Raw genomic sequence first — 144,179 nt, 5'->3', positions numbered from 1 at the left:
ATCCTCCCCCTTCAGAGTTAATTTTGGGTTGGGTTTAATCAATGGTTGAGGCACTGATTGGTTCAGATGGCTCTGAGCACTATGGGACTTACCTTCTGAGGTCATCAGTCCCCTAGAACTTAGAACTACCTAAACCTAACTAACCCAAGGACATCACACACATCCATGCCCGAGGCAGGATTCGAACCTGCGACCGTAGTGGTCGCGCGGTTCCAGACTGTAGGGCCTAGAACCGCTCGGCCACCCCGGCCGGCGAGGAATTGATTAACTTAGTGCAAAATTACATAAAATTCTCAATGTCGTAGTTTAGCTCTACTCCACATTGTCAATCTACTTTAAAATTAGACTTATAGTAATATTGTAATGAAATTTTATATCTCATCCAAATTATCTTTTTTTTGGTGCTACCTTGAAATAATATCAATGTTGATATTTGTATGTAGAGTCTTATTACAATAAATTATAAAATCATAAAATTTCCTTATGTTTTACATTTCTGAAAATTTGGGGAATATCTTCAGTACTAAATTCAAAGTTTGAAAAATTGTAGAAACTTCTGCAACATTGGAGACTAACTCCATTAGTGAATTCAAAATTTAAATAAAAAAGTCATTATAATAACAACTCATCCTTACCATTTACCTAAATTAAGTGTGATGATGGTAGTGAGTGAAGATTGGGATATCTTCTCTTAATGTATATTATCTTAGATCTATCCTCACCAATCTTACCGTTGTTGTTGATGTATGTCAAACATATAAGAAAAGTAATTACGTCAATTATTACCACATACAGGCATACACAATACACATAATATAGGAACACCTTGTTCATACCAGATACACATGAACTACAAATAACGAAACAGTAGAGCACATACATTCAAAATACAGTTAGCCTAAAGTCCGCAGCTCGTGGTCTTGCGGTAGCGTTCTCGCTTCCCACGCCTGGGTTCCCCGGTTCGATTCCCGGCGGGGTCAGGGATTTGCTCTGCCTCGTGATGACTGGGTGTTGTGTGATGTCCTTAGGTTAGTTAGGTTTAAGTAGTTCTAAGTTCTAGAGGACTGATGACCATAGACGTTACGTCCCATAGTGCTCAGAGCCATTTCTTGAACTTAGCTCAAAAATATTTTCAGTGACAACAAAGAAAAATAAAAGTACAAATATACAAATTCAGCGTTACGTAGGCATAAGTTTTGTTCTACACAATTCAGAGAGATAACTCTTTTTAACAGTTGAACACAAGAATTTAGCTTTTGGTGACACTCACATGGTATTGCACTGTTCATGATACGACATTTTGAACATTTTTGCTTTTCGCTTATTGGCTGTGATTCAGAGTCACATTATACCAATACATTTCTTTGTGACTGTCAGTGCTGCAGTCTCTAGAACGTGGCTAGCGTTGACGTTTGATCGAATATGGTTACGAAAGTTAAAAAGTCGGTCAAGAAGGCTAGGACAGTATTCTTACTAGAAAGAGCAGATAAGCAGTTGTTAGCATCCCACTTAGTAAATGAATCGACTTCATTTACTTCCGGTACGATGGACGTGGAAGAATTATGGGCAAATTTTAAACACATTGTAAATCACGCATTGGGCAAGTATGTGCCGAAAAAGTGGGTTACGGACGGAAAAGACCCACCGTGGTTTAACAGAGCGATTCGGAGAATGCTCAGGAAGCAAAGACAGTTGCACTCGTGCTACAAGAAAGATCGGGAGAATGAGGACAGGCAAAAGTTAGGAGATATTCGTGCTGCTGTAAAAAGAGCGATGCGCGAAGCATACAACCACGACCACCGTCATACCTTAGCAAAAGATCTTGCTGAAAACCCAAGAAAATTCTGGTCTTACGTAAAATCGGTAAGCGGGTCGAAGGCTTCCATCCAGTCACTCACTGATCAGTCTGGCCTGGCAACGGAAGACAGCAAAACGAAAGATGAAATTTTAAATTTAGCATTTGAGAAATCTTTCACGCAGGAGGATCGTACAAACATACCGCCGTTTGGGTCTCGTACAGATTCCCATGTGAAGGACATAGTGATAGACATCCCTGGGGTTGTGAAGCAGCTGAATGGGTTGAAAATAAACAAATCGGCAGGTCCTGATGGGATTCCAATTCGGTTTCACAGAGAGCACTCTACTGCATTGGCTCCTTACTTAGCTTGCATTTATCGCGAATCTCTTGCCCAACGTAAAGTCACGAGCGACTGGAAAAAAGCGCAGGTGACGCCTGTATATAAGAAGGGTATAAGGACGGATCCTCAAAATTACAGACCAATATCCTTAACATCGGTTTGTTGCAGGATTCTCGAACATATTCTCAGTTCGAATATAATGAATTTCCTTGAGACAGAGAAGTTGCTGTCCATGCATCAGTATGGCTTTAGAAAGCATCGCTCCTGCGAAACACAACTCGCCCTTTTTTCACACGATATCTTGCGAACCATGGATGAAGGGTATAAGACGGATGCCATATTCCTTGACTTCCAGAAAGCGTTTGACACGGTGCCCCACTGCAGACTCCTAACTAAGGTACGAGCATATGGGATTGGTTCCCAAATATGTGAGTGGCTCGAAGACTTTTTAAGTAATAGAACCCAGCACGTTGTCCTCGATGGTGAGTGTTCATCGGACGTGAGGGTATCATCTGGAGTGCCCCAGAGAAGTGTGGTAGGTCCGCTGTTGTATTCTATCTACATAAATGATCTTTTGGATAGGGTGGATAGCAATGTGCGGCTGTTTGCTGATGATGCTGTGGTGTACGGGAAGGTATCGTCGTTGAGTGACTGTAGCAGGATACAAGATGACTTGGACAGGATTTGTGATTGGTGTAAAGAATGGCAGCTAACTCTAGATATAGATAAAGGTAAATTAATGCAGATGAATAGGAAAAAGAGCCCCATAATGTTTGAATACTCCATTAGCAGTGTAGCGCTTGACACAGTCACGTCGATTAAATATTTGGGCGTAACATTGCAGAGCGATATGAAGTGGGACAAGCATGTAATGGCAGTTGTGGGGAAGGCGTATAGTCGTCTTCGGTTTATTGGTAGAATTTGGGGAAGATGTGGTTCATCTGTAAAGGAGACCGCTTATAAAACACTAATACGACCTATTGTTGAGTACTGCTCGAGCGTTTGGGATCCCTATCAGGTCGGATTGAGGGAGGGCATAAAAGCAATTCAGAGGCGGACTGCTAGATTTGTTACTGGTAGGTTTGATCATCACGCGAGTGTTACGGAAATGCTTCAGGAACTCGGATGGGAGTCTCTGGAGGAAAGGAGGCGTTCTTTTCGTGAATCGCTTCTGAGGAAATTTAGAGAGCCAGCATTTGTGGCTGACTGCAGTACAATTTTACAATTTTACTGCTGCCAACTTATATTTCGCGGAAAGACCACAAATATAAGATAAGAGAGATTAGGGCTCGTACAGAGGCATATAGGCAGTCATTTTTCCCTCGTTCTGTTTGGGAATGTAACAGGGAGAGAAGATGCTAGTTGTGGTATGAGTTACCCTCCGCCACGCACCGTATGGTGGATTGCGGAGTATGTATGTAGATGCAGATGTAGAATAATTCAGAGATGGTGTTGGCTTAGAATGTGTACTAGGAGAAGTTACGTTTGACCTCCATGGATAGTGCCACAAGAGATGAGCTTCATTAGCTGAGTGGTTCAGCATAGCATCGGTTTGCTTCTTATACAGGTCATAGATGTCAGCTGGTGTCGCCCTGTAGTAGTTTTTGCAATTCAGTAATGGTGTCGATTATATCGAACATTGCTGTGTAGATTTCCAAGAAAAAATGTGCAGTCATTATGGGTAAGACATGCAGGTAAATTGTTCCAATGTAGTTTAGTGATCCTGGTCTCACATCAGTGATTAAAATTCTAGGATGGGATTACAGAAGGTAAATTCTTCACGCTTCTTGCCCATCTTCTTTCTTCCCCCTTTCTTAGCGGTATTCTCCTCTGCTCTTGCCACATCTTCCCCTCTTCTCTCTTGTATCTTCCTTCTTCTTTGAGCTGGGATCTGGACAAATGTATTACAATACAGAATTTGTGGATTCAGTTTACCAGGTTATTTGTTATATGAGGATATGATATGTGGTCTGGTAATTATAGGATTTGTTAAGCACATTTGCCCAAACACATTGTTTCAGCAACCTGTTTCACGCTTCCAATACGTGATAGTTGCCGAATTTCATCCTTCATGAGGGGTTTAAAGTAAGTGGTCTCTCACCGAGCTTCCCGTCGTAAGATTTGCTGCTTGTCGTGGTGCGCGATTCTCTTAATGGTCCCAGGCTGCTCCGCCGATCAGGTATACGCTGCCTGCCGAGCAGTTTTCCCAAATTCTTAATACCCCCTGCGTATGTCTGACACCTGGTTGTGCTTTCAAATTCCACTCCCTCTGCTATCTGCCTTTCTTAAAATTGTCTGCTATTGCAACCATACGAGTGTTAATTACAGTCGTGTCTCCGCTCACTCTTTCCATCTTTTTCTGTCGCCTTTACATATCTTCCGGTGCTGGAAGTTCATACTGTCCCCAGATCGTCGTCCAATTGTGGCGTTGTGTTGTGATGAGTGTCGACCTATCGTGCTTACAACGTTTATCTTTCGTAAACTCTGTTCTATAACTTAATCCTGTCTTTACATGTCGCTCTGCCATGGCTTTGTTTGTGACCAGCCATGAGTGTTTCAGTCACGTCTCGTGATTCTTGCGCGTCCTTTCAAATTTTATCTAATGGTTTATTTAGTTCTGTTCGTGTGTATTGGATTTCGTGCTGAACCATTGAGTTCAGAGCAGAGTCCTGGTACACTAACACTCGTTCTTTCAGTCCTATATTGTGCCAGTGGGTTCAGTATGATTACGTTCGATTCTACATACTCTAACTGAACATCATCTGAATCCACGTCTGCCTCACTCAAAACCTCTTCCCCATGTTCGTCATCAGCAACCAGGTGCAATTGTTGTGTAACTATGCCTAACTCATAATGTGATATTCTCTGCTCTAAATCGTGCTGTTCTTGCAAATCATCTTCCAGCTTGTCGAGCTTGATCCTATCTAGGTCATCAACAACCTGTCTCTGCCCTGATCTGGGTTTTTCCACAATTTCGGATTTTCTTAACGATCTCTGAGCTTTACGAATTTTGCGTGCTTGACTTCGCGTTCACATTCCCTCATAGGGATTAACCCTCCTCCAAAACAACAGACATAGTCCCCACGTAAATTTGCTGCACTTTTGAATCGAAATTTCCGTGAAAAGCTGTACTTTCAAGCTCAGTATTGTTGGAATAGAATCCAAAGCAACCCAACAACGATGAAACAGTCACCTGTGCGCCAGCAATGGAAGACACAGAAATTCCTCTAACTACTGCTTCTAATATTTAAATGAATTATATATATAAAAAATCGAAAACTTAAATTGTTTAACCATTTGTCGCACATTTACTTGTAAAATTTTACTCTCAGGTCTAGTGTCCGTTGCCAGCCACTGTGGTCGAGCGGTTCTAGGCGCTTCAGTCCGGAACTGCGCTGCTGCTATGGTCCCAGGTTCGAATCCTGCCTCGGGCATGCATGTGTGTGATGTCCTTAGGTTAGTTAGGTTTAAGTAGTTCTAAGTCTAGGGGATTGATGACCTCATATGTTATGTCCCATAGTGCTTAGAGCCATTTGAACCATTTTCTTCTAGTGTCCATTGGGAGTAATTTATTTTTCTAATAGGATAATGCACCTAATGGCTGCTAGTAACTCACAGAATTTCAATAAAATGAGAATCCTTGCAGATGATACTAGTGTTCCTAGTAACTAATAATTAAATGTGTTCGCAAATTTTCAACTCTCATTTCCAGCAGGATATTGCCTCTATACAATTAATCATCCGAATAGCAACCATTTAAGCATCCTAGCAAGGTCGCTGTTGTCTAACATTCAGAATACTCTGTTTTTTTGTAATCTATTCCACCACTTAGCGTGTAAGGAGTGCTCTGAAAAGGAAAATATCAAGTCTGTGAACCCAGACCTTTCCAGGTTCAGAGATCCCAGACACGGCCACTGTTAAACGTCAGAAGAACAGCTGTTGTTGGTGTACCTCAAATATGTCAATGAGGAAGGAGGGCTCTGTTTTAGGACAAACAAACAGTCTAATCTCTGCATACAGAAAATTTTTATTGCATAAATTATCATACACATTCGGGTTCTGGATGCGAAAATGGTAATCTTAGGAGATCCTGTGTCAAAAATATATTGCTACAAAAGTATATTCTTCAAATTTAACAAAACGTAATACGAAAAAAATGACAAAATTGCAAGTAGAATTCTCAACTGAAATTTCCGTCAGAAATGTTCATTCTTGCAACATAAACTAAGCTTCTGTAGCTCGGAAATCTTTCTTATCACCTGTGTGACTTATCCAAATTTAAACCTCAGGATGACGTGGCTGCCACGAACATGAGGAGATTCTAGCTACTATTCCAAGCATACGCAGTTCTGGAGCGAAAGCACGCTAGTGACTTCAACATTTAGTGCCTCAGGAATTCGTCGTTTATTTTTCGAAGTGTGCAGCGAAAGTGGCGACGGCGGCTTGCTGCTGTGTGTGACTTGTGTTACCTGTCAAACTAATAAAACTATGCTGGCCTCTGACTGATTTTAACCAGTCGAAAACTTCACTAAGTTTCTGTGAAGCGCAAGACTGTATGCGTCCCTAGGCTGAGACAAAATGTCGTTGTACACTGTCCAGGGCTGGACGACGTGTACCATATTGCGTTCAAAGTACTCGGAAGAATGTTAACTGCAACTACACGTCTCATTTCCTCCGATTTGGAGACCTACGAAGGATTCAGCACAAATATGGCTGAAATAGAGCCTAGAGAACCAAAAATGTTCACAAAAAAACTTCTCTCTGCGACACCACACGGCGTTAAGCGCCCCGTGCAACACTCGACGCCTCTCGAGAGAAGAGAGCTTCAGTTATCCACTCACAGTTACGATATTTTCGTGTACTTTCCTCACTGAACCGCGGCCTTGACTCTCACCGAGACTGGTATCAAGCAGTGGGAGTGCTCGGTACATTCTGCATTTGCTTGTTCGAGCTAATCAGCATTTCCCTAGTGAACTTCTGCATCACAATAACGTCATCTTCTGCCTCCTTGTCTTCCTTTCGTTCAGTCAGCATCCGAGTTTTTGTTGTTGCATTTAAGTTTCGCCAGACACGAGTTTTTACATGTGAAGCACATGAACTATTCACGACAGGATCACGTGACCTAAGTGTTTACTAAAACTGCGACGCAGATAGCTTTTTCCACCTGCCTTAGAAATGCTCAGAGGCGACGGCCCAGACAATTGTCGTCTTAAACTGGCTCCCCGCCGTGAGGGTCGGTTTGTTGTGTCTCGCTAATTTTCCCTAAAGTGGATTTCCATGTGGCACTTCTGCGTCCTAACCCAAGGGACGGAGCCGTTTCACTTTTGTTCCACATTGTTATGAAAATGTAGGAAGGGACTATTAATACTATGTACACGATAGCCACATGTATGCCCACTGCTCATTGCACTCCTCATTATGCAAATTAGGCTAATTACGTCCAAAGTAAGGCATGTGCTGTATCAATTGAATCGACGTATCATGGAGAATAATATATTAGGTGGTAAAATATCCTGCCACCTTGAAAATGCTGTTCATGAATGGCAGCACAACAGTTCGAATCACCAGACTGACAAACAAATTGATAGTCAAAGTGTGTGGGATAACCACGAGAGTGCACCTGCTATCATACGAAATTGCATCCCAGACTATAGCTTCAAATATAGTTCCAACATGTCCACCATGCAGACAGATTGGTTGCAGGCCCTCAACTGACGTTATTCTAACCAACACACAATCATCACTGGCATCAAGGCAGAACCAGTTTCCATCAAAAAACATAACAGACCTCCACCCTGCCCTCCTATGAACTCTCACTTGGCACTACTGAAGCCGCAAAAGGCGGTGGATTGGGACCAGTGGAATGCGCACTACAGGACGTCTGGCTCAGAGCTGTCCTTGAAGTAACCGAATTGTCAAAGTTCGTTGTGTCACTGTGTTGCCAGCTGCTGCTCAAATTGCAGCTGCAGATGCACCAGAGCCATACGCCGAAAACGATGGTCTTCCCTCTCGGTAGTGCCACATGGCCTTCCAGAGCCCAATTTTCTTGCTACCGTACATACCTGTGATCACCGCTACCAGCAGTCATGTACAGTGGCTACATTCCTACCAGGTATTTCTACAGTATCGCAGAAAGAATATCCAGCTTCTCGTAACCCTATTATACGAGCTCGTTCAGGTTCAGTGAGCGATTCATAATATCGTCTTCGTCGCCTTAAAGGCATTATTGACAAACATCAACTCACCACATCCAATCTCAAAGGTAACTAATGCTCATGACCATTGCAGTGTGTATTTAAAACAAACCTGCTTTGCATCCTCGTAGTGGTGCTACTAGCGCCACTCTTATGCGTCTGGCGCGAAATTTGAATATATTCATCTTATAGATGTAGAAACACGCTTACCATCTTTCGTTTGCCGCACAACTCCTTGGTTTTGCGATTTTTTTCCGTCAGCGTATTATTGTTTACAATATGTACACTACTGGCCATTAAAATTGCTACACCAAGAAGAAATGCAGATGATAAACAGGTATTCATTTGACAAATAGATTATACTAGAACTGACATGTGATTACATTTTCACGCAATTTGGCTGCATAGATCCTGAGAAAACAGTACCCAGCACAACCACCTCTGGCCGTAATAACGGCCTTGGTACGCCTGGGCATTGAGTAAAACGGACCTTGGATGGCGTGTATAGGTACAGCTGCCCATGCAGCTTCAACACGATATCACAGTTCATCAACAGTAGTGACTGGCGTATTGTGACGAGCCAGTTGCTCAGCCACCATTGACCAGACGTTTGCAATTGGTGCGAGATCTGGAGAATGTGCTGGCCAGGGCAGCAGTCGAACATTTTCTGTATCCAGAAAGGCCCGCACAGGACCTGCAACATGCGGTCGTGCATTATCCTGCTGAAATGTAGGGTTTCGGAGGGATCGAATGAAGGGTAGAGCCACGGGTCGTAACACATCTGAAATGTAACGTCCACTGTTCAAAGTGCCGTCAATGCGAACAAGAAGTGACCGAGACGTGTAACCAATGGCACCCCATACGATCACGCCGGATGATACGCCAGTATGGCTATGACGAATACTAGCTTCCAATCTGCGTTCACCGAGATGTCGCCAAACACGGATGCGACCATCATGATGCTGTAAACAGAACGTGAATTAATCCGAAAAAATGACGTTTTGCCATTCGTGCACTCAGATTCGTCGTTGAGTACACCATCGCTGGCGCTCCTGTCTGTGATGCAGCGTCAAGGGTAACCGCAGCCATGGTCTCCGAGCTGATAGTCCATGCTGCTGCAAGCGTCGTCGAACTGTTCGTGCAGATGGTTGTTGTCTTGCAAACGTCCCCATCTGTTGACTCAGGAATCGAGACGTGGCTGCACGATCCGTTGCCTGTCATCTCGACTGATAGTTCCGTATTACCCTCCTAAACCCATCGATTCCATATTCTGCTAACAGTCATTGAATCTCGACCTACGTGAGCAGCAATGTCGCGATACGATAAACCACAATCGCGAAAGGCTACAATCCGACCTTTATCGGAAACGTGATGGTAAGCATTTCTCCTCCTTACACGAGGCATCACAACAGCGTTTCACCAGGCAACGCCGGTCAACTGCTGTTTGTGTATGAGAAATCGGTTGGAAACTTTCTTCGTGTCAGCACGTTGTAGGTGTCGCCACCAGCGCCAACCTTGTGTGAATGCTCTGAAAAGTTAATCATTTGCATATCACAGCATCTTCTTCCTGTCGGTTAAATTTCGCGTCTGTAGCACATCATCTTCGTGGTGTAGCAATTTTATTGGCCAGTAGTGTAGTTAGTTACATCTGCACTACACGCGTCCTCTGTATAAGTAGAGATGCATTAAAACTATTGAAATAGGAACATCTTTTACGCCGGCCGCTGTGGCAGAGCGGTTCTGGGCGCTTCAGTCCGGAACCGCGCTGCTGCTGCGGTCGCAGGTTCGAATCCTGCCTCGGGCATGGATGTGTGTGATGTCCTTAGGTTAGTTAAGTTTAAGTAGTTCTAAGTCTAGGGGGCTGATGACCTCAGATGTTAAGTCCCATAGCGCTTAGAGCCATTTGAACCATTTTTTTTTTAGGGACATCTTTTGCTAAACGTCAGAAAGATGGACAGAGTAGTGGACTTAGCGAAACCTCTGCGGAGCGAGTCGCGGGTGGGCTGTCGGGTGCCCTGGTGCGCTGTGGCTCGGTGTACGGCAGCCGCTGTGGCTCGGCTGGCTTTCGGCAGTGGCCGCAGCCGCAGCCGCGACTTCGGAGGGACGCTGACACTCGCGGTACCCACGGACGGACGGTTGACGCTATAAGGCTTGGTGTCAGCCGGTTACGCATCTAAACTTTGTTAGGAGAAGCAGTATGCAGTGGCCTCAGCGTAAACAGCAGATTGAGGGGGCGGGAGGGAGGGGGGGGGAATGTCTAGTAGCTTAGCAGACAAGCCTGGACCTGCACAAATACCCTTTGTCTCTGACCCCATAGAGTCAGGGCCAGAATTCCTCGTAGAGCTTGTCCCAGTATTCTAAGTCAACCAGTATGATAATGCACCATTTTGAATTTTCTGCCAATTTATACTTAGGACAAAAGCCCTACTCCCACAGGAAACACATTAGCGAAACTGGGCTTTTTTATGAGTTTCCCGCCAAAATTTTGAGCTGACCCCTAAAATTTAAATTCCCAACATTTTATAATAGGGCAATGTCTACCGGGGGTGGACATGGTGTGACCTGCTTTGTCAGTGAACCAGTCCTGTATATCAGCTAAGATTGAATTCCCACTGTTTTGTAGGGAGAATTGTATAAGATCCCCTTCAAAATCATCGGACCTGTATTTATCCATTCCGAGACGAGCAAAAGCTGTTTCAAATGCTAATGGGTTTCCTACACCGTGTTAGGCATGGTAATGTGTTGTGTTTTTGGTGTTTACGTATTTTTGACGAACCGCTATGTTTTGGAAATTTGTGGTAAGGCCTTAGGGGACCAAACTGCTGAGGTCATCGGTCCCTGAGCTTACACACTACTTAATCTAACTCACGCTAAGGGCAACAAACACACCCATGCCCGAGGGAGGATTCGAACCTCCGACAGGGGAAGCCGCACGGACCGTGACAAGGCCCCTTAGACCGCACGGCTACCCCGCGCGGCGGATATTTGATCCATGAAAGTTGCAGAAATAGCTGGTACAGTTGGAATAACGGTGGAAATTATGAAAACAGAAGTATATGTGATGAAAGCATGGTTTATGGAATAAACTGTCAGATGTTTAACTGTGAAACGCCTCGAACAATGCTGTGATTGTTATAATCCGCAACAGAACTAAAAGAAGATTCGAAGGCCACTAGACAACTTTTCTGTTGTAAGTAGCAAGCAAACATGCGTCAGGAATCGCGATAACCATGTCGGGAAACACTAATTTTGACGCTTATACAGAAATACTCTGGCTGGATTAAAAAATTTAAAGAACGATAAATCATCACATGTTGCGAATTATTTTTATAGAAAGTATTACAAATTTCCGTAGTGTATAGTGATTTTGAGGAATGCTTTGCCTCTGCTTCTGCAAAATATATTTCTTAATACGGTATCATATCTAGATTCACTTACTATTTTCCCAAGTGATCTTAGTACAATAAACCTCACGACCTGCCCACACTGCTTGTGCGCGGGCGTTGTCAGCCAGCACTTCCTCCTCCACCACTCACGTAATAAAGCGCGTATGCTTCCGATACGCGCCGGCCGCTGTGACGGAGCGGTTCTAGGCGCTTCAGTCCGGAACCACCCTGCTGCTACGGTTGCAGGTTCGAATCCTGCCTCGGGCATGGATGTGTGTGATGTCCTTAGGTTAGTTAGGTGTAAGTAGTTCTAAGTCTAGGGGGCTGATGACCTTAAATGTTAAAGTCCCATAGTGCTTAGAGCCATGTACTTCCGATACGCGCGTGTGTCTAAGGCTCTATGGCATTCGTGATAATATAAAGTTAGTGAGAGATAAACTGCAGAGGAAGAGTTAACATGCACAAAACAAAAACCGGTCGAATTCCTACGCCTCAACCCACAGTGGGAAGTAGTTTACATTTTTAATTGAAACACAAACCAGCCCTCAGTGTCTGTTTTGTATGGTATTTTATCGGCGCGGAAGAAGTACGATGTGAAGCGACGTTTTCAACTTATTCACGAGAAATTCATGATCGCTTTGGATACTGAGGGAAGCAAGACCAAACTCCTCGAGTAAAACAGAAGAGAGAGTTATTCACTACTTGAAAATCTTATTATTCTTTATAACGCATTATGTGGTTTTGCCCTCGATTTTACCTCTTCTTCTTAACGTTTTTAAGGAAGAGAACCATGTCATCCACAATGACGACGCATTGAGAGCGAGCTATCATACAGCTCTTAAAATAGCCAAAACAGCGCTGAACGGAAGCGCTGAAGAATCTGTTACCAAAGCATGGTATTTCAAACTCTGTGGACCTAGTAAACAAGTTAAAAGGTATATCTGTCTCACACAGTGATAAATTAGTATCCTTTGATGTCAGCAGTTTGTTTTCTAACATACCAGTAGTAGAATGTATAGACATTCTGACAGAGCTGATGCACAAGTCTAATGTCAATCCTGTGGAATTGAATGACTTGAGACTTGCCACACAGACCTGCCTTGCACAGAACTATTTCCAGTTCCAAGGCACTCTTTATAAACAATTAGATGGCTTAGCTATGGGTTCCCCTCTTAGTCCACTGTTGGTTGAAATATTTATGGACCATTTTGAACAAAATTTTCTAAAAACAGAACCTTTGAGTGCAAACATCAAATACTGGTTTAGATATGTAGATGATGTCCTGTGTATGTGGACTGGTACTACAAGACAACTCAACACATTCTTGAAAAACCTAAACGGTCAACATAAAAATATCCAGTTCACTATGGAAATTGGCAACAAATCCATAAACCTCTTAGATCTCACCATTGACATTAGTACACACACACATTGTTTCAAAATTTACAGAAAAACAACTACTACAGACACAGTAATACCTTCTTGCTCACAACACCCCATAGCTCACAAACATGCAGCTTTCCACTCAATGGTACACCGTCTCATATCCATCCCCATGTCCAGAGATGATTTTAAAGCAGAGTTAGATACAATAAAATTTATTGCCTCAGCCAATGGCTACAATCCAGTTCTTATTGACCACATCTTGCACAGGAAACAAAAACGGAAAATTATACCCCTCCTCTATGCCCCACCTGCTTCCCCATCCACTGTCTGCAAGAAATGGTGTACTCTACCATTTCTAGGTAAGGTATCACAGACTATAGCCAAAGCACCGAAATCCTGCAAGTATAGGGTTTCCTACTATGTCAGGAACACTACAGCCCAGTGTGTTTTTAATAGCAAAGATAAGATCCAGTTATTAGCCAACAGTGGGGTATACAAAATCACCTGATCTGATTGTGACAAATTTTACATTGGTCAGTCAGGCAGAGACATATCAACTAGGCTGGCTGAACATGAACGCAGCTGGAGGTTGCAGAATTCAGACTCTGCATTTGCTGAGCATGTGCTGGGTGAGGGTCACAACTACCAGCCAGTGTCCCATGTACTTCACTTAGCAAACAAAGGCCATAAACTCAACCTGCTGGAAGCCCTGGAAATTAACAAACATCTTGCTCACAGTCCAGATCTCATCCTAAATGACCAGACACAACTCAACACTTCCCCTCTCCTAAACTTCATATAATCATCTTTGTTGTTCATTACTTCCCACACCCTCTCTTCCTACATATTCCCATTTTCCTGTAGTCATTAAGTTGTTTTATTTGTTGCAGTTGTCTTTGTATTCCACATATGCTGTAGTTTCAATAGTTAAGGGTTTGCTTTTAACTTGTACTTGTATTACTGTCCATGTTTTACTCCCCTTGTAGTTGTCTCATCAAATACTGTTCATATTTTACTTTGCTCATTTATTTAATGTAAACTGGTATACAGCCACTGCTTTGATTATAAAGTTAATGTTAAAATGCAGTACCACCACATTCTCAAACTGTAGGTTCCCTCAAACACCTCAATTTTCCTGCATTTATTAATTTCTGTTTATCGTATTGATATAGCTTAAGTTCTTCGTGTATTCTGTATTTACATTGACAACTGTCTCTTCTTTTTTAATTGGTTGTGTATCACTCTCCATGTTTCATACCTCTTGATGCAGCCTTGCCTAGTACTAAGTTTATCTTATTTCAATAGTTTTGTTTATCAATAGATACCGTTATGTAGGCATGTTATTCTTATATTGTGCTAAATGTTTTCCTGTCAACTCCATTGTTATTTATGTACTGTTCAGTTTTTACTATTTCATTGCAAAGATGTTACTCACTGTATGTTTCTACTTCACTCTAGATGTTTTACTTCTCTTCCAGTGTTGTCTGCTAACATTTAACTTCTTTGGTGATAATACTCAGTAAATGCCTGAAGATGGCCTTGTAAGCCGAAAACCGGTTAGCAATAAAAATAATATTGTAGAACAAAAGCAAACTGGTGCTTTTCATTTATTATTATAATGTTGTTCTACCAAGAACCGACGGAAGATTCTGTTAATATGTTACAGAGTGTTTTGTTGCTGCCGCAACGATCTTATCCAGCGGCCCTTTCGCTTTTCGAAACAGTTTCTATTTCACGGAGAACAGTTCGCAGACGACGCATCGAAGAAATGGTAAACGATGTGAAAATGTAACTGAAAGATAGGAGTAAAGATTCGGTTTTTTTCTCTTTGGCTTTGGAAGAATGTACTGATGTACTTGCTGTATTTGTGAGAAGTGTTGACGCTGAGTTGAAATTGATGGAGGAACTCGTCGATTTAGTGCCAGTGCAAGATACAACTATGTCTGATGACGTATTTTCTTCCTTAGGAAACATTATTGTTGCAATTATTGGTCAAAGGTCTGGTGTCGTTTATTTGATAAGAAAAAGGTGAAGAAGTTAACATTCATCAGAGGGTACCAGCGATACAAGGTGTCCTCCGCAGCGTTAATCTGTTGGCAAAACTTGAAAAAACAGTGCAGTGGCAGCCGCCGAGCTGAGAGGACGCGCAGCAGCAGCAGCAGCACTTATCTGCTAAACAGTAAATTCATTTAGTCTTTGTTTTTTTCACGTTCTTCTACAAAGAAGTGAACTATACCTGTGTATTTTAGTGTGCAGACTAGTGGTTAGAAAATTAGTCGTAAATTTTGTTTTTGCGTAAGTATTGTGAATATCCTTGTGTAGGAGACGAGGCACTGGCAGAAGTAAAGGTGTGACGACGGGGCGTGAGTCGTGCTTGGGTAGCTCAGATGGTGGAGCACTTGCCCCCGAAAGGCAAAGGTCCCGAGTTCGAGTCTCGGTCCGGCACACAGTTTAAACCTGCCAGGAAGTTACATATCAGCGCACACTCCGCTGCAGAGTGAAAATCTCATTCTGGAAACATCCTCCAGGCTGTGGCTAAACCATGTCTCCGCAATATCCTTTCTTTCAGGAGTGCTAGTTCTGCAAGGTTCGCAGAAGAGCTTCTGTAAAGTTTGAAAGGTAGGAGACGAGGTACTGGCAGAAGTAAAAAATTCATTTCTGTTTAATAGCTTGCGGTCTCAGAGTACAGTGAGAAATCTGCACGGCAACTTTTAGAGTTGCTTCATTCTCCTTTGGTATATTTTGTATACATTTCAAACTCAGTAGCGCCATTTGTGACCTTATATGTGTTTTATACACAGTACGATATGGCCGGAAACTGTGCTTGTTGTGAGCGCACACAAGGAGAGTTGCCTGCTGCCCGTAAACAGCTGGAAGCTGCGTTGGCTGCCATCGACAAGCTTCTAGCTAATGCTCGAAGTTGCGGTGACGTCGGGGCGACGCCTTTGGTGCCACTGGAATCCCCTGGTGACCCGGTCGTCGCTGCGGCTTCTGATACGCATTATATGACAGGGCCGTCTTCACACCAGAGTGGGTGGCAGACAGTCGTAGGTTCGCTTGTCACTGGGCGGAAGGTGAAAGAGTGAGCAGGCCGTGCGGCAGGCTCCCTACGTCTCAGCAACAGGTACGAGGTGCTACCAAGTATTGATGATAACTCTGAACCAGCACGGCCTGTTGGGCCAGCGATCGATTTTCCTGCCCAGTCCAGACAAGTACAGAGGGTGGGTATGTTAGTCATTGAGAGCTTCAAAGTTAGGCGAGTGATGGAGCCTCTCAGGGAGACAGTACGCAAGACGGAAAAGAATTCCAGTGTGCATTAGGTATGTCCCCCTCATGAACCACGGACCTTGGCGTTGGTGGGGAGGTTTGCGTGCCTCAACGATACAGATAGCCGTACCGTAGGTGCAACCACAACGGAGGGGTATCTGTTGAGAGGCTAGACAAACGTGTGGTTCCTGAAGAGGGGCAGCAGCCTTTTCAGTAGTTGCAGGGGCAACAGTCTGGATGATGGCCTTGTAACACTAACCAAAATAGCCTTGCTGTTCTGGTACTGCGAATGGCTGAAAGCGAGGGGGAACTACAGCCGTAATTTTTCCCGAGGGCATGCAGCTTTACTGTATGATTAAATGATGATGGCGTCCTCTTGGGTAAAATATTCCGGAGGTAAAATAGTCCCCCATTCGGATCTCCGGGCGGGGACTACTCAGGAGGACGTTGTTATCAGGAGAAAGAAAACTGGCGTTCTACGGATCGGAGCGCGGAATGTCAGATCTCTTAATCGGGCAGGTAGGTTAGAAAATTTAAAAAGGGAAATGGATAGGTTAAAGTTAGATATAGTGGGAATCAGTGAAGTTTGGTGGCAGGAGGAATAAGACTTTTGGTCAGGTGAATACAGGGTTATAAATACAAAATCAAATAGGGGTAATGCAGGAGTAGGTTTAATAATGAATAAAAAAAATAGGAGTACGGGTAAGCTACTACAAGCAGCATAGTGAACGCATTATCATGGCCAAGATAGACACGAAGCCCACGCCTACTACAGTAGTACAAATTTATATGCCAACTAGCTCTGCAGATGACGAAGAAATTGATGAAATGTATGAGGAGATAAAAGATATTATTCAAACAGTGAAGGGAGACGAAAATTTAATAGTCATGGGTGACTGGAATTCAAGCGTAGGAAAAGGGAGAGAAGGAAACATAGTAGGTGAATATGGATTGGGGCTAAGAAATGAAAGAGGAAGCTGTCTGGTAGAATTTTGCGCAGAGCATAACTTAATCATACCTAACACTTGGCTTAAGAATCATGAAAGAAGGTTGTATACAGGGTGAGTCACCTAACGTTATCCCTGGATATATTTCGTAAACCACATCAAATACTGACGAATCGATTCCACAGACCAAACGTGAGGATAGGGGCTAGTGTAATTGGTTAATACAAACCATACAAAAATGCACAGAAGTATGTTTTTAACACAAATCTACGTTTTTTAAATGGAACCCCGTTAGTTTTGTTGGCACATCTGAACATATAAACAAATACGTAATCAGTGCCGTTTGTTGCATTGTAAAATGTTAACTACATCCGGAGATATTGTAACCTAAAGTTGACGCTTGAGTACCACTCCTCCGCTGTTCGATCGTGTGTATCGGAGAGCACCGAATTACGTAGGATCCAAAGGGAACGGTGATGGACCTTAGGTACAGAAGAGACTGCAACAGCACATTACGTCCACATGCTAACACCTTTTTATTGGTCTTTTTCACTGGCGCACATGTACATTACCATGAGGGGTGAGGTACACGTACACACGTGTTTTCCGCTCTCAGTTACGGAGTGGAATAGAGTGTGTCCCGACATGTCAGGTCAATAGATGTTCAATGTGTTGGCCATCATTTGCTGCACACAATTGCAATCTCTGACGTAATGAATGTCGTACACGCCGCAGTACATCTGGTGTAATGTCGCCGCAGGCTGCCACAATACGTTGTTTCATATCCTCTGGGGTTGTAGGCACATCACGGTAAACATTCTCCTTTAACGTACCGCACAGAAAGAAGTCCAGAGGTGTAAGATCAGGAGAACGGGCTGGCCAATTTATGCGTCCTCCACGTCCTATGAAACGCCTGTCGAACATCCTGTCAAGGGTCAGCCTAGTGTTAATTGCGGAATGTGCAGGTGCACCACCATGCTGATACCACATACGTCGACGCGTTTCCAGTGGGATATTTTCGAGCAACGTTGGCAGATCATTCTGTAGCAACGCGATGTATGGTTGCAGCTGTTTGGGCCCCTGCAATGAAGTGAGGACCAATGACGTGGTCGCCAATGATTCCGCACCATACATTTACAGTCCACGGTCGCTGTCGCTCTACCAGTCTGAGCCAGCGAGGATTGTCCACGGACCTGTAATGCATGTTCCGTAGATTCATTGCCCCGTGGTTTGTGAAACCCTCTTCATCGGTAAACAGGTAGAACTGCAACGCATTCTCTGTTAATGCCCATTGACAGAATTGCACTCGGTGATTAAAGTCATCACCATGTAGCGACACATAAACGGGTGAAAGCGGTGACGATGCAGTATGCGCAAGACACTACTTTGACTCAGTCCACCGGCTCTCGCAATGTCCCGTGTACTCATGTGTGGGTTCATGGCAACAGCAGCTAACACACCAACTGCACCCGCTACTCCTGTGAGGGGCCTGTTACGGACCCGTTTGCGTGCTACGACCCAACCTGTTGCATACAGTTGGCGGTAGATGTTTTGCAATGTGCGGCACGTTGGATGCTCTCCGTCCGGGTAACGTTCTGCATAGACCCTGCAGGCTTCTGCTGCATTTCGTCGACACTCGCCATAGATGAGTATCATCTCCGCCTTTTCAGAGTTCGAATGCACCATGGTCACAGTTCCTATAGCACAACACTATCACAGGCGTCTGGTAACACGGTGTACTACAGTTGGTCTGCGTGCGGAGACGAATGCAGAATAACAATAGCAGCAAGCGCTACATGCGGACACTGCGACAGCTAGACCAAACCACAACAGTGCACTTCGGCCACACTCGTAAACACGGTCGTCATCGTAAACATGTCACTGCAGATGCTGCTCGCCGACCGTGGCCCGTGTTTGTTACAACACGCAACTGAACGTCGGAGGTTTCAAGCGTCAACTTTAGGTTACAATATCTCCGGATGTAATTAACATTTTACAATGCAACAAACGGCATGATTACGTATTTGTTTATATGTTCAGATGTGCTAACAAAACTAACGGGGTTCCATTTAAAAAAAAAAACGTAGGTTTGTGTTAAAAAACATACTTCCGCGCATTTTTGTATGGTTTGTATTAAACAATTACACTAGCCCCTCTCCTCACGTTCGGCCTGTGGAATCGGTTCGTCAGTATTTGATGTGGTTTACGAAATATATCCAGCGGTAACGTTAGGTGACTCACCCTGTATATGGAAGAACCCTGGAGATACTAAAAAGTATCAGATAGATTATATAATGGTAAGACAGAGATTTAGGAACCAGGTTTTAAATTGTAAGACATTTCCAGGGGCAGATGTAGACTCTGACCACAATCTATTGGTTATGAACTGTAGATTAAAACTGAAGAAACTGCAAAAAAGGTGGGAATTTAAGGAGATGGGACCAGGATAAACTGAAAGAGCCAGAGGATGTATAGAGTTTCAGGGAGAGTATAAGGGAATAACTGACAGGAATGGGGGAAAGAAATACAGTAGAAAAAGAATGGGTAACTTTGAGGGATGAAATAGTGAAGGCAGCAGAGGATCAAATAGGTAAAAAGACGAGGGCTAGTAGAAACCCTTGGGTAACAGAAGAAATATTGAATTTAATTGATAAAAGGAGAAAATATAAAAATGCAGTAAATGAAGCAGGCAAAAAGGAATACAAACGTCTCAAAAATGAGATCGACAGGAAGTGCAAAATGGCTAAGCAGGCATGGCTAGAGGACAAATGTAAGGATGTAGAGGCTTATCTCACTAGGAGTAAGATAGATACTGCCTACAGGAAAATTAAAGAGACCTTTGGAGAAAGGAGGACCACTTGCATGAATATCAAGAGCTTTGATGGAAACCCAGTTCTAAGCAAAGAAGGGAAAGCAGAAAGGTGGAAGGAGTATGTAGAGGGTCTATACTAGGGCGATGTACTTGACGACAATATTATGGAAATGGAAGACGATGTAGATGAAGATGAAATGGGAGATATGATACTGCGTGAAGAGCTTGACGGAGCACTGAAAGACCTGAGTCGAAACAAGGCCCCGGAGGAGACAACATTCCATTAGAACTACTGACAGCCTTGGGAGAGCCAGATCTGACAAAACTCTACCATCTGGTGAGCAAGATGTATGAGACAGGCGAAATACCCTCAGACTTCAAGAAGAATATAATAATTCCAATCCCAAAGAAAGCAGGTGTCGACAGATGTGAAAATTACCGAACTATCAGTTTAATAAGTCACAGCTGCAAAATACTTACGCGAATTCTTTACAGACGACTGGAAAAAGTGATAGAAGCCGACATCGGGGAAGATCAGTTTGGATTCCGTAGAAATATTGGAACACTTGAGGCAATACTGACCCTACGACTTATCTTAGAAGAAAGATTAAGGAAAGGCAAATCTACGTTTCTAGCATTTGTAGACGTAGAGAAAGCTTTTGACGATGTTCATTGGAATACTCTCTTTCAGATTCTAAAGGTGGCAGGGGTAAAATACAGGGAGCGTAAGGCTATTTACAATTTGTACAGAAACCAGATGGCGGTTATAAGAGTTGAGGGGCACGAAAGGGAAGCAGTGGTTGGGAAGGGAGTGAGACAGGGTTGTAGCCTATCCCCGATGTTATTCAATCTGTATATTGAGCAAGCAATAAAGGAAATAAAAGAAAAGTTCGGAGTAGGAATTAAAATCCATGGAGAAGAAATAAAAACTTTGAGGTTCGCCGATGACATTGTAATTCTGTCAGAGACAGCAAAGGACTTGGAAGGGCAATTGAACGGAATGGACTGTGTCTTGAAAGGAGGGTATAAGATGAACATCAACAAAAGCAAAACGAGGATAATGGAATGTAGTCGAATTAAGTCGGGTGATGCTGAGAGACTTAGATTAGGCAATGAGACACTTAAAGTAGTAAAGGAGTTTTGCTATTTGGGGAGAAAAATAACTGATGATGGTCGAAGTAGAGAGGATATAAAATGTGGACTGGCAATGGCAAGGAAAGTGTTTCTGAAGAAGAAAAATTTGTTAACATCGAGTGTAGATTTAAGTGTCAGGAAGTCGTTTCTGAAAGTATTTGTATGGAGTGTAGCCATGTATGGAAGTGAAACGTGGACGATAAATAGTTTAGACAAGAAGAGAATAGAAGCTTTCGAAATGTGGTGCTACAGAAGAATGCTGAAGATTAGATGGGTAGATCACATAACTAATGAGGAGGTATTAAATAGAATTGGGGAGAAGAGGAGCTTGTGGCACAACTTGACTAGAAGAAGGGATCGGTTGGTAGGACATGTTCTGAGACATCGAGGGATCACCAATTTAGTATTGGAGGGCAGCGTGGAGGGTAAAAATCGTAGAGGGAGACCAAGAAATGAATACTCTAAGCAGATTCAGAAGGATGTAGGCTGCAGTAGGTACTGGGAGATGAAGAAGCTTGCACAGAATAGAGTAGCACGGAGAGCTGCATCAAACCAGTCCCAGGACTGAAGACCACAACAACAACAACACATTCGGTATGTTTGCCGGGAGGTGTCATCCGTGGTGTGGAGGAGGCCCTGCCGGCGGCTATCGAGCGCACTGTGTGCAACCGGCTGGCTGCATGTAGTGGCACATGTCGGCACTAGTGACGACTGCCGCTTGGGTTCTGAGGTCATCCTCGGCTCCTTTCGGCCGCTGGCTGATTTGGTGAAGGTAACTAGCAACGCACGCGGGGTGCAGGCTAAGCTGTCTATTTGTAGTATCGCACTCAGGGTTGATCGCGGTCCTCTGGTTTGGAGCAGAGCTGAAGGTCTAAACCAGAGGCTCAGACGACTTTGCGACGGAATCGGATGCGAATTTCTCGGTCTCCGCTATAGGGTGCAGAACTGCAGGGTTCCCCTTAGTAGGTCAGGCGTGCACGACACGCAGGAAGCGGCTACTAGGGTAGCAGAGTACGTGTGGCGTGCACGTGGGGCTTTTTTAGGTTACAGAACCCCTCCCTTGGGATCAAAGACGATTTGCCTCTTAAATCAGCCACAATGACCTCAGAGAATCTTGGTCCTCGCAGATCAGAGATAGAAAAGATTAATATGATTTTAGTAAACTGCAGGAGCATCCAAGGAAAGGTCCCAGAACTAGTATCACTTACTGAAGGTTATAATGCACATATAGTATTGGGAATAGAGAGCTGGTGGAAACCAGACGTCACTGACAACGAAATCCTAAGGTCAGAGTGGAATGTTTATCGTAAGAATAGGTTAGTCGCCAATGGTGGCGGCGTGTTTATTGCAGTAAAAAATTCGATAAAATCTAGCGAGGTTATCACGGATTCCGAATTTGAATTAATCTGTGTGAAGCTGTGTATCAAAGAACACTCACAAGTGGTGATCGGATGCTTTTATAGACCACCTGGGTCAGGATCTGTAGTTGTAGAGTGCTTCAAACAGAACTTGGAGAATATGATTCGTAATTTTCTCGATATGCCGTTGTAGTAGTGGATGACTTAAATTTACCAGGTATAGATTGGGAGTGTTACACCATCAAAACTGGTGCCAGAGACAGGTATTCGTGTGACATTGTTCTGGATGTCTTGTCCGAAAATTACTTTGAGCAAATAGTTAGAGAACCAACTCGTGAGGGTAACGTCCTAGACCTCCTGGCAACAAACAGACCTGACTTATCGAATCAGTTAAGGTAGAGGAATCTATCAGTGATCATAAGGTTGTGACAGCATCTATGATGACGGGCCCTACAAGGAATGTTAAGAAAGGTAGGGAGCGAGGGAGACAGGATACAAATTTCAGAATATCTCAGCAGTCAGCATCAAAAATTCGGTGATGAGGACGAAAGTGTGGAGAAAAAGTAGCAAAAATTCAAAGGCATCGTTCAATATTCCCTAGACAAGTATGTTCCGAGTAATGTCTTAAGGTATGGGAAATATCCACCATGGTTTAATAGCCGTGTTAGAAAATCGCTACGAAAAGAAAGAGCACTTCATCTCAGATTCAAGATAAGCAAAAAACTAGCTGACGAACAAAAGCTGAACGAAGGGAAAATGAGCGTAAGGAGAGCAATGAGAGAAGCGTTCAATGATTTTAAAAGTAAGACACTGTCAGCCAACTTGAGTAAAAACCGTAAGAGATTTTGGTCGTATGTAAAATCAGTAACCGGGTAAAAATCATCTATTCATTTTCGGAAGATAACAGAGAGAAGGCCGAAATACTGAATTCTGTCTTCCGAAGTTGTTTCGATGCGGAAGATCGTAATACTGTCCCTCCTTTCAATCGTTGTACCAACGTCGAAATGGCAGATTTTGAGATAACCGATCGCGGAATTGAGAAGCAGCTACAATCATTAGTAGTGGAAAGGCGTCAGGACCAGACGAGATACTTATAATAGTTTATAAAGATTATGCGAAATAGCTTGCTCCCCTTCTAGCAGTAATTTATCGTAGATCACTTGAGCAACTAAAGGTACTTAATGACTGGAAAAAAGCGCAGGTCATTCCTGTTTTTAAGAAAGATCGTAAGACAGATACACACAATGATAGATCTACATTGTTGACGTCAATCTGTTATAGAATTGTGGAACATGTTTTATGCTCAAGAATTATGACGTTTTTGGAAAGTCAACATCTCCTCTATAAAAATCAACATGGATTCCGTAAACAGAGATTCTGCGAAACTCAGCTCATTCTGTTCCTCTATGAGATCCACAGCGCAGTGGACAACGGTGCTCAGGCTGATGCCATGTTCCTTGATTTCAGTAAGGCATTTGACACCGTCCCGCAATGCCGTTTAATGAAAAAACATACAAGCTTACGGAGTATCGGAGCAGACTTGCGATTGGATTCAAGACTTTATAGCAGACAGAACTCAACACGTCGCTCTTAAAGGAACAAAATCGACAGATGTAAAGGTAATATCCGGAGTACCACAGGGAAGTGTGATAGGACCGTTGCTGTTTACAGTATATAAAGGTTGTTACAAAAAGGTACGGCCAAACTTTCAGGAAGCATTCCTCACACACAAATAAAGAAAAGATGTTATGTGGACATGTGTCCGGAAACGCTTAATTTCCATGTTAGAGCTCATTTTAGTTTCGTCAGTATGTACTGTACTTCCTCGATTCACCGCCGGTTGGCCCAATTGAAGGAAGGTAATGCTGACTTCGGTGCTTGTGTTGACATGCGACTCATTGCTCTACAGTACTAGCATCAAGCACATCAGTACGTAGCATCAACAGGTTAGTGTTCATCACGAACGTGGTTTTGCAGTCAGTGCAATGTTTACAAATGCGGAGTTGGCAGATGCCCATTTGATGTATGGATTAGCACGGCGCAATAGCCGTGGTGCGGTACGTTTGTATCGAGACAGATTTCCAGAACGAAGGTGTCCCAACAGGAAGACGTTCGAAGCAATTGATCGGCGTCTTGGGGAGCACGAAACATTCCAGCCAATGACTCGCGAGTGGGGAATACCTAGAACGACGAGGACACCTGCAATGGACGAGGCAATTCTTCGTGCAGTTGACGATAACCCTATTGTCAGCGTCAGAGAAGTTGCTGCTGTACAAGGTAACGCTGACCACGTCACTGTATGGAGAGTGCTACGGGAGAACCAGTTGTTTCCGTACCACGTACAGCGTGTGCAGGCACTATCAGCAGCTGATTGGCCTCCACGGGTACACTTCCGCGAATGGCTCATCCAACAATATGTCAATCCTCATTTCAGTGCAAATGTTCTCTTTACGGATGAGGCTTCATTCCAATGTGAACAAATTGTAAATTTTTACAATCAACATGTGTGGGCTGACGAGAATCTGCACGCAATCGTGCAATCACGTCATCAACACAGATTTTCTGTTAACGTTTGGGCAGGCATTGTTGGTGATGTCTTGATTGGGCCCCATGTTCTTCCACCTACGCTCAATGGAGCACGTTATTATGATTTCACACGGGATACTCTACCTGTGCTGCTAGAACATGTGCCTTTACAAGTACGACACAACATGTGGTTCATGCACGATGGAGCTCCTGCACATTTCAGTCGAAGTGTTCGTACGCTTCTCAACAACAAATTCGGTGACCCATAGATTGGTAGAGGCGGACCAATTCCACGGCCTCCACGCTCTCCTCACCTCAACGCTCTTGACTTTCATTTATGGGGGCATTTGAAAGCTCTTGTCTACGCAACCCCGGTACCAAATGTAGAGACTCTTCGTGCTCGTATTGTGGACGGCTGTGATACAATACGCCATTCTCCAGGGCTGCATCAGCGCATCAGGGATTCCATGCGACGGAGGGTGGATGCATGTATCCTCGCTAACGGAGGACATTTTGAAAATTTCCTGTAACAAAGTGTTTGAAGTCACGCTGGTACGTTCTGTTGCTGTGTGTTTCCATTCCATGATTAATGTGATTTGAAGAGAAGTAATAAAATGAGCTCTAACATGGAAAGTAAGCGTTTCCGGACACATGTCCACATAACATATTTTCTTTCTTTGTGTGTGAGCAATGTTTCCTGAAAGTTTGGCCGTACCTTTTTGTAACACCCTGTATAAATGATCTAGTAGAAAGCGTCGGATGCTCTTTAAGGCTATTCGCACTTGATGCTGTTGTCTATACCAAAGTAGCAACCTCAGAAGATAGTAAGAATTTGCAGAACGACCTGCAGAGAATTGATGACTGGTGCAGGCTTTGGCAGTTGACCCTTACAAGTAAATAAATGTAACATACTGCACATACATAGGAAAAGAAATCCACTACTGTACAGCTAAAATATTGATGATAAACAGCTGGAGACAGCGTATGCCGTAAAATATCTAGGCGTAAATATCCAGAGCGACCTTAGTGGATCAACCACATAAAACAGATAGTGGGAAAAGCAGACACCAGACTCAGAGTCATCGGAAGAATCTTAACAAAATGTAACTCATCCACGAAAGAAATGGCTTATAAGGCACTTTTTCGCCGGATTCTTGAGTATTGTTCATTTATGTGGGAACCCTATCAGGCAGGACTGATAGAGGAGCTAGAGAAGATCCAACGAAGAGCGGCGTGTTTCGTCACGGGATCGTTTAGCTGGCGAGAGAGCGTTACGGAGACGCTAAACAAACTTCACCTGCAGACGTTACAAGAGAGGCGTTGTGCATCACAGAGAGACTTACTACTGAAATTTCGGGACAGCACTTTTCAGGAGGAGTCGGACAACATATTACTTCCCCCCAAATACATCTCGCGTGTTGACCACGAGGAGAAAATTCGAGAAATTAGAGCCAGTACAGAGGCTTGTTGACAATCATTCTTCCCTCGCACTATTCGCGAGTGGATCAGGGCTGGAGGGACCAGATAGTGGTACCGAAAGTAGCCTCCTCCACACACCATTAGTTGGTTTGAGAAGTATGATGTAGATGTAGATGTAAACTGAGATCGCACGGTTTGGGACATCGGCAGTTTAAACGCTGACTGGCAGAGCAAGGATGTGATTATGTCGATGTGCCGTATTTTTACGAAGCACGCTGGTTGTGTCGAGGTACTGTTTTAGAACTTTTTTTTTTCAACTTCCGTGAAGACGTAGTACCATTCATGCGCATGAAAAGAATGCCAGTAAAAGAGTGTAATTGCCAGCAGTGTATATTACATCTTGCATTTCTAACTGACCTTACAAAACACAAAAATGTTGTGAGTACAGCTTTGCAAAGTAGACGCAAACTAATTACCGAAGTACATGACACCGGTTTGGGTTTCGAAGGAAATTGCTGTTGTTTATAAAACAACTTTCAGAAAGGTCGTTTGTGCAGTTTTCGAATGTTGCGTCAGTTATAAATGAAATAATTAATGAAAAAGGCACTGAGTGGACATTTAGATGAATTTGTCATGGTCCTACAGGCTTTCCTAAAAAAAATTAGTAGTAGATTTAGTGATTAAAATCGATTTGACACTTTTAGTGTTATTGTAATTCCTTCAACATTGGACGTTGAAAGTGCACCTCCTGAAATTCGGTTGGAGCTCACTGACTTTCAGTCCAGTCGTGTGCTTACGTAGAGGTTTCGCATTGCAGAAAATATTGAAATGTTTTACAAGAACTTCCGGCAAGAACAGTTTCTGCAGTTGTTTCGAACGCTGCTCGAATCTGCAGTTTCTTCAAATCATATATTTGTGTGGAAGTGTTTTTTCAACAATGAAATTAACAAAATCGAATCTCAGGAGTACTTCCTAACTTTCATGTGACTGGAGCAACGCGTCTGATAACCAGTCATCTTTCTTCAGACATTTAGATGCTAGTGAAAAACATTTAAGGACAATAGTAAAGTGATGGAAATAAATGATTCTTTGTTTTTCATAAGTAACAGATCAGCTCAGAACACCACACTTCTCAGTAAGGTTACATGTTGCGTTCTTCAGTCATTATTTTAGGTCTGTGTTATATTTGTGACGAAGAACTCAAGTCAGAGTGATGTTTCACTCTCTTTTTGTTGATCCCTGTATGCCCTCCTCTTTTCCTGTCCTAAACTGACACGTCAGGATTTGCAACGTTTTGTACCGCTTGTCAGTGCTGTCCACATATGCAGTTTATTGCTTTGCCACATTTAAGTTCTCAATATGGCATTAAGCTGTGAAAAGCTTATTCTTTCTTTATTTCTTTGTCACTTTGTTGTGCCTCTATCAAGCAGCAGACGTTGAACCACTTTTCTGTCGTCTGAACTTATGAGCCGGCCGGAGTGGCCGAGCGGTTCTAGGCGCTACAGTCTGGAACCGCGCGACCGCTACGGTTGCAGGTTCGAATCCTGCCTCGGGCATGGATGTGTGTGATGTCCTTAGGTTAGTTAGGTTTAAGTAGTTCTAAGTTCTAGGGGACTGATGACCTTAGAACTTAAGTCCCATAGTGTTCAGCGCCATTTTTTTGAACTTATGAACGTGCTCTTAGTTTTTCGAACGTAGCTAGAGCGATACATTCACTTACGGAAGAAAGTGGTACATTAAGTATGAGGTGGTCACAGAGGGGAAAGACCAGAAATAACATGTCATTCTCTGACAAACGAGAGAAAATAACACGGCTGTTTGACAACCTTATAACTGACATGCATAGTCTTATGTGACGAGATGGTAGGTAGAATCATGCACACCAGGGTAAACTCATTTGCTTTTCTTCGCAACAGAATTGTTATAAGATAACTACTATTACTCATTCATTCGATGGCACTTCTGTGTAAGGTTGGCCTTCAAGGCCGCAGATACTATGCACATATTACGTTGTGTCATAATTATTCTTTGCATTGTCGTACCGTAATAATTACGACAATTCAAAGAAAACTATTGTGACTACAACTTGAGCGTCACCTGTCGATCATCCTTTAACAGTAGTCTTCGGCCCTATTAGCGAATAAGAGAATGCGAGCTGCATGCTCATCATGCCTGCACAGCGATACATATGCCCATGGTGCCCGCGGGCAGCCACGGAGGCAGCTCACGCATCCAGTCTTGTTCTAAACGAATCAGCAATGCATTACACATCAGTCTGTAGACAGCGTACAAAAAATGAAAAATGTGCAAAGGTTTTCGTTTCAATTTGGCATTGATCCATTGATTTAAGACAAACCCAACTGATGATGGGTTCAAAATAGTGAGCAGATCCTAATAAATTTTCATCCAGTGAAAATATTAACGTATTAGAGATACTTTAGAATTATTTTCAAGGACGTCTGAAGCTAGATAACAAACTGGTAAAGTTCGTATTATACGCAATGCAGAAAGCTGGCTGTATCCAGTATCCAACATACTTGTTCTGAAGCTTGCATTACTAAGTGATCACCAAGAAGAGAAGCTACTACACTAGAGGAGCGGCAAGGTATCAGGAATTATTCCATTATAGTTGGATAAGAATTTACACACACCAAAACAGTTTGAGAAAACAAATTCGTAAGTAGTGAATACAATATAATTGCTTGTCAAACCATTCAAAACTCCTCCTCTGAAAATTGTATGGAATAGATAGTCATGTAGTGTCACCATGATGGAATTATATTAGACTTATCGGTCACTTACAGATCCAATCTCTTGGGAAACATTTGAATAGAGATGGTAATTGAAACCAGAAGAGTAACATGCGACTCTTCAATAACTACAGTAGTAAAATGTAGTCATAGCCATATCCTCAGTGCAATAAAAATTTCCTATGGTCTTTGGAGGGATTCTAACACTGCCCAAAAAGTACTTTCCATGTGCTTCTTAATAAGATAAACAGCAAAATGAATGCTGAAATGTTACATCTTACACTCTAATAGTTCAAATGGCTCTGAGCACTACGAAACTTAACATCTGAGATCATCAGTCCCCTAGACTTAGAGCTACTTAAACCTAACTAACCTAAGGACATCACACACATCTACGCCTGAGGCAGGATTCGAACCTGAAGCGCCTATAACCGCTCGGCCACAACGGCCGGCTATACTCTGACGTTCATTCCCAAAAGGAAATAACGGAACATTGTAATCATTTATCATTCACAGTGAGTCTTAAAAATTCAGTGAATTGTCTCAGAAAATAACTGAAACAAAGGTTACAAACAAAATTTCACTAGCCTTAAAAATAACCACAGTTAGCTGCAACACACTTCTGACACTGGTTATAAAACCTTAGGAAACTGTCGGCAAATGCTTCTTGTGGGAGCTCACTAGCCTTTCAGGGCTAATTACAGCTGGGACACAAAAAGAAATCTGCTGGAACCATATCTGGAAAATGAGTGTTGAAGAACAGTCACCTTGCACTCAGAGAGAAAGCTGAGCATGCAGACACTGCGTGTATCCATCAATGGGTGACCACAGTGCTTCCATCTATTCTACAAGAAGCATTTGCCAACAGTTTCCAACACTTCTACAATTGATGTCAAAAGTTTGTTGTAGCTAATGATGATTCTTCTCAGACACACCCTGTAATTAACATTGGAAATGTGAACATCAGTACTTACCAATGGTGTTGAAAAGCAAGTAGAATCTCCACAACTAAACAGGATGCCAATGCCTGACACCGTCTTTTGAAAACAATGTATAGAATTTACAAATGTATTTGTTCCATTCTTTACCATAATTTATTATAGAACTCTTGAGCAATAAATTACTCCCAGCAGTTGGAAAATTTACAGGTCACTTACATCAACAAAAGGTAACAACTGAGTCACAGAAATATCGACTTCACATTTACCCATAACATAATTCTAAAGCACAAAGTACAACCTGGAACAAAATAACTTTTTCCAAGAGAGCCAATATGGATCCCAAAAACATAATGTCCAGCTTATTTGCTACGTACATGCCATCCTAGCAATCACGAATGGAGGCAGTTACAGACATTTGATGTTTCAGGAATTACGAAAAGCTTTGGATTCAAAGCCTCAGTGACACACAGAAAGGAAAACATGGTTTTGAGAGGTATCTAGTTATGTTTGAAACTGAGCAAAAATCTTCGTGAGAGGCAGAATAAAACACGTTATTCTAGCTAATCATCGACATTCAGATTTTTTTTAAAGTCCGCTTAGATGTTGATAACATATTAAGCTTGTGACAATATTGATAATTACTGTACCATTTAATGTAGAAATTGTAAAGTTTTTCTTCTTGTGAAATGTAAGAATGTACTGTATTTCGGCTATATGATGAATTAGTTACTGTTATACACACTGTGCTAAATCCCAAACCCAGACGTTGGACACTGTTGACAACGATCTGACCTTCAGATGTTGTTGAACACCCCGGCTGTAAACCATGCAGTTTCACTCTTTCGTTTGCTGTCATTTACCGCGATAAGCCATAGCATAATAATTTATAAAATTCACGATAGAGATTCCCTGTCCATGCGAAACAACAGCTGTATTACGAAAATTAAAGATTCCAATGAAGTCTGCAGTGTTTTTAATAAATACTTTATATCAGCAGCTGGCAGTCCAATTTATCCTACAAACGTAAGTGATTAGGTAAAGCTCTGCTTCACTGAACAGCCACCTTTTGAATTTAAAGGAGTGAGTGAGCAGGAAATAGGTACGATAATAACGGAAAAGTACTCATCAGGTTGGGATGGTTTCTGTAGTGTTGTGGTTAAATAAATGTAATTAAAAAATAGTTAAAGTAATAACTGTTAATTACCCAGTTAACTGTAGTACCAGAGAACACAACTTTCCAAACGTATTGAAATGGAACACAGTTAAACCACTGCATAAAAAACAGTGCAAGGAAGAGGATTCAAACTTCAGGCTGATATTATTAATGCACATCTTCAGCAAAGTGTTTGAAGCTGTATTGCTGACACAATTTCTCGAAAGGTAAATTGCTGATGGACACAGCATAACCTCAAAAAGGATGACAGCACTGCCACAGCAACTACAGAACTTCTTTATAAAGTGTCTGATGTCTTTGATCAAGATATGCAAACAGTATGCATATTTCTAGACCTCACTAGAGCCCCGGACTCGGTAAACCAAGAGCTACTCTTCAGTAATCTTGAGGTTCACGACATAAATGCCATGTCTATGCAAATGCTGAAGGTGTATCTAGTCAACTCCAAGCAGTGTACAAACCTAACTTACAAAATCAATGAACAGGTCATAAATTTCCAGTGCAGATATGAAACAGTCAACATCGACATCTACATCTGCATTACTATTCTGAAGTTTACACTCGAGTGCCTGGCAGAGGGTTCATCGAACCACCTTAAGGCCATTTTTCTACCATTCCATTCTCTAACAGCACATGAAGGAAAACGAACACTTAAATCTTTTTGTATAAGCACTGTTTTGTCTTGTTTTATTGCGATGATCATTTCTCCCTATGTATATTGGCGGCAAAGAAAGTTGGTGGTTAAAATTTCGTGATAAAATCTCACCACAATGAGAAATGTATAATGATCGCCATCCCAACTCGCTTATCATATCCATGAAACTCTCTTCCCTATTTTGCGGTAATACTAAACGAGCTGCACTTCTTTGAACTTTTTCAGTGTCCTCCATCAATCCTACCTGGCAAGGATCGCATACAGTACAGCAATACTCTAGCAGAGGTCGAAAAAGTGTAGTGCAGGAAGTCTCTTTAGTAGACGTGTTCTGTCTTCTAATTGTTTTGCCAATAGATTAGATTAGATTAGATTCAGTTTTCGTTCCATAGACCCAAAAAATGAGATGATTCTCGTGGGTGTGGAACATGTCAGAAAGTATGGCATAAAAACATAAAACATTTGAATATAATACTTACTACCCTGATCATTTATCAGGAGATAGTCGAAAACAAGTTAATACAATGCAGTAAACTGGGACAGCTAATGTGTAGAGAATTAACAACTTTCAGAATGAAACACTGTTATGCACTATTAATAAATTTATCATACGCAAAATACCTAAACTTGACTGTTGTGATCAAGTGTTGCCAAAACTGAAATCTAACAGATAAGCTGACTTAACAGTCTCTGTTAAGATATTGATTCACATGAGTCTTTGTTTGCCTTCTCCGCAACATTATCTACGTGATAATTCCGATTTAAGTTGTTCGTAATTGTAATCTGTAACTACTCATCTGAATTCACAGCCTTTAGATTTGTGTTCTTTGTTGTACAACCGAAATTTAGGGGATTCTTTTTAGTAATCATGTGGATTTATGAACATTTTTCATTATTTAGAGTCAATTGCCACTTTTCGCGCCATACATATATCTTGTCTATCACTCTGCAGTTGATTTTGATCATCTGATTACTTTACAAGATGATAAATAATAGCATCATCTGCAAACAATCCTAGAGGACTACTCGGATTGCCTCCTAAATCATTTATCCAGATTAGAAACACCAGAGGGCCTTTAGGACTTCCTTTGGGAACGCTAGAAGTCATTCCTGTTTTACTCAATGACATTCTGTCGATTACTATGTACTCTGACCTCTCTGAGAGGAAATTAGACGTCTCTTGTGAGGAATGAAGACAAAAGCCTTCGGGAAATCTAGAAATGTGGGATCAGTTTGAAATCCCCTATCGATAGCGCTCATTACTTCATGTGAATAAAGAGCTACTTGTTTTCGAGAAGAAAAATATTTTCTGAATCTGTGCTGACCGTGTGTGAACAGATCCGTTTCCTTGAGGTAATTCATAATGTTCCAGCACAGTACATGCTCCAAAATCGTAGTGCAAAACGACGTTAGTGATATGGGTCTGTGATTCATCGAATTACTGTTATTTCCTTCCTTGAGATGTGGTGTGATCTGTGCAACTTTTCAATCCTTTGCCGCCACTGTATACGATTGCTAAGTATGGGGCTATTGTATCAGCATACTCTGAAAGTTACCTATGTTGTATGCTATGTGGATCAGAAGACTTGGCTTTGTTAAGTGCATCAAGCTGCTTTGCTACAACGAGAATATCAAGTTATAAGTTACTTATGTTGGCAGTTGTTCATTACTCGAATTCTGGAATATTTACTTCATCTCCTTTGATGAAGGAATTCGAGAAAACTGTGTTTGATAACTCACACAAGGTGTACCCCAGGGCTCAGTTTTGGGCCCTTCCCTCTTTTGTGTCTACACAAATGATATAAAGCAACCTCTCATCTCTCAGTTAGTAACCTATGAAAATAGCTCACTGTCATTTTTTGTATACAAAACGATGAGTTAACACTGGTTGACACAGAGGGAATAGATGAAATAACTACTTTTTTCCAGGATCAACAGCTGGAGATTAATATCAACAAATCACAGTTATTGCCATTTAAACTTGCAAATCCACACCAAACCTTTGTCAGTAATAAAGATGGAATTGAAACAGCAAATGCAGGAGACTGTAGATTTCTAGGTATTTACCTAAAAATGGCTCTGAGCACTATGGGACTTAACTGCTACGGTCATCAGTCCCCTTATTTACCTAAACGAAAGTCTAAGATGGTTAATCATTCCAATTTTATATGTAATAAAATCAGGAATTTCGCTACGTCTAACCAGTCAGCTATCAAAAGTAGTTTCTAATCAGCCATTATCTACAATCTGTTACGGGACAATTTTTGCACAGATTATTACAATTATGGGCTAGGTAAGGGGCTGTGCTCCTGAAACGTATCTGAACAGAATATTAGCCTGTAGAAAAGACAATCAGTATTACCCCTGGAATAGGGTGCAGAGACTCTTTCTGAGATATCTTTGTACTTCATAAATACCTCAGTCTACTTAGTGTATCTTTACAAATAATAATTTTTGTGGCACATCAAAACAAAGCAACCTAGTTCTCTGATATGTGTGTGTATAATACAAGAAAGAAAGGCTTCTGCCATAGACAAAGAACCAAACTAAAATCAACAGACCATATATCATGCCTTAATAGCCTGACACGGTATAATGGACCACAAACCTCTGAAGGGCCACAAAGGGAATTTATTCAAAGTGAAACTGAAGTCAGTCTTGATTACTAACTGGTTATCCTCTTAGAGTGAACATTAATATAAATCTACATTGAAATCTCTGTATATTTTAGTGTATAAAATCTCAATATTTGTAATAATTATGACAAGGCACACAGTTCTGTTGTCTTACTAAGTACATGCAGACCAGTAAATAAAATGCATCTGGGGAAGGTGGATACAGCATAATTTTGATGAAATAATCTTTGAAATATGTGTCTGTTCATGTTGTTAGTTCCGCAGGGTGTAGTAAACAGTTATACAAAATTTGGTACCAGTCCACCAATTTTTGCAAGCAAGAGAAATTAAAATACGATTTCAGTCCTTCCGTTATCAATTTTTGTGGTAAACAAATTCCAAGATGAGTCCAAAAGGCTAGTGCTGAAAATAATATAATATGTAATAAAATCAGGAATTTCGCTACATCTAACCAGTCAGCTATCAAAAGTAGTTTCTAATCAGCCATTATCTACAATCTGTTACGGGACAATTTTTGCACAGATTATTACAATTATGGGCTAGGTAAGGGGCTGTGCTCCTGAAACGTATCTGAACAGAATATTAGCCTGTAGAAAAGACAATCAGTATTACCCCTGGAATAGGGTGCAGAGACTCTTTCTGAGATATCTTTGTACTTCATAAATACCTCAGTCTACTTAGTGTATCTTTACAAATAATAATTTTTGTGGCACATCAAAACAAAGCAACCTAGTTCTCTGATATGTGTGTGTATAATACAAGAAAGAAAGGCTTCTGCCATAGACAAAGAACCAAACTAAAATCAACAGACCATATATCATGCCTTAATAGCCTGACACGGTATAATGGACCACAAACCTCTGAAGGGCCACAAAGGGAATTTATTCAAAGTGAAACTGAAGTCAGTCTTGATTACTAACTGGTTATCCTCTTAGAGTGAACATTAATATAAATCTACATTGAAATCTCTGTATATTTTAGTGTATAAAATCTCAATATTTGTAATAATTATGACAAGGCACACAGTTCTGTTGTCTTACTAAGTACATGCAGACCAGTAAATAAAATGCATCTGGGGAAGGTGGATACAGCATAATTTTGATGAAATAATCTTTGAAATATGTGTCTGTTCATGTTGTTAGTTCCGCAGGGTGTAGTAAACAGTTATACAAAATTTGGTACCAGTCCACCAATTTTTGCAAGCAAGAGAAATTAAAATACGATTTCAGTCCTTCCGTTATCAATTTTTGTGGTAAACAAATTCCAAGATGAGTCCAAAAGGCTAGTGCTGAAAATAATATAAGTTCTGCTTTATGAATGTACAAACTGTGGCCTAACTTTTCTTTGTGTAACTTCTCATCTAGATAAAATACACTCACTACAATTTGGTTTCATATTCAAAATGACCCTCTGAGGCAAGTGTTGACAGTGTCCAGTGTTATCCCAGTCTTGATTTAGAACAGAAGCCAACTTTAATAATTTTACATTTTTAAATTATTTTAAGTAAAATATCTATATTGTTTAAGATAAGGACAAATGTCCTCAAACCTGACAGGGCTAATAGTGACAGAGAAAAAGTTCAGAGAGGAGAAAAAGAAGTTTTGTTCAGAAAGAGGCGTAGGGCCCAGCTAAGCAGATGTGTTGTTCAAAAGATAATCGCCTACCAAGCTCATGCTTCTGGACGCCCATGAAACTCACATTACCAATTATGTTACCAATAGTGTCAGGGATACTAGAATCACTCTTCTGACATTCTCACAGCATTACTTTCACAGAATGCAGTCACTATATGTTATAACGTTTCGGTTGTATACCTAAGAATAGTAATGTTCAACTGGGTGACACTGCAGTCAAGTCACCCAGTCACTATTTCAGAGATTAGTATGTTTTGTGGGGTAGCATTCATATATTCCTTTCACCAAAAAATATCACATCAGGCTTCAAGATGCCTGGATTGAGGCCATTTAATAGGTTGGCATACACTGAAGAAAGTCGTAGGCCATTAGAAGTAAATGAGCAGCCAGCAGCATCTATGTCAAGCTGTGCTACACCGTTTCCTGTGGAATCTGCAGTTTTGCATGGTGCTTCACCTCCCACTCCAGGTGCAAACTTGACAGAAATATCAACTCTGCAGACTGTAGTCAAAATCTATGAGACGACATGCAAGATCAAAGCAATACAAATCTGCAGTTTACACTAGTAATCTAAACAAAGACGAATTGTAAGCAGCAATGGTGGGTAAAATGGGACCAACAATCTTGACCCAGAGCATGAAGGAATTGAAGATTTCTGCAAAAAACAAAATCGGTGATGATACCAACAGTGAATCAGAAACCCTTTCGCCAACTGCACTGGAACCTGAGGATGATGGATCCTCTGAAAATGATAATGATGATAATAAACCTTCCAAACGTTGACAGTTGATGAAGTGAGACCTGACGATTTTTTGTGGTTTATTTTGCCGCCAAGAAGACTTCAAAATATTATGTTGGCCAAGTCAGGTTTGCAGTTGCGAAAGGGGAAGTATACGTTACATATCTGCAGAAACATGGCTTAGGATTTGTGTTCCCTATTGCCCCAGATGAGTCAGTAGTGAAGATGTCATTGTGATATTATTTGCCTCCTTGCCACTGCAAAAACGCAAAATTCCAAAATTCTGCCTCAGATAGTTTGAATATAAAGCATGAAAGTAACAGTGACCGCACTACCTCCTCCCCCCCTCCCCCCCACCATCGTCTACCTAAACCAACTCTGTACGAAACTTGTAAAAAATTACTATGATGTTTGTAAAAGTCGTCTGTTGAGGTGGTACCATAAAAAAATGCCACGAATAAAGTGCAGCCCGTCTCTAACCTATGAGGAGGGTAATTTGTGATTCTCGAGTGTGCAAACTGAAAACCAGCTCAAAACTGTTTCCATTGACAGTAAAAATTGCATGACGAAGAAAAGTAGGTGTTTAGGATGACGTACTGATTGTTAGAAATTAGAAGGGAAGGGGTCAACGAATATAAGCGGATCGACTTACGACGGAGGAGAAAAGTCATTTCTTTTGAGGAACGACCTAAGCAACGACGTAAGACGAATACAAAGATAACGGAAGTGGCAGACGGCAGAGCATACGTGCATACATAAAGCTGACAATATTAGTGACTTTTATTTATTAATTACGGAGAGGACTGATAATTACTGCCTATCTCATAAACGGGTAATTCTACGAAACTAACGGTAACTGCATTTCAGTCCGTTGGCTGCACTGCCTCCTATTCTAAATGTAATCTCTGCCATACTTGTTTACCTTTGCGTTTAAATAAAAAAAAAAAAAGTTCTGGATGATTTAACGACGCTGAAGGTTGCCAAAAATATGAACCTTTGTAAGTACAGTCCTCTAGTCTTCGTATTTTTATTGATTAGTGTGCCGTGAATTGACGGGGTGTACGTGTGGACAAGTTTTACTATTAGAAAGGAGCAGTGCTTCAGAAATATTTCTGTGAAGAAGGAAATATTCAAACGGATATAATTTCATTTGTGTTGTGAGGAAACATTGTTTTTAGAATTTGCCTTTGCAAGTACATTGGCGAAGAAATGTTAGATAACGTATACAGGCCTTCGGTAATAAACAGGAAGTAGATGATCATCAGGTTTTCTAATTGTTTGAAAAGGAGAACATAAGGAGCCCTCGTTACGTTCCTGTTAATTTCGAAATTCATTCATTCTTTGCTCAGTATGCTGAAAGGTTCGCGGTCGAAGAGCACGTTTTCATACAAATGTAACTGCGTAATTCGTTTTTCCCATAAGAACTAAATTAGTTGTAGGAATTTAAAAGATCTTATGAGGTCCAAACTTTGTTCTTCAAAACGATTTTATACGTTCCCCTAATTATGAGCATATATCCAGGAAGTATTGTATGTGAAGTTTATCTTGCATGAGCTCGCATTAGCCGTGTCTAATTACATAGTCAAATTTAAAAATGGTTATTGGAACCAGGAAACGAAGAGTTTTCAGAATAAGAATTTCGTGGCGGGATGAAGACGTTACCATGGCACTAAAGTCAGAACATATTGCGTTTGTGCAGCGTATAATAATAATAATAATAATAATAATAATAATAATAATAATAATGGGAACAACGCTGGAGTGAAATGGAGGTTTCTCGTGTAACCTACAAAGTACCGTTTATTATGGCTGATAGGAAGTGCATTCATGTTGTTCAAGCACAAGAAAAAATATTTAGAGTAGTATTCTTTTAGTGACTTTGAGAGTATTTTCAGTTTTCATAACAAAACAACTTTCCAGTCTTTCAGAAATTGCTATGTACAAGGTGTAACATTCCATGCAAATAGAAGCACTGTAAATTGGTAGCGTTCTTAAAATTACTGTTTGTGATTTGTGCATTGCTGAGGTATGTACAATACAGGATGTATATAAATATTGATTGATGGATATTTTTGAAATTTGCTCTGCGAATTCAGTAGAGGGAAACAGTAATGTTTACAAGAAATAAATTTGTTTTTAATTTTATAGATGTGGAGCAAATGTCTGCCAATGTCTATCCCATTCATATGTTGTCTGGTTCCTTTGAAGCAGTTGTAATGTTGGCTACATTTAATTTCCTTGTAATGCATTTCACATATGGGATTTCAGCCACAAGGCAGTGGTGTGTATAAATCAGCTTGCCAACATGACAGATTCATCTAAGAAAGAAGCAGTGTGTGTTACACTATGCTGGTGATGTGGTCTGCGTTTCCAGAACAACACTGTGTTGATTTAAGGATGTTGTTTCAATGTAAACTTTCTTGAGGTGGTTACCAAGAGTATCCTGGAGTTACAGTGGGAGTCAGTGATACCAATTACCTGATATGGTGACACGATACAAATGCTGGAGCTTACTGCTACACATTGGACATCAAAAAATTTAAGAAGATTGGCAGTAAGTTGGTTTTTGTATGAAATTAAGGTTAACTTATAAAGGGCACCAACTGCAGTACACGTATTCTATAGTACTTTGTTGAAGTTCTTGCTTCAGTCTGTGCACTGAAGTGGTGCATTTTGTGAAATGTAGGCACTGAAAAGCAAGGGTAACATTTTTATCAGCAGCTGCTAGATATTCTTGTCTTAAGTAGTACTGGTGCCTGACTGGGAAACCCTGTGAAATGGAAAGTGATGTTACTCCTTCAGCTCACTGTGGACTCTTTCCTTCCAGCAATACACCATTCAGTCAACAGTATAACAGCTGTTCCTTAGCCAACATACGGCACCTCTTGCATAGCCTCCCTACTCACCAAATAGGCCAATAACAGAGCATGGTTATGAAATGGTGTCTCACAAAATGCTCACGATCTTGTGGCTGTGTTTTATTTGATTCCACAATATACTTTTCTGTATAAATTAGATCTGTGGAAATATGTTCAGTTTTAATTCGGTTATCACTTAAATAACATTAAATAATGCTTAACAGCTCAGTTTCCAGTTGGCACCTACTTTTTAGCCAGAGATAAATTTGATAGCTGATCTATCTCATGCATTCCATATCATCTCTGCAGCAATGTTGCAATCTACATCAATCTGGACCTGCTGACAGCAGACAAATCTCACTCCCCCTTCAACAATTTTTATACCTTGCACTTTCATTCATTACAAGATTGACAATTCCTTTATGTGCAAGGATGTGTCTACTCGGAGCCTCTCTTTTACTCAAGTTGTACTGTAAATTACTTTTCCCCCAAATTCAATTTACTACTGTCTCATTAATTGTTCGGTCTGCCCACCTAATCAGCAGCATTCTTCTGTAGAACTACATTTCATATACTTCTCTCTGAAAAAAGTGATACACTGTCATGGAGATCAACTGACTTGCATTCACAATCTACATAACCAGTGTCGATCAGTCAGTGGTCATCTTAAGACTAAAGGCACACTCTGTAATCAGTTTTTGTTGCATTGAATGCAGTGTTTCTTAGAAAAGGCGTTTCATAAACCTCTATATTTCATTGACATGGGGAATTTAATAAAACATTTGAATTTTGTGTATAACATGCTACAGAAAGAAGCTGATAGTGACAACCTTGGTGCGGGTATACTGGAATGATGTGACACATAATAAATTTGGTTGGACAACTCTATGGAGAACTGTTGAGTAAAGGCTGCTGGCAGTAAAACAAATGGGTGTTGTGTGATGTCCTTAGGTTAGTTAGGTTTAAGTAGTTCTAAGTTCTAGGGGACTGATGACCATAGATGTTGAGTCCTATAGTGCTCAGAGCCATTTGAACCAGTAAAACAAATGATTGGGTTGAGAGACAAGGGGAGGGGAAAGAAGATGGAATAATAGAAACTAAGTGGTATGGTTGAATGATTACAAGACTAAGAAATCAGAAAGGGAATATTAAAAAAAAAAAAAACCCTTGCCCAGTTGATCTACGTATACACTTAAGTTGCTCTGTGTTGTTTTTCACTTTTCTTCCTTTTTATTTTCTGTGTCCATTTTCAATCTGTGGATTCAAATCAGTTTATTAAAAAAAGTGTGTAATCACTATTGTTATAGGCCTAACTGTTAACAGGTACTGTATTTGTTTCTTTATGCTGTAATTTCCTTTTTCTGTCTTTGCCTATCCTTTACTTTTCATTGCTGTCTCTCTTCACTTTAGTATTAAACTCTCTACAGTTTCACTGGTATCGTATTTCACTTTTATTGGTTAGACCATAATTTTTGCAGTGTTTATTGAGTGTGGCTATGTCATCTGTCATACAGTTGATATTAATCACCTTTGTCTTTCTGTGATGAAATCAATTGAATGAGGAGAAACTCGTTTCCAGGTCCACACATGACAGCAGTGATGCTCATGGTGCTGGAGAAAGCAGAAACCTTTGCTTCTGTAGTTCCAAGAATGTACTATGAAGAGGCAGATTCAACAGTAAGTGCAATAATTTTTTTTTTACTCTTTTTGACACAATTATCAGCCATTTCTATCCAAGCTATTATAAAAGAAGGTAAAGATCAAAATACTTATCCTTGTTATCTCATAATGATAGGCTACAATCTAGGTTCATTAAATTGTGCACAGTTGGTAGAAGTTTCAAAATATATATGAGGGTTGTACAATAAGCAGGGACCCACATTTTTTCTCTCAGATCATATTTATTGTTAAATCAGAATTTGGTGACAATATACATCATGTCTTGTCCATGTCTAATGTTTCTACGTAGTTTCCATCACGTTTTATGGCCGTTCACCAATGTTGTGGAAGAGCATGTATTCCCTTCTGGTAAAAATCTTGTCATGTAGGTGTAGCCATGTTTTCACTGAATGACTGTCATTTTCAAAGTGTGTTCTCCATAGAGAAACTTAAAGTGGCTCAAAGAGATTGAAGTCCAAGGGTGCCATGTCTGGACTGTGGGGTGGATGAGACAATGATGTCCAATCCAATTTGGCGATGTGTTCCCAGGTTCTCAGACTTGAGTGTGGGTGTGCATTATCATGTTGGAGCAAGATTAAGGCTGGATTCTTGTGCGATAGAACACATTGGAAATGGTTCTTGAGTGCATTCAGTCTTCATGTATGCCTCTGAATTGATGGTTGACCCTCTTGGCATCACATCCATGAGAATGATGCCATCACAATCCCAGAAGACTGTCACCATGACTTTTCTGGCAGAGGGGGTTGTCTTGAATCTCTTCTTTTGTAGTGAATGAGGATGTCACTCCACGCACTGCCATTTTGTTTCCAGCACAAAGTGGTGCACCTAGCTTCCTTCCCCGATAACGATCGGTGACAGAAAGGCCTCTCCTTCAGTCACAAAACACTCCAACAATTCAGATGAGATGGCCTTTCTTTGAATCTTGCGGTCTGCTGTGAGCATTCGTGGAACCCATCGTGAGCACCTCTTTTAATATCAGTCACGATCATTGCAGATGCGCTTCCAATGTTGACTGACAACTGTAGAGCCAGTTGTTGAGTTGTGATGCACCAATTGGCATGAATAATAGCATCTGCATGATTCAGCATGTCTGCAGCAGTGACTATGACAGAATGTCCCGAGCGTGGCTGATGGTGGAGCTCTGTTTCTGCGTTTCCAGAGGCTGTAATTTTATTCACCCGTCGCTCAACTGTACTACTACTATCAACTGCAGCATCGCCATACACTGCACAAAAACATTTATGGATGTTCGCCACAGTTTCTTTTTCGGCACACAAGAATTCAATAACAGCACGCTGCTTGTAATGTGAGTCTTATGTAGACGCCATTTTGATGCTGTACCACGGCTCTGCCATCTCCCAGAACGGTTCGAAACTTCACCGGCATGTGGAAAAAACATGAAATCTGAAGCACCAACAAGGATGTTTGTCTATGTGTATTAATGACATTTTTAAAAAAATGTGGGGCTTTACTTACTGAATGACCCTCGTACATTATGTACAGTACTTCATTTGTGAACTTTTTCTTAACCACCTAAGGAGGCATTCACTATTTATCACAAGGGTCTATCAATGCATTGTGGGAACACACAGCTTATGTCTGTAATAAGTTTCCTTTTCTATACAACTTTTAATGTAATTTTTTGGTTTACAGGAGGCCAAAGGAATGACTAGAAAACTGAACTGTTCGTTGTGTCTTCAGACAGCAAGTGAACTAGCGAATATGATCCAGTGAACTCAAAGTAAGTGTAACTCTGAAGAACATTTATTGTGTCATTGCTTCAGAAAAGGGAAAAAGTTAAATAATGAACATGAAAAATGATAGAAAAATACAAAATGTTAATAGAAACTTAATTTGTGCTCCCCCATTTAAATTACAAAAGAAGACTTATCATTTAAAAAAAAAGTCGTCAGTCTCCTGACTGGTTGACTGCAGCATACCACAAATTCATCTCGTGTGCCAACTCTTCATCTCACAGTAACACGTGAAACCTTCATCCTCAATTATTTGTTGAATGTATTACAATCTCTGTCTTCCTCTCCAGTTTTTACCCTCTACAGCAACCTCTAGTACCATGCAAGTTATTCCTTGATACCTTCAAACATGCCCTATCGTCCTGTCCCTTCTTCGTGTCAGTGTTTATCATATGTTACTTTCTTCGCTGATTCTGTGGAAAACGTTGTCATTACCTTACCTATCACTTGGCATTTGAAATGTAATGTATTGTGAAATATGTGTTTTCCCACCAAAAAATCCACAGCCTTAATAATGTATAATTTATATAAAGCGCAGTAAAATTTGTACAGTAGTAGTTGTTTCTATGGGCAAGACTAACATAACAAAGGATCAGACTGTCAGTATGACACAAGCAGTATTTAGTACTTGAGCCTCATGAAGGCTTTAATGTCAGTACATATGACATGTGGAGTATAATAAAGACATTTGGTATTCCACTGCAACATACTGTGTCAAGAAAACGTGATAGTCATACTTGTTTGTTAGAATATGGTGGAATTTCACAGTGTCATTATTGATCAGGAACACAGTGTTTCAGAATCTGCGATAGTGAAGATAGAAATTGGAATAGTACACCTTCGCTGGTGTTCTCATTATTGAAAACACATTGAGCAGTCAATAAATGAAATTATATTATAATCCTGCAACATTAACTCAAGGAAAAGTTCTATATTGTGGTATGAGGAATGAATATTTAGCATTTTGTGCATTACTAAGGAAGTAAATATGCATTTTCTACTTTCATTCTTAATGACCTGGCTCTTAATAGGAAATTTAACTGTCATAAAAGCATTTTTTAAATTTTGTGTAGATGAATAGGTTTCTAAATATACTTTTCCAAGGAACTACGAATGTGGGAGAAAGAGCACAATGAGTATGGAGTTCTTTTTCTCATAAAAGTTTTCCCCACTGTGACTGATTTTGTAGTCTTCAGTGTGTGGATGACCTAGAACATTTCATTCTGAAATGCATCTTTCAGTTTTCATCATTAATTGCGTGAAACTAGTAACTTTAAGGAGAAAGTTATAATTTGAAATTTTATTTGATACTGTTGCCACATTTTTGTTGTTGAATATGATAAAAGTGTGTGTATACTGTAGAGCTTAAAATGTTAGAAGAATAGGACAATTGTCATGGACCTGTTCTTCTTTGCAAGCTTTTTGGATCTAAGGTGATTGTGAGCTATTAACTGTCTCTTGGGAACTCACAGCTTTCAATTTTTTCGACACTACATTTCGTTTTGTGATAACTTACAGATTTGTAACAAACATACTACTTCCTTCATCCTTGGGTTTTTGATCCTCTAACGTAGGACAACACTTGGCTGCATTCCTGTAAGAGTGTGTGTGTGTGTGTGTGTGTGTGTGTGTGTGTGTGTGTGTGAAAGAAATCAAACATTGTCATATTCTAGAAGCTTTTGTATCCCTAAGTCAGACATCAGAAGCATGTGAGGATAACCAGTCTTTAACTGCTTCATTCACCTCATCATCTGTTGCGAAGCAGTTGCCACTGCGAAACTCATTTAGATAGTGGAACAAATGAAAATCGCTCAGCCCAGTTGTGGACTGTACGGTTGGTGGACAGTCTGTTTCAATCCAAAAGATCTGACTAGATCTTGGCTGTGAATGGCAGAATGGAGTCTGGCATTGCCTTGCAGCAACAAAACTAGAGAAGTCAGAAGACCAAGTCACTTATACTGTATTGCGTGTTGAAGTTTAGTCTGTAAGCAGCAGCATTTATTGTTGTCCCTTGCTGCATAAACTCGGTCAACAGGGCTCATTGTGTATCTCAAAACACGATTGCCATAACCTTGCATGTTGAGGTTATCTGCTTGACATTGACGATATTGACTTTCCCGTTTACGCTCTCAGATCATATGAGAAACCCATGTCTTCTCCTATGTGACAGTGTTCCCTAAAACTTGATTATCTTCCTTTTGATATTGCTCCAAAACGTCAAGAGCACAGTCCACTCTTCGCATTTCATGTTTCCCAGTAAGCAGCCTGGGAACCCAACATGCGCACAATTTGCTAAATTGAAAGTTGTCAGCGACAGTTTGGTGCTAAGAAGTTGTTCTACCCGCATAAGGAAATTCCAGTGCTAATGTTGAAATTGTGAATCACCAGTCTTCATGTGTCTCTTCATCCACGGCTTTGATCAAGTTTTGTATAGTCACTGATGGTCGATCACACTGGGGCTATGCATCTCACTTACCTGTTGATGAATTTTCACCGCTGCAACGTTACTTCTGTCAAAAAACTGAATCGCTGACTGTATTTCAGTTCGTGGGCTGATCATTTGTCTTAAACATTCTGAAGTGACAATACAAACAGCACACCATGATGATACTAATTCAAATAACGTCGTTTAATAAGCAAAGGTGTCAGGAATCAGTGTGCATGTGTGTTTCTATGTTGGCTCAGCATTGAATTAGTTATGATGGTTCAGTCCTTACTTTCCGAATGACCCTAGATTTGAGAAATTTTAATATTGATGGAAAAATTTTTAATGGGGCTAAATTAAATTATTCCATTGTTGCGGTTTATGCTAATTTGTTTTGGAATTCAGAGATACACCTTTTGTTGTAAGATTTAGTACGTCAAGGTATTATCCTCAGGAGATGGTCGCAAAAACCATCTTGCCATCCAGATTCATTTTTCCCTGACTTAAAAGTATCATGTAAGGGAAATGCCAAAATACTTATTTTAGAAAGGAAGCTGTTAATATCCTTACTTAGTCTGAGTTTATGCTGTGCACCTGATGACCTCATTATGAAACACACATTTAACTCAGATCTTCATAGCTGTATAACGTAGTAACAATAGTTATTTCATAATGTTTTTCCATTAATGTGTAATAAAAAATTAGACATTCATCTCTTTCAAATTTACATGAAAAATCTTCTCTTAAGGTCTATGTGATGGATTTTCAAAATCCCCGTGTACACCTAGTTTCAAACCAGTAGGCTTCTCCCTTACCCAACTGGATCACAGCAAGTCCCATCTATCTGCTTAAACCATACTCTATTTCCCCACACTCCTTCTTTATTACTGTGAATTGATAATACATCTCCACAGAGCATTATACAAAATAGTCATCACCTTTTCAGAGAGTAATAAAGTGAAATAAAAGCTTTCTTCTACCTGTAGGTTGATTTGGACACTACACTGCTTTTCTAGGCATGGTATTATGGGAAGTTCTATGCCATTGCCATAACCAGTAACTGGGAACTGGCTCACCCATCTAATTACAGTGGCGTCTAAGGTTTAACAGAAAAGTTGAAGCATACTGACTCACGAGAAAATGGGTAAGACAGTGTTCTTAAATGAGAAAGTGTTAATGTTCGACAAATTGTGCTCCCGTTCACTATATTTTTCATGACACATTAAAATCTTTGGTACTGACATCTTAGTAGTCAACTCATTGTCGAACAAGCACTGGAAGCAGGAAGCTAACCAATAATATATATTCGTTGAGATGTTAGTCGGAGCAGTTTTGCTGTGCTTACAGAGAAGAATGTGTGCCTCAAACATAAATGAGTTTCATGTGGGAGATAGGTGCTGCTGTAGCTCAGTTCTAGTTTATAGTCTTATTTAGGGACTGTTTAACAAATGTGATGATGGTTTAATGCATACTACGAAAATTTTAATGAATATTAGGGTCAGTGATAAAATATAGTCTCACAGTAAAAGCAGATTTCACTTTTTCCATCACAACTGGAGGCAACTTGCTTACCACATTTCTTCTAAAGATGTCCCATAGCCGTTGTCCTGCTTGATTTCTTCTCCGTTGGTCATGAGCTCTAATACTTGTGCCATAAACAGTGCATAATAATGTGACAATTGGGCAGGTTTAAATGCTAAGTACAATAAGAATTGTAAAATAAAGGATGCCAACAAAGTTTGCTTTTATTTCTTTAACCATAAAATTAGTAAAATGATTTGTAGAGCCAGTCTCTCGTTAATGTTCATAACAAGATTCCTGCTCATTAATCACTATTTCCTGAGTACCGCAAAAGTCACAAAAATGCTTCGCATGATCTTAGAATCAACATGAGATCACACAAATATGTTTTCCAAGGCAACTTTAACCATTAATTCAGTCTTTATGCAGAGTTGCACTTCACGCACTAGTTCATGTGTTGTCACTTCAAAAACTGATTGTAGACTGCCTTGGATTAACACAACATTGCTCAAGTAGATCATCCAAGGAAATTTTTCCAAAAACTGTTCCAGCTGTTCATTAGATCAGATTTTATACCCAATTGATGTATTGCCTTGTTAGAAATCGATCCGTAGACTAGTAGTGAGTTGTCTTAGCAGTTTGGCACCTGCCATCTCAGGATGCACCTGAGATTGGTCCATCCTTTCCATCAATAAGCACAGACAGTAAGTGAAATTTGTAATTAGCATTTCCTGAAAAAATTAGTGATATTGGAATTATTATTACTAAGTTCACATTTCACGCAGCATTATCACCGTGGAACAGTAAATATAAATGGTAAATTATTTGATTCTTGCTTCCCAGTGTGGTAGGTGAATATCTACAGTCCCTGTGCTTCAGTATGATACGGTTCTTGTTCGTTCGGTCATTCTCGTGCTAAGTCACCATCAGACATGTCGCTGGATGAGTCTACTTTGTGATCCTACCTACTCGCTAGCCTACTGTAACAAAATCTTCCTGTACTGTGGATTAAAACAGTCACAAAATGTAATAAATGTAAGCAGGAATGTGGCATAAATGCCACAACTGTTCGGTTCTTTCTCATCCCAAGCTCTGTCTAGTGTGGAGGGTGATGCAAACCCAAGAACTGAAAACCAGACTTGTTTATTGTTGGTTAGCTTCTAAAGAGCAGTAAAGAAGTCTTAAAAACAGATACAGTTTTAAGAATAAGAAAGAACAATCTCTCTCTCTCTCTCTCTCTCTCTCTCTCTCTCTCTCTCTCTCTCTCTCTGCAGTGCTAAAATATAGGGTTTTCAATTACTCAGCTGTTAATACATGAAAAATATTCATTAAATATAATTGAAAAATGGAGTATGACAATGGAAATTTCAGCAGTGTGTGTGGGTGTGAACCTTGATATTCTTGTCACTCGATGAATCTTGGTTCATTTCAAATCTTTAACTAAGTACAGGTTAGTGATGGGGCTTTGGAGGCAATGTAGTAGTGACTGTATGTAAACATGGTATTATTGTTGCATGCAGATAGACTGATTTCATGCCAGATTGCCTGTAAATTTATTGTTATAGAAGACATTGGTCTCACGACTGTGTCAAAATGGTCATTCAATGCATGCACATTGGCTTCCTTAGCCATGGTTTTGCAGTGACATATAATTTTCCGTAATTGTAAATCCAGCACACAAGCTGTAATGTGATTTGTACAATGACTGTCCAAAAATGCCAGTTGGGAGATAAGCAAACTGCCATATTTTTTTTTTATTAAAAATTCGTTGTAAAATGCATCATATTTTGTACACTGAAAACTAAACTGATGCACCAATGACCACCATTAGGTTCCTTTCAGAGTATGCCGATGCAATAGGTCCATACTTAACTATCATATACAACCACTTGCTTGACGAAGGTGTACCCAAAGCCTGAAAAGTTGCACAGGTTACACCAGTATTCAAGAAAGGTAGTTAAAGTATCCACTAAATTACAGGCCCATATCATTGTCTTTATGTAGCAGTATTTTGGAACATATATTGCGTTCGAACATTATGAATTACCTAGAAGAGAATGGTCTATTGACACACAGTCAACACTATTTTAGAAAACATTATTCTCATGAAACACAAATAGCTCTTTACACTCACAGTGTTGAGTGCTATTGACAAGGATTTCAAATTGATTCTGTAATTCTAGATTTCCAGAAGACTTTTGATACTGTATCACACAACTGACTTGGAGTGAAATTGAATGTGTATGGAATATCAGATCGGTCATGTGACTGGATTTCTGTTTTTCTGTCAGAGGTCACAGTTTGTAGTAATTGACAGAAAGTCATAGAGTAAAGCAAAAGTCATTTCTGGTAGTGTTATAGGCCGTCTGCTGTTCCTTATATATGCAAACGATTTAGGAGGCAATCAGAGCAGCTGTCTTAGGTTGTTTGCAGGTGATGCTGTCGTTTGTCTAGTAAAGTCATCAGAAGATCAAAACAAATTGCAAAACAATTTACAGAAGATATCTGTAAGTGCATAAATTGGCAATTGACCCTAAATAATGAAGTGTGAGGTCATCCACATGAGTGCTAAAAAGAATCCGTTTAACTTCAGTTACACGATAAATCAGTCAAATCTAAAGGCCATAAATTCAACTGAATACCTGGGAATTACAATTGTGAACACTGTAAATTGGAAAGAACACGCAAAAAATGTTGTGGGGAAGGCATACCAAAGATGTATTATTGACAGGACTCTTAGAAAATGTAACAGATCTACTAAAGAGACTGCCTACACTACGCTTCTCCAAGCTCTTTTGGAGTACTGCTGCACTGTCTGAAATCCATAGCAGGTAGGATTAATGGAGTAAGTTCAAAGGAGGACAGCACATTTTGTATTACCACAAAATAGGGGAGAGAGGGTCAGTGACATGATAGAGGATTTGGAGTGGATACCATTAAAACAAAGGCGTTTTTCCCTGTGGCAGAATCTTCTCGTGAAATTTAAGTCACCAACTTTCTCTTCCGAATGCGAAAATATTTTGTTGATGCTGACATACATAGGGAGAAACGGTCATCGCAGTGAAATTAGGGAAACCAGAGCTCGTGCGAAAAGATGTAGGTGTTCATTTCTTTTTTTTCTGCGCACTTTAAGAGAGTGGAATAATAGAGAATTATTGTGAAGGTGGTTCAATGAACTCTGTGCCAGGGACTAAGTGTGATTTGCAGAGTATCAATGTAAATTTAGATGTTAAAAAGGGCCAGAGATAATGATGGAAAAATTTCCTGCAGTCTGTCAATTGCTCTGCTCATTTTGCTAGTATACTGGAATTCATCCATAGGCCTGAGAGGTGAGAGTGCATTCTCCACAAGTGATATTTGGAATTGGTGTCATAGTAATCTATGACATAAACCGCCTGACATTGACTATGTTAGAGATTCACTTTTTTGCAATTTAGAGCTCTGCCTGAGGGAGGTAGATTGGATTTCAGTTACAAAAATACTGTGCTTTCCCTATGTGGTGATGGACCATATCCAGGCAGAAGGTGGAGAGACAGCACCAGTCTGATAACATCCACTGTTGTGTGTAGTAACAACTACATCTGAAGGGGAAATAGGTCTGCAGACTGCTCATCCTCTACACTTACTCAACTACAAATGACAGTACCAGTTATATGGAAGAAAGTACTCATTGTCCTTTTCTGAATCAAGAAAATGGATATATAAAACTCTGTGTCTCCCATGATATTGAGCCATACAAGAGGCATTCTTGCACAAGCAACATCAGATAGCAGTATTATGGCATTTTAGAGGATGACAACTCATTGTGTTCTGATCCATTTTTGAAGACTGCTTTTTTACAGTAAAGAATAAGAATCTTTCTGGCAATTTTCTACAGTAAAATTGTCCTAGAAGGGAATGCTTTGTGTCACTTTCTTTGCAACTGCTATTAACAGTAAGACATCCAAGGTGAGAACCCCCAATAGAATGAATCTTGCTTTGGACAATTTATTTGCAGACTGCTCATTATTGACACTCACTCATCAACTACAAATGAGAGTTAAATGGATGAATGAAGTGAAGTGGGAAACAGACCTTTAATTTTTTCAAGATAAGTCAGTTTTAATTATTCAACGTTGTATTTTGTCTTCAACAAAAAATAAGATGAAATGCTTCATTTTTTAAACACATCTAGGAGCTGAGCACAGTCAACACCACCTTTTGTCTATGCCTGTTAAATACTCAGGGAAATTAATTTTGACAGATTCTTAGAAATGAATGTGTCCCCTGTTCTTCTGTAATGTAATTGTGCATCCGCATCTACGTGACTAACCTGTAATTCACAGTTAAGTGCCAGGCAGTATATTCATCAGACCACCTACACGCTTAATCTCTACCATTCCACTCTCGAACAGCACCCAGTAAAAACAAATGCAAACTCTGACTTATGATGATGATTTGGGTGTCAACAAAATATTTTCTACGTTTGGAGTAGAAAGTTGGTGATAGAAATTTCACAAGGAGATCCTACCACAACGAAAAATGTGCCTCCCTTTTTTTCCACCCAAATTTCATCATACAATATGAGCTGCCCTTCTTTAAACTTTTTCAATGCCCTAGTTTCATCCTGTATGATGAGTCCTACATGGCGGAGCAGTAATCCAGAAGAGGATGGACAAGCATAGTATTGGCAATCTTTTTAGTAGACATGTTCTACCAATAATAATAATGTATGGAAAGTTCTGGTTGAAAATTACAAATTATTTAGGAATGAAGGAGACAACTCACCATACGGCAGAAGCGCTGTGTCGTTGATAGGTACAAGAACGAAAGGTACAAATCTTGCCTAGCTTTCGGAATGCACTTAGTTTTCTAACTGCAGCACACACACACACACACACACACACACACACACACACACACACCTGGCTCCCAACATTGTGCTGTCAACAGCCAGCTCTTTACTGGCGCAGAGTGAGTGAGTGAGGGGGGGGGGGGGGGTTGAGGTGATGTTTTGCATGGAGGCTGGAGGCAGGGAGGGCATTGAGGAAGTGGCTCGTGGGAGAGTGGGGAGCAATGTTTGGGCTAGCTAGGGGTGCATTTAGTGGGGGCAGCCACCTGCACCCCCTAGCTGGCACACAGACTGATCCACATTCTCCCATGAGCCACTAGACGCTTTGTGTGTGTGTGTGTGTGTGTGTGTGTGTGTGTGTCTCTCTCTCTCTCTCTCTCTCTCTCTCTCTCTCTCTCTCTCTCTCTCTCTGTGTCACCTTGTTTGTTGTGCCAATAAATAACCGTTTGGTTCGCTTTCGCCACAATGTTATCTGTGTGATCTTTCCAATTTAAGTTGCTCGTAATTGTAATCCCTGAGTACTTAGTTGAATTCACAGACTTTAGATTTGTGTTATTCATTCTGTAACTGAAATTCAGCAGATTCCCTTTAGTACTCATTTGGATAACTTCAGACTTCTCATTGCCTGTTTTAAGAGTCAACTGCCACTTTTCGCACCACACGGGTGCCTTTCCTACACCATTTTGCATTTGGTTTCGATCATCCAATGCCTTTACAAGATGATAAATGACAGCATCATCTGCAAGCAGTCTAAAGTGGCCGCTCAGATTTGCCTACTAAGTCATTTGCATATCGTTCATTAATAGCAGGAGGTTATAAATAACACTTCCTTGGGAGCATCAGATATTACTTAAGTGTTACTGAATGACTTTCTGCCAGTTACTACTAACTGAGACCTTTCTGAGGAAGTGGTGAATCCAGTTGCACAAATGATTTGATCTGCTGTTGGCATGCAATTTGATTAGGAGTAGCTTGTGAGGAACAGTGTCGAAAGCTTTCTGGAACTCGAAAAAATTTGTATCAATTTTATGTCCCCAGTCGTTAGCACTCATTACTTTGTAAGAATAAAGAGCTAACTGTGTTTCACAAAAATGACATTTTCTGAATTTATGTTGGCCATTTGTCAATAAATACTTTTCCTCATGGTGATTCATAATGTTCAAACACAGTAGCTGTTCCAGAATCCTATTGCAAATAGACATTAGTGATATGGGTCTGTAATTAGCCAGTTACTCCCATTTCCTTTCTTGAGTATTGGTGTGAACTGTACAACTTTGCAGTCTTTATGTACGGATCTTTCAACTAACAAGTGGTTCTGTATGATTGCTAAGTTTGGTGCTAATGTATCAACATACTCTGAAAGGAACGTAATTGGTATACATTCTGGACCGGAGACCTTGCCTTTATGAAGCAGTTCAAGCTGCTTCACTACATTGAGGATATCTACGTGCAAGTTGCTCATACTGGCAGTTGCTCTTAACCTGAATTCTAGAGTATTTACTTCATCTTCTTTGGTGAAGAAATTTTGGAAGGCAGTGTTTAGTAATTCTGCTTTAGTGGCACTGTTATCCATAAAATTACCATTGCTGTTGCGTAGAGAAGGTATTGAGTGTGGATTTCCGCTAGTATATTTCACATATGACCAGAAACTCTTTGGGTTTTCTGCCAGATTTTGAGACAGTTTTAGTGGAAACTGTTTAAAGCATCTCAAATTGAAGATCATGCTAAATTTTGAGCTTCTGTAAAATCTCGCAAATCTTGGGGATTTTGCATTCTTTTAAATTTGGCATGCTTCTTTCATTGCTTCTGCAACAGTGTTCTGACCTGTTCTCTGTACCATGGGAGATCAGTATCATTTCTTATTAATTTATTTGGTGTTGATACTGTATTTGACTACGTACTACATCTGTTCTGCACTTGCATAGGCAAATTGGAAGGCGCTGAGACTGTCTCTTAGGAAGGTGCCAAGCTCATGTTTGCTTTTTTAACTATATAGATTTTGTATTTATTTCAAAAAGCTTTTGTAGAAAGCATTCTGTATGATATCGGATGACTTTTTATGCGTACCACATATATTTTGGCCATCATATCAAGGGTAGATTGAAGTCACCAGCAACTCTTATTGTATGAGTGGGGTACCTATTTGAAATGATACTCAAGTTTATTTTGAACAGTTGAACAAGTGTATTATCTCAGTTAGGTTTGGGGAGGGTGGAGGGGGGGGGGGGGGAGGGGGTCAGTGAGGAGTCAGTAAAATGAACCAAACATGTACTTCATGATAAATTTGTAATACGCCAGATGATGACTGAAACTTTATTTCAGTTAAACAGCTGTTGCTTAAAGCTGTAATGTTTGTTATTTATATTTTAAATATTCGTAATTTTTTGGTACTTAAATCTCACTTAACAATGCTAGGAATGAAATTCGTCTCTTAATATTAATTAAATGAAATGTGACTCTTAAACAGTACTTAAATTGTGTGAAAGGTTCACATACATTGCATCAGATGGTATTGTCAAAACACCAATAATTCCATAACATAGCAGCTCACCATTTTTTATGTCCAACCTGAAGGTGATGAGCGGGTGCCTCTTGGAAATATGCAATGTAGACAATGCCAAGTGATGTATTGCCATGAACCTTTCAAGCAGTTACTATGTTGGAAAAGCCTCAAGCAATGTAGTAATTACTTATATTCTGTCCAAACAATGTTAATTTGTTGCACCATTGTGCAATATTCCAAGATAAATGATTAAATCCATATTGTTCTTTCGTTTCCACTTCTGATGCTTTTTGTTAGATTTTTAAATCTTGGCTGTGATTCTGTAGGTTTGTGTTTGCTTTGCACATAGTATGATATTGAATGAAATAAGTGACACGATTGATCGTTATTTCTCCCTGATCAAAATGTTTCCCAAGCCTCTGCAATTGAATAATTGCATCAGTAGTCCATGAATTTACTCCTTAGTGTCTAACTACTTGTATAAATGACACTAAAGATCATCACAGCTAATTGGTGTTGACTGGATTAATTGTACAGTACAACTCCAACTATCTGTGTCACAAATTATCGTGATCACTTTGAGGGAAAAGAAATTCGTACTGTATGACTAAAGTTACTGGTTTTTGCAATAGTTATTCCAGTGTACAGTATAATGTACACTTAATTATCATTCTAAAAGCAATGTGCACCAAGTGTTAAAAGTAGAAAAGGGAGAAAATACTTCTCATGCTGCTAAGACACAATAAAAGTTAACATTCATCTTTAGAGTAGCAGCTCTTCTATTTTTTCCTTATTTACAGTTACAATTATTGGATACAGGCCTTCTATGCAAAAACACTTTCTTCTCTTGTTATCCAAACATGCTTCGGCACTCCTGTGCCATCATCAGTGGCTTTTGTTTATTGAAAACTTTAGAAAGTGAACATATTTCAGGTTGTAACTAATCTAACAAAGTGAGGCCTAAAGACAGTTTTGTTAGTTTTTATTCTTATTGTGAGTTTCACATTATATGGTTTTGCAGGATCATCTGTATGCTGTCCTGCACTGATAGCTTGTTATCTGCAAACCAAATGATGTGAGTGTGAACTTTATCAGCGAATTAACGCGTCTTTTGTTTTTTAAAAAACTTGATTTTGGTGTACCAAAATGTTTTGCATATATATTTGTTGTTAACCACATTTTGCCTGTCGACGTTAATTTGTTCCCGAGAGAGTTTGTCACCCGAATCAATCCTTTTCTGTTTACAAATTTGTTGGTTTAATTTATCATGTGTGGCTGGTAACCATTTTTCTCTGCTGTATGTTTTACTATGTATAGCTCCTGTGTGTAATTCTCTTTGCGTATGGATGCTCTGTTCAGCCTATGGAGCATGAATCTGAAACTTGCTTGCTTATGTGCCACCGGTGGTTTAGCAGATTATAAAACCAAAAAACTACAAAGTTCCAGAATGAGATTTTCACTCTGCAGTGGAGTAAGTGCTGATATGTAACTTCCTGGCAGATTAAAACTGTGTGCCTGACTGAGACTCTAACTCGGGACGTTTGCCTTTCACAGGCAAGTGCTCTACCAACTGAGCTACCCAAGTACGACTCATGCCCTGTCCTCACAGCTTTACTTCTGTCAGTACCTCGTCTCCTACTTTCCAAACTTTACAGAAGCTCTCCTGCGAACCTTGCAGAACTAGCACTCCTGAAAGAAAGGATATTGCGGAGACATGGCTTAGCCACAGCGCACACTCCGGTGCAAAGTGAAAATCTCATTCTGGAAACATCCCCTAGGCTGTGGCTAAGCCATGTCTCCGCAATATCCTTTCTTTAAGGAGTGCTAGTTCTGCAAGGTTCGCAGGAGAGCTGCTGTTAAGTTTGGAAGGTAGGAGACGAGGTACTGGCAGAAGTGCGTGCGTGCGTGCGTGTGCGTGTGCGCGCAATGCCCTCAGAATGCAAAAAGAGGACGATCAATTGCAACAAAATGTGATTAAAAACAAATACACAAAACATTTTGGCATACCAAAATCATGTTTTTAAAAATTCAAAAGCTGTGTTAACTCACTAATAAAATTCACATTTCCATCATTTGGTTTGAAGATGCCAAGCTACCAGTGTAGAACACGATACAGATGGTCCTGCAAAGCTGTATAATGTAAAATCATGGTAAGAACAAAAACTGTCTTTAGGCCTTACTTTGTTAGTTCAGTTACAGCCTACAATATGTTTGCTTTTTCAGTTTTTAATAAACAAAACCTACTGATGATGGCACAGAGGTGCCAAAACATGTTTGAGTAACAAGAGAAAAGTGGTTTTGCCTAAAAGGGAGAACATATATTCAATAATTGTAAAATTTCATTCACACACTTGTAGCCAGAAGACCTGAAAGGATTAATATGGTAATAGACTATAACTTTAACTCCCTTCTCTGCAACTACTTCCCTTTCATGTCCTTAAGCTCTCATAACCACTGTTTGTTTTTTATGTAAGTTGTGAATAACCTTTCAGTATTTGTATTTCATCCCTGCTACCTTTAGAATTTGAGAGAGTAACCCAGTGAGCAGCTTTCTTCAAATCTACAAATGCTATAAACATAGGTTGGCCTTTCTTCAGACTATCTTAGTCTCGAGATGGTTATGACCTCTTGTGTTTCTGTATTTCTGCAGAAGCCAAAGTAATCTTCCCTGAGGTAGGCTTCTGCTAGTTTTTCCATCTTTCTGTATAAAATTCATCAGTATTTTGCAACTATGACTAATTAAACTGGTGGTTTGGTAATATTCACATCTGTCTTCTTTGGAATAGGAATTATTGCATTAATTTTGAAGTAAAAGGTGTTTTGTGTGTGTGATAAATTATGTGTACAAGGTGGAATTTATTTATTTTTATTATTTTTTAAATTTTTTTTTCTCTCCTCAGGATCTCAGTAATTGAGGGAGTATTGACTACTCCAGAGGACTTGTTTCGCCTTATGTCTTTCAAAGCTCTGTCAAATTCTTCTTGCATTATCATATCCTCCATATCATTTTCACTTACGTCCTCTTCTGTTTCTATAGTATTAATTTCCGTAGTATAGATCTTGTTCATATTCTTTCCACCTTCCAGCATTCCCCTCTTTGCTTTGTACTTTGCCATCTGCACTCTTGATATTCAAACAGCTGCTTTTCATTTCTCCAAAGGTCTCTTTAATTTTACTAAAGAATGAATGTATTTTTCTGCTAGTCATCAATGCCTCTACAGCCATAGGCAGTTGATGCCATCATCCTGGTTGAGATCATATTCATTGACTTCTGGAATGCATGAGAGACGGTTCCACACTGACACCTAAAACTGAAAAAAAATGAGCATACGTAATATCTGATCAGATTTGTGGCTGGATTGAAGAGTTCCTAACAAATTACATACAGAATATCATCCATAATGAACAGAAGTCTTAAGACATAAAAGTAGGTTTTGGTGTACTTCAAGTGTTTGTTTGTGGACTATCACATAATTGGGTGTCTGTTTAACTTAGTACACATTCACGCCATTGGCTGGTATTTAAATGATTGTGATTGGAGTTCTCTGCAGCAGGTAGAATGGCCACCAGAGAGCAGTAGTGTCTGCTTTTAGTGCTGTTACCAGGGCTGGCAGGGTATATGAGTCATGAACAACACTGGATATTGAATGATCACTGTGAAGGACATGGAGATGCCACACTCTCGCATGAGACAGTGTCATCAGCATGTTAGAGTGTTTGAAGGGGCCTCATTGTGGGAGGTCATTTGGCCGGTTGATAGAAGTGTGCAATATCAAGATTGGTGGAGCATTGAGATATGACAGTGGCCCAGTGCTGTAGTGCACGAGAACGTGAGGACAGTCATACTTGTCATCAAGGTTCTGTTCAACCAAATCTCTAAGCACATCGTAACACCTTCACATCTGGTTTGGGGAGACATGGGTACAATTTCAGGTCATGGTTGATAGTGAATGAGGTAGTTCTGATGGTACTTAAGATATGTAACAGACATCCTGTGTCCCAAGTGTTCTCTAGTGGGAGAGTATTGGGTTGCCATATTTCAACAGGACAATAGGGTTGCCATATTTCAACAGGACAATCCTCAGCCACACACGGCACTTGCCTCTATGAACTGTCTGTTGACGTAGTCCTGTGACTAGTACAAGTCCTAGATCTGTCCATGTGGAACTTAATCTCCATCCTAGTGTCAGTATCCAGTGTACAAAGGATCAGTTAGAACAGTTTTGAGCCAGCTTGCCACAGTAGAGGATGTAATGTTTTTATGACACCCATCAATTGAATCAGTGCAAGCATTCGGGGTGTGGGGTGCAGCATCATATTGTTAAATAGGCTCATACTACCAAGTGCTCTGGAACTCTGTAAAAGAACATCACATATCCTCTCAACCACTGACATCTCCTTTCATTTGCCCCTCCTCTTCTGGTTGCTTCTCTCTCTCTCTCTCTCTCTCTCTCTCTCTCTCTCTCTCTCTCTCCCCCTCCCCCCCTCTCCCCTCCCCCCCTCCCCCTTCTTTTGAGAAAAGGTACACTCTGTAGGAAGGAAATCAGCAGATGTGATGTACCTGTACAGACAAACAAATGACAGCAATTTCATAAAAATTCGATGACTTATTCAAGAGAGAGCTTGACAAATTGGGCAAGTAAATAATGTGTTGGTCTACCTCTGGCCCTTGTGCAAGCCATTATTTGGCTTGACATTGATTGACAGAGTTGTTGGATGACCTCCTGAGGGGTATCGTGCCAAATTCGGACCGATTTGTGCATTAGATTGTCAAAATTATGTCCAGACATTCTGTTGGAGGAGATTCAGTGACCTTGGTGGCCAAGGTAGGGTTTGGCAAACAGGAAGACAGTCAGTAGAAACTCCTGTTGTGTGCAGGTGGACATTATCTTGCTGAAATGTAAGCTCAGGATGGCTTGCCGTGGAGGGCAACAAAATAGGGTGTATAATATCAATGTACTGCTGTGCTGTAAGGGTGATGCAGATGACAACCAAAGAGGTCTTGCTATGAAAAGAAATGGCACCCCAGGCCATCACCCCTAATTTTTGAGTTGTATGGCAGGTGACAGTTGGGTTTGTCTCCCACTGCTGTAAAGGGGCATCTCCAGACATGTCTTTGCTTTGGAATCAGATTGACTGCAGTAAAATTGTCTTCAGTGATGAGCCCTGTTTCGAACTGAGCCCTGATGAGCAATGAATACATGTCTGGAGACACGCCTGATAGTGCTGAGATACTAGTGTGACTATCACCCATTGTACAGTCTGACAACCAGGAGTGATGGCCTGTGATGCGCCCCTCACACACACACACACACACACACACACACACACACATTATGAGTTTCTACTGCCTGTCATCGTGCTTGCCAATTCGTGCCAGTCCTGCATTCGCCAGATCTCTCGCCAGTTGAGAACATCTGGAGTATCATGGGCAGCAGGGCCCCTTCAACCAGCTCAGGATTTTGAGGATCTAACATACCACTTGGACGGAATTTGACATGATATAACTGAGGAGTACATCAACATCTCTATCAATCAGGCCAAACCAAATAGCTGATTGCATAAGGGCCAAAGGCAGACAACATGTTACTGACTAGCTCAATTTGTGAAGCTCTTCCTCTTGAATAAATTGTCCAATATCTCTAAAATTGTACTCATTTGTTTGTCTGTACATGTACATCACATCAAAGTATTTCCATCCCATTTGGATAGTTCTCTCCTTTTTTTCCCCTTGGAGTTTATATGACAGTAAATCAAATATAAAGAACTGGTGGCATTTCTAATATGCTTGAGAATGGCATGTAGGAATGAGGTGAGCTGGCCTTTCTACACTTCTAACCAGTTTGTAAATAGCTCTGGTAATTTTGAAGCAACAAATGTACCCCCTCCGTTGCACAACATATAATTGCAAAATTTCTTGCTCATGAGACAGTTCAAGCAACAGAAATTTTTTGGAGATGACTGCACACTTTGGGAACCAAACTTTGTCAAATAGCTTCGTCTTTGCCTCACATAAAAAGTTCAGTGAAGGACAAGAATGAGTGGAAAATCCAGAACATTGTTGTCATTCTTGGACCACCATTACAGAGGAAAAATTTTGCGCAGATCATTCGGCGGGTGTGTGTGTCCAAAATTGCAGAACAGGTTGGAGTAAGTTACTGGAGCTGTCACAAATGATCTGAAGATCTGTAAAGTGTGTGTTAGAGGAGTCCCTCGCCTTTTGACTGCATGTCTGAAGTGGAGATGTTTGTAGGTCTGTCAGAGGCTTACAACAATGTTTGTGAAAGGAGGTGAGGACTGTTTTGAGTGAAGAGACATCACCTGAAATGAAATGAGGATCCACCACTACCCTTTGGAGTTGAAACAAGCCAGTATAGAACGGTGGACGGAAGGGGAGACAGCCCCAGGTAAAGCCAAGGCTCGACTGTCGGCTGGTAAGGTGGTCTCAACCACTTTCTTCGACCAGTGTAAGTGACGTACAAGTATGCTGGTTACTACTGTGAGCTATTGAACAAGATGTGGGCTGCATTTTGCTTCAAAAGATGAGACAAAGCAATTTGAACAGCCATCCTCCTCCACAATACATTGGACCCTTATTGATCATCCTACCTACAGCCTGGCCCTATCATTCTGTGGTTTTCATTTGTTTGGGCTATTTAAAGAAACTCTAGGAGGGCAATTATTGAGCTGACAAGGATGTGGAGATTCTTGTGTGCACTTGGTGCCTGATGCAAGCAGCTTCATTCTATAATGTTGGGATAAAAATCATTTCTTCTTGCTGGGTAAGGTAGATTTTTAAAGCAGGAAACTATGTAGAAAACAAATTAAGTTTACCTTTTATTTTTCATTTTTTTAAAGAATGGTAGAATACCATTTGTATTTGATTTGCCCTCATATAAGACGTAGTTAATGACATTGGAGTCCCCATGTGATTGTTCTATTATTATTATTATTATTATTATCATCATTATGTTCGATTATTATTATTATTTCTTTCTTTTCTCAGACGTTATGTCTGGTCAAAAATGGAAAGTGATGCGGACCTTGATCAAGCGTGACTTCCTTTTAACTATACGGTATATGTTATATTGCATTTAGGAACGTTCGGGTAATTGAACATGTATCAATAATTATGGATTTCTGTAGTTGTATATATAAGTTTGGATGTAGCTGTATTGCATTGATGTACTGCTGGATATTGTGTGGTATGACTCCTGTGGTCGATAGTATAATTGGTATAATGTCAACTTTATCCTGATGCCACATGTCCTTGACTTCCTCAGCCAGTTGGATGTATTTTTCAATTTTGTCTCCTGTTTTCTTTTGTATATTTGTTGTATTGGGTATGGATATTTCGATTAGTTGTGTTAATTTCTTCTTTTTATTGGTGAGTATGATGTCAGGTTTGTTATGTGGTGTTGTTTTATCTGTTATAATGGTTCTGTTCCAGTATAATTTGTATTCATCATTCTCCAGTACATTTTGTGGTGCATACTTGTATGTGGGAACGTGTTGTTTTTTTAGTTCATGTTGTATGGCAAGTTGTTGATGTATTATTTTTGCTACATTGTCATGTCTTCTGGGGTATTCTGTATTTGCTAGTATTGTACATCTGCTTGTGATGTGATCTACTGTTTCTATTTGCTGTTTGCAAAGTCTGCATTTATCTGTTGTGGTATTGGGATCTTTAATAATATGCTTGCTGTAATATCTGGTGTTTATTGTTTGATCCTGTATTGCAATCATGAATCCTTCCGTCTCACTGTGTATATTGCCTTTTCTTAGCCATGTGTTGGATGCGTCTTGATCGATGTGTGGCTGTGTTAGATGATACGGGTGCTTGCCATGTAGTGTTTTCTTTTTCCAATTTACTTTCTTCGTGTATGTTGATACGTGATCTAAAGGGTTGTAGAAGTGGTTATGAAATTGCAGTGGTGTAGCCGATGTATTTATATGAGTGATTGCTTTGTGTATTTTGCTAGTTTTTGCTCGTTCTATAAAGAATTTTCTTAAATTGTCTACCTGTCCATAATGTAGGTTTTTTATGTCGATAAAACCCCTTCCTCCTTCCTTTCTGCTTAATGTGAATCTTTCTGTTGCTGAATGTATGTGATGTATTCTATATTTGTGACATTGTGATCGTGTAAGTGTATTGAGTGCTTCTAGGTCTGTGTTACTCCATTTCACTACTCCAAATGAATATGTCAGTATTGGTATAGCATAAGTATTTATAGATTTTGTCTTGTTTCTTGCTGTCAATTCTGTTTTCAGTATTTTTGTTAGTCTTTGTCTATATTTTTCTTTTAGATCTTCTTTAATATTTGTATTATCTATTTCTATTTTTAGTCTGTATCCTAGATATTTATAGGCATCTGTTTTTTCCATTGCTTCTATGCAGTTGCTGTGGTTATCCAAGATGTAATCTTCTTGTTTAGTGTGTTTTCCCTTGACAATGCTATTTTTCTTACATTTGTCTGTTCCAAAAGCCATATTTATATCATTGCTGAATACTTCTGTTATCTTTAGTAATTGGTTGAGTTGTTGATTGGTTGCTGCCAGTAGTTTTAGATCATCCATGTATAGCAAATGTGTGATTTTGTGTGGGTATGTTCCAGTGATATTGTATCCATAATTTGTATTATTTAGCATGTTGGATAGTGGGTTCAGAGCAAGGCAGAACCAGAAAGGACTTAATGAGTCTCCTTGGTATATTCCACACTTAATCTGTATTGGCTGTGATGTGATATTATTTGAATTTGTTTGGATATTAAGTGTGGTTTTCCAATTTTTCATTACCATGTTTAGGAACTGTATCAATTTAGGATCTACTTTGTATATTTCCAATATTTGTAGTAACCATGAGTGGGGTACACTAGCAAAAGCTTTTTGGTAATCAATGTATGCGTAGTGTAGCGACCTTTGTTTAGTTTTAGTTTGATATGTCACCTCTGCATCTATTATCAGTTGCTCTTTACACCCTCGTGCTCCTTTGCAGCAGCCTTTTTGTTCTTCATTTATAATTTTGTTCTGTGTTGTATGTGTCATTAATTTCTGTGTAATGGCTGAAGTTAATATTTTGTATATTGTTGGTAGGCATGTTGTTGTTGTTGTTGTTGTTGTTGTTGTTGTTGTGGTCTTCAGTCCTGAGACTGATTTGATGCAGCTCTCCATGCTACTCTATCCTGTGCAAGCTTCTTCATCTCCCAGTACCTACTGCAACCTACATCCTTCTGAATCTGCTTAGTGTATTCATCTCTTGACCTCTACGATTTTTACCCTCCACAGTGCCCTCCAATGCTAAATTTGTGATCCCTTGATGCCTCAAAACATGTCCTACCAACCGATCCCTTCTTCTAGTCAAGTTGTGCCACAAACTTCTCTTCTCCCCAATCCTATTCAATACCTCCTCATTAGTTATGTGATCTACCCACCTTATCTTCAGCATTCTTCTGTAGCACCACATTTCGAAAGCTTCTATTCTCTTGTTGTCCAAACTAGTTATCGTCCATGTTTCACTTCCATACATGGCTACACTCCATACAAATACTTTCAGAAATGACTTCCTGACACTTAAATCTATACTCGATGTTAACAAATTTCTCTTCTTGAGAAACGCTTTCCTTGCCATTGCCAGTCTACATTTTATATCCTCTCTACTTCGACCATCATCAGTTATTTTACTCCCTAAATAGCAAAACTCCTTTACTACTTTAAGTGTCTCATGTCCTAATCTAATTCCCTCAGCATCACCCGACTGAATTTGACTACATTCCATTATCCTCGTTTTGCTTTTGTTGATGTTCATCTTATATCCTCCTTTCAAGACACTGTCCATTCCGTTCAACTGCTCTTCCAAGTCCTTTGCTGTCTCTGACAGAATTACAATGTCATCGGCGAACCTTAAAGTTTTGATTTCTTCTCCATGGATTTTAATACGTACTCCGAACTTTTCTTTTGTTTCCTTTACTGCTTGCTCAATATACAGATTGAATAACATTGGGGAGAGGCTACAACCCTTTCTCACTCCCTTCTCAACCACTGCTTCCCTTTTGTGCCCCTCGACTCTTATAACTGCCATCTGGTTTCTGTACAAATTGTAAATAGCCTTTCGCTCCGTGTATTTTACCTCTGCCACCTTCAGAATTTGAAACAGAATACTCCAGTTAACATTGTCAAAAGCTTTCTCTAAGTCAACAAATGTTAGAAACGTAGGTTTGCCTTTTCTTAATCTTTCTTCTAAGATAAGTCGTAAGGTCAGTATTGCCTCACGTGTTCCAACATTTCTACGGAATCCAAACTGATCTTCCCCGAGGTCGCCTTCTACCAGTTTTTCCATTCGTCTGTAAAGAATTCGCGTTAGTATTTTGCAGCTGTGACTTATTAAACTGATAGTTCGGTAATTTTCACATCTGTCAACACCTGCTTTCTTTGGGATTGGAATTATTATATTCTTCTTGAAGTCTGAGGGTATTTCGCCTGTCTCATACATCGTGCTCACCAGATGGTAGAGTTTTGTCATGACTGGCTCTCCCGAGGCCATCAGTAGTTCTAATGGAATGTTGTCTACTCCCGGGGCCTTGTTTCGACTCAGGTCTTTCAGTGCTCTATCAAACTCTTCACGCAGTATCTTATCTCCCATTTCATCTTCATCTACATCCTCTTCCATTTCCATAATATTGTCGTCAAGTACATCGCCCTTGTATAGACCCTCTATATACTCCTTCCACCTTTCTGCCTTCCCTTCTTTGCTTAGAACTGGGTTGCCATCTGAGCTCTTGATATTCATACAAGTGGTTCTCTTCTCTCCAAAGGTCTCTTTAATTTTCCTGTAGGCAGTATCTATCTTACCCCTAGTGAGACAAGCCTCTACATCCTTACATTTGTCCTCTAGCCATCCCTGCTTAGCCATTTTGCACTTCCTGTTGATAACATTTTTATATTTTCTCCTTTCATCAATTAAATTCAATATTTCTTCTGTTACCCAAGGATTTCTATTAGCCCTCGTCTTTTTACCTACTTGATCGTCTGCTGCCTTCACTACTTCATCCCTCAGAGCTACCCATTCTTCTTCTACTGTATTTCTTTCCCCCATTCCTGCCAATTGTTCTCTTATACTCCCCCTGAAACTCTCCACAACCTCTGGTTCTTTCAGTTTATCCAGGTCCCATCTCCTTCAATTCCTACATTATTGCAGTTTCTTCAGTTTCAATCTGCAGTTCATAACCAATAGATTGTGGTCAGAATCCACATCTGCCCCTGGAAATGTCTTACAATTTAAAACCTGGTTCCTAAATCTGTCTTACCATTATATAATCTATCTGATACCTTTTAGTATCTCCAGGATTCTTCCAGGTATACAACCTTCTTTTATGATTCTTGAACCAAGTGTTAGCTATGATTAAGTTATGCTCTGTGCAAAATTCTACAAGGCAGCTTCCTCTTTCATTCCTTCCCCCAATCCATATTCACCTACTATGTTTCCTTCTCTCCCTTTTCCTACTGACGAATTCCAGTCACCCATGACTATTAAATTTTCGTCTCCCTTCACTCCCTGAATAATTTCTTTTATCTCGTCATACATTTCATCAATTTCTTCATCATCTGCAGAGCTAGTTGGCATATAAACTTGTACTACTGTAGTAGGCATGGGCTTTGTGTCTATCTTGGCCACAATAATGCGTTCACTATGCTGTTTGTAGTAGCTAACCCGCATTCCAATTTTTTTATTCATTATTAAACCTACTCCTGCATTACCCCTATTTGATTTTGTGTTTATAACCCTGTAATCACCTGACCAAAAGTCTTGTTCCTCCTGCCACCGAACTTCACTAATTCCCACTATATCTAACTTTAACCTATCCATTTCCCTTTTTAAATTTTCTAACCTACCTGCCCGATTAAGGGATCTGACATTCCACGCTCCGATCCGTAGAACGCCAGTTTTTTCTCCTGATAACGACGTCCTCCTGAGTAGTCCCTGCCCGGAGATCCGAATGGGGGACTATTTTACCTCCGGAATATTTTACCCAAGAGGACGCCATCATCATTTAATCATACAGTAAAGCTGCATGTCCTTGTGAAAAATTACGGCTGTAGTTTCCCCTTGCTTTCAGCCGTTCGCAGTACCAGCACAGCAAGGCCGTTTTGGTTAATGTTACAAGGCCAGATCAATCATCTAGACTGTTGCCCCTGCAACTACTGAAAAGGCTGCTGCCCTTCTTCAGGAACCACCTGTTTGTCTGGCCTCTCAACAGATACCCCTCCGTTGTGGTTGCACCTACGGTACGGCCATCTGTATCGTTGAGGCACACAAGCCTCCCCACTAACGGCAAGGTCCATGGTTCATGGTGCGTGGGGGGGGGAGGCATGTTATGGGGCGATATTTAGCTGGGTTTGCTGTGTCTGCTCGATCTTTAGGTTTCAGATAAGTTATTCCATGTGTAAGTGTATACGGGAATGTGTATGGGTCTGCAATGTAACTGTTAAATAATTTAGTTAGATGTGAATGTGTTGAGGTGAATTTCTTTAGCCAGAAATTTGCTATTTTATCTTTTCCAGGGGCTTTCCAATTGTGAGTAGAATTAATTGCTTGGGTGACTTCATGTTGCAAAATTATCACTTCAGGCATTTGTGGTATCATCTTGGATGTGTCTGTTTCTGCTTGTATCCACCGTGCATGTCTGTTATGTTGTACTGGGTTTGACCATATGTTGCTCCAGAAGTGTTCCATGTCTGTTATGTTTGGTGGATTGTTTATTTTAATGTGTGTGTTATCTATTGTCTGGTAAAATTTCTTTTGGTTTGTGTTGAATGTTTGGTTTTGTTTCCTTCCATTTTCACTTTTTTTGTATCTTCTAAGTCGTTTGGCCAATGCTTGTAATTTCTGCTTCTTTTCATCTAATTGCTCTATCACTTCTTGTTGTGAGATTTTACCTAACCTTTCTCGTTTTTTTCTGACATTTCATTTCTTATAAATTGTGTTAGCTGTCCGATGTATTTTCTCAGTTTTTCTATTCTGATCTGTAGCCTGTGTTGCCTTGCTGGTTTTGTGGGTTTCTTCTGTGTGTGTGTGTGTGTTGGTTCTGATCTCTGCCTAGTGTGTATATTTAGTGTAGTGAGTGCTCCTATATAAACCAGTAGTTGTAACTCTTCCATAGTTGTGTTTTCATTTATTTTGTTTTGTATGATTGTGTTGATAGTTTTTATTGTTTCGACTTGTGGGTTATTTGGCGGTCTATGCAAGAATGGTCTAATGTCTGTATTTGTGTCTTTGTATTCTATATATGTCAGCTGAAATTTTTCTTCTATATATAACATGTGTGTCACATCGTGTTTTATTTGTGCTTGTTCTGGTGGCTGTCTTAAGATTTCGTTTTCTTCTGATTGTTTAATTGATGCGTGTTGTTCTTTGTTTGTTTGCTCTGGGATGTTTGAGTCCATTACTGTATTTTCTTCTTCTTCTTCTTCTTCTCCTCCTGATTGCACATTATTTTGTTCCAGTATTTGTTGTACTTGTTGTTTGATGTTTTCTAATTCTGACTGGGGTATCCTGTTATTTTTGATTATTACACGGATCTGATCAGCTAGTCATTCTGTTAAAAATTTTAATTCTGGTTATGTGGTAATAAATGTTGTGTATACTTGTGATCTGTATCCAGCTGTGTTGGTTCCTAGGTTTGTTGCTTGGTAATAACAGAACATGAGGTGTCTTTTAACTTCATCTGACCATCTCATCCTCTGTCTGTTTTCCTTCTAGGGTGGTTGCAGGAAGCCTGCGAAACACCTATTTGGATTTAAATCATTTTCCAGTTGGCTAGCAGTGTCGTTACCATTGTGGGCGGGCATAGGGTTCAAGCGTCGTCCCCGACCATGACGGCGCTTGTCAGAGGCTTCTTTAGTTCTGTCCTGAACCAAGTAATCACACTAAAAGGTGGTTAGCCCTATTAGTGGTTTGTTCTTTTCGTCGCCTTTTATGACTGGCAGAACATACCGGAGGCCTATTCTTTTCCCGGGCCTCCACGGATCATTATTATTATTATTATTATTATTATTATTATTATTATTTGCTGGAAAATCATTTTGAGTCACGTCCATTAAGTATCTGGGAGTAAGCATAAGCATAAGGAAAGATTTAAAACAGAATGACCTTAATGAAACTAATCTCGCAAAAAGCAGCTCACAGAATAAGATTCATTTGGAGAATCATCAGGATTTGTAGCCAAAGTATGAAGTTTATAGCTTGAAACCCTCATTCAACTGATCCCTGACTACTACTCGTCATTCTGGGACGTGTACTAGATCGGATTGAAAGAGGAAATAGGAAAGACCCAAAGGGAGCAATACATTCTATCTCAGGTTTGTGTAGTAAGCATGAAAGAATCGTGGAGATGCTCTTCTAACTCCAGTGACAAATGTTAAAAGAGAAGTATTTTACTTCAAAGTGTGGTTTTGTATCAGGGTTCTGAGAGTGCTTTCTCCCAGAAAAATTAAACAATATATTGTTTGTTATCTGGGGCTTTCATGGTGTAAATGCAGCTTCGATGGTTCTTGGATGTACTGCCAGATGCAATCTCTGAAAGTCCATGATATTTCCAGGAACTGTTCCGCAGTCATCAGGTGATGCTACTCAATAATGTTCACCATTGGTAGTATCAGGTCAGCAAACATATGTGGCAAATGCACTTAACAGCAGCAATATTAGCATGTGTTACCTGTCATGGCAGATAATGTGCATTTTGATTCCTGCTTAGTGATGTTAAACGAGTGCTAGTGGGATACCTTTTAATTTCCGAAAAGAAGAAAGGACGTAGTAAAATCTTTGCACTCACTGTATCAATCTACAAGATGACAGAGAAATGATAATACTAAAACGTTACCATTCCTAATATGAATTGGAAAACCAGTTGGCATTAGAAACATGTTCTATTTCTCTCAAAATGAATAAATAAAGGGCCTATTTGGTTCTCAAGAGTATCTGATTCCATTCTTCACCATGGGAACAAACATAGTACCAAGGGATGGACGTGATCACCGATAATGGTCACACAGTCCTTGGCAGTAATGTGACATTACAGAGCAACAATGGGGCCCATGGAATACCTGGACTACATTATGGTTGCACAAGTCATCAATGAACCCCCATCATGTTTCACTCCTAGGACATAAACTTGGTCAGAAATTGGAAACAGCATGAAAAGAGACGCATCCTTCCAGATAATTCTTCTGCTTCTCCATAGTCCATACTTTCCTATTACAAGGGTTTGCATCACTGTTGATTGGCTTTGGAATTCCACCTTGCCTGACAATTCCCTGCTTATGGAGCTCCATTTGTGTTGTTTTGGTGCTGACAGGTTACACAAGTGTGACATTCAGTGACTTTAGCTGCTACTGTAATCTTATTCTTCGTCACAATCCTCTTCAATGATAGTCTGTCACAATCACTCAACACACAATTTCATTGTGACTTGGCCGATGTTTTCTTTTTTTTTTTTTCTTTTTTTTTTCTGCTTTCCCTGTATGTGGTATAAATCTTTCATATGGTTCCTTTTGAAATACCAGACTCTTTGGTTACCTTGGAGCACCCACCATATGAGCACCAACAATTTGAATTTGAACATGGGCGCTTAGCTCTGACATAATGCGCTTAAATGTACACCGAACACTTTCCTGGCCGAATAAAACATCATAACCTGCAGATGGGGCTAGTATCTGTATTATTGTTGAAGCATGCATTTCCTGTAGTGTTTCCATATTTTTGGCAAACACCTATGTGTTGGCTTTCACAACCAGGAGCTACAACTTCTCATTCAAGTACCTCCACATAAGGCTGAGCTCACTTTCTTCGAAGTTCTCCCACTAAGGAAAAATTCATTCCAATATAGGAAATCAAATGTGAAACTTCACTTAAAACTTCCGGGCTGATAGGCCGTGGTCGAAGTATAAAACTCTCTCCTGACGTTTCGTCTCCGACTGCGGGAGACATCCTCGGAGGTAAAGCGGCGAACTACCTCCGAGGATGTCTCCCGCAGTCGGAGACGAAATATCAGGAGAGAGTTTTATACCTCGACCATGGCCTATCAGCCCGGAAGTTTTAAGTGAAGACAATACCGGCCGTGAAAGCTTACATTGTATGATCAAATGTGAAACTTGTTTGCAGATTTGATGTCTGTCAGGCATACTGATTTCTTAGCTGCAGAGGTGGACTGTGAAAATGAAACCAAACTTAACTCCATGCTCATGATAGTGAACCTTGGTTGTTTCATGGTATTTAGCGTTTGATGTAGACACAATATAAGAAAAATTGATTTCATGTATTTTTCTGTGCACATAGGGCAGAGCTGTAGCTACTACAGTGGAATGTGCAAACACAAATACAAAAGTTGCCACCTTCCTGTATGATCTATGGACTTCGCTAGCAATGGTGAAACGATCAGTGATGCCCAGATATGTTTGTGTATTGGTATACTACTCCTGAAAAACATCTGCCATTGACCATGACACACACAAACTCTTATGACCTTTAAAGATTCAGTTACTTTAACACCATTGGAGATCTGTTGTGCAAACAATCAGGTACATTTCTAGAATGGTACTGAGTTTAGTAATGTTCAGTGCCTTAAATGAAATTGTCAGCGAGTCATAATTCAGCTTGTACAACTGGATCAGCACACGTACACAACAGTAAGTAGGTAGCCCACAAGGTACTTGCTTGCAGCTCCACTCATTGGCGGCACTCAGTATACTAGTAGAAAATCAGAGTGTGGGCTTTGATTTGCACTAGCCCAGTCCCAGTACATGATCATATTGAACTCTCATATGCCCTCTCTATCAACCACATCCAGACCAAAGTGGATAGTTTGTGAATGGGCAGATCGAAAGGAATGGTTCGCCGAAATGAACAGAAGGAATGAGGAGCGATTTCTAAGAAACTGTCATTCAACATGCTCTTAGGTAGTCCGTTTTCTTTCCCAGAACTGTCACAGTCAGTCCTAGTTACCACTTCGTCTCATTATTTTCCTAATCGTTGCTCATTCCATGCTCCATTTCAACTTTTTTTTTAATAATTATGTAATGTGTATAAAAACTATGTATGTGATACATACATTTTTTCACGCACAGACAAATGATCTGTGTACCTCTTCACCATCTTTATAAACTATAGAACACACATTCATCACAAGGGAAGTTTTTTTTTTGTTTCATCTGCTTGGTTTAACAACTAGTCTTTAAGGTAACTTCATCATTTTTTAATTGTACTGTAAGAAAGTTTACATAAAACTTGCAATTTTTTCATTTCCTCCAAAAATGTAACATGACAAGGAGGGAGCCTTTTATTTTTAAAGTTTGTTTCCAGATGCTGCCACCTAGTTTAGTTTCTTTGCACAAAAAAAATTCGTCGTGTTTTTGGTTATGCAGGAAAAGGGGAAGGTGTGCCTCTCCATTTGAAAAATTGTAGAATAACATGAAATGGTATTTACTTTTTTCTCAAAAAATGTAGCTCAAAAGTACCTTTTTAATGAAAAATTTCATTACTTTCAACTTAATTACCAATAATGCATTGCTGCATTAACTGTAATAATGCAGTCTATAAACCTACTATTTACTAAGCGTGTAAGGCAAATGTGACAAGAAAATCGCATTGCTCTTTTTAATAGTTTTGAAACCGTCTTCTTCAGACGGTACTGTACCTATTAACAAATATTAAGACATTGTGTGTGTAACAGAGATGGTATCGTTACAATAAGCAAAATTGTAGGAAATGTTTACAAATAATTTTAGTGAAGCATACTTATGTACGATCATGTTATGTATATCCAGTGTGGAAGTTGTTAAATTTGTCTAGTACCTGTGTGTATCATCCAATTAATTACAATTTAAAATACTTGATTTAAAAGTAGTAGCTCTCTTCTGTAGGGCTATGTCTCAAAACTTTTTAAAATACCACGCATTTGACAATGGATTTAACAATGTGTAGTGTGCCACTTGAAAGATTTGTATATATGTGACAATTAAATATGAAATGGGACACTGGATCCTGCAGAGCAAAAGTACGCCATATACAGAGCTAGTAACAAGTGCCAACTGGCTGGAGAGTAGAAGCACTACAAACAATGTAGGAATATTCGTTAATAGGTACAATGCCCTTCTGAATAAGACATTATTACTTCAATCCTTAAGTATATTTGTCTGTGGGTTCTGTTTCATGACTCCGTGTAGTGATTGTTTTTAATTTTTGATTCAGAAGAGTGCGGCAACAGAATGAGGGACAGGAACCGTAAACGATACCTCAGTTTTTGTAAAGCCACATGCAGGATATTGCGATCGGCAACCTGATATATGCATACGAGTTTTGAAAGAATTCTGAAATCCAAATATGAAGTTCTGAATGCTTAAGTGACACAGGATCATGATTTGACATATATAGCGATAAGGAAAATACAAAGAGAAGCAACTTTAGTCTGTTCTTTTGATCGCTATTCAGCTTCATTGAGGAACTTGTTTTTTGCCATCCACCTTGGACAATTGCACCCTTTGGAGCATGGAAAGATACTCCATGAAATGTGTCTTCGAGAAGAGAAATTTGCAGTTAATTCAAAAAGTATCAATATAATTATTTCATGTATCTTACACCTGCAAGGTAAAAACGAGATCTTTTTTTTCAAAATGTTTTCAATCAAAACACACACAACTCTGAAAGGGGTCATATTTGTCACTGTTATGTCAGACTAATAATTTAACAGAAAAGGCATGCAGTGCGAGTTTCACAGACAACTTTTTCATGCTCTTTTCGGTAGTAATTTAATGAATGAAATAAATGTAAAATTAGCAGCATCGAAATAGTAGCGGATCTCACTTTTTTGTTGCTTTCAATTACATTTGTGTATAAAATTTGTCTTTCAAGTGCATTAACAAATAATTTACTGATTTGTTGATTTTCGTGTTTGTTTCAATGTCACTGTTCATGACTGCTTGTGCTCACTCAGAAGTTATCTTTCTCAAATGACTGATGACTGATTCAATGCATGTAGCTTTGAGCACTTTTCAGCTACTGAATGATCAAAAACTATCTATCTTTTTCAATTGTAATGCTCTTTAAAGCAATAATGTGTGCTAATTTGTCGAGGGTTTGACGGGAAAACAAAGGTCTTGTTTTTTTTTCACTTGTTAAGTTTTGAAAATTTTCCAGCATATTTATGTGGTTGTTACCATTGATGATACAAACCTTCTAACTTTAGTATGCAGTTTCTTGGCTCCTGTGTCAGAAGTCATTAATTATCCAATAAATCGTCACTTCCTACACAGTATGACACTTTGATGCATAGTTAATTTACACCTGCAGATTGTAAAAGAAAACTATTAATTTTGGTTTGACAGATAATAGTTAACTTTACAACTATTTCATACTAGTAGTGTCCACACAAATATACAGAAATTTCCTGTAAACAAACTGAAAACCAGGACATTGTACTTTCTACGACTACAAGCTTCTCTTGAAAATGGCTGGCAGTTGGGGTTGTCTATGCTGAGTCATAAACACGTTCCATAATTCATACTTCTGTCAAATCACCTGATTAATGGCATTCTGCTAACACATTCAGCCAAGTAATTCAAAGTTAATAACTTGCATACATTAGGTAATCAGTGAATTTATCATGCAGAAGTAATACTTGTGTGTACTTGAACTTATCTAAAATCCATATACCACACAATTAGATAAGAAAGGAACAGGGAACAAGTAAAAATGATTGTTTCCAAAAAGAAACAATCACCAATGAACTAATTCCCAAAGATGTAAGAGTTTACCCATCTCTAATCCAGTCTTCTCAATGTAAGTCAACCTGCTGAGTGGTTGTGAGTGAACAAACACAAAATAATATAGTTGACAAATTGATAATCTCCTTTTTGGAAGGCAGTTAACAAACCTCCCTTCTCCCTCAAAATACTGCACTTGGTGTTCAAAAATTGCACATAATTAAGGAATAAGAGCATGCAGGCAACAAACCAATGTGTAGAAAATGTGATTAGAAAACTTCCAAAGCAATATAAACATCAATCTGAAAGATCGATCTCTTATCACAACAACAAAACGGTTAATAGTATCTATGATTCCCCACAATGCCACAAGCTTGATATCAATGTGACTTACTGTTCGTGAGATGGTTCAGCAGGACCAGTTGTACCTCTGAAAATTCACGTGTGTATTTGCAACGCTTTGTAGCTGTACCTGTCATTGTAACGAATACGTCTCCCCCCCCCCCCCCCCCCACATTGAAGATGTAAAAACCAATATGATCCCGAACCTGATGCACTTTCACACCTGGCCCCCACGGCCTGTCAACATATACCTTGCTGTGATGGTCATGGTATTTTACAGGCTACCACTTACCTTCCACATGAATGTTTGGTGATGATCATTCTACTTGAGCTCTTCTATTCGTTCATGGTCCATTATTGATGTTGCTGATTATGCACAATAAACAGACATTTGTCTGAGTTACTTATCAGTGGGACACATGTTGTCGATGTGTAGCATACAGACCTAGTGATCTGACTGTCTGATATGCAGTTTACTGAGAAATTGAAATTCCTGAAGCAGCTGTAATCCCTGAAATAATCTTTATATTTCATAATGAAATTCAAGCTTCCATCTTGAAGCATACTGTGCAAGTTGCTGCACTGTGATTAGTTATTGTTCTATTCCATTCACATAAGTGGCCAGGGGGGAACAATACCACCTTTTTTCCAAAGTTTCACAAAAATCTCTTTTAAACTTCCATGTGTACTGCCCTGTCTGGATCCTAGCACCACATCTATGAATTTGTTGAATGTTTGTGTATTTAGCAGAGACTGCAAACTCTGGAGCATTCTATTAGAAGTGGCTAGTGGTGTTTTCTACATGGCTTCCTCTGTAGGTGCATTGAACTTCACCAGAAACTTTCCAACAAATCTACGCCTTCCACTTGCCTTCACTACAACTTATTTTAAATGTTCATCCCATTTTGTATCATTTCATGGTATTATATCACTTTTTCCTCATTAAAGGAGAGCTGCCATTCTGTCCAGCAACAGAAAATATTGGCTATGTTATTCTGAATTTTTGAGCTACTAGAGACTGTTGCTGACCCAGTCTTAACATATTTTCAACTCAGTCTAATATTTGTGAAAGTATTTCAGTATCTTGCTTATCCACCGACAAGAGTCGTGATGATGGCCACTGACAAGATGTACAGGATTGCATGCCTTTCGCACAGTTAGGGAGACAATCTGCTACTTACCTGCATATGCTTTTTGCAAGATTCTGTGAATGAAAAAAGGTGTTTGTGTCACAGAAGTAGTTTTACGTGGACTTGTGCTGATTATTTGAGAGAAGCTCCTTTCCTCCCAGGAGCATCATAATTTTAAAGCTTAGAATATTCTCTGTGGTCATGCAACAGAGGAAAATCAGTAGTGTTAGTCTGTAGTTGTGTACAGGTATGTTTTTCATTGCTTCTGCAATCTTTTGTTTATTTGGCACATTCCACATCATTGGGTTTATCATGGATATGATTTACAGAACAGAGAACAAACTAGCTGAACTAACTAAATGTGTAGTAAAGGGCTTCTTCTGCAATTTATTCTATGTAAAATCCAATAGAACTTCTGTCAGTGCTTGAAGTGTTGTTTACTTTAAGTAATCTTAATTGTTTTTCATAACAATTATTTGTGGAGATGTGTAGCAGTGAAACTTCAGTATAACAAGACTCACTGTTTTTAGGAATGCATTTTTAAATGTGGAATCTAATACTTCAGGTTGCAGTATATTAACTCCACTTTCAACACCATGCTGTTCCATGAGAACTGAATGGGAGGTTAGGATCTAGTCATTGACTTTTCATTGGGAACAGAATTTCTCAAGATTTTTCTGACATAGTTTTCAAAGACCTGATCCCAAAAATTGCATCTCATGTTGCCCTTCATATAGACGCAAAAGTTGTCCTATCTTTTATTGCCTCGTTCCCGACATTGACTTTTGTAGTGAGAGTGTAACAAGCTTTGTTTTTACATTATATAAATGGTGGTATTCAACTGTAATTCTTTGCTGTTTTTAGTTGCCTTACTTTGAGTGTGTTTATGAACATGGTTCATAGTAGGTTCAAGCTTCAACTACTTTTCTACTTTTTTCGTGGATTTAACATGAATGTTACCAGTTAATATGTAGAGGGTTAGTGACTATCAGTGCTACCAAAAACAAAATCTCTTGTGATTTAATTGTGTAACTATAAGTAACAGTAGTTGTTGCAGTAACATCATGGTAACTAATCCTGGTCTCTTTTATGACTCTCAGGTTGATCTGGTCTCTAACCATGAAGTCCAAAATATTTGTCTTTGTTGTGGGACCTGCAGCATATATATCATGCCACAGTAGGATGTTATCCAGAGAATTGGAATACAGTATGCGGATAGATGTATTATTTTAGTATCTAAGCTTATTTTGGCTTTATTGCCTTTGTCAGTACACCTGCATACAATCGTATTTATGTATAATTTATATAATATGTGATTTATGAAGTTTTTTTGCACTTGCCATCATACTCGCGTCCTGATGTTCTAGATGGACCTACATCAACTTTGAGTAAATCATTATTGCCGTCTGTAGTTGTTGGTTGTAATATTATTTTCAGCAACCTTTTAAAGTTTGATAATTTGCCGTTGCATGTATATTATAATACTTCTTCACTATCTGAAAGCTGTAGAAATTAGTTTGACAGCTAGTTGTTTACTCAAAGATATTCATGTTGTGGGTCATGTATCTATGGAACTGTTATTCATATGTTTATAATCTCTGGTGTTGGTTATCAGTTATGCCTATACAAAATTCTAATAATTTCTTTAAAAACTGTGTGTGCGTGAAACATTTCACACAGCAACATATATATCTTTGAGCAAACAACTAACTGTCAAACTTGAATTTCTACAACTGTCAGATAAAAAAAAAATCGTGTAATAATATATGCGCAACAGCAAATTATTGAACAACTTCAAAACATTGCTGAAAATGATATTACAACAACTACTACAGACAGCAATGCTGGTTTACCCTAAGTTTACATATGCCCATCTACAATGTCAGGACAAGAGTACAATCAAATGTAAAATAACTCTATAATTATATATTATGTAAATTATAAATAAATGATTATTTACAGATGTGCTGACAAAGACAATAAAGCCGAAATAAGCTTATATACTAAAATAAATGTATCAAGCAGTGTAATGTTTCTGACTTTTCTGCATAATCCAAAATATTTCTTTCATATTCAAGAATGGTCTTCCAAGGAACTGGTGAAGACCTTATCAGCACGTGGCTCAACCAGATAATTAAACAGTAAACAGTAGTGTATCAACTAGTGTGATGATAAGGTCACACTGGTTACTTAAGGCAATTACTGAGTGCTTTGAAAGATTGTCTATCTTTTTAAAAAAAAAAACACACACACACACACACACACACACACACACACACACACACACACACACACACACAGAGAGAGAGAGAGAGAGAGAGAGAGAGAGAGAGAGAGAGAGAGAGAGAGAGCACTTTTCCACTACTGCCTGTGTTACATTTTTAAAAAATGTAGTTCTGTTTCTTAATATGCCTCTCCAATTTAAACAAATACATAACAGAACAGTCTTATACTAGATAAAACTTATAATTCAGCTTTGAATCTCAGATTTTGGAAATTTATGAGTAATGCACCTTGTGACAGACATAGTTATTCTTTTAATATTTCCCATTGCAATTTGCTGAGCATTTTTATGAGTCTTTCGCACGGACTTGTGCTGCTCTTCTTTCAGTCATTTGCGTCGTCTTTTAATTCAACTTAGTAAGTGTCTGATACCAATTAACAAGACTAAAATTGGTCATGGTGGAAAACACTGGATTCTCATATGGGAGGACAGCAGTCGAAACCCCATTCCAGGCATTCAGATTTAGATTTTCCGTGGTTTCTGTTAATCGTCAAGTGCCTTGACAGTTAACAGGATGTTAAACTCTAACTCCCTTTCTTCGAGAATTGGTCTGACAAGAATGATAAAAGTGGCATCTTTCGGGTGTTGTGGACACTTGGAATTCTCTTACTAAATCTGAGTCTGACATCTGCCTTCACCATGGATAGATTTAAGTAGTCTTTCCACCATAAATCACTGTGGATAACAATCTTAGGTACTTGAAAGTTGTAACTGATTCAGGCGATTCATAGTTTAGTCAAACTATATCAGACCCTTTTTCCTGCTTATATGCGTTACATTACATGTATGCTGTGGGCTAGTTGCAACTGGCACTGATGGTTTGCAAATGTCCGTGCATTTTGTACTTCATTGAGCCACTTGCTGATAATGCTTTTAGCAGTTCTTTGATAAGTGTCACTTTCTTGCACACAACTCTGTCGTCAATGAATGGCATCACGTGACCACAGATAGCATCCACCAAGTCATTTATATACAGGGTGTTACAAAAAGGTATGGTCAAACTTTCAGGAAACATTCCTCACACACAAAGAAAAGATGTTATGTGGACATGTGTCCGGAAACGCTTAATTTCCATGTTAGAGCTCATTTTAGTTTCGTCAGTATGTACTGTCCTTCCTCGATTCACCGCCAGTTGGCCCAATTGAAAGAAGGTAATGCTGACTTCGGTGCTTGTGTTGACATGCGACTCATTGCTCTACACTACTAGCATCAAGCACATCAGTAGGTAGCATCAACAGGTTAGTGTTCATCACAAACGTGGTTTTGCAGTCAGTGCAATGTTTACAAATGTGGAGTTGGCAGATGCCCATTTGATGTATGGATTAGCACGGGGCAATAGCCGTGGTGCAGTACGTTTGTATCGAGACAGATTTCCAGAACGAAGGTGTCCCGACAGGAAGACGTTCGAAGCAATTGATCGGCGTCTTAGGGAGTATGGAACATTCCAGCCTATGACTCGCGAGTGGGGAATACCTAGAACGACAAGGACACCTGCAATGGACAAGGCAATTCTTCGTGCAGTTGATGATAACCCTAATGTCAGCGTCAGAGAAGTTGCTGCTGTACAAGGTAATGTTGACCACATGAATGTATGGACAGTGCTACGGGAGAACCAATTGTTTCTGTACCATGTATAGCGTGTGCAGGCACTATCAGCAGCTGATTGTCCTCCACAGGTACACTTCTGCGAATGGTTCATCCAACAATGTGTCAATCCTCATTTCAGTGCAAATGTTCTGTTGCTGTGTGTTTCAATTCCATGATTAATGTGATTTGAAGAGAAGTAATAAAATGAGCTCTAACATGGAAAGTAAGCGTTTCCGGACACATGTCCACATAACGTATTTTCTTCCTTTGTGTGTGAGGAATGTTTCCTGAAAGTTTGGCCGTACCTTTTTGTAACGCCTTGTATATCATGAACATCACCAGCCCTATCACACTACCTTGTTGCGAATTCAAATACTATTATGACAAGCATGCAAATCACCAATGAGATCGCTCCGACGAGTGGATGCCAAAATCTTGTAAATTCGAATCGAACAACAAAATATTAAGAGTTCAAGGGATTGATATGCAAAAGAAACAAATTACAAGCTTAAACATTGAATATTTGCGTTTATTAAAATTCCTTTTGTACCAATACAAATTTGAGGGCTGATTTGCCTAGGTTTGGATATAAGTAAATTATTAAAGGGGGTAGGATGGAGAAATGAATAATCTCACCTTTCTTTGTAGTCATTTGTGTGGTGATATGGGTGGTAGATGCTGGGATGGTACTGCGTACTCTTTCCTGCGTGGTGGGGAGTTGACAGTAGTCATCCATTTTTCCATCATCAAAGCAGTCCCAGAACAGATGTAGTTGTTTGTCGTGTCTGTCTGTCTACATGAGACCCATACATTCTAATGTCTGCACTTCAACCAAGAATCTGCTGATGCTCATGATTTATAAGCAGCTTTCTTACTGTCTGCTAATTTCTTTTTAGGTGGGCCAGTTGTTCTCCTACAGTTCCAAAGTTTCACGTGCCTTCCTTGTTGATGTTCTTGGCACTTTAGTGTCTACACTTTGTCTCTGTGCCCACAAATTATCAGCGTGTCTCTTGTCTGCCATACTTTCTTAAAGCAGTTCATGTCTACTTCGGTGTGTAAGGCTGTTTGGGGGGGGGGGGGGGGGATACTGATATATAAAGGGGATGTTTTTTCCACCGATATATCAATATAAAAGGAAATGTCAAGTACTAATATTCTTATTTAATTTTTTTGTTTCTTCCACAACTTTGATAAATATTAGAAGTTGTAGAATATAATTTTCCTTTCTCTGTGTGGAGGAGTCTTACTACTTCTTGAGCTTTCATCAAATTCAGTCTTTCTCTTTTGATTGTATGAAGCAAAACAAGAAGTCTGCTTGCACTGCAGGGGGGAGGGGGGGGGGGTCAGAATGGAGTAACAAGATTTCCAATGTGACCATGTGATACTAGGGACTGATGACCTCAGCAGTTGTTCACTTATGAATTCACACACATTTGAACATTTTTGCATGTAAGTGGCACAATAAAAGGTGTCCAATGGGTGCGTTGTTAGGTTTCATCACATTACAGATTTGTCTGGAACACTCCATGTCAACTTCCCTGTCTTTTCATTTCTGTCAATGCCAGTGACCTAGCAGTTCTGCAGCATATTCATTAAAAACAATTTTTAACACAACTGGTGTCGAAGTAAAGAAATAGCACACTAGTTGAATTAAAAATGCATTTTTTAAATGCAACTAGTCTGCCAAATTCTTTACCTCAGCATTCTTTAAAAAGAGTTTCTGAAAATGATGAACAAAAATGTAAATGACTAGACTGGTCTTTGTGGTGGGTGGAGACGTGTGAGGGGAAATACTGACGTAATCGGCACTACTAACAAACTGTAATGTGTAGCCTAAGTATGAAGTTTTGACACATCTGCTGGGTCACTGGCATGGGTAGAAAGGAAAAAAACAGGTCCAGGGTGTATATGACCTGGGACAACTGGGAGATCGGGGGTAAACCCGGTAATTTTTTCATCTGGGAGAAAACCGGGAAAAACCCGGAAATTTTTTTAGAATTCCAGGAATTTTTCATTATTTTTGTTTTCAGTTAAATTTTTGTAATTTTGACTTGTAAGAACCAATATTTTAACAAAGGATATTACTATATCCCCATAGTGCTGCAATAAAGCACGAACGAGAGAAAAAACGAAAATAAAACTTAAATTGCAAAGGAAATGCGCCATATACAGCAACAAAACACAGTGCACATAAGTGTCTGCCAACTGCAATATGTGTCAAAGACTTCAGGAAGACTGTGCAATGCTTCGTAACAACAAATTGCCTCCAATGAGTGTGACAACTGTTTACTTTTATTTGTTTTAGCAGTTACGAGTGGGATCATGCGCAGGCGCAGTTGAGTAGTACGTTCTCCCTCTTCTGGCTACAGAAATGTGACTGTTGGCTGTGTAAGCAGTCGCAGCGAGCATCTAGGATCTACCGGGAAAAAATTTTCTGGCACGCCAGAGCTGTCAGATTCATGCATGTGCAGCAGGCCCGGATGTATGAAAGGGGGGGGGAGATTCATTTTCTTGAGGGGGGGGGGGGGGGCAGCCTTGTTTCGCAAAGTGCATAGCATCCATCACACGTATAAAGTATTGCCTAAGTTCACAAATATTGCAGATCCAGGTCTAAAATGCAGAGAGCAGCCTGATTTATAGTGGGGTAAGTGGGTAATTTCCACGTGATCCGTGTTTACATTAAGTGATTTTGCTGATTCCTCTTCATTTACTGCTCTCACGTCAAATGAAAACAAAACGGATTTCTGTGGCTGAGAGCTATCAAGTGAATTAAAAGACATTCGCATAATTACGGAAGAACTAAGATATATTATTAGTTTCAGATTTTATTTTATTTCTATCTTTCTGACAGTCAAGCATTAATTGCCTTGCAGAACAATGAAGTTATTTTTGTTGGTTTGCTAAAGAAATTTTCTTTCATTAATCTTTTCCACTGAGGCAGTCAGTATATTTGAAATGAAGTGTTTATTTCCACACTATTGGCTAGTTTAAACTGTTCGCTGCATTTCAAGTGCACGTTTTCATCTTCCAGCATGTATGGCATTAGGCCATAATAAAGAACCAAACATGAGATAACACAGTACTGGTACTCCAAGAAAGTTTACATCCCAAAAACCACATTGAAAAAGCTTAATATCAGGTTGAGGCCTACTTCACTAGGAATCTCTGGACTTAGGTATGTGCACTTTAAATGTGCACATTTTGGTATGGGTCAAGAAATTCAGATGCTCTTGGAGTATCCTCTGGTATCTTGTTTCTTTTATGACATAATGCAAGATCTTTTAACGTTTTACACGTACGTACATATGGACCTGCTATGTCATCGTAGCTGAGAAAGTGCGGTGTCGCCTGTTATCTGGTGCTCTCTGGCAACTGCTGAAAGGAACCTATTTCTAACAGGTCACTGGAAAATATTGTGAATAATGGTTTGAAAAGTGTTACTTCAGAGTAAATTTCCTTTTACGCAAGTTGAACTATATGCGAGAATGTACCATGAATTTCTTATATCACAGAGCGTTTGACTCTCTTTAAAAGATCTACTCATTGATGACGAGCCATTTAGGTGAATTTCGAGCCCAGAAGATCAGACATTTATGTCATTATTAAAAATTTTATTGGCACATTTGTGTGATATATCTTAAAGTGTAATACGCGCGTAAAAGACCAACATTATATGTGAAAGCTTAGGTTCTCTTGCAGCACATTAACCTTAGAGACCAATATTATATGTGAAAGCTTTGCTTTGTTTGTAGCAACTCTATATATATTAATTTAAACCATTAGCTTTTCCTGTTTGTGTGTTTGCGCTACTTAAGTGATGTTGCCATTGGCTAACTACATCACGTGTCCTAAGCTCTGAATATCCGCTGCCATCAGCTGGCGAGATCACGTGACATGAGTAATGACTGCGTACAAAAGCGCAAGTAATATGTGGTGTTTGGTGGAATTCGAATTTATATTTTCGTCTGTTCATGTTGCTGTAAATTAAAGATTTTTCCAAAACATGTTTTTTCCCTGAGTTTCGTTTTCTAAAGTGCCAGGAAATTAAACGCCCGTGTATAAAACCATAACCATTCAAAGGATTGATAAGTTACACAGAGCCGAGAGAAAATGTCGGTTAACAGGGTAAAAGTATGTTTTCACCCGGGAGAAAGTGTATTTTTAATAGAGAAATCCAGGAATTTTTTTTCCTTGTCCGTGTATACACCCTGCAGGGAAGTGAACATGAAGTGTACCTGATAAATCAGATACGTGATTAAACCTAATGACGGACCCATCGGAAACCTTTTATTGTGCCACTTATATGCAGTTACCATTGTTAGCAAAGTGGTTATTGTGAAGTATGAACGTGCATTGTTTTCCTTTCAAGTCTTGCTTTAATGAGGATAGGCAGGCTGATAGGTTGTTGATGTACACAATATCTAATAACAAATCAGTACTTAAATATACAGCTATGAAACTGGCAGCACATTTACAATGTGCAGCCCATATTTTTATAGGCAGGTACATCGATATATTGACACTTTTTTTCAATATATCAAGAGGTGGTAATGACATTTTTTAAATATGGATATATCACATTCTGGATATTTTTAAAAATCTCAGCAATCATACTGATGTACGCAGTGCTTCACACACTGCTCCTGTGTGTGTGTTCTGGATGCTATTGTCTAAACACCTTGTCTAGGTACTTGCAGGGTTCCACAACAGGGGCATTCTTCTCATTGTCTGTCAGGATCTATGCAAGGTGTCTATTCTTAAAGCAATCCCAGGGTGTCCACAAGCCTCCCCATGCATGGGGGTGCAAAATGCGGCCCATTCTCCAGCAGTCACTCTTGGCAGTCGGAGACACTCTCCTTGTCCTTCGGTCCCTACGTTGGCCTGCAGCACAAAAGTACCAGCGGCAAAAGTATTTCAACCTGGAGGTACACTACATACTACCTTTACTGCTGATGATGCCTCCATGAACTATGACACATTCAGCTCTTGTCCTAAAGAAGTTTTCAGTTTAACTACCTGTCTGTCTGGTTATTCTGTTTGCATATATTTTTCTTACTGGCAGTAGTGTGAAACTGCATTGAACACTTTTTGAAAGTCAAGAAATGTGGCAACTACATGAACTCCACTATCTACTGCCTTTGGATTTCATGAATGAAGCGAACAAACTCCACTTCACTCGATCAGTACTTCCTGAAACTGTGTTGATACCTACCTACGTTAGGTCTCCTGAAATGGAGTAACATGTGAGCATGTTATGTTTCGTAATTCTGCAAGAAAATTGACCTCGGTATGATGGGTCTATAGTTCTGCGTATCAGCCCTACTGTCCTTTTTGGAATGGCTTATACCTTTTCCCAGTCACATGGTATGCTTCATTGTCCCCTTGACCTAGGGGAAACTAAGTGATAGAAGAGGGGCCAGTTCATCATCATATTCAGTATAGAATCTAATGGGTACCCCATCAGGTCATTTGATCTTTTCTGTATTGAGCCACATCACCAATTTTTCAATTTGCACCTCCTCTGTTTAGTTTCTGCATCTGCATGGTTGTTAATTTTTGGTGTAGCTATTTCAAAAGACTAAATTTAGTGTTTTCTCTTTCATTATATCGTCCCCCATTTTGGTGTCTTCATGGTCAACAAACATTGACTGATTTTAGATACGAGCATAGGTTTCAAATAGTTTTTGACGACTTTGCAGGTTATATCTTGTTTCAGAAGTCATTAAAGCTTCTCTCATGGATGTCCTCATGGTTGTTCTGATGTAATTCAGCTTTTAGTTGTCAGTAAATGTCTGGCTTAATCTTAATTTGCTATAGTTTAAAGTCAAACTTGAAAGTAGCTTTTGTGCGTAGTGTGGTGTAATCTTGTGAAGACATATGCAATAATATTTCTGTGTAAACTGTGTAACTATGTAGGAATTGCCTAAAACAACAAATGTTGTGAAAATGTGGTCTATATTGTAATTAAGTGTAGTTTTGGATAAATAGAAACGTGTGCAGTGGGCACAGACACACTCTCCTCGATGTAACTTCGTACATGTTTACATCGTCAGGTATGTCAGTGATTACTGTTGCAGTTCTCTATAACAGCTAGTGTATTAGTGGTTTTTTTTTCATGTTTAGTTTTGTTACTGGACCTGGTAGTGCATATAATGAGTGTGAAAAGCACCAGATGTTGTCTGATCACCATGAAGGACAGAGATTCTACGTACTTGAGAGAGAAATCATTATCAGTACCTAACTGAGTTTGTAAGGGTGTTCATTGTGGGACTCTAGTTGACCAGCTGATGAAATCGTGCAATATCCAGTTTTTTGGGGCACATAACAGTGTATTGAGCTTGGACTGCATGCAAATGTGAGGGCAGATATCCTCATCAAGGTTCTGGTGGAATACATCTGACCACTACATGGGAGGATTGCCATATTGTGCACAAGGCTCATTGTAACCCTTTCACATCCACACCTGCCATGCGAGAACAGGTAATGGACTCCCTGCAGAATTGTGTGTGATCCTCCACCATTCGTTGGAGACTAACAGCAGACCATCGCATGCATAAGCCGCCATTAACACAACACCACAAACAATAGCATTTGGTACTGGTGCCGTGATGAGGAAGTGTAGATTTGTGATGAATGGCATTGCATTATGGTCAGCAATGATCCGTAGTTCTGCACAAACCCGGATGACGATTGGAGATGATAACAGCTACTCATGGAGAGATCCCATTCTTCCAGTGTTTCGGAGAGGCACAGCAGAGTTGCTCCATTTCTCATTGTGTAGGGAGTCACAGAGCATGGCTTCATGTCACAGCTGGTAGTGATTGAGGCAACTCTGATGGCACAACAGTATATAATGGATATATTGCTTCCTCACGTGTTACCTCTCATGTGGCAATATATTGGTTCAATTTTTTGATAGAACAGTGCTTGTCCACACATGGCAAGTCTGCGTGTGAAATGTGTTTGTGGTGCTGATGTGTTACTGTGGCCAGCAAGATTCCCAGTCTATTATAGAACATATGTGGGGCCATCTCAAATGGCAATTCCACTCTAGTGCGCCAGTCCAGGATATCAAGGATAAGTGATAATTTGTGGGCCACTTTGCCTCAAGGGACAATACAATGTCTTTGACACACTTTCTGACTGAAGTTTTGTATACATTCAGGCCAGAGGGGGTACATCATACTGTTAAATGGGCTCATAATGATATGTTCTTTTTAAATATCACTGGTCCTTGTAATCATTGAAATAACATCAATAATCTCTCAACCCATCAAGTGTCATTTCCTTTCCTCCCCTTCTGGATGCTTCACGAACTTTGCAACAAATCTACAAGAAAAGTAACTTAATGACAAATATGTAATTCATTTCTAAAATCCTTGATCACTTTCTTTGATAACTCTTTCACATTAAAAGTTGCAGGTAGGTACACAACATAAATCAGCAGCCAGTTAAGATAACTAATAGCATTATAATATTACGTAGAAAGAAACATGAGCTGTGTACTAATATGTAGAACAGTCACAGCCCACTTACAGAAAGTCACTACAAACAAAACTACAGAGTGCTGAAGAATGTCATCAAATAAGGTAAAACAATGCATTACACCAAGAGAACAGAAAGTGGTTAGAACAAAATTAAAATTACATTGCCAATTGTGAAGGAGGCATAAGGGCTGAATCTCAGTGCTAAACAATTTACACATCTCTTATGTGAGAATGGAAAGATCAGTACCCTCCAGAGGTATGTACAACATTTAATAATCACTTCTTGTCAGTAACTGGCAAGTTGTTCAGAAATTTATTGCTGCAGGTAAATATGCAGTACTCTTAAAATCCGGCAGTCTTCCTTATGTATAATGAAGCAATCTGAGTTCTGGGGATTGCCCCAGTATATATTTCTTCTCATCTTTTATTAGTCCATGTCCTCGTCCTCCTCCCCCTTTCCCCCTCCCACATATCATCCTGTGCATCTCCTCCCCATGTCCTCCAGCCCCACCCTCAGTGTGCTTCCATTTGCCCCCTGCTTCCTTTTTCCTTATTCTGTTCCTTTCTTCCTCCTACCCCCACCCCCTCTCTGTCCATTTCTCCCTTCCCTGTGTGTCCATCTTCTCCTCCCCTTCTGTCTCCACTTCATCTCCCACTTGCCACTAGGACATTGCTGGCTCTTACCCTCACAGTATTTCTTTCCAGATAGTAAGTAAATATGTGTACCAGGTTTTGTTGAAATCCATCCAGTGATATAGGAGGTGGTTTTTACCCTTGGCTTTGCCTTTGTACACACTTGTCAGGTATAATTAAGATATTCCACTCATATGTGTAAATGTATTTCACCTTTTATCTCCCCTGCAGTTTTGTTGTCACGCAGCTCAATTTGTATTGTCTCCTTAGCAAACTGGAGACAAAGCCCAAGCATACATTGGACCACAGCTTTGTGTTGAAAAGACCACACCTAAATATAGGTCAGGTTACTATTTCCTCTATGCACAAGCCACCTTTTGCTTGAAAACGGAATTATTTTGCATGAAATCAATCTACAGGCATCTTGGTACCTATCCCTTGGCTGGTAGTACCTTCTGTTGTCAGTTTCTAGAAATATTTTGAAACAAACATTAGTGAATGTAACAGCTGTTACCACAAATGAGTGAGCCAGTATGATAGCATTAGCATAATTTCATGCTTGTACTCATCAGGTTTCACAGTGTGCTGTAATTCTGCTACAAATATGTCAAGTTTGTTGAGAGAGAGAGAGAAATTTTGGAAGCTCAAGAGGAAGAGATTGCTCAGTAACTCACCCCTCACTTTTTTCTTTGGAGGATAATTATATTTTCTGTCATCATTATTTTAAAGTTTTTAATCTGTCAAATAAATAAAGTAAATAGGAAAGATAGATCTTGAAGCTTGGTCCTTTTTTAGTGTGTATTAATCTTAAGATACACCAGTTACATATGTGCAGGTAATGCTTTAAATAACGGCATAAACAGCCGGTTCCTTAGGCCCAATTTTTTTCTAAGTGGCCAGTCTCCAAAGCAATAACATTATGCTGATAGATTCAATGGGATATGTGGATACTGTCTGTGAAATTTATTATGAATAGTGTTCGTAGTATACAAGTGACAAAGGAAAGTCATGTCTGATGCGACAGTTTTACTACTACATGAACAGCGAAAATGTAGTAAGTGTAACATTTTCCTTCTTCATTTTGTGCATGTCTCTACATGATCTCATTCTGTAATACTGGATGAATATAGTCTGCCTATTTGCACCTTGTGAGGTACAATAATTTTTTACCCTCACCCATTTCAGTGGAATGTGGGTCTTACGCAACAGTGGTTCTTTCCGTACAGTAAATAAAAATTGTACGAAGTTTGGTTGAAATCAATCCAGTGGTTTATTGGTTTATGAGGAGATGTGGAGTGTATTCATTCTCTCTCTCTCTCTCTCTCTCTCTCTCTCTCTCTCTATCTCATAATATTTGTGGATATCAGGTATGATTATGAAGATTAAGTGTGCCCTTTGTTAGTTCTGTAGTGAGTCACATGTGTAGCGTGCCTTTCAGGTGTTGGTAGTTCCCTGCCAGATTGAAATAATTAGTGAAACCTCTTTATAAAAAGGGATAAAGATAATGTAGGGAATTACTTACCAGTTACAGAAGTATTTGAGAAAGCAACTGTAAGAAACTAGTTGCACATTTGAGTTCACACAATTTTTTTTTTTATTTTTTTATTTATTTTTTTTTTTTGCAAGATTTAATAATTTGACTTCAGGAAAGGAGTAGCCACAGAAAATGCTATTTCTTCTTTCATGTGTGAGGCAGTAGCAGAACTGAACAATAAGTTGAGGACAGTAGATATTTTCTTCTATTTAACACAAGCTTTTGATTGTGTGGACCATGTAGTACTTTCGCGTAAGTTCAAACATTGTGGGATTATATTAGAAGCCCAGGATATATGTATTTTATCTTCCAGATGACACGTGATGTTACGGAAGATATGGAATGTAAATGATCTAGTAGGGTAGTTGGTAATATCAAAAAGTGACATTTGGAGGACAGATAAATACTTCACTACAACAGGAGACAATCCATGCAGTTTCTGACATAGAACTCACATCAAAACTAAATTTTATTGTATCTGGGTTTTCAAACAGGTAAAGAAGCCAACCATTTTAAATTCCTTGAACTGAGGATAGATTAAGAGCTTACTTAAGAGTGTCTTTCAAGGTTTCGCACTCAAAAGGAATGCTGCTATCTTCATTACAAGAATGATCTCTTCTATCTCTTGACAGTGAAACGAAAAGGCTTGTTCACATGAATATGTCTTCTTCTAGGGGAACAGCTCCTTGACACCTGTACTGCGGGACTGAGACAAGCTGGCAGTGGCTTCGTTGTGCTCTGGGGAACATTCGTTCACTGGAGCTTGTACAAGGCACCACAATGGCCAAGGAGTGTTGTACGTTGGTTAGAGACCATGTACAACCTTTAGAGATAATCATGTTTCCTGAGGGAAGTGGCATTTTTGAAAAGATAATGCACCATGTCACAAGGCCAAGAGCGTGATGGATTGGTTCGAGGAATGCATTGGCGAGCTCCAGTTGATGTGCTGGTCTCCTGATTCAACAGATCTGAATGCAATCGAACACATCTGGGATGTGATTGAAAGTAGTGTCAGTAGTGTCAGAGTTTATTGCCCCCTCCCCCCCCCCCCCTGGAAATTACAGGAATTACGTTATGTGTGTGTGCGGATATGGTGCCAACTCCCTCCAACAACGTGCCTGGGCCTCATTGCTTCCATGTGCCATGATGTGTCACCACTGCTATCCGTGTCAGAACTGGACATGTTGGCTATTCTGCAGGTGGTTGTAATGTTGTGGCTGATCAGTTTATTTTGGGGCAACTCTGTGCACTTACCACAAATGTTGTTAGCCCAGAAAAGGGTAGTTATGCAGACCTGTGGAGTCAGTTTGCAAAAATTGTGTGGACTGTTGAATTCTAACTCTGCAATCCTAGTATAAATAAACAATCGTGGGATTTTTTTATCATCAGTACTGACTCATTCAGAAGAAATTGCAACCTTCATTCAGTGGACACTAGATGAAAAAATAGTTTGCATTTCCTTATAAGCATTGTAGAGTGAGGTGTAGACTATTAAGCAGGTTTAATTTTCAGTACGCTTCCAGTAGCTGTGTAAAACTACTTCATGAACCTAAAGTCTTCAGATAGAAGTTGAAAGGTTTCCTTTGTGACTCACTTGTCCTGTTCTGTAAAAGATTTTATCGTATAACCCAAAATGTTGTTCTGTATTTTTTATTTGTCTACTCACTCACATTTTTGTGTTTTATTCTTTTGTTGATAGATCTTTCTAATCAGTATTCTGTAAATTGCTGACAGACTCATTCCATACAAAGTGTCTTTGGCTTACATGGTCCCAAAAAACGTGATAGATAGATAGATAGATAGATAGAAAAATGCATCTTCAGCTGTCAAGTGTACCCTGAACAAACACTAGAAATGTACTGCCATTTTAAGCTATAATTTCTCTTACAGTGTTGTATAAGGATGATTTTGTCCGCCTGTTGTCATGCTAGTCAGTGCCACATGCACTGATGATAAGCAGAATGTGCTCTTACCGCAGAACATGACATATTCATCTCTCAAATTGTATCTCTTGAGTCATCAGAAATGTGGTGCATGAAGTTGAGGTGCGAGCAGAAGTGAGACAAACTGTAACCACACCTGTAGCTCAGTTTCCAAAAAGTGGTTCCTTGAGGTACTAGCCTATACTCCAGATCCAGAATTAATCCTAAATAGGACTGTAGTCTTAGTGGGATTGACAGTGGCTGCCTAGGTGATAAGTTATTTGAGATGTGAATAGTATGCACTGTCATATGGCGCAAGGATGACAAGCATACGTACCTTTCTTGGACTACCAACACAAACTTTTGTACAGTGTTGACACTTTGTTCTACATATTAGACAGTTTTAAAGGACCTCTCAGCCTACTACAGACCCATAGTTGCATATGTTGATGTTGTGCTGATAGGTATCTGATGTCTACTAATCACATACAGTGTTTAAATCAGTCCACTCATTTGACAAGTCTCACATGCTTGGTACATAGTTCATACTCTGTCAGCAGTATGATCCATTACTTACACTGCTCTGTATTATTGCCCCCATGTAAATATGTTGTTCAGAATGAACAAATATGTTGTTGTTATATCATTTGTGTAGAACTGTTCATTTTCCATGTCTGCAAAAATTTCAGATTTGTGTGTTTGTTTACTGATGAAAAAGAATATTGGTTGCTCATTTATTCTCTAAATTCTACATTCAGAATATTTCAAATGACAGTTGCATTTCTTCTGATCATCTTCTTTTATAATTCAAAGAAAACAAGTCATTGCCGTTATGGACATATTTGATTTACAAATTGCGTTAGGATAAATATGCTGCAGTTTCTAAATTTGGTTTGTGTAGAATTTCTGACACCACCATCTTTTGTATAAATATTGGGGAAGATGCTCTGTTTCTGAAGATTTAGGGAGTGATGTTACAGAAGCTGTAACTGAGGTGGGTGCCTGGGAGCTTGGAGTAGCAGGAGTAAACAGTGAATTCACTATTCTAATTGTGGAAGACAATTGTGTTATTTTACCATTCGTACAAGGTGAGTCATGTTGGTTTGTTTCCAGATAGTTTCCTTTTCTGATTAAGTATAGCTTCATCAGGATGACTCAGCCCACACTAATTCCAGCCAGTAGATGCAATAAGTAAAAGGATATTGCCAGTAACGCTGTCCCATAATATATTACACATGGTCAATGGGGGATCCATCTGATGATCATGCTGTCTAATAGTCGAAGAACATCTTGTAAAACACACTGGTTACTGTGAGTAGCATGCACGCAGCTGTTTCCCTGAAATCGTAGGAATGGCAACGTATTGGGATGGCTAATGATTTGCTTCCATCCATCCATCCCTCCAGGATAAAGAATAAAAAGCTGAGTTAGAAAGTCAGTTGTTCCTTCCAGTTACTTTATCTGCAACAGTTTTACAAAACTGCATTTTTGTAACTACTTGATCATTAGATTTCCCATATTTTGTAACTCGTGATCAAATTGTATATATAATGATTGCTTGTTAAAAATTGTGCAGGTTGTGTAATTAGGGATAAGAGAAATATGGCTGAGAAAGCAATGTGCAATGCATCACATTTACTTTGCTTCAAGGTGGTTGATGGGCTTACTTTTGTGAGGTTATTCGATATTCAATATGAAAACTTCGGGAAAAAGGTTGCTGCAGCTAGCAACCTAGAGATAAGGTAAGAGTGGTGTGCTTATCTTGTTCTGTTACCCGAACAAACATGAGGAGAGTGAGGAGTGCTGGAGAAAACTGTGTTGCATAATTTTCTGTTTTACACATTGATGTAACTGCTCTTCAAATAGGCAGGTCAGTAAGTGCAGGCAGGTGTGTTGGAGTTTGCCTATTATTATTTTCAAAATAAACCGGGAGAACTGGCAGAAACACCAGCTCTAAGGGCAGCCACAACGTAAGCATTTCCTGAAAGTCTTGAATATATCATTCCAAACACTACTGGGAAAGTACATTAGAAAATGTCATCATTGAATTGTTTAAGACACTGTGTCAATGCCTGAAACTTAAAAGGGAATATGATGAGAATGGAAGTTTCTGAAATAAAGTAATTTGCATTGTCGTCATAAAATTTGAGTGTGAAACTCGTATGTCATTACATGGGTAAGATAAAGATTTTTAGTATTTCAGAAAATGCTGATCATTCACAAAAAGTACTTTTGAGAATTACCAAAGTCAGATAAATCAAATATTCTGCTCTGTTGAAGTAATCGGAGGATTTGATTGTTTCAAAATTGAAAGAAAATTGCTTTTCATTATTATGTACAATCACTACTATGGTGAAAAGTAACTTAGTTTCAAAATTCTGTTTCATTGAAGGATGGGTATTCTTGCTTTGGATTTGTGATGTTTACACTGAAATGTGTGGTAAGAATGTGTTGGCAAACTCTATATCTAGTGGATTGTTAGCACAGTACTATTTTAGAAAGGCTGGGTTCAAAACTTAGTCAAACTACCCTAATTAAGGTTTTCAGTGAATTGCGTAAATTACCAAAGGTAAATGATAGAATGGTCCCAGGACATAAACTTCACTTCCTGAAGTTATGACAGAACTTGGGTAGAGCATGTCTTCAATGACATCACTACCAAGGGGCAACACCAACAAAAATATCATATTGTGAGCTGCTTCCCTCTTACATGAAAACAGTGAATGGAATAATCCATATTCTGACAGTCTTTGATGAACATATTTTATAAAACAGTGTGGAATACTTTAAGCCCTCAAATTCTTGCACTTGCTTTCAAAACAAAGTGAGAGAATTATACACTTCTTGCCTCTTCCAGTTATTCAGCACAACAGTTTTGCTCCCATGTGTAATGGTGTTTGGTAATCTGATGAACTGATTGATGATGATGATGATGATGATGATGATGATGATGATGATGATGATGATCCATTGAACTACAGTAATATGGGGTGAACAGAAACTGTTTCCTACTTCAAATAGAAAAAAATTTATAATTTCAAAAAGAAATTTGAAAATAAAAATTGTATGGGATTGCACATAGGTCTCATAGACTCAACATTGTTTCTTCTTAAAATGAACATATTTTACAGTTTTGATGCATTTATTCAACAAATGAGAATACATTAGTACTTTGTGTGCATTCCTTTATTATTAATGAGCAATTGAACACCTCTTGGCATTGTTTTTGAGTCTTGAGCATGAATTTTTGGCATCTCCATTTGTAGCTTCATGACCCCATTTAAGTCTCTTTGCACTCATAGGAGGGGTGAGTTGTGCTTTTTTTGTCTAGACGATGAGCTAGAAGCCTTCCATTAATAAGCTTTCTGGAGACTGTGGAGTTATAAAGATAGACTTGAGAGTGCTCCAGAGCCTTCTTCCAAGTGGCGGAGCAGTTCTAGGTGCTTCAGTTTGGAACCGCGCGACCGCTACGGTCGCAGGTTTGAATCCTGCCCCGGGCATGGATGTGTGTGATGTCCTTAGGATAGTTAGGTTTAAGTAGTTCTAAGTTCTAGGGGACTGATGACCTCAGATGTTAAGTCCCATAGTGCTCAGAGCCATGTGAACCTTATTCCAATCTTGACTGGTAGCTCTTCTGTTGTTTTTTGTCCTCTGCACAAGTTTGCATTGAGTTCCATGGGACAGTTTGCACTTGTATCTACAGTTCCCTCAATGTGCAAGACTGAAATTAAGGACATCTTTAACCGCCTAGCAAATACGGCTTACATATTTTTCGTGAAATTTTTAACCTGTTGGCTATTTCTCACTTTGAATACTGTTCTTCGAATAACATTTTTAGAAGCAACCTTACTTGGCACAGATCACTTTTCTGACCTGTAACCAATAAATATCTGACACACAAAAGAACTACTGATAATAATTAAAATATTTATATTTTATGGCTGAAATGCAAGTAGAAATACTCACAATTTTTTTAATGATATTTTAAGCATAAAACGCTCCTTGGGTATGTCCTAGCAGAATTAAACTGCCTCCAAAACAGCTGCCTCCATGCAATCTCTGCCTCAACAATAGTTGATTGCTTAGGGAGTGCTGGCAACATTGTTATTGGCATAGTACTGCCAATAACAAAGGTAAATGTTGCCATATAGATGTAATAGTGAAAGTTTCAATATCACATGGCTGAATAATTCCAGACTGAGAGAAACTAGAAAATATCAAACTTTTCCTTTTGAGTATAATAACTTGCACGCCTCTGTAGGTCTTGTGCTTAACTTCAAGTGTATGAATAGATTTGGGGCCTAGCTCGTGCTTACGTAACATAACAACTTCATTGTTCCATTCACCACATAGAGAGGGGTGAATAGCAACTGCAGTGTTGCTCTTACTTTCTAAGTACTGGTCTTAAGTGGGAACAGGAACATGTCAAAATCTGTTTCCGATCTAAAATAGCAAGAAACGAAATTTATCTGGTTCAAAAAAAGTTTTATTTGCTACAAAAATGAAACTTATTGCATGAATTGTTGTTGTTTATTCTGTTTTCCAAATCGAATAAAGATTGTTAGATACCTAACTTCTTCATTGTAACATTAAATTGGTGAACTTGGTTTGTTTGTTAATACACTAATTCACTTACATGTTTTAAAATGATGATTTTGAATCTAAAAGTCATACCCCAGAAATTAAAATGAACGTTTTTAATCGGCCTTTTTTTTCTGAAGAAAAAAAAAAATCATAACCTTCACCTTCTAAATAACAAATTTTTCTTCCATACAATCTAAATGACTGCTCACTTTTTTGAAGTATTTAAACTACAGCATAATTGTCTGGTATATACGAAGACAGTAACTTGTTCTCGAAAGAACACTTCCTGTTGATGACTGTGCAGCTTTTCCCTGGAATAAATTATGTCTAACTGAAAACCTCAGCTGCCAACAGGTGTTGTTGATATACCTGTGGACAACTGAAAATGTGTGTCCCGACCAGGACTCAAACCCGGGATCCCCTGCTTACATGGCAGATGCTCTATCCATCTGAGCCACCGAGGACACAGATGAATAGCGCGACTGCAGGGACTTACCCTTGCACGCTTCCCGTGACACTCACATTCCCAACCGTCCACAATTCTACATACGTATTGTACCTTATAGACATTTGCCCACGCACTCATTACTCACGCATGCTTTGGCGATTCCCGTAAGAGTTTGGGCAACCTGTGCACATTCGCACAGACAAAGGTCAATGGCTGGGTAGCCTTTAACTATATATACGAAGACAGTAACTTGTTCTTGAAAGAAATGTCTATAAGGTACAATACATATGTAGAATTGTGGACGGTTGGGAATGTGAGTCTCACGGGAAGCGTGCAAGGGATAAGTCCCTGCAGTCGTGCTATTAAAACTAAAGTTTTGCTTAATGGAATTGGATCGCAAATTTGCTTATTATGTATTTCAATTTAAACAACGCAATTTAAATTGGTAATGAGGAATGAAGTTCTAAGTAAACAAATTCAACACAGTGTCCAATGTTTATCATAGAGTGAACAAAAATAAACTTAGTATTGCCAACTTTGAAGTTCACAATTTCCCTCTTACACTGATTCACTACCAACCTAGGCAAATGAAATCTGTTAATGATATTCCCATTTATCTGCTGACGTGATATCATAGAACTCCTTTTAGTAGTTCTGTTTGTATTTACCCTATCCGTATTAATAAGGTGTTATTCCAGAACCCAATACCAGTTTCAGGTTGCCTGTGTAACAGCTTGCAGGGGCGACTAGGTTTGTTTTTCAACATTTTACATAATTATTGACAGAATTTCTAAATTTAAAATGCTGTCATAATCTACTCGTTAAGAGGTGTATTGTTAAGTTAAAAGCATAACACGATCTGACTAGCATCACAGTAAGGAACTTTCTGTTTGGAGGGTAACTGACGGTGTGCAAATACTCGGATTTCATTTATCCAATATTTGAGACTGGGTGCACATAATGACCTCCAACAAACTTTGCACATAATGTCAAACCTTTACAAAACTTTTTCTACTTGACACCTCGTACAAAATGATAAAAGGAATAAAAGCTGATCACTTACTAAGCTTTAGCTGTTCATGCAGTAACACACATCAGAAATGGCGTTTTAACATAAGAGAAAATTATGGAAACTAATGCCTCCAAATTTACATGAAAACCCTTACACCTTTTGAAATACAATGAATGTTATTAACGTTCTATGTCTGTATTCTTGATGTGTACATATTTGCAGCCATCTGCCACTAGAGGGCTCTGAATTGTAGCATGTAACATGGTGGTGTGTAACTTAATTATGTCGGTGCCTGAGAAAGAGCGAGCTTAATCGGATTTTGGATTGAAAGAGTTGATCCACAAATCTAGCACCTTCTCTTTAAGCATGACGGTGCCAGACAGTGTTATGACATCTGCAACAATCCAGTGCCTTGAGTTCAGTCATCGATCATCCTCCATACATTCCTGACTTGGCCCAATCTGATTTTCATCTGTTTCAAAACTTAAAGAACACCGTCAAGTACTTCACTTTGAAAGAGGTGAGGTTGTGGCTCTGTCAGCAGTGAGACATTCAACAATGATGATATCAACAAAATTCATCTCTCATTGGGAGAAATGTGTTCTTCACCAGGGTGACTACATTTAGAAATAAAGATATAGAATGTTAAAGTTTGTTTTATTAAAAAAGCTTGAAGTTTCCATTTTAAAAAAAAAGTTGGAGAAATTACTTTTCAGCATGCCATCATATTATTTCTTTACTGCCAACTAATTTGCAACACAGTTTGCAGCTAGTATCCACTTATACCACTGAATGTACCTCCAAAATTATATCATTGTACGACACAGAGTTTGGGAGATATCTCGTAGACATTTAGATGCATGAAAACCTAGCTTTTGCTTAAAATGGAGTGCAAGTTTGTAGACTATATTCATCCAGTGTTTCGTTATGAGAGCACGTGGTGACTTCAAACAAACTTTAAGCTTGATCTCAAGTGGTTTCTGAACTTTTCTTAATTACATGCTTAACATTAGATATTTAATATATTAACTCTTTTGTAAAATAATGAGAAGTTTGAAGATGTTTCATACATGGGAGTTATATTCATTAAAGAAGTGGTGAATACTGGTTGTTTATATTCACCCAATTTTGTGGTACTCTTGTTTGCTACACCAAGTTCTTGCGCAAGAAGTTACTAGCAAATGTCGGAGCTAGAAGAGACAATGTGGGAAGTTCCGTGAGGCTTGTCACAAATGATGCTCTTGTACACAGAGAAGTCACGATGGTAGTCACTTGTAGTGAAATGCAGGAAGATCTACAGAGGACTGACATTGGTGCAGGGAGTGGCAATTTGTGCTCAAAATAAACAATTGTAATGTATTGTGTAAAAACCACAGAATGGCCCATATTATTGTATGATTACATGATTGCAAAACAATCACTGGAAGCAGTCACATTCACAAAATTTATGGGAGTACGGATATGGAGCAATCACATAAAACTAATCGCAAGTAAGACAGATGCCACACAGATTCATTGGAAGAATACCTTGGGAAAAGTTAGTCCATCAACAAAGGAGGTAGCTTACAAAACCCTCGTTTAACAATATTGTAATATTGCTAACCATTATTTGATCCATACCAGACAGGCTTGATAAGGGAAATAGCGAGTTTACAAAGAAAAGAAATGTGCTTCATCTCAGATTAATTTAGTAAACATGGCAGCATCACAGAGATATTCAACCAATCTGCTTTGAATATGGTGTGCTCAGTTTGGTAGAAACTCTTCAATCAAATCGCATAGTTGGTCTGCAATGCACAACAGTATCAAATGCCTTGCAGGAATGGAGGAACATGTCGTCTACCTGGGCACCAGTACGTACTGCCACCTGGGGCGTAGATGGACAGAGCAAGCTATGTTTCACATAATGTTTCTGGAACCCATGGTGATTCTTACAGAGAAGATTTTTAATTCCACCTAATTTTAAATTTGATATTATTAATGTACGTGCAGCCTGTAATATCTACATTTGTATTCCGCAAGCCATATTGTACTTTGTGGTTGGGGGTACTTTGTGTATCAGTGTCATTTCCTGTTGCACCCGTGAATACTTCATGGGAAGAAAGATTACTGGTAATCCTCTGTGTGGGCTCGATATCTTCAGGATCTTTTCTCAAAATATATATAGGAGGAAGGAAAATTTTACGTTGACGCTTCTAGGAACGTATGCTCTCGGAACTTTAACAGTGAATTATAATGTAATGTAAAATGTCTCTCGTGCATCATCTGCCACTGGAGTTGTTTAATTCCACTAGTTCAACATAAACTGAAATACATATGAATACTATCCATATTGGAAGAAGACATAAAATAAATTTTATCACATGAATGCACATGGAAAATATTCACACAAATATAGCTTGGACAAAATGCTATAAGTGTTACTCCAAAAGTTTTCACACAATAGACAGTTATTTCATTTTAGTTGATCCTGTGACATTATCATTTTGTTGCAGATGAGGCAATCCAGTTACAATGAAGAGTGTTGTAACTAAAACAAATGACACTCATTGTAGTACTGAGGTAAAAACTAATGTAGTCAGTGTGATAATGCTAACAGCACCTTAGGGATAATTTAAAAGTAAAATTTAACTGTTATCTTTGTTCACATATAAATACTGAGACTGCAAATAAGAGCCCATCAGTGACAACACAGAAACTTAGAAACTATTTGCGTGAACACTTGATTTCCAAACATTGTACAGCAGTCACAGTTTTTGAAGAACATCTTTGTGCCAGGCAGAGATATAGACATAGATGCCATCACATGCCTAATGTTATATGCAGGTCCAATACAGCTTCTACCACCTGTCTCATAATTGTCTTCAGATGATGCATAATTCATTATTACTGAATGTTCTTAAACAATCATGTTTCTCCTATGGTTGAAACCAAAGTCATGATTTGATTTAACTTAATGTGAGGTTGAAGTGAAATGCTGGTGACCTGATAATGAGACTGTCTCATTTAGGTCAAAATGATTCTGTTCTTTTCATGTAACTCCCTTTTGAGTCAATATACTTTGTTCAGTTTTTAGTAAATATTTTCCATCCTAATGTGTTATCTTGCAGGATTTATAAGATTGCCGTAATCTCATCGGACTGAAAATGGTTTCCAGCTGCAAATAGGCAGAAGTGTGTGTCTCATGTCCAGTAAATTGAGTGGATGATTCAACAGTGTGTACTCTTACTCTTTCTTTTTTTCTTGTTGCTAACATGATTTTGTGAGCAGGTGGATTGTCCTGATCAGATATTTTATTTATTTTCAGTCCAGGGTTCTTTACATGTATTGATTTTAATCCAGTAATACCATAAATTTTACTTAGTGCAAATTCTTGCTTATCCTCTGAACGGCAAGTAATAAAGAAATCTGTTCTTCGTCTCAGAAAACATAGTCCATATAGCCTTTCCAACAGATGAAATAAGCTTTGCCGTTTTTGGTGCATTTCTGGGTAGAAGTGGAGGACAAGCATCTCATGTACCATAACAAACTGGTGCAAAAAAAAAATAAAATGAATAAATCAATTAAGAAACATGTTAAATTCTTTTTAAAAGGTTATAAACACTGCAGATAAGTTAATTTTCACATTTGCTGCTGTTCAGCATCCATTTAATGAGGCACCCATCTTGCATACAGCTTTCTCATTCATACCATATTCTTTGATACAACTATTGTCAGTTATTTATATACATTTAAATATTGATTGTCCAGTAACATTGTGTACTTTATCCTTGTTTTTACCAGTGATGGCAAGTTTCATCTGGATAATTCTCATGTGACGTATTGACAAATTTGGAGTCAGCAGACCTCTTATTTTACTAATAGTTTAAGATTCAAAAGCAACCTCCTTAGAATACTTCACCAAATTTGAATAAACTTTTGCTGGCAGACTGTTTGAGACAAATTTTGTGATAGTGAGGTATTACAGTTTATCAATTTAAATTTTATATATATAACCTTGTCACTGAGGTAAGTGTGATTGTGATAGTTTTGTGCCAATCATATTTTTCTTCCACAAATCTTTAAATCTGAAATTATTCTTTACAATTTTCTGTCTCTTGTGTATCTACAAAACTCATATCAAAATAATCAGTTTTGTATTAGTATTTCTGGTAAATGGATGGAGTAACAGTACATATCCACTGATCAACAGAACATTGTTTACAGGACAGGCATCATATAAACAGTCAACCAAAGAACAAGTTTGGTTGCACCTTCTATTCACCATTATCATGTTGCTCTGTTTCAGTAAGTCCTGGTCACCACAGCCAGCTGTCGGTGACAATTTCAGCTGCTAACGCAACTGTTTTGATATGTGTTAGTGGGTGGGGCAGCACGTGCACTTAGTTTATCTGTGCTGTTTCCTTTTTGTTTTTTATTTTACATACCAGAATGTCTGAAGTTAGTAGCTGAAGTGAGCTGAAAAATGATAAAACCTACTTAGTACAGAGCAACCTCCCTTCCACACGTTAAAGGAAATGTATGAACATTTTTAGTTCTGAATCTTACAGATGTTTGTCACATGCATACTGTGCACACAGGTATTGTGTATCCAACAGCATGCCTTCCTTCTGTGGCTTTGTCAAGTAACTTTGTTGATTTGATCCAGGTGTAAGTGCAGTAGGAACTATGAGAATGGAATTCCTCAGAATTACATTCTTGTGTAAAACATTCTATCTTTTCTTGGTGCACCATATCGGCGTAAAACCTTAAGCTTTGGATGATCGCACCTATCTTCTTCATCAGGAGCAACAACTACAGTTCCTAGATAAGACAGTTGAGGTGATTATCGAAAGCTTGAGATTTTTCACAGATTTTGTGTGGCAAGAAAATAGAATCTTGTCCCAGATATCCATTGTAGCTGATTGTGGAAGCTGAAGAGGGATTTCTGTATTAGTGTGTTGAAATGAAAGTTTGTTTCTAAAATTATTTTTGCGTCATGCTCAATAAATGCTCCACCATGACTGTTTAAAGAGGCTCTGTTGTTACTGTCTTGTACTCAGTGCCAGGCAGCTTTTCTGTTATGTGAAAAATCACTATTTTAATCATAACTGGATTTATTTTGTTGCATGTTTATTAGGCTTCAATGAAATTTTGTGCCAATGAAATCTCAATAAGTGTTTGAAAATGAGATTGAACACTAGTGATTGACCTAATTTATATTGGTGCATTTCATAGACAAGCACTAAGACTATTAGAGCTTTTTGAGTAATCCTGAAATGTAGTGTCACAAAGTCACTGGAAAAATAAAATGGTGCTGTGTCATAGCTTTGAGTTAAATTCAAATTAAGTCTCTTGCTTGAATGTGTTTTGAGACTGTTTACATCATGAAACTCTGCCAATTAGTGCATATCTGATTAATACCAACATGGAGAAAACCTGGTGCTATGGCTGGAAGACTGAAATAACTGTAACTGAAAATAAAATGTGAGACTATTAAAAATGTTGTTGTAACAAACAAAAGTCACAAGTTCTGAATAGGATTTAAGAGTAAACTTTTTGCAATATGTATGTATTTAAAGGAATCTGTTTACAGGGCCTGTACACAAAAATTGGAGGATGGAACTGTTGCCTGTTGACAAGCTTTTGAAGAAGGATGTAATGCAGAAGGTAATGACATTCATCTTAAATAAAGACTGCATCCGGTGGTACACGTAGATTTCATAAAGAAATTAGTACAAGGCCATCATAAGTGTTTATGGCTCCATTTCATGCCTGCTTATAAATCACTTACATAAGTGATTAGAGCACTTACCTTCACCATTGATCTATATGTGAAAGGCATAGTAGAAACAGAATTCTTTCATATCAGTCACAAATACTGTCTCTTCAAACTTTGCTCACAATGTTCCTTGACAATACCATGATGATTTATGCAATATCCATGGGGTATCTGTGCATATCTGCATATGTCTGAACAGAATATTACATTCATTCATTCTACCTCTCCGCTCCCCACCTCGCCCATCCCCCATATCCCAGTATGGCTTTGTAGTTATTTCGTATAAAGTACTGGTATTTATTAGTTGGTGCAAATAGTCGTAGATCTTATCAATCGGTACGCTTAAATTTATCTTAATTTTTGTAAATTATGTTCGGTGTATCACTCTTACTGAAGTGACCAGTAAAAATTAAACATTATTGATGACTCGTAACTTATTGTCTCTTTTTTTATGGATTACACTAACTTGAATAACTTTTGAGTAAGATACCTTATTAATTTTCAGAATCGCTTGGAAACGATGGATTCCCTCCACAATTGTAAATACTCTTCATAACCCTTAGTACGAATTGACTAAAGATGATCTAGGTCAAAGCTACTATTGAATCCTCGGTACTCTGAATTTCGATTTGCGGTGTGTGCAGATAAATTATGAATAGTTGGTAGCAGGTTTTTACTGGGTACACAATACGGATTCTCCTGCAGATTTCACCGAGTGAGGTGGCGCAGTGGTTAGCACACTGGACCCGCATTCGGGAGGACGACGGTTCAATCCCGCGTCCGGCCATCCTGATTTAGGTTTTCCGTGATTTCCCTAAATCACGCCAGGCAAATGCCGGGATGGTTCCTTCGAAAGGGCATGGCCTACTTCCTTCACCGTCCTTCCCTAATCCGCTGAGACTGATAACCTCGCTGTTCGGTGTCTTCCCCCAAACAATCCAATCCAATCCTGCAGATTTCGTTTATGCCCAGTATTGTCGCTTAGACATTGTACCAAGAATAAAGTGTACATGAAGATCTGCATTATATGACTAGAGGTATTTTGTATCTGTGGGGTAGACTATTTAGTACATGACACTTTACCTCCTTACAAAAATCTGCTCCAAAAGTAGCATGGCAGCAGAGCTACATGCAATTGACTTTTGTGACCATTGTTTTTGGTGCAGTAGATCATGTGATTTGTAGTTGCTTGCTTTTTGACTTGTAAACCTAGCTAAAGTATTTCCCTTTCAACAAGAGATATGGCTCAGGATTGTAGAATCTTTATTGATGAGATGCAGTCAGTGAACAGGTGGTAACTCAGTTGGTGACTGTCAGCGAGCTTTGAATGACTTCTGTGCATTGTATTAGTGAAAAAGTCACAGGGCCATCGCCTGTTGAGAATGCATCGGAGGCCTTGTGTTATTCCTTCTGTTGCCAGTTTGGTCAATAGAGAACCATGATCTGGCACTCAAGACACTTCAGGGTTTGTTGAGTCTTTGCATAGATCTATAGTTGCCTCTCAGGAAAAGCTCTGTGAGAACTGGTCAAAACGGTAGCTCTGTACTCCAAACGGATACGTTTGAGACATTATCTCCCACTGATGATAAAGAGAGAACTAGCAGGATAATACCTCTCATTGAGCAGTTGTCACCTTTGAAGTCCAGATGAAGGGGAAGAAGGTACTGTTTGTTGATAGATGATAGTTTAGTTGACTGGTGATACCTATTAAGAAATTGGTGTTAAGAGAGCATTCTGAGTGGATTGTCCACTAGTTGGATATGTCATAATGAGAGCAATCAAGAACATGGCTTGTTGTCAGATATAGATCATTACAAATGTTGGTGCAAATAATGTCTATTGCTTGTGATCTGAGGCTATTTTTTTATTCTTTCGTAGGTCACAGGATGTAGGGGGAAACTCGGCACAGTTGTTGATTTCAGCGTCTTATGGAGGACTGACATTTGTTTGTCTGGTAGGTTAGGTGCACAACATACAGTGATAAGTAATTTTGGTGGCAGTGCATCTGAAATTCATGTGATTCTGTTTTTGACATTACTCAAAACTTGGATATCCTCAGATGAAATGACACTGATTCACAAACTACATGTTATAAAAAAAATATCAGGCTGATAGCCAGAAAATAAATTTTAACAGCACCTATGTTTGCAGAAAAGACCCAGAAAAGACCAAGAAAGTAGGCTATGATGTCCCGATCGACGAAGCTCTCCAGTCCTGATACATTTGGTACGCCTGTACCTCCTCGTACGATTGCAACTGTTAACCAGCCATTACCATGGGAGAAGGTATCATTCAGATCAATACTAAAGTTTAATCTGCAACCACAGAATACGGCGGGTCCATCCAGTAGAGAGTGCGCGGCGACAGACTTGATAGTATTCCTTTTCTTGTCGGCAGCCGATGTTGTCATTTCTACGTCTTCAATTGTTTTATATATTGTCTGTCTGCGCTGCCAAGATGCCTTACAGAAGATACCGTCATCGTGCAAGACAGACAATATATAAAACAATTGAAGACGTAGAAATGACAACATCAGCTGCCGACAAGAAAAGGAATACTATCAAGCCTGTCGCCGCGCACTCTCTACTGGATGGACCCGCCGTATTCTGTGGTTGCAGATTAAACTTTAGTATTGATCTGAATGATACCTTCTCCCATGGTAATGGCTGGTTAACAGTTGCAATCGTACGAGGAGGTACAGGCGTACCAAATGTATCAGGACTGGAGAGCTTCGTCGATCGGGAGTCATAGCTTATCAAACATATCATGTGACTGACTTGAGCACTGAGAGTTTGAGACCATTAGTAAAATATACAGAAATGTTAAACATGTGGAACATTAATTGGGAAGGTACACAGGGGATGGTGTATTTGTAGCAACAAGCAACTATAAAAGGCCCAGCAGGATAAACTGGACCACTCTCTGAAATTACTTGGGGAAGAGGAACTGGCAGCCAACATTTTACAATGTGTTGCTAAATAATACTTACTGCATTAGTAGACAGCTGCCTTGAGCAACTGGTCTCGTGACACACATGCAAGGCACATGCATGACTTTCAACAGCATGAAGTAATGCTCGCTGGACCCTGATATGAATGAAAATTATATATTCCAATGACTTTTGTATATATTGGGTAACACCTTTCAGAATATCCCTTGCTCCCTGCGACACACTAAAGTGACAGAAGTGATGGGTTACTTCATAATATCGTGTCAGACCTCCTTTCGTTCGGCATGGTGCAACAACTCTGTGTCGTGAACTCAACATGTCATTGGAAGTCCCCTGCAAAAATATTGCCTCTATAGTCATCCATAATTGCACAAGTGTTGCTGGTGCAGGAGTTTGTGCATGAACTGATCTCTCAATTGTCCCATAAACATCTGATCGGATTAATGTTGGGTGATATGGGTGGCCAAACAGTTCACTAGAACTATCTAAAATGTTCTTCAAACCAATCATAAACAGTTGTGGCCTGCAGAAATGGTGCATTGCCATCCATAAAAATTCCATCATTAAGGGACATGAATGACTGTAATTGGTCTCAAAGTAGCCATACTTCTGGAGGACCCAGTCCCTTCCACGTAAACACAGTCCTCACCATTATGGAGCCACCACCAGCTTGCATAGTGCCTTTGTTAATGACTTGGATCCAAGGTTTCATGGTGTTTGTGCCATGTTGGAACCCTACCATCGGCTCTGACCAACTGAAATCAAAAGCGATCTGACCAGGCACCGGTATTCCAGTCATCTAGTGTCCAGCTGATATGGTCTCAAGTCCAGGAGAGGCACTTCAGTCAGTGTCGTGCTGTTAGCAAAGGTACTCACCTCAGTGGTCGGCTGCCATAGCCCATTAACATCATATTTCGCTGCGCTGTTCTAACAGATTCATTCGTCATACATCCCACATTGATTTATGTCGTTATTTGATGCAACGTTGCTTGTTTGTTAGCACTGACACCTCTATACAAGTGCCACTGCTCTGTCGTTAAGTGAAGGCTGTCAGCCACTGTGTTGTCTGTGTGATGAGAGGTAACGCCGCACACTCTTGACACTGTTGATCTCGGAATATTGAATTCTCTAACAATTTCTGAAATATAAATATGAACGTAGGCTTTCACGGCCATTGTCACATTCAGTAACATTTTTCTGGGTTTGTGACTGCATTGTCAATATATATAAAACTACCGATGTTTCGGTCCCTGTTGCAAGTGACCTCCTTCAGGGTGTTTCTGCTTACTGCTGAATGAGAAAACTTTGTTTCTTACGTACCTGCAGACATGGCTGTTATCAAATTCTGATAGGCTGTTTAGGATGAAGGGAAGGGATGTTAGAAGTCTTTATTGGCGTTTTTATTATTTGTTTTCATTGGTGGAAACCAGATGTTTTGATTGGTGTTTGCATTACCACTTGTAATTGGTGGAAATCGGCGAATGGAAAACCAGGTGGCAGTTTTTATGTGTTGTTGTTTTCGTGCTTGCTAACGCCGACCGAGGCACGCCAGTACTCTGTGTACCTGCGGCCACTGCGGTCTCCCGCATGCCTGTGTGTGTTGCTTCACTTGAGCGATCATCCCGTAGTTCTGTTATTGCTGGCAGCCAAGATGTCGGAAGTTGGTAGCCGTCTTCTCTGTTCATGTTGGCCAGTCACTTAGCTATTGCCACTCTAATCTTCCTTCTAATAGTAAGAGACTGTTTCACCAGTATGCGAGCTTCACCAAAATTAATCAGTTTGCCGCACTCATCCTGGTGTTCTGCCACCACTGACTTGGTGTGCTGTCTCAGTCGGATATGTCTTTTATGTTAAAATATCCGTGTGCTGATTGGTTGCTCCATCTCACCTATGTACACTAATCCACATTTTGCACCTGATTTTGTAAACTCCAGCAGCATGTAGTTTGTTAACTGTATCTGTTGTGCAAAAAATTCTATTGCTGCTTCAGAAAATTGGTTTGATGTGTGCTCGGCAAAGAATTTTGCCCACCTGTTCAGGGACGCCGTGAACATATGGTAACAGAGCAATGTTTTGTGCTTCCTTTTGCTCTCCTCTATTGCCTTAATTTTTTGTTGCCGTAGTTTTATCTATTACTTTTATTCCATAAACATTGGCACAAAAAAAAGGACTTGAGACTTTGTAGTTAACCCTTTAGATGTTCCTCATCGCTAATCCTGTGAGCCTTCTTGGTTAAAGTGCCCAAGGTGCATTTATTCTGCGTAGTGTGATGATGGGAGGAGGCATGCAGGTAACTGTCAGTACTCGTTGGCTTCCTATATACTCTATGGCCCAGTTTACCATCAGGCTTTATGTAAACTCCCACTTTGAGGAAAGGTAGCACCCCATTCTTTTCCATCTCCATAGTGAATTGGATTCTGCTGTGCTGCTGGTTGAGGTGTTGGTGGAAGTTTCGTGGCTCTTCCTCTCCGTGTGGCCAGACAATGAAAGTATGAACAACATATCGGAGCCAACATTCTGGGTGTAATGGTGCAAGACTGGAGAACTGTTTCTTCAAAAGCTTCCATGAAGGTGGCTGCTGCAATAGGTGAGAGAGGGGAGCCCATAGATACACCATTCAACAGTAAGCAAAAACACCCGAAAGAAGGTCGCTTGCAACAGGGACCGAGACATCGGTAGTTTATATATATTGACAATGTGGCCACAAACCCAGAAAAAGATTCCTGAAGTGGTCTGTCCCATACGTCTAACTCAAACTACCATTCCATGTTCAAATTCTAATTCCTATCTTTTGGCCATAATCACATCGAAAACCTTTTCACATGAATCACCTGTGTACAAATGACAGCTCCACCAGTTCAGTGCCCTTTCATGCATTGTGGACACAATACTACTGCCATCTGTATGTGTGCATATTGCTATCACATAAACTTCTGTCACCTCGCTGTATGATGTTCCATTGTCACACTGCATGGTGGTTGGTGAAGCAACCCCAAAGCTTTAAGGTTACAAGACTGGTGGTGCTCAGAAACTCCATGTTTGCGAAATCCATACCCACTAGAAAGGGCCTAGGCATGCGGGAATTTGGGGTGATGATTCATGGGTGCAGCAGCCAAGGATGTCTACATAGTATCTACTAAAGCACAGTGAAAGTTGCTCTGCTTGACGTGAACTTGTTGTCACACATCTGTCTCTCTGTGCAATGGAAAGGGCGTGTGCTTCCAAATGCTATATTGAGGTATTTCTTCCCATTCTTGGAACACATGCTGTGTTAATTCATGAAGACTGCTTGCTGGAGGCTGGTAGGATGGTAAGTCATTCAAGACATGCACTGTGGGCGATAAATTGGGGAAACAGTCAATCAGCAAGGATATGTACATGTGTCGTTGGTGCGAACTGGAATGTAGGGTCTTGCATTATGCCGTTGGAGTATGCTTATCGGTACCTTGGTCTTGAAGGGTACGACAACAGATTCACCATTCGTGCCACATACTGGGGAACACTTGGCTTCCCTTCATTGATTACTAAGTTTGTAATAAAGTTGTATAATAGTTGCCATAGCCAGTAGCTTCTCACACCATGATTCCTGGAGTTGGAGAGTAATGCATCTCCAGAATTGCTGCTTCCTGTGGCGTTCCAGTGGATCTACAGACACATTTACAGTGATTTGACCACCACAGACAGAAGGGAGACACACAGCTGAACACCACAGAATGACACTCAATGTCCAAGTTGACTTTGGCCCACTCCATGCAAGTTACCTGCTGTCTGTGGACTGTGCAGTAAACGACATATGACAACTCAATATCTCAACCCAGCTACCAGTAATGTTTCCCCACAGTTTGTAATGACACTCTTCCTGTAACCGCTGCCTGTATTTCAGCTGTTGGCATCTATCAGTTCATCAGAGCCAGTCATACAATCCTATCATTTTCTCATGGTGTGGTCCGCCTGGAAGGAACTGTGCCTACTCTTGCCACACACATCCTGCGACCATCTCAGCATGACTCATTATGAAATCATCACACTACAACTAATTGTCTCTGTGATGTATCATGATGGAGCTCCCATGTCACTCATGTCAATGATTCTACTTTCCCAAAGTCTGAAAGATGGCAACCTGCTGAATTTGCACGTCCTTTGGGCGAGACATATTGAGATTTCCACATGAGAAAGCTTCATAAATGTTACACACACCCAATAGCCATCAGATATTAATACCATTATTCATATGTAGGAATGAATTTTTTTCTGCATTGAAAGAATGCTTGTATAAGGATGAAATGATAATCAATGTATCCCGCAGACAAGTAAATATTGGAGGATCAGTTTGGTAATGTTCAGTCAAGATGTTCATGAGGTAACACTTTCAATTTTGGTTAGTATGTTGTAATGATTATTATAACATAAGAAAAAGTTTAGCAAAATAGCTGGGAGATATTTTGTGTTTAATAGAGCAATTAAACATTCTACTTATGTGGTGAATTTGGAACCTTTTCTTGAAGTCTGACAATTGTAAAAGAACTAGGTCAAAATTAAAAATCCAGGTTGGGATAATGACAGTGTTATGGAAAAGGAAAGATTCCTACTCACCATATAGTGGAAATGTTGAGTTGTTGCGTTACAGACAGGCACAACAAAAAGATTTCTAAACATGTAAGCTATCGATCAATAAGCGTTCTTTTGAATTGGAAAACACACACACACACACACACACACACACACACACACACGGCCAAAAGCTCACTTGTTTAGCAGTCTATTTGTTATGCCTGTTGCCCGTCTGCGACTCAGCATTTCCTTTTCATAATACTGCAATTGTAAAAGAACTGATAGACAACTGAAAAAAATAAAAAAGACTAATCTAGCTTTTGGTACTTCATGGTTAGTTCGTGAGGTAGGAAAAAGTCTTGGGTTGCATAAGGTTGATAAGGAGGAGGCCACTTGGAGCCAAACTCGAGAGGGGTCCACCTGTTCTGAGCACGAGATGAATTCTTTTCATCCTCCCTCATGTAGGAACTAACTACTTCAAAAGCTAGCTGTAGTTTTTGCTACTTCTAAATATGTATCTTGCCAGAACTTGGAATTCTGCCTCTTGACGATAAATTCTGTCTTCGGGTAATTTTAGTTCCGTCAAGTATACTTCCTATTGGATACAGTTAAATAAGAGAGTTGTGGTTAATTCTAAATACTTAGTCAGTTACATATTTGTATAATGTTTTAAATTGATGTAAACTGGTTTAATGTTACCACATGCAGAATATTTTGAAAATGGAAATTAGTGCTGTCGTTCTTGGAAACAGAATACATCTTAAGGGCAGTTCATGCACCTATAAAATGTGTGAAACATGAGGGCTACAATTACTTTTATTATAATGTCTTGGTAAAGGATGCATCATAAAATCTTTGAGCATTCTGTCTTAGGTGAAGCCAGTCAATGTAATGAAACTTCCTGTTTAGTCTCGTACATGAATCTGTTACTGAAATTGATGACTTCAAAATTAAAGTTTTAAATTCAACAATTAAATGTACATTCCTACATCAGAAGATTGTTAAATCTACATCGGTATTTCACAAGCCACTGTATGGTGTGTGGCTGAGAGAACCCTGTATCACTACCAGTCATTTCCTTTTTCATTCCACTTGCAGGTAAAGCAAGAGAAAAATGACTATTTATATGCCTCTGCATGAACCCTAATCTCTGTAATCTTACCTTCCATGTGTGAAATGTATATTAGTAGCAGTGGAATCATCCTGCAATTAGTATCAAATGCTGGTTTTCTAAATTTTCTCAATAGTGCTCATCAACAAGAACATCAGCTTCTCTCCAGTGGTTCCCATTCGAGCTCCCGAAGTATCTCTGTAATACTTAAGTGTTATTTGAACGTACTGGTAATGAATCTTGCTGCCTGCCCTCCCTCTTAATTGCTTGGATGTCTTCTTTTAATCTGACGTGGTGTGGATCCAAAACACTCTAATACTACTCAGCAAGTTGCATTAGTATCCTGTATCCAATCTCTTTTACAGATAAACTACACTTACGTAAAATTCTACCAATAAACCGAAGTAGACCATTTGCCTTCCCTACTACAATCCTTACATGCTTGTTCCGTTTCATATCAATTTTCAGTGTTACACACAGATTTTTAAATGATGATAATGTTTCAGGCAGGGCACTACTAGTGCTGTCTCTTAACATTACTGGTTTGTTTTTCCTACTCATGTGCATTAACTTACATTTTTCTATATTTAGAGCAAGCTGCCATACATCACACCAACTACAGATTTTGGCCAAGTTATCTTAAATCCTCTACGGTCACTCACTGACGACACCTTCCCATGTGCCACAGCATTGTCAGCAAACAGCTGCAGTCTGCTGTTTACTCTGTCCACCAGATCACATATGTATATAGAAAATAAGAGCGTTCCTGTCACAGTTCCCTGGGGCACTCGTGACGATACCCTTGCGTCTGATGAACACTTGCGTTTGAGGACAATCTTCTGAGTTCTTTTACTTAAGAAGTCTTTGAGCCACTTGCATTTCTGGGAACCCATTCTGTAAGCTTGTACCTTTGTTAACAGTTGGAAGTGTGACACCATGTCAAATGCTTTACAAAAATCTAGGAATATGGACTCTACCTGTTGCCCTTCATCCATAGTTTGCAGGATATTATGAGAGAAGGGCAAGCTGAGTTTTGCATGTGCAATGCTTTATAAGATTTGAGATTGCTTTGTAGATTGTTTAAGCCTGAAGGATAGGAAGTATCTCTCATAAAAAATTAAGCACTGGCTCAAGAAAAACTTAGTGTGGAACACAGCTCACTTTTCTCACACACAGTATCCTTCAGAAAACTATTCCAGGTGGACAGGTGTATACCATCTTCTTCATTTCTCAATAAGCATTTTACATTACTGGACTGTCAATTGTTAATTGAAATACTCATAGTTTATATGTTCTCAGATATGCTATCAGTTCATACAGTTTTTGGCCAATGGAATCTAGGAAACTAGTACAGTGTACTGAACAGCAGACATTCAGCTGAAGCAAAAGTCAAATCAGTTGTGGCCCAAGATAATGTAATAGAACTGCTAATCATCTAAATACACACAAAATATCATATTGTTTGATGGGAGCGTTATTTACAGGAAAGTATCGTCATTGGATGATTTAAGGAAATGAAGAATCACATGTTTCTTTTACTTGGTATGCTGATTTACAGCTCTCTTTAAAAGCAGTATTGTTCCTGCAAAATGCTGTTTGTTAAACTTACATGGTGGAAGTGTCAGCTGTTGGGTAAATTCAAAGAATCAATGTTTAAGGAATGCTATGCAACAATTTTGCCACTTCAGTCATGTATGTTTCATAGGAATTGTGAAAGTAAGCTAAGAAATATTGATGTTTATATATAGAAGCACAACAACAGTAAATTTTTCCTCAGTACTTTCACAAATTGGTTACAAAGAGTGATGAAAGCTGAGAAAAGGTGCTGTCCATCATGTGTTCTACAGTATCTTTGCAAAATAAATTATATAACAAAAATTTTAAATTCCTCTGATTATTGAGGGGTTGGTGTTTTAGAATTCCGGGTGGCACACATAAGGATCATATCACACATTGTGATATGTAAGTTAATAATAGAATAACTTGTTAGGTTTTTTGGGTTCCATATCTCATTCAGTAAAAACAGAATCCTTGTAGGAACACTTCCTCTGTCTGTCAAGACCCAATTTTCTGAGGAACAGTTTGAGATATCATGTTGAAATTTATATCAGCTGCTAAGTCTACGGTCCCTTAGCAGTGTAAGTAACTGAAGCTTTTAAGTCAATGCAGGCATAAGATATGGCCATATATGTCACATATTGTGACAGTTGCAAACTCTACTCTATACTGCTCTATAGAGTAGTTATTTATAGACATATTGAGCATTGTGGTGTAGCAGTAAAATGTCTGCCTAGAAAACAAGAGGTCATAGGATGGAATCTCGGTTGAACTATGGATTTTTCTGTCTCCATTCTAACATTGCCTACACCTCTCAACCAAAACAACCTGTGGTTCGGATTCCACATTAAACTAAAGGTCCTCTTTCACCAGTGGAATAACTGGGATAGACTAGGGACGTAAACGTTTCCAAAGTGGTCCACAATAGAACTACTTGCATCAGGCCATTGGTCACACACAACTGTCGTTGTCGTCCATATACATAAGTAAGTTTGCACGGAATCATCATTGTGTGAGTCCTATTCACACTTGTCCATTTTTTCCCCACTAAGGGTACCAGTCAAATTATCTCTGTATATGTATGGTTTTGGCTTGGAGAAAGGATTGGCTTTTATGTAGTAATTGTGTGTGTAGCATGTCCTCTTCAAATACTTTAGTTTCAGCACATCTAGAAAAAGTGCTCGTGTAGTTATAGAATTTAATGAGAGCATGAAGTAAACTAGATGTAACTCTTTTTTTCATAATTATTAGTTTCTATTGGATAATAAGTAGTATTCTGAAGTTACAGTTTTTTTTTTAAGGGTTTCCCAGCTTTGATGAATAATAATTTCATATTAATTGTATAGAGCATGCTGTACCACTACCTTCATTATGTAGAATTACTGTTTTTAATTCTTGCTGACAACCTTGGGCCCAGTTATCTTTCTTAACATTACTTCATCATACAGGAACAGTGTTGTTGGATTATTTCATTTCTCCATATCATGTGTAAAACAGAAATCTCTCTAACAAAATTATTGTTTACTTTTAATTTAACTTAGCCTTCACCAAAAGTGTTACCAATTTACTGTGAGATGGATGGAATTCAAAGCATTTTCTTAAAGAATAATTTTTTTTCTACTCTGTTCTTTTGTATACTATGGGCAGTTGTACAATTGTATAGAAAGATTTGTCTTTTTACAGTGAAGCATCTGGAGTGAACTTCAGTGAACATTGACATGAAAAAAATCTTGTTAATGGCAAGGAATGAATATTCAGTAAACTACGTCAGCTACAAAACTGCCACTTTGCTTCATGCTTCACTTCAGGTCATCTGAGGTTACTGTAGCAATTGAAAGTGCTGTTGAGAGGCAGTATGGTATTGTGAATATTTTGCTGTAATGTACTCAAGATGTAATGTTCCTTCAAGAAACTGAAATACTATTTTGTAACAAATGTAAAAAATTAGGTTGAAATACATAGTGATTCTAATTACAGAAGCTATTAAACAGTTTGTTTTATTTGAATAGTAGTTTCTGTGTTACACTGCAGCAAAGCAATAATATTTTAAGTTTTTGTATCTGGCAAATATTTACACTTGGATATAAAAATATGAAGAGAGTCATGTGCAGTAGTATGTGACATTTGGTTTGCTGTTTATTATGTAATAAGAATGGAAGGCAGGCAGAGGTTTGGCTACATTTAGTTCTGTATAGTGTGTAGATTCATGATGTTATTTAAATCGTAATGTTCCAGTCAGTTTTTGACTCATTAACAGACAGAAAATTGATGCATAAAATTAAATCTTTCATAGTGAGTTGAACCCTACCATCAAAAATAGATTACAATTGCAAGATGTAAGTTTTTATGTTGTAAATTGTACATCATTCACTCTTCACAAGACCTTACATGTATGTAGTGAGCGAGCCGGCCCAGTGGTAAGACACAGGACTTTAGAGAGGCTGGCAGTAAAAATCACTTTCATTAAGAGAAATACCGAATTGGTTCTTTTGAAAATGATACAGTAGATTTCCTTCCGCAGCCCAAGCTTGTGTTCCATCCCTAGTGACCACAATCTTGATGAGATATTAAAAGCTGGTCTTCCTTCCTTCCTTCCTTCCTTCTTATTTGCAGGTCAAATCGACTTGTGTGAGCATAGTGCAGAACCAAACATGCGGACTTCTGGAAGTTCAAAACTTTTGTTTCTTGCTTCAACCAAGTATACATTGTCTGGGTTTCACTTTATTGAATCTGTCAAATTAGGAGAACTTTAAGAATTCTGCTGATAAGATTCCTAGGAGAGTAGTAATGTAAATTAGAAGTATTTTGAATGCTGGTGTTTCCTCTGCAATTAAAGAGGTTGACCTCAGTCAGTTCATGAAAGCAAATAAAACTAAAATGATTACTAAAAGAGAGAGAGAGAGAGAGAGAGAGAGAGAGAGAGAGAGAGAGAGAGAGAGAGAGAGAGTGTGCGTGTGCGTGTGCGCGCTTTCCATAACATTGTCATTATTCCATCCTGGACTGCCCATTGTTCGATTTCACTGAAAGGAATGTGAAATTTTTGGAAGTGGCAAAAATGTGCTGGTGAGTTGAACACCACGAGCACTGAATGTAAGGAAATAACTGATTTATAAAATACTTTATATGGTCATTGCAGAATCGTTACCAGTCCTCGCATGCAAAGGAAATAACCTATATTTGCATCACATTCTGTTGGATATGACCATATGTCGGTTGTCCACAATATCATTTAAAAATCTGATGTTCAGTGACAAGATTAATATGTGAACAGTTTAATTTGTAGTTATTCTTGAAGATAGACAGGAACTGATTTATAAATATTTCATGCTGCAAAATTATTGTGCAATGAATAGTTCCTTAATTAAAGTTCACTGTGGTGTTTTAAATAACTTTAATTTGAAGAACCTTATGCATTCTTCAATAGTCAGTGCTTCAAACATAATACTGTGACCCAACATCATCAGTTATTTGTTGGATATATTTCCCTATTAGACAAACAACTGCATACTTAATAATAATAATAATAATAATAATAATAATAATAATAATAATAATAATAATAATAATAATAATAATAATAGTCCAAAGGAGATGGCTCTATCCTAATCACATTGATCCATTCTGTAAGCTGCCTGAAATGATTTATGGAAACCTTAAAAAAAATCTTGGTAATTGGAGAAGACTTCAATGAAATTTCATAGAAATGAGCTCGCGCTTTGGCTCTGTGTGAACGGAGTACATTGGCCTGGTAATTAAGGCACTGGAATTACATTCAAGAGAAACAAGGTATAAGTTGTCACCTGCCCATTTAGGTTCTCACTGTTTCCCTAAATCACTAAAGGCTAATGTCACAATGGGTCATTTGGAGAAAGCCAAAATCTCACTCCTACCTTAACTGATGTGATCTTGTGTTCGCTTCCTAATGAGCTGTTTCTTCCTTAGCACTTGAAATTGCATTTGGAATGGGTGCTATAAGATTGTGGGCATACAGGGAAGGCGGGGAGTAGATAAACAATGAAGAGTAAAAATAAAAAACCCTCACTCCCCTGTGCAATTGCTAATAGAAATGAAATATGTACATTATGAATTTGAGTGAAACTGTAGATTTAAATGAAAAAAAGCTCAAATATAGTTGTAATATACGAAGTAAAAAAAAAAAAAAAAAAAAAAAATTGTGGTCTAAAATTGGCACAATAATAATATTGCCACGCAGTTCTCTCTGACCTTAGAACTGCTGGAGAAGGATGTATAAGACAAAGAACCAAGTGTTAGCAGCTCTACAGTGATCTATACTTGTCAACATCTGCACACAAACATTATCTCTATGCACAACCAGCCCAAGAATTTGTCTGCAGTGACAGTAGTTCATTTCAGTATGCCCTTGGTATAAAAATTCTTAATTTGTTTTTCTTTTGTGAAGGAGAACAACTTGCACTATAAAGGTTATGCTTAGGATTCTACTTTTGATTTTCCATAAATAAATGAATAAACCTATCTTTGTTCCCCTAAAGAACAACACCGCATAATGCTAACATATTTTCCAGATTCTCACTTTGCGTAGTCAGGTTGTATTGTATTCATGTACCTGTGCATGACTAGAGTATGAAACCAAGAAAATGAATATGCAAGCCACCACCAGTCTAGGAGGTACTAGGATTATTTTATTGTTAATTCAATTTTTTTTCTTTACACTCAAATTTACAGCCAGTATTCCGGTACTACCTCTCATAGCCCATGTGCAAGATCCAACCATCTAAAACTAAAAGTGATTTATTCTAGTTAGAGATGCTGACATACAAAACTTTCCCATGCAGCATCACAGCAGTCATTGAAATAAGTGGGGGCCTAACCACATGCTTGCCACGGGGATGTGCCTAGAGCATTAGTTAAGAGGCATTGACCTGCTCTGGTCTCAGCTCCCAGCATAGCAAGATATTCTTATTCCACCCCCAACCCCCCCCCCCCTCCCATTCTCTCTGTCTCTGTACTCGTCCCTACACCCCCCCTCCCATTTCCGGATGCTGTTCTATTATTGATCAGCCACCATGACCCTTCTGATTGGCTGGTTGCTTGTTCACCAAACGCTAGACGCATCCAGCTGAATTGGAGAGCATAGGGAACTTTTTAACATGTTGACTGCCGCATGCTGCGTGATACATATTTCGCCACCAGGTCAGGCATATGGTATCAGACACTGTTCATCTGTCGCTGCTGGCAGTCACATATCAGTCAATGTGTTAAACTGTCTGTTTTTCCTGTTGCTTTCCCTTGGATACCCAGGTATTCTCAAAATTCCACTGACACCGGTACATAAATGAACATCAAGAGTGTTTCCATCATGTAAAAGTAGATGACAACAAAGTTAAGAGTTAGCATAGTTTCAGTAGAAGCACAAACAAATATCATGGGAACAAAACAGTATATATGGAAAAAGCGAAAAAGGAAGGTCCGAGTTTAATGTTCCAGCAACGTACACAACAAACTCTTCCAAATTGGTTATTTCAAGGACAGTTCCCTGCCAGAAGCCCTGCAGAGTTCATTCCACTGACCCTAAGCCATCACCATTTGCGACTTCAGTGGTGTCAAGTGAAAACTCATTGGAAAACAAGGTGGAGGTATGCTGCATTTTCTGATGAAAGCTGGTTCTGCCTCAGTGGTAGTGATGTTGTTGGTTAGGAGGAGGCCAGTTGAGTACCCGCACCCAGCCTGTCTGTGTGCAAGACACACTGGACCAACACCTGGAGTTAGGGTCTGCAGTAAGATTTCGTATAACAGGAGCAATTTCATGGTTACCCCACTCACCTTGACTGCAAATTTTTATGTCAATCTGGTGTTTTGACGTGTTGTGCTGCCATTCATGACCAGCATTCCAGGGGTTTTTTTCCAACATAACACTCACCCACATACCGCTGTTGTAACAGAGCATGTTCTACAGCGTGTTGACATATTGCCTTGGCCTGCTCGATCACCAGATCTGTCTCCGATCAAGCACATATCGGGCATCATCAGACAACTACAGCATCATCCACAAACAGCATTAAACACTTAATACCTGAATAAATTTCTAGATGAATGGCAAAATTCAGAAATCATGGCTGGCACTTTAGAGGTAACCGAAACACTCGGGTGAATACAGAACTTGTCAGAAGTGTTGGTAGCTTCATGCAGGACCAGCGCGTAATGGCACTGGCACTCATAAACAGTTAACCTTCCAATTATTAACATAGGATTGGTACAATGTGAATTTCCAACACTCCGCATTAAGGGTTTAACCATACTGGTATAGACCAACCAAGTGCAACAGCCATGGAACTCTGTCTCACAAACTCATATCTGGCACCTGTTCAACACAAATTCATGTAGATTTGCATGCTTGCATTCAACATTCTAGCTGTTACGCCAGTTATTAATGTACCAGCATATCACATCTGCAATGACTTATCTTGGGCTTACATTAACCTGTGATCTTGCAATGTTAATCGCTTAAACGCGTTACCTTGACAAATGTATTTCTGAAATTTCAGTACATTGCATTAATTATTTTTTGGTGTTGTGATTTTTTTTTCCGGCAGTGTATTTACAGCAAACATTTCTAACTCATAATGGAAATAAAATTAATATTGACAGAATCAGAGGAAACAGCCAACACAAAGCCATTAATGCAACATTGAGCACTAAGTGATGTAATATTATTTCATACAGCATGATAGATAGAACAAAGAATTCAAAGTAGAAAAAAAATGATGCAGATGATTAAAATACAACTGTTAGACACATTGATGTTCAGTCCTGAAAAGGTCATTCATTAAGTATGTTAAGATATGTTGAAAGACTGGCCTTTACACTGGAGAAAAATGAGCCATAGGAATATGAGCAACAGCGTAATATAAATAGCAATTTTCACAGTGATGTGATTGTATACCAGTTCCCACAAAATATACGCACATCAAAAAAAGTTTTGCATCACCTCGGTTCCGAGAGTTTCTCGTGTCCGTCGGTCGTCGTAATTTAATATGTTATTTATTAGTAATGTTGATTGTTGCCGACTTACGTGGTAGGCCTTAATGAAACTGGTATTTCATTTAATTTTGACTTAAAATTAAATGCTTTTGTGAAGTTCTTTTTTTAACAATATTAATTTCCAGTATAAATTATTTGTTACGTTAATGAACGTTAGACTCGCTGAATCTTAAAACATGAGCATATAAGTTTAACACTGGAATAAGCTTTTCATATTAATTTCCTCGGGTAGTCAGATCACTTTAAAGCAAAAAATCTTTAGTCATTAATTACAATTGCGGCCCACACACGCGCGAGAGTATTTTTTCTTACCTCCGTTAACCATTGCATTGTAGTCGGATTACTGGCTCTGGCTCTCGGCTGTTGTACTGAAAATAAGAATCTTAAAGCTAGGTATTTTCTGCAACGTCGGGCGGCTGTGGAGAAAAACGTGTATTATGTTAATAGCGGGCGAGTTTTTCGCTTCCGCCAATTTTTTATAAGTTAATATTGCCACGTAATGGCGTCGTTGGCTGCATCGTCCGCTGCGATTGTTGAACTGTAAATTACTCGAATGCAGGTTAATTAAAGGAAGGCGGACATGAAATCGGGATCACCTCTTGCAGATTAAAAGTGAACAATTATATTAAATCAATATAGTATTTGCTTAAGTAGTACAAATATGCTTACATTTGCCAGCACTCGCAAGATGTCCGTCTACACGCAACCAAGACAAGAGAAGTGAAGATGACTAAAAAAATTAACAAAAGAGCGCATCTTGTCTCTTTAGATCATTTTGTTATATTTCTCTGCCCTCTAAACTTACACAGAGAAATTACTGTAATACGGATACATGAGAAAAATGTATATTATTCAATTTTTAAATGTCTGTTCTTTATAAATACTGTTTTAAGTCTTTTCCTATTATTTCACTGGGGACGCTATATTGCCCCCCGAAATGTTTGTCATAAAAAATGTTCGTGTTTTTTGACATAAATATTTCCTATTTCATGTCCACAGTGTCCACACGCAGATTTTTCTTTCAGTCTACGTATGTCACATCGTATGTTTAGTCATTGTACTTAATAATGTTTTGTTGCACACAAAGTAATACAGATGAAGTTATTAACATAACAATATAATATACAATTGGTTACGAATATAGTCAAGTACAAAAGAAAAGGACATAGAAAACAATTGGTTTGACAGTTATGTTATGACATGTTACATTGGTACTACAGTCCTGCATGACCGAGTAAGCGAGCACAAAATACGAGGTGGGGCGAGCACACCCTAACTGGATAGGCTACCCGCACTAGTTCTTGTGACCGAGCATAGAAGCCGTGACCGAATGCGTAGCACATAACTTCGAACACATTACACGTGTTATCCGTGTGACACTGCAGCCAGTACGGGCTTCTTATTTGTGGCGTGTCTCTCTGTAATCATGCAGCGCGAGGAGGCCAGTGTAGTAACACGTAAGATTGAAACCAATGTTTACACATTAAAGAAACGGGAAGGTCTAAAAAGCCAAGTATGGAGTACATTTCTGTTGGTTGTAGATGAAAACGTTGCGTCTACTGGGTACGTACCGTGCATAAACTGCTCCACTTTATTGTTTTTACAGTCGGCAACCACTCATTTAAAGAAACACAGTTGCAAGAAACCTCACAAAGATCGTTTCTTTGGCCGTCCTTCCGTTATCTTAATATGCTTGAAATAAGTGAAAAGCAGGAAATTCTTAACAATATGCGACAAATGTGTGCTACGTACGCAGGTACAACATTCAATCATCAACGTAATCGTTTTTGCATAGTTAGTGGAAAGTGTATTATAGAGAAACGGGAATGTTGTGACTCGTATAATATTTCATTAACGTAAAACATCTCGTTTTTATGGGAACGGGGGGTCGGGTTGTTTGGGGGGAGAGACCAAACAGCGAGATCATCGGTCTCTTACGGGAATGTTTCGATGATTTCCATATCAGTTCTGTATTACTTGTCTCTTTTGTTTATTATCATAGATCCTTAAAGTACTGTGTCATCACCACCCAGAAAGAGAGCTCGTTTCAAGGAATGGAGGAACAACAGATCATCCGCAGCAGATGAAGTAGATCTGTACATTTTAATGCACCCCGGAGATGATGATATCTTAAAGTGGTGGAGCAGACATGAAACAGATCTGCCAGGTTTGGCTGCAGTTGCAAGACGTATTTTATGTATCCCAGCAACAAGCGCACCTAGTGAAAGGTGCTTTAGTAAAGCCGGCATGTTACTAACAAATTGCCGCAGCCAATTAAATCCGGAACGCGTTAGTGATTTCCTGCTGATCAACAATAACTATAATTTTGTTTATGTTGCAAACAATTGAAACGTATGACAAGTTACGTCTGTAAATGTTTAATGTTCTTTGTATGCTTTCTTTATGAAGATGGTTGTCTTCTAGATTACAGGGAAAGCACTTATTTAATGTTTCCTATAAATGAAAGGAAAAATATCTCTTTTGTTTGGAAATGAGACTCGTCTTCTATCCACGATTGTATTGAAATATCATTTTACTTTCCAGGTGCTTTATGAATTTAGCTGTGTCACGTACCCGTTCTTGGAAATGTTACTTTTGTATTAAAAGAGAGAGAGAGAGAGAGGCGTTGGATTTGTACAGTAAAGTACAGTGCAGCGAGCCGGGGCGAGGCGAGGTGAGACGTCAACGGTGACCGGTCATGCTCGGTTATCCGCGTGTCCGGAATCCGGACAACAGACATGGCGCGAGTACGTGACCGAGGCGAGTCGTATGGGACCGGACACGAGCTGCTCGGTCCTCCCGTCAACAGGCGAGCAGTGACCGGTCAAACACTGAGCGTTGCAGCACTCTAATTGGTACATTAATTTTGGCTGCTTCTTTTTGTGGTTGCAGCTTATGCAGTGTTCGATGGTATACAATTACGAGTTAGTCTGTAATTTTAGCAGTCGCAGGGGTGTCAACTGTTCGCTCCCCATTTGGCGTGGTCGTAGGGAAAACCTCGGCGGAGCGACAGACTAACCGCTTTGGTTACTTTTACTTAATTGTTTCTGGGAAGTCATTGGAGTACAGGATGTGCATACGTTACGAACAATTTTTCGTTGCACTATGCAGAAAAATGAGGTCATTATAACAATATATCGTCGTTATTGAATACGGTGTCGTTGATGATCTACGCCGCGACGTTTAGCTTGCGACGGCGCCGGCTGGTGTGTTCAGTGCTCCGCGTTCGCGACGGCTGCGGAGAGGTCTATGTCCGCTCGACGCCAGCGTGTCTCTCGCCGTCGTGGAACGCCAGAATCAGCTGATCGGCTGCACTGTTGGCGATGCGCTTCTGTCTCGGCCGGACGTGGCGGAGTGGGATGATACACCCCCCCCCCCCCCCCTTGTTAGCAGGAGTCGGCTCTGCTACGCATCTCCGACGTAGTACATGAAACACACGCAACCAGCCAACGTAATATTCCACTCCCGCTGCAGATGGTTACGCTAGTGGGAAAGAAGCATTAATTAGTGCGGCAGTTGTTAAGTTTTCGCCAGTTTCCGAGTGTCAAGCCAGCATTGTCTTGCAGAATACATGACATGATGACATGGATCTTCTCCCGTGAATGCAGTTTTGATGCAACACTGTTTCCATTACACGTCAGTTTTTGTCTTGATAAAATTATTTATGTTTTCGCCGCACTCGCAGGCACTGGTGAGTGTCCCAATACGAGCTTAGCACAAACATTCGCCGTTTCTGCGGTCGCTGTTTTGCAACAGTCCACGCATCGCATTCAAATCTCTCATGATTGTACTCACTGAAATTGCAGTCTGCCCAAAAATATTGACTGTGGGTTCACTTCACATTAACAGTTCACATTTATAAGCAAATTCACAGTTTTTCGCGCGTAATATTGGCGTATGGCGTCTTCACCGCTGTTGAACGTTCAATACTAGCACTTCACTGTCCGTATCACAGTTTCACCTTCACAGTTTTTCACGCTGCTTAAAGTAACTGTTTCGATTAGTTCACAAACACTAATGTATTTCATTCAGTCTGAACTGGATTTTGGCTTGTGCTGGATTTTACCAGTCTCTCGCACCAATTACCTCGTTCCATTTTCTACTTTGCTCCGTACATATCTGCTTACAATATAGCCTGCACAACACTTATGTCGGTTCGGTTACATTTCTGCGGTATGCCTACAAGTTCCTTTGCTATTTTTATTGCCTCATTGTATCTCAGCATACAAAGTTTATGGCTGTCATCTGTGAATGTGCCCTCACAACTCTATCCTGCAGCCAACAACGGAGAGCGTATTGTGGCTGCTTTTAGTTTAACAGATGAGCGTTAGTGGGTTGACAGTTGTCTGTCACTTCTACTAATCTCACATTGTGGTTCTGGTTGTTGTTGTTGCTACTGTTGGTTTGGCCGCCCTGCCTCCCCGATGGCGTATTTTGATACTGTGTATGGCTCTGGTTTTGCGGTGGTCGGTTGTAACTTCCTGACATGTTCTGTGATGGACCTGGGTTGGCGTTCCATTGTGGCGCTGTGTTTTGTTGCCACTGTGCTGTCGGTTCATTACAACCACGGTACTGGTTTCGGTTGTTCCGCCATTACGGATTGCCGTTACCATTATATCCATTAGTCATGCGTCCGTCATGATGTGTGTTCCGATTTTAACGATTATAACCGTTGCCGTTATAACCATTGCCATTGTTTGTGCCTCGATTCTGTTGCCGGTGCTCTTGCCTATTCCCGTTACCATTTGGCACTAAGTTACTACCCTTACTGTTGCTGCCATTGTAATCGGCCTTTTGATGATTACAGCTTGCATGGTTCCACTTGTTTTCGGTTTTCATGTCTTCGATCAATAAGTCAACAGAATCCACTATTTCCATTAATTGTTCTGTATCATATTCCTGCACATTGATGAAATATCTTTTAGTTTCACTGGGCAACTTCATTTTTATTAATCTGATTATGTCACGATCGGACATGGGCTCGTCCCAGTACCTGGCTTCGTTTATATACTTTTCAAAATATTTGCGTAACGTTCCCACCTTAGGATTGTACATTTCTGGACTGTACAACTCCTTGCGTAGTCTTTCTTGGACTATCGGACCAGAATTTTTGCAAGAATGCACTTTCAAACTGTTGCATCGTTTGACATTTTTCGGACACGTTGGTGGCCCACAGTGCCGCGTCACCTTGAATAAAAGAGACCATGAACTGTATTCTTTGTCTTTCCGTCCATGTCCTGGGAAACACATTCCTGAAGCTCTTAATGAATACCATAGGGTGGACATTTCGTTTTTCGCTATTGAAGGGTTGGAATGTCTTGTGTTTTATCACATTGTCCTCCTTTTTGCACATCTGATTGCTACCTTCTGTGACATTCATTACTTCGTGATGTGCGCTGCACGGTATCGCATATTGTGCGTGCCCATAATTCGCATTAGGTTGCGGTATCCACATTCAGTTCTATCTTCAGGAGTTTTTGATGTGCGTATTTATTTTCACTTCAGCAGAGTCATTTGTACATATAACTTGATAACATGTTCTTAGTCCATTGTTCCAGACTGATCCTGAAGGGTCATAGTTCTTAATTTCCATTTATAAGCAGTTAACACAGTAGACATGTAAATAACTGTATTAGACATTGTCACATTGAACACGCTGAAAGCTTCCCAGTGTTGGGGCCCAGAAAATTATCTATAGTAAGGTGTGTATAAAGTGTTTATGACTTAGGTCAAACTGAGTGATGTGGCGCAGTGGTTAGCACACTGGACTTCATTCGGGAGGACGACGGTTCAATTCCACGTCCGGCCATCCTGATTTAGGTTTTTTCATGATATCCCTAAATCGCTTCAGGCAAATGCCAGGATGGTTCCTTTGACAGGGCACGGCCGACTTCCTTCCCTAATCCAATGAGACCACTGACCTCGCAATTTGGTCTGCTCCCCCCAAATCAACCCAACTTAGGTCAAAATGAGACTTGGCATATGGCCAGACTATGTACTATGAAATAGAAAACCAAATGCTGGTAGTGATCAAGAGTCAGGACTTTCTCTCCTGACACTTCCTTTGAATGGGCTACTATGCATGACGTTATTTCCCAATATGCTGCCCATATTGGTGAAAACTGTATCTTTCATTGTCATGCTAAAGTTCTACATCTCATATGGATAAAATTCCTCCACACTTCCATGTTAAAGTTTTCCATGTAAAGATTTTCTCTTTGATGAACTGGAAAGAGTAATGTGGTAGAGTGGCTGTTCTTGATCAACCCTTAAGTCCAAGAGCAGTTTTGCCAGTTGAAGGAAAAGTTTTTCTGCTCAATGTGAAACAAATATGGATACATCACAGTGACTGCTACAATCTTAGTCATCCTGCCCCCACTTTTTTATCTCTCTGTACCTCCAAAATACTTCGTTTGGACTGCCAACTGTTTCATGTTGAAGTAAGAGATTAAGAGGGACATTGTATTTTGTCATATACTTGTGTGCCATTGAAAGGTAGGTATTTGTTATGTTGCCAAGTGTATTTCCACTGCCATGGCAAATGGTATAGTTCAGCATGTCATGAGATGAGGGTGTTGCAGTTGCTGCTGGCAGGACACACATTATTTGATACGTGGTTTGAACATCGGTGCCCAACACATAGGATACTCAACAATGAGGTAACTCAGGGGCTGAGCGTTTCACATGCCCCAGTATCGAGGGTGTACCGTGAGTATCTTGATGCAGGGAAAACTTACAGCTGTCACCTCAATCAACAAACTTGTTCAATTCATCTTTTACAGTTGCCAGTTAAAGGCTGGAGGAAAAGGCAAGGAAAAAATGTTATTTTTCATCCCAGAAATGTATATATGTACTAACTGTTTACATCCAGTTTTTAACTTTCCTGAACTCAAGATGAGGAAGGCTGCTCATAATCTTAAAGAAATGGTGAGGTTTCAGCGTCTCATATTTGATCTTAAGGTAACCTGTTTGCTCCACCTTAGGTACCTGAATCCATGGCCCCTAAGAGCACCGGGTATTTCAGAATACAGGGTGTCCATGATTAACGCTGTAAACTGCTCAGAATGACGTCAAATGTGAACGGCATATTGTTGACATTGGGGGAAAGCGTCACGGAACACAAAAAAAGCTAAAATTTAACCAGTAATGGTGCTGTAAGTGCCTTAACGTAAATGGGGACGCCTACAAATGACAGGTGAATCGCAACACGATTGCTATGGTTTTAATTGCTCGTTACACCATCTGTACTGTTCAGTGTCCATGATTGCAGAATTTCGTCAATCAACAGTTATGACACTTTTACTTAGGTAAGCCTATATACCACGGCAGGCAAGGCTGTACCACGCTGGATGGCAAATATCGCTGTTTAATTGTCCTGCGACCAAAAGTCGCATAAAAAGCAAAAGACATCCGTTCTTAATTGTTCTGGTGCCAGAAACGGTATGAAAAGAAAAATGACGTCGGTTTCTAATAGTTGTGAGACTGGCGCAAGACATGTTCAATATGCTGGTCACCATTCTGTGCCACAAGCTGAAATCGAGAAACAGCATGGTCCACAACAGATGGGAGAGACTGGTGGCTCACGTTCAGAATGCGTTACGCAATTCGTGCCTTAAATTTAGCTACTTTCGTAACTGGAACACTGAACACAACATTTTTCAAATATCCCCACAGCTAGAAGTCACATGGGTTAAGATCAGGTGATCTGGACGACCAGGCTATGCGGAAATGATAGCTAATAATTCTAGTATTTTTCGAAATACCTCTGTAGCGGAGGAGTGCCATCTTGCATAAAAATTATCCTGCCCATGTATCTTCCACGCTGTTGACGGGTTGGAATAACGTTGGTGCGCAAAATACTGACACAGCTTGTACCAGTTGCAGTACACGTAAGAGGACCCACAGGACTCATTTCCTAGCAAAAATTCGACCCTAACGGTAAACGATTGCGTCGACTCTCACTAGTCACCTTTGCAGAATGAAATTGTACCGGTTAATGTGCATGCGGATTTTCCGTTCCCATATTTGCAATTATGCGTATTGACATGTCCTTGGAGACGGAAATGGAGTTTGTTTGTCCAAAGAACTTTCCTTGGCCATTCGTTGTCCATTTCCGCGCAAGCAAGAAATTCCAGAGCGAACGTTTCCGTTGCTGGCAGGTCAGCAAGAAGCAGCTCGTGAGCATAGATGATTTTGTATGGACAGCAATGTAGGATATTTCGTATGATTTTATGTACCGTGCTCGTAGACATGTCAACGTTCGGGCAATTCCCCTTGCACTGCCTGCATGTTTGCACACAACTGCTCGACTCCTGTAATGCTGTGGCTACATTTTCGACAGACGTTGGATCAACTGGTTTCCTCCCACTGCCACGTTTCGCTTCAAAAGGACCTGCATTTTCGAATTTTGTAATCATTCTCTCCAGACCCTTATCAGACATCGTATCAATGCCTTTTTTCGTAGCCTTGAGTGCTTGAATGTCCAGAACTTCAGCGGAGCTACTGAAACACAGTCACCGTTCTTGTAAAAGAGCTTTACCAGCAGCGCGCGATCCTTCATGGAAACAGTAATGTTGGCCGTCTCGGACACAAACTGAGGAACAGCGGCGTGTCGCCCGTCTGTTCGTGTGCATTTTCTGACGCTTACAGAGTTATCTATTGGTAAAATTTTCATTAATTTTTTCCGTGACGTTTCCTCCTGCTCAATAATATGCTGTTCAAATATGATGTCACTCTGAGCAGTGGTTCTCTTTCTATAGTGTTTTGAAATTGGAACTTTAAGTATAAACACCTTGTACAGTGGTGGCAGTTCGTTTGGAACAGACTAAACCTATCTGCTCCAGTTTTACAGGTCTTCGTGAAATATTGGCTCATTTATGGGTGAACAGTGCATGGTTCAGGAAAACTGTCTTAATTAAAATCGTTGATGAGATACACCATGAGGGAAGTAGACTACCCACAAGGGCCTTTAGGGCCATTCCTATTTCTAGCTTCCGTGCCGAGTCAGGTGAGCAGGTGCTTAACATCGGGTGTCATCTCCTCATGGTGTTGCAAGTCTGTGTAACAGTATCCATGTCACAGACACGTGCGTACCACACTGTTGCTCGCCCACCAATGGAATGCCTTTTCCACAGTGTACTGCGAGTAGTGAGGTCTTGTGGGATCCTCACAAAGGACTCCCTTTTAGAGATGGATGTTTCTGGTTTTAAAGTATCGTGCCAATATTGGAGTAGATCTTCACTTTTTCTCCAAAAGTGACCCAGAATTATATTACATTTGCTAAATTTTAGAAAGAAAAACACTCCAAATGTAACTTTTAGAAAGGCATCACAGTTTCACTATACACTACTTGGTAAGAAGAGTGAAGCATCCTGAAGACATTGTAAGGATATCCGTGTAACTTCGTACAGGTAAACAACATTTGACAGGTGTGTAAATGATAAGTGTAACTGTTCTCTGTGACAGAATGGCCACCTTAATGCGTTGGCGGGGTTTGTGTTCAGTGTGGTTACTAAGCCTGGTATGGTGTATAAGGACGTGAACAGCGTTAGAAGTTGGGTGATCAGGGTGAAGAACGTGGAGATGTGGTGTACTCGTGTGAGACACTTTTAGGAGTACCTGACAGACTTTGAAAGGGGGCGTCATTGTGGGTCTCCATTTGACTGGCTGGTCGAATTGGGTGATATCCAGATTTGTGGAGCAATCAGACGTGACAGTGACCTGATGCTGGATTCCATGGGAGCCTGAGACCAGGCATACTCGTTGTTAAGGTTCTGTTCGACCATGTCTGATAACACCAAGGAAGGATCGCCATATTGGGCACAAAGCACATCGTAATCCCTTCACATCAGCACCTGTCATCCGAGAACCAGTAATGGTCTCCATGCACGATTCTGTGTCATACTATACCATAGGTCAGAGACGAGGAGCAGCCGGACTAAAGAATTAATTTCCCATGTGTAGCCAGGCTGCCGTTAACACCACAACACAAACGGTAGCACTAGAAGTGGTGCCGTGAGCTAGCATAGGCTGCTGATGAATGGCGTCTCGTGTGGAGCTTATTGAAGTTAGTTGAACAGTCTCTTGCAGCCACACGGCGTTACTTTTAATCGAATGTGCCGCAGCAGCCCATGGTCAGTAGCGGATGTTCATTTGTGGGCTAGAGCTTTACTGTAGGCTGACAGTGAATGAATGACAGGAAGTTAAAGTTACAATGATCGGAGTAGTATGATAGTGTATCTGATGAAATGCCATTAGCACTATTGTAGCAATATTAGGAAAAAGTACAGTTTTGTGAAATTTTAACACCTGGTAAAGCCAGAAAATTAAACTGACATTAGGCGTGAATCCAGGGTTTGATGTGTGTGTTACAGTAGGTGGCTCACAGTTTCCCTCCCTCCTCCCCCCCCCCCCCCCCCCCTCTCTCTCTCTCTCTCTCTCTCTCTCTCTCTCTCTCTCTCTCTCTCTCTCTCTCTCTCTCTCTCTCTCTCCCTCTCCCCCACTCCCTCTCCCTCCCTCTCTCCCTCTGATGTGTCGGTAGTGGAGGTGGACAATAAACACAGACATCTAGAAAAGGTAACAAACTTTATTTACAGTATGTACACTTAATGACTGAGGTGTACGTAACTTCGTATAGCTGTAGGTTCTTCTGTTGTGCTGAACTATACGGAACGAGACTAAAGTTCTCGATATAAACAAAGAGCCTTGAATACTGATAAGACACCAATACACTGTAATTTTTAGCAGTTTCGTGCTACATCCATGTATTTTTCTTCGCTGATGTCTTCCATACTACTGTTGATATCAATCTGAAAGTTCACTGCATCTCTGCAGGTGAAGCTCCAAGTGCAGCTGCTTAAAGAGACGCGCGGATCATTAAGAGTCATGGGCAGTGAGGTCATGAGGACTTAGCGTCCTCTGGCGACGTATGTGTGGCGTCCCCATCTGAGACAGCGACCGATGGAAGAGCGAGCTCGCCCGTCGGTGCACTGGCTGGTTTAAGAGCGCCTGCTGGGTACGGTCGGCAAAGATGCCGTCGATAATGCATTCCCTCCTTGCCTCTCCCTCCTTAAAAAAAAATTGCACACTGCCAGCGCATAGTGTCGATGTGGGCCACAAGAAGAGGGAAGTCTGTGCTGTGGTGCAACAGCAAATGGCGCCAACCAACCCACATTTCGTTATTCGTCTTCGAAACACTGGGAAATATCTGCTGAAAAACCGGAGGTAGGACGTCCATTCAGCAGCATAGTTCGATTGAGGAGAGAACGGTGCCGTAGGGATGTGTTGAATTCCATTTTCCTTGCAAAGTTGTTGATATTCCGACGAAAAAAACTGCGGACCTTTGTCCGAACAATTGTTTGTGGCAAACGTAAGCAAAAGACAGAAGCGACTGCTTTGATAGTGCTAGCACTAACAGTCGGACGCATTGGAGCAACAAAATGATATTTGCTGTATGCATCGATGATAATGAGCCATCTTGCGTTTCGGAAGGGACTAGCAGAAACAATATGAATGCACTGCCGAAGATCGTCAGGTCGAGGCCAATTGAAAAATTCTTGGTGCGGCGCTGCCTAGTTATCCGCGCATCCACGGCAAGGGGAGGTCATATCTTCTATTTGTTTATCCAGCCCGAGCCATGTACACTGCTGGAGCACTAGCTGCTTAGCTCTAACTTTTCCCCAATGTGATCTATATAATAGTTTCAATACATGTTGTTGCAAAGATGTGGGAATCAGGATTATCGTTTGTTCATTGGGAAAATGCAATAAAATTAGTCCATTGTGAAGAAAAAGGCTGTCCGTTGTGCAGCGAACTATTGCATCTGATTTGGATTATGAGGTCAACCTATCTGAATGTTGTACTGAGCAATCTTAGTCATTGATCTTGTTCAGTAGCTTGTGTGACTAGCCGACAATAAAAATGTTAAGTCTGCAGTGCTTGCAAATTAGAATAATCAATTTGAAGACAAGAAACTTCTGGTGCGTCGAAATCCGTATAATTTCCCATAGGTAAGTGAGAGAGAGTGTCTACGTTTGCGTACTGTGCCGTAAGGCGATAAAGAATTTCCTATTAATAATTAGAAAGAAGTGGTGATGAACTATGCAGTTTCTGTACTAGACGATCAGGTACGCCCTTGGCCGGATGAAAAAAGAGCTATCAGCGGCTTATGATCTGTCACATGAAAAAAATCTTCCATCACGTAGATATTAATGAAATTTTGTGACACTGTAAACTGTGGCTAAAGCTTTCTTTTCCAGCTGACTATAGTTGACTTGGGCATTGTTCAACGTAAACCAAGGCCGTGCAAGACACACAAATAGCGCAGCTACACTATCAAAACTTTCGCTCAGTCTTTTGTTCAGTCTTTAGCTCAGTCGTTCCGAAATAATCATGGAGGAAGAACTGCTTTAGTGACTACGATTACACTATGTGCTCTTAAATTGAAGAAGAAAGCAAAGTATGCACGTTGTTCACGATGGTCCCGGAATTGGTTATTGAGTAAAGGGACATTGACTGCTTGAAAATTAAACCAAAGAAAGTAATGAAAATTTGTAGAAAATATTTTATAGATAGATGAGGGTGTGCATAATTTTGGGTACCATTCCCAAAATTTGCAAAGTACTTCGTGGTAAGATCGAGGAATATCTATTACATTGCTAATTGAAGGCGTAATGAGCTGAACTGGATAACTGGGTTGTGGATAACCCATTGTCCCGTTGAGGAGATTTGCCTGATAATTATAAGGATAGCTCTGTTGAATTAAACTCTGTCCTCCGGAAGAACCAGCAAAATTAACAACGGCAAGGTCATTTATTAATGCTACCAGATCAGCTTCAGAAATAAAATGATTAACAAGTTTACGCGCAAATATATTTTAGTTCCGTTTAAGATCACGTTATTTATGCGGTATATATTTACCGTAAGCATCAAGTTCATCGTCGGAACTAACAGCTTTCAATTTATCTCCAGCTAGTCTAAGTACTTCTGTAGCAATTTCATTGTTTTTAAAATGGGTTCTCTTCCTTTTGGTTGACTATTGGTCACTGAATGGTGGTGTGTCAATGTTTTTATTGCAGTTTCAGCTCTTCCTTCTCGTGGTGTCAGAAAAGATGGGAATAAAACCACTATATGCGATTCCTCTCCGGTTTCCAATTATTGCTCATCTTTCTCCAAAATAAAATAAAACAAACCTGTTTATCTTTATCTGTGACACAAAACAAAAACTAAACGAAACATCTCCACTGAAGAGCCAAAGAAACTGGTACACTTACCTGATATCGTGTAGCGTTCCTGCGAGTACACAGACGTGTCGCAACACGACGTGGTCCTATATACACTGAAGAACCAAAGAAACTGGTACACCTGCCTAACATCGTGTAGGGTCGCCGAGAGCACGCATAAGTGTCTCAACACGACGTGGCATGGACTTGACTAATGTCTGAAGTAGTGCTGGAGGAAACCGACACCATGAATGCTGCAGGTCTGTCCATAAATCCGTAACACTACGAGGGGGTGGAGATCTCTTGTGAACAGCACGTTACAAGGCATCCGAGATATGCTCAATAATATTCATGTCTGGCGAGTTTAGTGACCAGCGGAAGTGTCTGAACTTAGAAGAGTGTTCCTGGAGCCACTCTGGTGTGGGATGTCGCATTGTTCTGCTTAAATTGCCCAAGTCCGTCGGCATGCACAATGGACATGAATGGATGCAGGTGATGAGTCAGGATGCTTACGTACGTGTCACCTGTCAAAGTCGGATCTAGACGTAACAGGAATCCCATATCACTCCAACTGCACACGCCACACACCATTACAGAGCCTCCACCAGCTTGAACAGTCCCATGCTGACATGCAGGGTCCATGGATTTATGAGGTTGTTTCCATATCCGTACACGTCCATCCACTCGATACAATTTGAAACGAGATTCGTCCAACAAGGCAAGATGTTTCCATTCATCAACAATCCAATGTCGGGGTTGACGGGCCAGGCGAGGCGTAATACTTTGTGTCGTGCCGTTATCAAGGGTACACGAGCGGGCCTTCGGCTCTGAAAGCCCATATCGGTGATGTTTCGTAGAATGTTTCGCACGCTGAGACTTTTTGATGGCCCAGCACTGAAATCTGCAGCAGTGTGCAGAGGGGTTGCACTTTGTCACGTTGAACGATTCTCTTCAGTCGTCGTTGGTCCCGTTCTTGTAGGATCTTTTTCCGACCGCAGAGATATCGGAGATTTGATGTTTTACCGGATTCCTGATATTCACGGTACACTCGTGAAATGGTCGTACGGGAGAATCCCCATTTCATCGCTACCGCGGAGATGCTATGTCCCATCAGTCTTGCGCCGACTGTAACACGACGTTCAAACTCACTTAAATCTTGATAACCTGCCATTATAGAAGCAGTAACCGATCTAACAACTGTGCTAGACACTTGTGTTATATTGGCGTTGCCGACCGCAGCGCCGTATTCTGCCTGTTTACGTATCTCTGTATTTCAATACGCAAAAACACCCACAGAATTGAGCTGCCAACGCTAATTGTAAATTTATCTACTGTGATGTTGGAACAAATGGCGGGATTTCGGATCGAGGAATCATTACAAAAACGAATTCTATGATAAATGGGCATAAGGTAGCCTCAAGGTTCCTAAAGCAGAGAACGTTTCAAATAGTAATCAAGTTCTTACCTATGTGTTTGTCGGTGATGAAGCCTTTGAACTGCGATCTCATTTTCTTAAATAATTTCCTAGAAGCAACTTAATCCTAGACACCCGAATTTTTGATTATCGTTTGTCAAAGCTCGACGCGACGTTGAAAACACATTTGGAATAATGGCATTTCGTTTCTGAGCTTTGCAAGCTGCCATTAATTTGGATATTAAAAATGTTGAAATCGTAGTACTGGCCTTCTGTGTATTGCAAATGTTTTAAGAAGACTATGTTTTCGAAACTATTTATCGTCTGATAGAATCGATGTAGAAAATATAGAGAATGGTTCAGTGGTATTAAGAGCGAGATGTAACCCCAAAATTATGCATAATCTTCAACTTCGCAGACATGGTCTAGTTCTAAAAACAAAAAAACAAAAAAAAATGTTGAGGGAAGTTTTAAAATAGATTTCAACAATGAAGGATCGGTACCCTGGCAAGACAAAGCCATTGTGTAATTTAAAACGTACAAGAAACGTTGCAATTCAAACGGATATTTGCCTGTCGTATCGGAAAAGTAAACATATTGTGCTTAAAAAACTTGACACTAATTAGGAAAAAATCTCTGCGTAAATTACTTTTGACTCCATTGTGGTGTCTCCTAACTACACTGAACACTGTTTTCTATTTCTTAAAAATACAGTAGAACCTCACGGAGTGGTATAATAAATAATTCTTGTTGGCCACGAAAATTAAAATTCATTACTATTACTTACCTTCTTTTCAAAATCATCTGTGTTTGCCCGAGATCGTCTTGGTGTTGGTATTCGACATTCAAGAAGGAAAGTAAATCAAAATACCACAAAGAAGTTTTATAGATTTTCTCTCATCCAACTCCAGATCGCGTGGACGTTTTCATTTTCGCACTTTCTTTGCAATAAACTATTCGAAATGAGTTGATTTTTTGGTGACCAACTCCATTGTAGCTTCACGATGTGCTTCCATGTTCTCATTAACCAAACCGGCTAATGCCTGGTTTTTCTCGTCTCGATAATTGCAATCCTTAGATTTTACTTGCCAGAGGCAAGGAAAACGTTGATACAACTCTATGAACTCCGTGAAAAATTCATGAGTCCAGTGTCGTAAATCCGCCATTTTCTGTCGGCACTACACGCACTAAAACAACAGTTGGAGCCCCCAGCGCCAACGGGAGTAGACTGTTGAGGGTGCTAGGTTTGAACGATAAGATTGATGTGTTGTCGACAGTCTTGCAGGTACACAAAGCTCCAGTCCATCAGCCTTTAGCGACTTCGTCAAACTTTACTCAGTTCTTGCAAGACTGTCAAACTTCCTTAAACACGTAACGTTTTATTTGGCGAATCTGGCATGATCTTCCAAGACTGACGACAAATGTTGCTTGTAGACCAGGCTTCAGATGTGAATGCTACGGGGCGTTCTGAGCTGCCAACCTTGTGAAACGAAACTGCCTCTATTCCATGTGATGATACGTCAACTAGAAGCACTGCTTGTTCTGCGGTTCGAGATGCATAAGACCTAGGCAGTACATGTTTCAATTTCTGAAAAGTTTGTTCGCATTCTCCATTCCACTTAAAAAGTACAGTTTTATGCCAGAGGGGATGCAATGGGAGCGGCTATTTGCACTGCGTTCGGAATGAATTTGATATAGCATGTCTGTGTTAGACAGCTTTATCAACACCTGACAAGTATTTGAAATGGGCCTCATTGTGGGTCTCCATTTAGCTGGCAACTCGAATCGTACATGCAGTGTCCAGATTTGTGGAGCATTCAGATGAGACACTGCCTGAGGTTGGACTGCATGAGAATGTGAGGGCAGGCACACTCGTCGTCAAGGTTCCATTACACAAGGGAAGATCGCCGTATTGTGCACCTAGCACATCGTAACCCATTCATATCAGTGTCTGCCATACGAGAACAAATAAAGGACTCCCTGCAACATTCTGTGTCACCTGGCACCATTGGTCGGAGCCTAGCAGCAGTCAGATTAGCGAATTTCCATCCTATGTGCAGGCTGCCGTTAAAACTACAACGGCTCCCTTTAGAGTGGTGCCTTGACTGGGAAGCATGGACTGCTGATTAATTGTGTTCGGTGACGAATTGCTATTCTGCACTACCCCGACTGACCATCTTTGGCGACTGTGGCGGTTACCTTGAGAGAGGTCCCAGTCTTCCAAAGTTTTGGAGAGTCACAACAGTATTATTCCCTGCGTCATGATGTGGGAAACCATTGGGTATGACTTCAGGTCACGGTTGGTAGTGATTGAGGGAACTCTGACGGCATTATGGTGTGTCACAGACATCTTGTGTCCTCATGTGTTACCTCTCATGTGACAGCATCTTGGTGCCATGTTTTCAACAGTATAATGCTCGCCCACATGGCACATGTGACTGGTATGGAGGTACTCCCGTGGTCAACAGTATCTCCATATCTGTCATTGGTGGCATATATGTGGGACCAACCCGGACCTCAAATCTGTCCCAGCGCCAGAATCCAGAATATCGAGAACCATTTCCTACAGTTGTGGGCAAGCTTGCTAAAGAAGAGGTTACAATAGCTTTAAGACACCCCCTCCCAACCGAATCAGGTTAGAGAGGGTGCAACGTCATACTGTTAAGTGGGCTCATACTGCAAAGTTCTCTGCTAACTTGAGTGAGTTCTGTAATTACTGGCCGGCCGTTGTGGCCGAGCGGTTCTAGGCACTTCAGTCTGGAACCCCTCGACTGCTACGGTCGCAGGTTCGAATCCTGCCTCGGGCATAGATGTGTGTGATGTCCTTAGGTTGGTTAGGTTTAAGTAGTTCTAAGTTCTAGGAGACTGATGACCTCAGATGTTGAGTCCCATAGTGCTCAGAGCCATTTGAACCATTTTTTGTAATTACTGAAATAACATCAGATACACTCTCAACCGTTGAAATTTCATTACGTTTTCTCCTCCCGTTCTGGGCGCTTCACTTTTTTTGTCAGGCGATGTATAAACGCTTCTACTAATTTATTTGAAGGGAATGGTCGTGACTGTGCGACAGACCCTTTTGGATGCGTGACTGAGTGACATTAATGTAATTAAGCTGTAGTGTTATATACAGTTATTTAATTTGTTACCCAGTACCAAGTACAATTATAAAACAATTAACATCTTTCCCCTGCTGTGCCCACAATATTAACGAGAATTTTCAAAATCACTTTCCAAGGTTTGATTATTGTTATCTAGAGACAAACAGATCACTGGCAGGCACGCTATGGAGATGGCTCTTATTTTCACTGGCGGTCATTGTTTACACACACCAAAGTCCTACTCATCCTGCTAGCAAATGCTGAAGCCCGATTTCAAGTATATGAATCAAATGTAGCTTCTCAAGACTAGAAGCGAAGTGTGTGGAAGATTTCTCCTATAGCATTGTGCTACGTATTCTATGGATTTGCTGTGAACAGTAGAACCATTCACATTATGTGTCTGCTGACACTGTGGCGTAGTTCGCACCATATTATTAGTTCTGTTCGATGATGGCGATGTTAACATTTTTATCTCTGTTGACAATGACACTCGGGCTTTATTATATTAGGATATATTTTAAACAGTTCTGAAGATGGTCACTGAAGGCCGAAATTGTTGGTCTGACGGTAATTTAGTGATCATAGACTGGAATTAAAGAAACAAATTTTAGAATCTGTCCATGATTCTGATTGTCAACTCGTGAACCAAATTATTTAAGAGCAACTTTTGTAATTTTTGCGTAACACCCTCTTTCCATCACTAAAGGAAAGAAAGACACAGACTCGTTAAGAGAATGCCCCTCTCTCCTATTCCCTCTATCCTGTCTATATTTAGTTGTGTTTAACCCTTGGTACCTGCAAGCCCTGTGTCCCACTGCTGTGTACAATTGTCTATTATAAGAAACTAATCTGCAAATGTCTGCGTCCCTGTAGCTAGCTGATAAAAAAAGTTATACAAATAAAGAATAACGTTTATAAAACATCCAACATTCCAAATAACGCCTTCAATTTATGTTTTTTCCTTCTTTTTTCCTTTCTAGAAATACTTACCCCCAAGCCATGCATAGCACAGTACTAACACCTCTTCCTCTTTCTGAGCTCAACGTCTCACTCATAATGGAGGGACGCCGACTCAGTTTTTCAGGATAGCAAATAGGAAGTTGCGTGACAGATAATGGCCCAGAGATCACCAGTGTGTGTGTGTGTGTGTGTGTGTGTGTGTGTGTGTGTGGTGTTATGAAACAACGTGTGTATAGTGTGTGTTCAGTAACTGATAGTGAGATATGAGTGAATAGTATGGCATTACATTATTTAATAAGTTATTTGTAAAAAAAGTATTTTATATCAGGAGTAAATCTAATGATTGTCTCTAACTAGAAGTCTGTAAATGTACGTGTATACGAATTAGCTTATTTTAAATTGGTCTAAACTTGTAAATACTTTGACATGCCCTATATCCTTGTAAAGAGAGATCTACGGATGAATAAAGCTCTTACTACTACTACTACTACTACACCACGTTTGGGTGCATTTCCATCACAGGTGGTCAGAAAATGGCGCTCGGAGTGTGGAAAACTGAAACCACATTCCCAGCAGTGTGGCTTGGAAATGAGCACCCATTTCCCTACTCCCTGCCAGAGTGTGCCTAAAACATCGAATTAACCCGCTACTGCAGGCGTTATTTGACCTTGGCTTTGCAATCACAGTGGAGGAGGTCTGGAGCGGTGACTAATTATGAATAGGAATGCAATCCAGCCCCCCCCCCCCCCCCACACACACACACATACATTGTATAATGTTTGTGTTCAGTGTTTTATGGAACGCTACAGTGTCGTAATACATATACAACTAGTAGATTACAGTTACATTTTCATGTATAACATGTAGACTACAATTGCAGTTTCATAATATATATATAACCAGTAGCTTACAACTGAGGAGCAACTTTTCAAAACACATAATTTCACAGAAAGCAAAATTTTCAGGAGAAGCGAAGAATTTACATAGCAAAAAGTGTCTTATTAATTTTTTCGAATGTTATGTGAAATACTCTGATGAAGCTGTGGATAAAAATTTGTTTATTACAAGGTAATTTTTTTCTTTACTTTCAAGAAATGAATACTGTCGTGATGGATTAAATATGGTTTTTTGTGTTCCCTTTTTTTTATTTCTTCTTCATTCGTCTTCTCGTTCCACGAATCATTTCCTCTCCAACTCTCCCATATCCACTCTCCATCTGAAACAAGCTTTTACATCTGACTTCTGTATTTCAAACAGTCATAATGAAAACACACACACACACACACACACACACACACACACACACACACACACACACAGAGAGGAAGAGAGAGAGAGAGAGAGATCAATGATGTCTTACTGAAAAAGTATACCAAATTGTAGTCGCTGATCAGTTAAAAGGTTTCACTTCAGTCCGCCAGTCTTACATTGTAACCAAGATCGCTTAATAAAAGAAAAAAATGAAAGAAATCGATAGAGTAAAAGCAGTTTTATTAATTCATACTGGAGGACAAAATGCTATTTGCTGCATTTGCTACTTTTGAAATACCTTTTTGAAGTTCAAATGCGTTTGATGAGAAGTGATTGTAGGAGTGTGCAGAGTGATTAGAAAATACATGATTTCATATCAGACAATTTTTTGCATCAGTGGACATCATTCGTTTCGAGAAGTTCCCTCTCATTTACATTTTCATAATACTTTTACAACACATAGCTTACATTTTTAGTTTACATATTTTCTATATCTACAACATACAGGTTACAATTGCAACACTATGTCTACTACAGTACATTATATTTATAACCAGTAGGTTACTGCTAAATCAACTGTTGCACACACAGCTGCCTTCTAGAAAATGACCCCACACAACAGTGCGCACTTTATCGTCAAGTATGAAAGGATTATCTTTTGTTGACAGTGCCAATTGACTGTACAATATAGTCGAAACTGTAAGCAGCTTCGATCGACTTATATGTTGCATAGTCAATTTATCAACATTATTTAATGCAGAGTCCTAGTAATAATCAATGCTTAATTCTTTTGCAGGTGGCATTTCACACCTTTAGCTCCACTCTTTATGTGTTGTGCTTCAGTACATTTTAGCTCTTGTCCTACGAATTCTGCAATAATTTCCCCTGATAATTCATCTTTTATTAAAACCCACTTTATTTCTAATGACGCGTGAGAAGGTATTAATGTTGTTATAGGGGCAAACCAAAGTATCAAACCACCCATGTACGTCACTTTTAATAACATCATAAATGTTTAAAGCAGCTGTATGATATATTAAGCTATCTATGTCTATGTAGCACATTTTAACTTTTTTGGCTCAAATTTTTTCAACATTTTGCTGCAGTGTACTTGAAACAATCTTGGCAACACGTTGGCCGCTTGTTTCGACTACGCTGCAGAAGTTTGCTGGAAAGTCCTTACACATCCTCCACACAGTGTTGATCTCTCCTCATGCGATTTCCATAGTTTTAGAGTCATGAAGAAAGACATTCGTGGCTGTCGATTTGCTTCGGACGAAGAGGTGCACGCGTGGGTACAATAATGATTCCGTAGGCATCCGCAACGATTTTTCCATTAAGGCATCGACCGTCTTGTCTCACAGTGGAATAAATTTATTAACAGTTTCGGCGATTACTTTTGGAATAATAATAAACAGTGTACTTACTTTTTTCCCATCTGTCTCGTTTTCATTTGATTGCCCCTTATATTTAAGAATTTCTGATGGTAAGTCTTTCAGAAACGCCAAATGGCTTGGAAGATCAGTTGAACGGAATGGCTTTTGAAAAGAGGTTATAGCAGTGGTTGTCAAACGTTTTTGCTCAAGAACCAAAACTGACATTATGGGGCTGCACTTCGGGCCACATATGTACCAACCTTATTACTAACTGATAACCTACGTAAACTAGTATGTTATGAGCCCCCAACAGACAAGCTATAGTAAGGGTTTGATAAGTTGGTCTCCGGTCCCGAATTACCAACAGAGGTCCCTACCTTTCTTTTAGTGATTATACTTGGAGGGCTCTGAGCACTATGGGACTCAACATCTTAGGTCATAAGTCCCCTAGAACTTAGAACTACTTAAACCTAACTAACCTAAGGACATCACACACACCCATGCCCGAGGCAGGATTCGAACCTGCGACCGTAGCAGTCCCGCGGTTCCGGACTGCAGCGCCAGAACCGCACGGCCACCGCGATTTTATACTTGGAGAGGGGTCGACAAAATAGACTTCTGATTCTATCGTTTCTTTACACCGACTGTCGCTATTCATTAAACTACCTCTTTCTCCATGTAGCAAGGAGTTGTTTGAATAATCGGATCCCTCGGCGTACAGGGAGATAAATTTATTCATCTTCTTTTGCCTCACCATCACTCACTGTGTGTGAAATGTCGAGCGAAGCATGGTGAAGTTACTTATTAAGCCATAGCAATGGAAATCGCAATGGCTTCGGGACGATTGCACATACCGAGCGAGGTGGCGCAGTGGTTAGCACACTGGACTCGCATTCGGGAGGACGACGGTTCAATCCCGCGTCCGGCCATCCTGATTTAGGTTTTCCGTGATTTCCCTAAATCGCTCCAGGCAAATGCCGGGATGGTTCCTCTGAAAGGGCACGGCCGACTTCTTTCCCCGTCCTTCCCTGATCCGATGAGATCGATGACCTCGCAGTTTGGTCTCTTCCCACAAACAACCCAACCCAACGATTGCACAGGACGATCGCTTCCTTCGGGGTTTATAATGCACAGAAAAGGAAACAAGCGCTTTCCTGAGTTCTACATGGCAAGAAAACCTTTTAGGAGCTTGGTGGCTGTGATCACTAAGTTTCCAAAAACTATCAGGGAAGGCGGAGTGTAAAAGGGAATAAGACCAGCGATAGATCGTGTACTATCAAATGGAAATTTATTACAATGATGCTCTATTACTACACAAAGCACAATGGTTACATCATAGGATAAATATTGATTCCACACACACCCGAGGAAACATTAGTGAAACTCCTTAGCATAATCACCAGCATAGGCACCTCATGAGAGAATTAGGACACAGCTTCCAGGAATTGTTGAGGAATGAATAACTCCGTTCCGTGCTACGAGTGCCGGCCGGGGAGGCCGAGCGGTTCTAGACGCTACAGTCCTGAACCGCGCAACCACTATGGTCGCAGGTTCGAATCCTGCCTCGAGCATGGATGTGTGTGATGTTCTTAGGTTATTTAGGTTTAAGTAGTTCTAAGTTCTAGGGGACTGATGACCTCAGAGGTTAAGTTCCATAGTGCTCAGAGCCATTTGAACCGTGCTACGAGTGATCACTTCCACAGCAGGAAACTATGGGAATGACTACACATTATATCAGTACCAGAAAACCCTTTGATCACCGTAATTTATAAAGGATGGAAACTGAAGTCCACAACACCTGACAAAATGGCATTAATTCTAATAAATCTCGATGTATGGAAACACTGTTATACAAGTAGGGCTTTGTTCTGTTCAGATTAATTAGCCCTATGCGAAAATCGAAGATAGCTGAAGTAGAAACCAAGTTCGGAGCCAACCCGTGAAAATTCAATAATTTCTATAAGGCCCGATTCATGTCAGTGTACCATAGACACACGGATTGGATTTGTTTAGAAAATTTTGCTCAGTCTAGTCAGAATGTTACCTAAGAGCAAATCACTGGTTCGGTCAAGCATGGTGGTCAGAAACAAACAAAGAGCAAGCGCAGCCCAAATATTTGATAAAACGCCTCAACAATGGATATGCGTAATTTCCAGTGAGTACAAAAGGTAATACAAGTGATGTCTTTGGTAGTCGGGAGTGTGGTGGTGTATTAAGTTCTACTTCTTGCGTCAGACGTACATACACTAGAAGAATGAAATTTAAGCTTTCCTTCTGATATCACCAACATCACTTTTAAATTTCCCGTAAGGATCTGCAACTGCTGGTATTACGATTGAATGAAAATGTTTGTAACTAGAAAATATTGTACCAAAATTTTCTGGTTATTTTAGGCAAATGTGTTTTCTGTCAGCATCACCGACTGCATTTGGAAAGTCGTGTATGTTGTATAAATCATCATTTAGAATGTTTAGAAAATCATCTTCACAAGGTACTGTCATGTGGAGATAATCGCGCAACACTTTGC

At 39.8% G+C, this 144,179-nt stretch overlaps 1 long non-coding RNA gene across 1 annotated transcript; it reads left to right on the top strand.

Moving 5' to 3' along the window:
- Nucleotides 1–38,015: 38,015 nt before the first annotated feature.
- On the top strand, nucleotides 38,016–115,298 carry LOC124721900. Its single transcript, XR_007006402.1, has 5 exons — nucleotides 38,016–38,091; nucleotides 41,531–41,628; nucleotides 43,285–43,372; nucleotides 102,956–103,029; nucleotides 114,994–115,298. It is a non-coding gene; the product is annotated as an uncharacterized LOC124721900 (long non-coding RNA).
- Nucleotides 115,299–144,179: the final 28,881 nt, after the last annotated feature.

The sequence above is a fragment of the Schistocerca piceifrons genome, chromosome X (assembly GCF_021461385.2).
Source record: "Schistocerca piceifrons isolate TAMUIC-IGC-003096 chromosome X, iqSchPice1.1, whole genome shotgun sequence".
Lineage (NCBI taxonomy): Eukaryota > Metazoa > Arthropoda > Insecta > Orthoptera > Acrididae > Schistocerca > Schistocerca piceifrons.
This window is presented reverse-complemented; position numbering and strand designations above follow the sequence as displayed.